The 123,248-nt window shown below is 39.5% G+C and overlaps 4 protein-coding genes and 4 long non-coding RNA genes across 18 annotated transcripts; 2 read left to right on the top strand and 6 right to left on the bottom strand.

The window, feature by feature from the left end:
• Positions 1–2,283: 2,283 nt before the first annotated feature.
• LOC109197494 (uncharacterized) lies at positions 2,284–15,041 on the bottom strand. Its single transcript, XM_025904003.1, has 8 exons — positions 14,874–15,041; positions 14,482–14,565; positions 11,627–11,980; positions 10,744–11,103; positions 7,546–7,666; positions 6,771–7,457; positions 4,551–6,474; positions 2,284–2,876 (listed from the first exon to the last, which is right to left on the bottom strand). The coding sequence occupies exons 1-6, from the start codon at positions 14,887–14,889 to the stop codon at positions 7,445–7,447; spliced, it is 948 nt and encodes a 315-aa protein (XP_025759788.1). The 5' UTR covers positions 14,890–15,041; the 3' UTR covers positions 2,284–2,876; positions 4,551–6,474; positions 6,771–7,444.
• A 7,371-nt stretch (positions 15,042–22,412) lies between these two features.
• Positions 22,413–23,151, bottom strand: LOC112844186 (uncharacterized). The gene is made up of 3 exons (XR_003216879.1): positions 23,049–23,151; positions 22,927–22,957; positions 22,413–22,517 (listed from the first exon to the last, which is right to left on the bottom strand). It is a non-coding gene; the product is annotated as an uncharacterized LOC112844186 (long non-coding RNA).
• A 3,419-nt stretch (positions 23,152–26,570) lies between these two features.
• Positions 26,571–110,013, bottom strand: LOC102080371 (uncharacterized). 5 transcript variants are annotated; one of them, XM_019352617.1, is made up of 7 exons: positions 33,828–34,012; positions 33,393–33,479; positions 31,359–31,718; positions 30,472–30,831; positions 29,622–29,757; positions 29,491–29,527; positions 26,571–29,300 (listed from the first exon to the last, which is right to left on the bottom strand). In XM_019352617.1, the coding sequence occupies exons 2-7, from the start codon at positions 33,472–33,474 to the stop codon at positions 29,190–29,192; spliced, it is 1,086 nt and encodes a 361-aa protein (XP_019208162.1). In that variant the 5' UTR covers positions 33,475–33,479; positions 33,828–34,012; the 3' UTR covers positions 26,571–29,189. The 5 variants fall into 5 exon arrangements, with proteins under 5 accessions (XP_019208162.1, XP_019208163.1, XP_019208159.1 ...); XM_019352618.1 differs by having other exon boundaries at positions 33,427–33,479; XM_019352614.2 differs by lacking the exons at positions 33,393–33,479; positions 33,828–34,012 and adding an exon at positions 109,207–110,013.
• LOC102080465 (poliovirus receptor) lies at positions 66,237–89,865 on the top strand. Of its 2 annotated transcripts, none has more exons than XM_005459998.4 (8): positions 66,237–66,545; positions 67,494–67,835; positions 67,950–68,252; positions 69,870–69,963; positions 86,617–86,771; positions 87,413–87,512; positions 87,639–87,708; positions 87,988–89,865. In XM_005459998.4, the coding sequence occupies exons 1-8, from the start codon at positions 66,485–66,487 to the stop codon at positions 88,075–88,077; spliced, it is 1,215 nt and encodes a 404-aa protein (XP_005460055.1). In that variant the 5' UTR covers positions 66,237–66,484; the 3' UTR covers positions 88,078–89,865. The 2 variants fall into 2 exon arrangements, with proteins under 2 accessions (XP_005460055.1, XP_019208179.1); XM_019352634.2 differs by lacking the exon at positions 66,237–66,545 and adding an exon at positions 67,173–67,283.
• Positions 89,257–96,318, bottom strand: LOC109197497 (uncharacterized). 3 transcript variants are annotated; one of them, XR_003216878.1, is made up of 3 exons: positions 94,692–96,318; positions 92,982–93,708; positions 89,257–92,885 (listed from the first exon to the last, which is right to left on the bottom strand). It is a non-coding gene; the product is annotated as an uncharacterized LOC109197497 (long non-coding RNA). The 3 variants fall into 3 exon arrangements; XR_002058552.2 differs by having other exon boundaries at positions 89,257–93,708; positions 94,692–94,775; positions 95,093–96,317; XR_003216877.1 differs by having other exon boundaries at positions 89,257–93,102; positions 93,348–93,708; positions 94,692–95,654.
• Positions 100,203–104,284, bottom strand: LOC102080616 (uncharacterized). Of its 4 annotated transcripts, none has more exons than XM_025904002.1 (6): positions 103,345–104,284; positions 102,362–102,448; positions 101,740–102,099; positions 101,097–101,223; positions 100,963–100,990; positions 100,203–100,521 (listed from the first exon to the last, which is right to left on the bottom strand). In XM_025904002.1, the coding sequence occupies exons 1-6, from the start codon at positions 103,358–103,360 to the stop codon at positions 100,426–100,428; spliced, it is 714 nt and encodes a 237-aa protein (XP_025759787.1). In that variant the 5' UTR covers positions 103,361–104,284; the 3' UTR covers positions 100,203–100,425. The 4 variants fall into 4 exon arrangements, with proteins under 4 accessions (XP_025759787.1, XP_025759786.1, XP_025759785.1 ...); XM_025904001.1 differs by lacking the exon at positions 103,345–104,284 and adding an exon at positions 102,548–103,155 and having other exon boundaries at positions 101,097–101,220; XM_025904000.1 differs by lacking the exon at positions 103,345–104,284 and adding an exon at positions 102,548–103,147.
• On the bottom strand, positions 104,324–108,570 carry LOC102080829 (uncharacterized). The gene is made up of 3 exons (XR_267198.4): positions 108,394–108,570; positions 108,259–108,286; positions 104,324–107,973 (listed from the first exon to the last, which is right to left on the bottom strand). It is a non-coding gene; the product is annotated as an uncharacterized LOC102080829 (long non-coding RNA).
• A 2,292-nt stretch (positions 110,014–112,305) lies between the features above and the next one.
• Positions 112,306–114,125, top strand: LOC102080890 (uncharacterized). The gene is made up of 3 exons (XR_267199.4): positions 112,306–112,693; positions 112,821–112,936; positions 113,308–114,125. It is a non-coding gene; the product is annotated as an uncharacterized LOC102080890 (long non-coding RNA).
• The last annotated feature ends 9,123 nt before the right edge of the window (positions 114,126–123,248 follow it).

The raw sequence follows: 123,248 nt of genomic DNA, 5'->3' as shown, positions 1-123,248 counted from the left end.
ATGTCACTTTAAAAATAAATAGCAGCACAACAGTTTACCAGAGCTCCTGCCCTTATTTCCAGCTACAGTGTTGCCTGTTGTCATTATGTTTTTTGAATTTTTAATAAGGATTATCACCCATTTCAATTAATCTGTGTAAAGAAAAGTTAAATGTGTGAGTGAAGAAAGACAGGATTAACAAAGAAAGCTGCAGACCTAGCTATGTTGAAGTTGCTTCATACTAAGGCCCCCCAGTCCACTAAAATACTTAACACTCATTATCTCTTCCCTTATTTATATAGTGTCACAGTTGTGGGTTCTAATCAGGGAGGAGAGATGAAGATCAGCTCTTAAGAATTTTTAATGAAATAAGTCAATTTTTATGAAAAATATGACACATTTTCATCATATGATGGATTAAAGATAGTGGTTGTGTTTTGTGTGGTGCTGGGATCATCTCTGAGGAAGAAATCCCCTGGTGGAAAAATCTTGGCTGCTCATGATCAGAGATAACTTGAATATTGTTAAATATCCTAATTCTTTGATCTTTGGGCTGAAGGAAGAACAACACTCGGTGTATAAATGCTCAATAAACAATTCTCATTATTCCATACAACACTTTGAGCATAAATGTCCGGACGGGAGATGTGGACAGGAGGGTGTCCGCCAGATGTCAAAGTATCTGACCATTTCTCACATTCTTATAGCTTCAACCCCCCCTCCAAAGTCATAAAACCTAAACATCTTTTGCAGTACCACATGCCCCTGTCAGTTGTATTCTACTTTTAAGAACTGACTATTTTAAGGGGGAACCTAAATCACGTGGACCAGTGTTTGTTATTACATAACTCGATTTTAAATGTGACAAATATACCATTGCCCTTTTATTCATAAATATTGTTTTGGTTTTGGCTATTTTCCTCTATAAAATTTAATTGACTTCTACAGTGGCCTGCTATGGCTAATAGTAACATATTCCAGTTACGAGTAATATCAAAAGTTTTCTCCACTGTAGCATTTGGCATTCCCAACAATAATGTGATACCGTAATCAAAACACAACCAATAAAACACAATTTTCTTAATGCAAACATCAGTAACTCAAAATTAGCAGCCAAAGGGTTAAGTCTGCAGTTCCACACTCTAATGTGAAGCTACAGTCTCCCCCTCTGGTCTCTCTTATCCTCCTGCTCCTGCAAAAAACAAAACAAAACAAAGCAGCCACCCTTTTCTTACCAGCTGGGTGAATAGGGAGGGTCCTAGCGACCCAGGACCATGACACATAGCACTTTAAATTTCAGTCTTCCAGGCGCTGGTTAAAAGAGAGCTGATTCTTAAATCATGAACCCACAAAATATCACCACCAGTGGATCACACCTCCCAGATTTCTTATCTCAGTGCACTTTAACAAAAGCAAACACAAGCGTAACCAATAAAATAAGAATAACATAACAAATACTCGGGCCAGTTCCAGAAATCTCACTCTCTTAGAGAAAGAAAACATCCCTAATCTCACTGATAAAATCAACATAGTGCCAAGCAAAACCCAAAAATCAACCAGAAAATTCACAGGAAAGTTTTTGCTTCCTCAGCTGCCGTAGCACCTTTTGTTCCTCCATGAATTAAATCTCAATCATAGACAATGCAACGCTCCATATTAAACATTAGTAAGTAAGTAAGTAAGTAAAATTTTATTTATATAGCACATTTCTAGATAAAAGATCACAAAGTGCTTCACAAGGTATAAAACAAAAACAGACAAAAGTTAACAAAATGCAATTCTAAAAAGATGTGTTTTTTACACAGTTCATCATTTTCACTCTGTACCACTGCTCCTCATCAGGCTGCGTGAAGCACAGTAAACAACTCAGTCCAAGCCTTGAGCAGCCATAAACATCCCAAGGCATGCAGCCACATACAAAAATTCCACCCTGTCACCACACACAGACATTGTTTTCATAAGCAGAGCATTCTTAAATGTACAGAAGTGCCCTCTGGATGACATAAAAATGCATTCTGTGTCATCAATGGCTTCTTGTAACAGATTCTCTATGTGTGTGTGTGTGTGTGTGTGTGTGTATACAGCATTTTGCATATGCACTTGCTAGCAAAGCATTCTTCATTGTATCAACATGTGTGTGTGTGTGGATCACTTCTCATTGCATCAGCATCTAGGTTTAGGTGTGTGTGTCATTTCTCACTCAATCAACAAGTGGACATGTGTTTATGTGTGTGTATCACTTCATGCTGAGTCAGTGTGTGTGTAGATGTGTGTGTGTTCATCACTTTCCTGTTCTGGTGTCTTGGGTAAACCACGGCCTGAAGCGTGCCCTGGGGTCCTGCCCTCCTCCTTTTCAGTCTGTTTGCGACCACTGCTGCTGCTCACAGTGCTGCCCATCCTGGTTCTGACCCCAATTTGGGCAGTCCTTTCCCAAATGTCCATGCTTGCCGCAGGTGAAACCTGCATCTTCTTGTGTTTTGTCTGTTCTGGGGTGGCTTTTGACTTCAGTTGCTCCTTCTATCTCCGCCACGCCCTTTTCCTCTGCCGCCCGATCATCCGTGTTGGTCTGTCACTGCCCTGCACAGTGTTAATGCAGAGTTATCAAGGTCAGCATTCGGTTGCTTGGCCTCACTTTTCATCCAGGCTTAATGGGCGTCTCGTCACAGCTCTGTCAGTTGAAGCTGTCTGGGAATTTCCCCCCGTGTAGTGAAACGGGCCTTAGGTTTAGCACTCTCCATCTCTGCTGCATAAGATCCCTTTCCTGCAGCACCATTGACATTTTCAGGTTGTTGTTGTGGGTCCAGCTGCTGCAGCGATTGGTCAGGGTCACGTCAAAGATGGGAGAGGGGAGAGCAGGAGTCCAGGTCACCCTCGGCTTCCAGGGCCTGCAAAGCAGCCTGTAAAGGGGCATAAAAAGAAAAAAAAAACAGACAGGAGTGGACAAACAGGAAAATGATGTTCTGTTTGCTGTGTTACTGGAGAGGGGAGAAATGCCAGGCCAAGCCCTGTGTCAGCCTCTCCCCCCACCCCCTCCTTTTTTTTCCCATGATCTAATCAACTCATAGTCCACCAATTTGACAGGACAACACAGGCACATGTTTAAATTCTTAAGATCATGTTTAAACTCACAAAAGAGAATTTCCTTCCCTCAGTAACCCATTTGTGTTATTCAATTAGCAGAAAACATTTCACTATCTTAACCACTAAATGTCTTGTTTCGCCATTGGCTAGTCATACCAGTCTCTCTCTCTCTCTCTCTCTCTCTTTTTTTAAAGTTAGGCTGTTGTCCTGTAATCCGGAGAGTTTATTTGTTAGTAGAGGATAAACTTAGCATTTAACAACAAGTGTGTGTTAAGTTTCCCGGCTTCAACCTTGCTGAAAAATATTCACACGTTCATGAGTGTAAACTGCTTTTCAGTGCGTGTGTGTGCGTTTGTAGGCGGCGGTGTTCAGTGGAGCTGCAGATCCAGCAAAGCCTCTCTCTGCCTTAGCTTTCTTTTTTTTTCCGAAAAAGACATTTCATTAAAAGGTGCCTTTCTCTTACATTTCTCTGCCTGTGTGCGTGTTTTTGTTTCACCTTTTGTTGCGATGCTCCGGACACTTTCTTAACCTCCGCAACTCAGTTGGCCCCGAATTTCAACCCAATTTTTATGTGCTCTTTAAACCTTCATTTCTCCTCTAATTCTCTCCTCGCTGCTGTCCGTTCCACAGCTGCTGATTCTTGCTGGGTGTGGTTCCCGTTATATCATTTTGCTCCAGCCACTGTGCTCGTCAACCTTTTTACCTATTGTAGAACTTAACCTGTGATTTTTAAATACGTATCTTGTTCTACACCAGAATAAACATCAACCCGTGATTACACAGCAGTCTCTTTGTTTATACTGGGGCTGATGCAGGAGTCCTCAGTTCCCAAGTCGCCACCTCATCTAACCAGACGCCGCTGGGCCTGCCCCTGCGTCCAAAGGCAGGAGGGTTGCCAAACCATGAACAAAGCTTTTTAGGGGTCCTACTCCCAAGGTTGCTATCCTAGTTACATCCGGGCTGCGTCCACAACACCGGTTGGGGGAACCACTCCTGGGACAAAATCCACAAGGCCCACTAGGCGTCAACCTGAGTATCTTATCAAACGTGTCTTCACTCTAGTGCCCTGTAATTCACACATCAACCGTCACTGTCACCATGTTCATATTTCACACACTGAAACACACAGAGAGCGTGTCTCACACGCAGAGACACACACAGAAACCTCCGAGCTCAACTTGGAAATAATTAAAAATTTTTCTGTACCAAAAGCCAGTCTCTATTTCATATACTGAAACTTTGGCTCTAACTTTTTTTTTTTCTTTCACAGTTTCTTGCCCTAAAAGCCAGTCATAAACGAAATTAAATGTAGAATTTAATGTGGAACCTACACACACTGGAATTCAGCCTCAACTTATGATGTTCTTTTTCTCACGCCGAAAACCAGACACCGACAGAATTTAATGTGAAAATACATGTAACTCAGCGAACAGATTAAATTAGAATGTCCAATATGCACACTTCGATTTTTTACAACAGGTGGCGCTCACCTTTTTACTCTATTGGACCGGTCCTCTGTTCGCCTCGTCTCACGATCTCACCACAGACCAAATCTGCCTTCCTCAGCACACCAAAGATCCGGATCACACGGCACCAAGTTGTTAAATATCCCAAGTCTTTGATCTTTGGGCTGAAGGAAGAACAGTACTCGGTGTATAAATGCTCAATCAACAATCTCTTTATTCCATACAATTCTCATTATTCCATACAACACTGAGCATAAAGGTCCGGACGGGAGATGTGGACAGGAGGGTGTCCGCCAGATCTCGAAGTGTCTGAAGGTTTCTCCCTTTCTTATAGCTTCAGCCCCCCTCCAAAATCATAAAACCTAAACATCCACATTCTTTCTCTCTCTCTCAGTGAGCCTGAGTTACGAACTTGGCTTCCTGTTCAGTATGTTTTGTTCTTTCTAATCAGAAAAGAAAGGCCATGATTCTACACAAACAGCATTTCTTATAACTCAGCAGTACAATGCATCATAAAACAGTGTAATGATTTCACAATCTTTAATCCAAGGCATTATGTGGCCTATAGCCGTATAATGATTCAACAATTATTTGATTAGAAGTATACGGTGGCATAAGATAGTATAATAATCAAATTCAATCAATCAAATTTTATTTATATAGCACATTTTAAAGACCAAAGTACACCAAAGTGCTTTCCAGTAAAATCATGATACAGATAAAAATCACAATATAAAATATAATAATACTAATATAATAATATAATAATCTCACAATGTGTAAAGCTAAAGGTTGTGTCTTCTTTTGTTATGTGTGATTTAATGTCAAGGACTGGCAATGCACAGCAGGCAAAATAGGACCCAGAAGCAGACTCACGGGCAGGACTTAAACTCAATAAAGCAGCTTTATTGCTGGAGTGCAGGAGATACACAACTAACTTAAACTAAACTGAAATAAAACTCACACAACATGACACAAGAACTGAGAGGAAAAAACACTCAGGGAAACATGTGAACAGAAAAGTGAAATAAGACAGAAGGACACACACATAAAAGAAGGAACCAAAGGGGGATATAAGAAACTCAAGACAGACTAACTTACAGACTGCTAATGAACCTACAACATAAACAATAATACAAAAACGACACCAAAACACAAGACTTCAAAAACACTGGGTCAAATGACGCAGAAACATGACAATTAGGTCATTCAGCCCTGTACTGGTAATAGTTGAGCTGAATGTGACCGCATGTTTGACAAGTTTCAATTTCCCATGAGTTTTCATAAAGATCTTCTCTGCTCCTCCTACAGGAAAAAAAATCATTATCTTCAGTATCAGTAAAGTTCACTATCTTTTCCTAAAGTGGACGATATGGTAATTCAGATTGATCCCCTACTTGCCTGCACGGAGAACTACATGTTTTTGGTAACTTTTTTTCGTAGTTTTGGATCTGTACACAACCACACTGGATTTGAAATCAAATGATCAAGATGTGATTAAAGCTCAGTCTTTCATCTTTTATTCAAGATGTTTTACAAAAGTACTGCATTAGTTGTTTATGAATTACAGTCACTTTCATCCACAATCCCCCATTTTAAAAAGCTTAAAAATAATTGCACAACTTGCTGAGAAGTGGTTTCATGGCCAGCTGTGACATGTACCCTTGTTGTTTCATAACAAATTAAACGGATTCCAGATTCCAAGTGTTGCAGAGGGTGCTACTCTCTACTCCCACTGAGCTGAATGCCTGACTTCACTTCACAGTGCTAATAATTAATGACTCCTCCCATACTGTAAAAGCAAGTTTGTCAAGGCAAAGAAAATGGACGTTGGCCAACATCAGATATCCTGTTATGTGTGATACTCACCAAGCCAATGCAAACAATGAGACAATGCAGCAGCATTTGGGCATGTGCACGGCTTTGAGTATTCATTTTCTGCAAAGGACTTGGCAAGAATGCAAGGGTTGGTTTAAAAAAAAAAAAGGAAATGGAGGGCAATGTATTAAGAAAGAAAAAAAGAAACAGTTGCAATACTTTTGATGAAACTCTTAAATTAAAGCTGACATTGCACTTCAATCACAAAGCAAATGTTTGATTAAAAATCCACCAGGGTGGAGTACAAGGCAAGGTTGTGGACTGAACTCTATATCTTATCATATTGTCTAAAATTAATGGTATTAAAATCCTAACTTCTCAACAGGCAATACTGAAATTACATTATACAGTGGAACCCCGACTTACGAAATTAAATCGTTCCCGAGGGTCTTTCGTAAGTCGAAAATTTTCGTGAGTCGAAGCACCCATTGTGCGTTTTGAGTGAGGCAATGCTGAACGATAGGCTATAGGCTAATTGCTAACTAGAACAACAATACGTCGTTCAAGTGGAACAGCGAAGCGCAAGTACAGAAGCCAAGGGGTTGTCACAAGATTCGGAAGGCATTGTAGGCTCAGCCAATCAGAGCCAGCGGGTTTCGTTACTCGGGCATTTTGCTGTAACACAGGAAGAAATATTGCAGTTCAGTGCCTACGTAACTTGAATTTTTCGTGAAACGGGGTATTTGTAAGTCGGGGTTCCACTGTATTTACAATTTACTAGCAAGGACCACATCCTTGGTAACAATGGGCGATGAGGGATGAGGAAGTGTGAATAGTGCTGTGGTTTGGGGAAGGCCTTGAAGGGGACTGGCAACGGCTCTCGGGCCTAGCAGATTCCCATGTACTAATGAGAAATAAATGGAGGAAAGGAAGAGAGGAGAGGAGAAGAGAGGAAAGAAAAGGGGGGCAGGGTGGGGCATGAAAATGAGAACAGCAGGTATTGGAGAAGGGGGGGGTTATAGCCTGAGGCCGGAGGAGTAAAGGAGTTGTGGTCCCGCTCCTAAAATACAGACGATGTCTCCACATCTTGCAGTGAGAGATCAGGTGATGTTCCTGTTTAAAAGACAGAAAGAGATTTTGTTGCTTATCACTGATTCCATTACCACAAGATCATGTCATAGAATAAATGGAAGCAACTTACTTGGATCGTTGTTTGCAGACTCTTCTCATAATGGCCAAAGCAGTAATTGTAACAACCAGGAAACACACACAACGTACAATAACTGCTGTGGCATCATGGATTTCACTTGATTCAGCTTCGTCTGTGGAAAACAAAGTGACTCATTTCACTTGTAGTACTTAATTAACTTGTGTTCACTTCCATTAGAAAGAGGTATTTTTGTTTTAGTGTGAACTGGATCGTTGCTTTCATGAAGTCAGTACTGCCTGCACATGCCCTGTGGTACAGGTGAGTGGTAACACTTCAGGCGCTCACAAAATGTGCCTTGTTGTAATTCACCTTCATATCAAACCCTGAAACATGGGAGCTTTATAATTAAGAAATGTGATTTTGGTGAGGAGAGCAATAAATGCTGCCCCAGAATCTATCCATAAAATCTCTAGTGTTGTAAGATAGACAAATATGAATGCAATCTAAGTGGAACCACAGCTGATGATCTCTTTTGTGTGCAAGTATAGTGGCAAGTGTAGGTTAGTGTTCCCCTAGAATTACCTGTGCAGGATTGCCAGCCCCAAAAACAATGTTAGAGGAAACTCAAGTTCCCCCTTCCTTCCTTATTGTCATGGTCCCTGTGCCTCCCCGGCCAGCCCAGTGTGGCCACAAGTGTTTTTTTTGTTTTGCTCTCTTTGCTCTCCTCACCTTGCTCTCTCTCTTGTCTGTCTGCCTGGGCGGAGCTCAGATTGGGCTCCCACCCTTGGCCTACGCACCTGCAGCTGATCACCGGTTTGCAGGTTGCCTCTTCTTAAGGCAGGGGCTCTGAGCTACTCGTCACTGGAATATTGAGTTACTCTCGCTAGTATTGCCCGGTTCTATAGCAATTCTGTTGTTGCCGTGCTTGCCTTGGATTAATCCTCGTCTCTGTAAATAGGTTTATCTGGATCTGCCCTCATTGTGAGCCCTGGACCCCATGAGTGAGAGTGGAGCTGCTTGTGTGGAGATTGTGTGGACAAGGAGCGAAGCGAGTACAAAGGCGTGTGTTTCCCCAACCTGTGGACCCCCGGAACCCTGGTTTCCCCCCACCCCCCTTTCACGTGTATATAGCGCACCAGTGTGGTTAATAAAGAACTGTTTGAACCGAGTTTTCTCAGTCTGCGCCTGAGTCCGTTCCACAGCCTTGGAACCTTATAAGGTTTTAAACATCTTGTAAACCCATAAAGCAGGGGTCTCAAACTCAAATGAGCCGCAGGCCACTTCTGGCACCATCATCTCATTGGAGGGCCACTTTAGTGTCCAAGTAGTACAAAAAAACAAACACGAAAACACCCACTAATATTTCCTAAATTAGTGTTTTGTTTGTTTTATTTAATTCCAAATATTGTATAACAAGACAAAATTGCAAACAGGGACACAATTTTTTTCCTCACTCTTGACTATCTGAAGCCTTTCAGTTTCATTTGCCATATGCAAGTTAGCACAGGGTCAGCATTGCAATGAAATATATTTGACGAGCAGAAGACAGTCACTCAGCAATATAGTACAGTATAGGACAGTAGTTTCATTGAACAAACAAATAAACACGTTTTCTGGCCAGACACGTGGAAGTACTTTTGTTTGTATTTAACAAAATAAAAATGCAGGCATAAGCCTACACATTAGTTTTCGACTGCAAGGGAAAATTGTTTTCTTTCCAAATAAATCTCTTGCTGAACTAACACAGCCAATCCCTCAACATGTTTGCACTCTCTTGTTACCTCGGCCAGGTCCGCGGCTCTGAACCGTGGTAAGGAGACCTCTGGCTAATACTTTGAGTTCCGTGTCGGGCTCGTAGCCGGGAACTAGCTTTACTGTCTGGGTCACCTTTGCTAGCGAGAGACAGAAAGAGGCATTGAAAGGCTGCTCCAGCAGAACTTTATTGTTTCGGAGGAAAACACGAACACAGTGTACAGTCGAGTCTTAATAGCTTACTTACAACTGGGCTCGTCAGGCACTCTTTTTGGCTGCAGTGGTTATTATTATATTTACATGCTGCTACGTTTCTACTCGGTAGCACCTCGTACTTTTCGATAGTGATGTGCGGATCGATACTGAAATATCGATTCCTCCGATACCAGTCATTTATATTCTAGAATCAATTCTCACATTAAAATATCAATATTTTAGTAATTTAGGGTAAATTTGTAGTTTATCATTAACAGGAACAGAGAGGAAAGAAACTATTACTTTCGGATTGTCTACATTCGAAGGAATTACTTTCTTTTCTGCCTTTCATCGTCATGTGCGAAATACGGCTGTATAAATGTGTCGCAGCCCCCTGATGTGCGCACTCACAACAATGGCTGGGCGTAAGTGGAGTCATGTGCGGACGTATTTTACCGCCACAAACAGCCGAGACGTGGTTTGCGGTACATGTAGCAAAAAAGTGAGCTGTTGTGGCAACCTCACTAACCTTGTCAAACACCTCAGAGTAAATCATATCACAGAATATGACGAGCTTATATTGAGGCGAACTGAAGAGGAGGAGTGGAGAGGGACAGGTGCTGCTAGGGCGAGACAGACGTCTCTCACGGAGTCCTTCAGTGCTGCAGCCAGGCAAGGTGTTCAAATAGCGCACAACTTCAGTTTTTTCATTTCTATATGATGAATTCTGCATTATTAAGTGATAAGAACAAGTAATCTGATGTCCTGTAATCATTATGACGCTATAATTTGAGATACAATAAATAAATAAGTTTTTGTACAAAGTATCGGTATCGAATCAGTATCGTCGATACCATCATGAATTTTACTTGGTATCGGATTGGAAATGAAATCAGTGGTATCACATATCACTACTTTTCGACTTTACTTTTTCTCCCTCCCTCACGCTCACACACACACAGCGGGGGGGACGGTCCCACACGTTCTCCCTGCAGCAAGGACTACACCGCCCATGAGGCTACAGTCTTAAAGGGCCATGCCTGTAACACTCTGCCATCGTATTAAATCCTTTTTTGTATAATAATTTTTAAAAAATATTTCTTCACATATATGCGGGCCGCAAGTAGAGGTGATGTGGGCTGCAAATGGCCCGTGGGACGCGAGTTTGAGACCCCTGCCATAAAGACTCATGTCTTTGACAAAAAAGAGACAAGCTAGTGAAGGCCAAATTGCCCCCCTCTTCTCTTTCAATTTTCCACCCACAGTGTTCAATCAGTTACAAATTAGAAGTAAGGAACTCACCTGTAATCACAAGCTCCCATTTCTGTTCGAAGAATCCTGAGTCTGTGGTCATTTCACAAGTGTAGTTTCCTGTGTGACTTTTCTGGGCGCTCTCTATGATTAGTGGGTACAATTGGCTTTCTAAAGTGGACATGGTCAGATTCAGGGTGGCAGCTGCAGGAGACCTTATTATTCTGCTGTCTGAGGTTTTCTGATTACTGCTTAAGGTGACAGACCTGCTGTTTAAGGCTTTCTGTGGTTTGAAACTAAACAGTTGAGTCCCATTCCTTCTCCATGTCAGTTGAAGGAGGTCGCCGATTGTGTTATTGCTACAGTGCAGGGTCACTGTGCTCCCGACCATCCTGGAAGTGCTGTTCCCTTCTTGAAAGACAAAAAAAAATCCCTTTATAGGCCTCATTTATTCATTACTTCAATTACATATATAGTATCCTATAGTATGCTAAGCTTAGGTTGTATTTACATTCTGCAGCATCAGTATTTTGGGGAATAGGACTGCATTTTGGGAAATGTGTTTTGTTTTGTTTTTACATGATTTTAATTTTTATGAAAGCGCGTCACAGTTGCTGTAGATGGTTAGCTTTAAGTTTGAGCATAAAGAGTAGAAGAACATACAGAGCAGGCCACTGAATGAAGTTAATCCAGTGTAATCTTTAGAACAAAGGGCAGGGACTTGTGTATTTTAAAAAGAAGATAAAATGGGATAAGCTAAAAAAAAATGCCATTGTTGCCAACCTCTTCTTCTTTCCGTGCCCCACCATCAGCCAGCCTCTGCCCCCCGCCCCCACACTGTAGTCAGTCACGATGGGTGTGTAAGGTAAACTTTTTTGTCTGTTTGGTTGGTTGGTTTTTGTAATCTGAAAACTTCAAAAGTTGATAAACTCACCTGTAATCACAAGCTCCCATTTCTGTTCAAGGACTCCTGAGTCTGTGGTCATTTCACAATTGTAGTTTCCTGTGTGACTTTTCTGGGCTCTCTCTATGATTAGTGCATACAATTGGCTTTCTAAGGTGGACATGGTCAGATTCAGGGTGGCAGCTGCAGGAGACCTTATTATTCTGCTGCCTGAGGTTTTCTGATTACTGCTTAAGGTGACAGAGCCGCTGTTTGAGGCTTTCTGTGGCCTGAAACTAAACAGAAGAGTCCCATTCCTTCTCCATGCCAGTTGAAGGAGGTCGCCGATTGTGTTATTGCTACAGTGCAGGGTCACTGTGCTCCCAGCTGTCAAAGTGATGCCAGCTGAGGAACAAAGGAAAATGACATCATAGTCCTCATTTTTGCTGCATCCAAAGAATTTGTAATTTTCATTTGCGTTACACTACAGGAAATTTTACCTGTTTCCAAATAATTCTGATGCTGCATGATATATATTGTATTAATGGTAAATGGCCTGTATTTGTATAGCGCTTTACTAGTCCCTAAGGACCCCAAAGCGGTTTTACACATCCAGTCATGCACCCATTCAAACACACATTCACACACTGGTGATGGCAAGCTACATTGTAGCCACAGCCACCCTGGGGCGCACTGACAGAGGCGCACTGACAGAGGCGCCTCTGTCAGTGCGCCCTGACAGAGGTGCCCCAGGGTGGCTGTGTCTTGAATGCAATTATTGTCAAATCATTTAAATTCTCTATTTTATGCTATACATTCTTTAAGGAACATATACACATATTAATTTAAAAAAAAATCACTGCATTCTGGTTTTATTTACATTTTGCTGCATTTTGCTTTGCTGACTTTAAGCTGAGGCCAAGATCCCAAAACATTAACTGATCTCAGCGACAGGTCATATCAACTATAGATTTAGCTCATACTCCTCAACACATCCAACTGTATCATCTCAATTTATTTCAGCTTTTCTATGGATACTGTTTTAACTGTACCTCTGCTTTTTCATGCAGAGCTGGGGTAGAGGTGCACAGTGTTAATCAATATCATGTAAAAGGGTGTGGACGTTTTATTGTCTCACACACTGAATTACAAAGTTTTCTTCATGCTTTGATTTGACTTTGTCTGCTTTATTGTCATTTATTGTCTCAAAAAAACCCTCTCTGGAATGTCTGCAAGCTGTTCAGAGTGAAATTGTGAGGTTTCTGACTTCCTAGTATTCTCATGTCACACCTTTGCTATTTCAGTTGCGACAACTTGAGAGTCCATTTTTCTATTCTGGTTTTGACTTTTAGAGCTCTACATGGGCAGTCACAGCCATGCCTAAGTGAACTTTTACATCTATAAATTCCCAGCAGACCCCTGATGTCATGCACTAAAAAAATGTTTCTTCACTCTCAATAAACTTGAAATAATAATTTTAAGTAAAATGCAAAAGAAATATAATAATAATAATAACAATAACAAAATAATAACATTTTATTTATATAGCACCTTTCTAGACAGAGTCACAAAGTTCTGCACATAAGATAACAAATAATAAAAGGGTAAGACAGACAATATAAAACAGGCAAAAATTAACCAAAAACGGTTTTTAAAAAGTTGAGTTTTGAGTTGTTTTTAAAAACAACTACCGAGTCCACGGTTCTTAATGTATGAGGGAGAGAGTTCCAGAGTCTCGGGGCCACAGTGGCAAAAGCTCTGTCACCCTTAGTTCTCATCTTAGTCTGGTTTATTTCAAGTAAGCCCTGATCAGATGACCTCAGGGACCTGCTAGGGACATAGGGCTGTAGCAGATTGGAGATGTAGGGTGGTGCCAATCCATTCAAGGCTCTGAATGTCAAGACCAGGATCTTAAAATGTACTCTAAATTCAACAGGAAGCCAGTGTAGCTGAAATAGCAATGGTGTCACATGTGAATATTTTGAGGATTTTGTCAACAGCCTAGCTGCAGCATTTTGCACAACCTGCAGACAATCCAGAGAACCTTTGCTTAGGCACATAAACAAAGAGTTACAATAGTGCAAATGTGAGGAAATAAATGTATGTATAGCAAGCTCCACTTCAGGGCGAGATAAAATAGGGCTTAACTTAGCCACATTTCTTAAATGATAAAAACAAGACCGAACCAGAGATTTCACATGCCCATCCAATGTGAGAGTCAAGTCAAAAGTGACACCTAAATTCCTGATAGAGGATTTAACATACACTGAAAGAGGACCAAGGGCTTTCACTATCTGGGATAAAAATCTGTCCGGAGCACATATGAGGACTTGAGTTGGAGGAAATTTGCAGCCATCCAACATTTGATGGAATCTAAGCAGTCATTCAGAAGCTGAAGCTTAGATAAACCCTGGGGCTTAAAAGAGATGTACAACTGAATATCATCAGCATAACAGTGATAAGAAATGTCCTCAAAAGAGCCCATTATATGCTGGAGGGGGAGAAGATATATTAAGAACAACAAAGGCCCCAAATATATATATATATATATATATATATATATATATATATATATATACATATATATAAATAAATGTTTCTTTTTCGCAAATTGTCAAACTGTTCCTGTAGGTCAGGGGTCCCCAATCTCAGTCCACGAGGGCCGGTGTCCCTGCAGGTTTTAGATGTGTCCTTGATCCATCACAGCTGATTTAAATGGATAAATTACCTCCTCAACATGTCTTGAAGTTCTCCAGAGGCCCGGTAATGAGCTAATCATGTGATTCAGGTGTGTTGACCCAGGGTGAGATCTAAAACCTGCAGGGACACCGGCCCTCGTGGACTGAGATTGGGGACCCCTGCTGTAGGTTATACTCATTGTCATAAAAAGCATAAATTAAATATACCTGCTTCCAGGAAAATACAGATGCAACATATCAGTGTCGAGGTCCAGTTGATGCCCAAATATCTAAGAAAATCTCCCATAGCAACTTGAAGAAAAGATTATTTAGAAACATGATTTCAGTATAACCGACTCAAATTATAAAGGTTAAATTATAAATATTTGTAACTACTAGTTTTAAGATGTAACTTTCAAGAATGTCCTGGACAGTAAAGCAGGAATAACTCAATAAACAGTCTAGCACAAAAATATCACATGAAGCATTGCATTGTCTTTTTAACTGCATAAAATAAATCAGATGTGAATGTAGTCAGACACCCTAAATTGCCAGTAAGAAATATCACTTCCTGTGTAAGTACATGCATCACAGCAGAAAAAGCAACAACACTTTCTTACCGTTACTGAGTGTCATGTGTTATTTGGTCCTTATCTCTATACAACTTTAATGCCACAAAACAGAGTAAACTGTATATGTGATAATCATAGCAATTATTCTGTACAGCATCTACAACACATATACAACCAAAGAGTCAGCCTTCCCTAATTACTTACGCAGCACACGAATATTTTCCATACAGGAAGTGAATGACATTTGTCTGTGACTATGTGAGTGGTGTGCCTTTTTGTGATTGGTTGGATCACAAGTTACAGAGGGTGTTGTAAGAGTGACATTTGTTCACACTGACACTGACAAGATGGCCACTGAGTAACACTGAACATTAAAAGTTAAAAAAATTTTAATACACTTATTCTCAGTCCAGTTGTTGGTTATCTTTAAATTTATAATTTTTTTTAAATAAAAAGAAAAGATGTAAAAAGATATTTATGGTTGAATATCTCCCAGAAGTTGGAGAACGTGTTGTGATAGCTCACGCTGACAGTGACAAACATTTTCCCAACAACACAGTAAGAGGTCACAGATCACGTAACTTGTTTTTTTTCCATGTCTGAAAATGCACAAAAGTCCTCCTGATGCTATCAGGAGGATAGCATCCTACAACACATTGTAGGAAGCTACAAAGCGTTCTACAATGAAGTGCATTTTAGCATTTCACTGCTTTGCGCTCAGATAAGGCGCTGTAGATTCCATGCGGCATCAAGATGAATGTGAAAATGTAATGGCCTGGCCTCCAATGTAAGTGATATGCAGCCAAATTTTTTGTACTTTGTTCTGACCGTGCTTCTGTTTTCTTGACGTAGCATTTTGCCTTCTCTGAGATTGTTTTGTAATGCCATCAAATATGTTTGGGAGAGAAGCGCATCAGTGGAAGATTTTTTTTGCTTAGTCTTATCTTGAATTTTACATTTGATTTTCTAACTAGTGAAAAACTAGTTAGAAAGTACTCTATTCAGGAGCTACATCACAGCATCACAAAAAGTCTATCATCTAAATGAAAAGAAGAGCAAAGATTCTGTGAAGACACTCAAACACATCAGCAGAGAAGACTTCTAGTTCCATAACTTATTCATCTTCAGACGCCAAAACTGTTTCATTTTGATTAGGTTACATCCCTTTCACATGTTTTTGCAAGACTACCATTAAACAGTGTTATAAAGGTTCAATCCCATCTAACATCTAAGATGGCAAAGAATACATTTTATATAGTTATTCACACATTAGACCTTGCTTTAACTTTAAAACATTGTATCAAAGCATACATTTAAAAGAAATATATACGAATTTCCCATAAACTGCTTTGGAATATGATTTTTATAGAAGTCCTAAAAGATATGTCTCAAAATTTACACCCGCACAGCTCGAGAAAATGACCCAGAAGGAGGGGAGTTTTCAACATTTACATATTCCATCTCGACAAGATGGAATGACATCTATCCATCCGTGGACATAACCAGCTGTGAGGTCACCAAGGTCTGTGCCCATAGACGGTATAAAAAATGGACATTGCTAGTGTGATGTCACCCACTGTTTTAAATCCTCAAGATGAACATTTCTACCATCGCCATGTTGGTTTAAAAACACACACAAAAACACACACACACATTTAACAAGGAGAGACAAAACAGAACGACCAAGTTTGAAAAACTGACTTGTGAGAGACACACACTGGGTCTTTCTGGTGTTCCCTCAGTAACAGTCAGTGCAGCAACAACAACAATTCACAACAATCCCCCTGTTACAGAGGGAAAGTGTCAAAGAAGGTGGAAAGACTTGAAAGAGGGAGGAAGGAAGCAGGAAGCAAATCTGGGATGAGAGATATGGGTAAACACAGATAGCCAGAATGACACTACCACAGTGTAGTACAAGAATCCAACAGAGAGGGATGAGTCATCCAAAAGGTGATTTCTGATATTTGCCCCAAAAGGATTGCTTGTGTTTACACAGTTGTAAATGACTTGGCCTACAATCTATCAAACATAGGCTAAACATATCTCTCATGAGCGAAAGACCCAGAAAGAACAAGTGGCTTTTTCATATCCTTTATTTATCACTGTAAAAATCTCTCTCTTTTCCAAGAGAGAGGGGAGTAGAAATTGAAACAAATATAATGTAACAACAAATATTTTATCAAGATAATTTAAGTGGTAAGAAAGGGACTGGATTGATTATTATATATAGGTACAATAAGCCCTTTTATATATTTTATATATAACCCCTTCATCAGTCCTGTTCATTAAAGTCTATTGACCAATCTAATCAAAGGTATTACACATAGAAAATACACAGAAATATTAGAAATGCCCTTTTGGTAGACAACCACTTTTTATCACAAGCTGAAAGCAAGCTTTAAAGCTGCACTGTAGTATAATGGGGGTGGGGTTTTCTCTGTTTTCTCTGAGTGATTTTAAGGTCTTCAACTTAAAATATAAAGCACGTTGAGGCAAATGTTGCTGATTGATTGACAGTACGGTGCGACTTCACAGTGATTATCTCATCAGAAACCTCATCACCCCTCAGTCTGGTGGTGGATGACATAATATCCAAGCAATGCTCTTAGTCACTAGCTTGCAGTAGTCATCAGTGTTTTTCCACAACATCAGTTATGTCCTTAAGGACATTCAAGCCAACACTGAGTTTATCCCTTTAAATCCTGAACCATGAAATGACTGCCAGAAATCTTTAATCATTTGATAATGGAGTGTTGGTTGAACCTTTAGACAAAGTATAAATGAAAATACATCAAGTCTTAATGTGCATATACAAGTTTTTTAATACGAGTTTTAATTACGAGTAAATACTAATTTTATGATGTAGAACGCTGATGATGTAGAAGTCTCAAAACTCACAAAAACACATGTATCAAATACGATGCACCTGGCTTTAAAGGGTTAAAGCACTGGCCTAACTCCACTAACACAGGAACTCGGTAGACAATAAGAATCAAATCAAACGGCCTGCTTTCCAAAACAGCTAAGAGCACCATTGTTCTGTTAGTTCTCCTATAACACTCCAGACACTGTGAGTAAACATTCAGCCTTCTTGCTCATAATACACTTCAATTTAACCTTGCCATTCACTAGAAATGGGTGTTGGAAAAAAAACCTCTGCTGATCCTTAAACCAACACAAAAGATCTGGCATACCTGTGCAAATGTTAACATATCTGACTCATCTGCACTAAGGGTTTTTAGTTCACCTCTACACTGCCACTCTCCAACTGTGGGAGATCTACTTTTTTTAAAGGCTGACTCTGGCTTGGCTTGGGTCACTGATCTCCTTCCATGTCTTTTGCAGCTGCTTTTCCATTAACTACTATTGAAGCATGAGACACATAGTCTCTTTGTTGTAGCTCATGAGAGTGGATTGACTGGTATCACCCGGACCTGACAATTCTCAGGAAAAACCCTCGGGCAAACTGGCATGATGGCATTGATGCAGCCATGTTGTTGTGGAATGTATGGACCGAAACCAGAGACAGAGATGAACTAATTAATACCAGAAAACAAATCTTTATTTATGTTGTAGAACAGGACCAATCTGCTGCTGAAAACAAAGTCCAAAAATCCATTGAAAGCATGGAGGAAAATACACATGCAGCCAAACAGTCAGTACGGAGCAACAAACAAAACAACAGCTTTATGGTTTAAATAAACAAGCGGAGATCAGGGCAGAGTGGAGATACGAGTGGAACTGCACACAGTTGAATTAAATCTGATAACAAGACATGGGAAAGTATAATAAAAATAAGGAACAAGGAAACAGGATTATAAAATAATAAATGATGTAACTAAACACCAAGACTGAGTCTAAGAGGGCCTGCGGGCAAATCTGAGGAGTGAGATCTGCAGGTCGAGACTGCACAACAAGCCCAAAGTTCAAGATGAGCTGTGAGCTGGAAGTGACTGTTGGGTCTGTCTAGCACAGGCCCACCGCTGGAACGAGACAATTTACTACACCGCAAAAGCATTGAACACCAAGTAGGCAAAGTTCGGTGGGCTACTCATGCATGAGGGAAGCCTGCCCAGAGCCAAGTGTCGTTCCACCCACTTGACCTCTGTCAACAAAGAATATCGTGTGTGTGTGTGTGTGTGTGTGTGTGTGTGTGTGTGACTCCCCAAAGCCGTCCAGCTAAACAAAAGGCACTTAGACTAAAACACGTTTATCCTACCATAAAACAATAAGACAAGGTACGGCCTCTCCCATGTTCCTGGAATGTGGGGGGTGAATACCAGAATGCTCTGGAATGCACACAAAGCCTTTTACAGCCTACTGAGGAGTAGGCTGTCACTACATCCTTTTACATCCTATCGCTACGCAATTGATTATACACCTCTACCAATCTACAACTGATTATAAAACTGTAAGCATATATGGGTAGATATTTCTAAGCATAAATGACCATCACAATACAAAAACCTAACAGTGACCTGCACCGTCATTATGATCCCACCAGTCCCTGGAGCTTTGGAAGGAACTTGAATGCATGCCCTGAGTTGACACTGCAGCTCACAATGCATTCCTGGACCTCATGGTTGTCCATTCTTTGGCTTCTTTAACACGTTTTGAAGAGCGCAGTATTTGGTGTAACGGTCTTTTGTATTTGATGTTTTGTTAAGCTGATTTATTTCTTTTGCACCCTCTGGTGGTAAACTGTGTAGGGTACAGCTGTTTGCAGTTGTTAATGTGTTAATGTGTTAATGTGTTTGGTGCATAAAAGCCTTAATAAGAAAGTAATAACAAAGTAATGTAAGAAGCAGTGTTACTTTTGCAAACAAGTAATTGCATAATGCGCTGCATTACCTTTAAGAAAAGTAATGAGAAATGTGTAATACATTACTTTTTTGCTGTAACAGCCCCAACAATGCTCTATTGTGACTCACAATGGACTAACCAGTCTGACTAGCCAGCTTTGAGATGGGTGTACTTAAAGATGCTGTCTATGAGGCTTGTAATTCACAGGGCTGACCCACCCACTTTGGGTGTCAGAATCATGTCGTTGAGAAACCACCCTCTCCCAAGGAAATAATAATAATAATAATGGATTGGATTTCATATAGCACTTTTCAAGGCACCCAAAGCGCTTTACAATAACACTGTTCATTCACTCTCACATTCACACACTGGTGGAGGCAAGCTACTGTTGTAGCCACAGCTGCCCTGGGGTAGACTGACAGAAGCGAGGCTGCCATATCGCGCCATCGGCCCCTCTGGCCAACACCAGTAGGCGGTAGGGTAAAGTGTCTTGCCCAAGGACACAACGGCCAGGACAGAGAGCCCGGGGATCAAACCGGCGACCTTCCGGTTGCAGATACACTTCCTAACCCCCTGAGCCACGGTCCTGCCTCAGGAAAATTAGTTCCCTCTGAACTAATGGTTGGGTCCATGATGAAAAGCAGAATACAGAATGCCTTTAACTAATGGATGACCGCCTGGTTTAACAGTTTGTTGAAGACGACCTTCGTGATACCTGTTACCAGCAGTGTTGGGAAGGTTACTTTTAAAATGTATTCCACTACAGATTACAGAATACATGCCCCAAAATGTATTTTGTAACGTATTCCGTTACGTTACTCAATGAGAGTAACGTATTCTCAATACTTTGGATTACTTAATATATCATCATGCTTTTTACAACTACATGAATGTACTATTGCTGTGTGATTTATTACTATTACTGAAGGCTACTCGCCATACCAATACCAACTAGATTTTTAAATCGTAATACAAAATGAGTTAACAGTAGGGTGGACATTAGGTAAGGCTGCACTTTTTGCAGCAGTCTTGTATAGAAAAATATTTCGTTAGCTTATAAAACAAGTCAGCGGCTCCGAACCGTGGTAAAGGGACCTCTGGCTAACATGTCGGGTCTCGTGTCGGGCTTGTAGCTGAAAACTAGCTTTACTTTGTTGTCTGGGTCAACTTCGCTAGCAAGAACCAGAGAGAGACATTGAACGGCTGCTCCAACTGAACTTATTGTTTCGGAGAAAAACACGAACACAGTGTACAGTCGAGTTTTAATAGCTTACTTACAACTGGGCTCGTCAGGCACTCTTTTTGGCTGAAGTGGTTATTATTATATTTACATGCTTCATACTATGCCTGTAACACTTTGCCTATTGCCTTCATATTAATTTTTTTTTTTTGAATAATACTTTAAAAAACATATTTCTTCACGTCATTATGCAGGCCGCAAGTAGAGGTGACATGGGCCGCGAGATTGAGACACAGGCATTAGAGCCTCTTGATGCGCGTTTTGTTTGGGTTTCCACCAGCGTGGAATTATCAAGAGGGCATAGCCTAACTAAGATATGAAACAGGAAAAGACCACCATGTAATACTGGAAATCCATTCCACTTTGAATGCTTAGGTGGTTGATTTTAAACACCAATAGCCGTGGAAGTGATTGGAATATCTGAATTCAATGACCTCGAAGGGCAATATATGTAGTGTTCTAATACCTACATTTTTCAGTAAGGGAGGAGACAAATATGATATTTAAAAATGTTAAATGCTTTTTTATTAAGAAGAGAAAAAAAGACACATTGTAAGTAGGCTATTTACAGTTACGTGCAAAATAATAGCAGTCTAACATTACTAATGTGTTTAAGTACTGATTTTGGCAGAAATTGTGATATAACATGGGAACAAATTCATGACTAGGTGTAGCAGAGTAATGGAAAACCAACAGACTTAACAGGCATGACAGGCATGCTGCTAAATAAAAATACAGACACTGCTATTTTTTAACAACCTAATATTTGTTTTCTTCGTTTTCAGTAAAAAAAAAAAAAAAAAAGGGGGGGGGGGAGAGAAAAGAAAAAAATTGTTCATGTTTTCATTTGGAATTTAATGTGCATGGCTCCTATTGTCCTTTTATACATGATATAAATGCTATTAGGAGCATGGAACTTTTGCTCTGTTGTTTTAAACACACTGCTATTATTTTTGCATGTAACTGTATGTCTAAGTCTGGACGTTAACACCTGACTCCACAGTTTCCTCAGCAGAGGAAATTTTTAACGCCCATTGTTTCTATTTCCAGTGAAAATAAACGCTGAGAAACTGTTTTGGCTTCTCAGCTTTTAAAAAAGACATACACAGAACCTGAATCTTGTTCTGTAAGATGTCATTTCTTCTTCTCATTGCTGCCAATTGCTTGATTAAATTGTTTGTTTATTCTTTATAAAGTTGCGAAGTCTTGAAATTATTAAGCAAGCAGCCTAAAATGACAAAATGTAGATTGTGATTGTAAAACTACAACATTAGCCAGTGAGTAAAGGACAGTGCATTTAGAAGAGAAAGTGCAGGTTCCTGCTCCAGTTTACCTGCTGTTTAATTTACAGAGATTTGTAAACAGATGTGTGAACGTATTTCTGATAACACATTGATGAGGTCGCATTATGGCAAGTGTCCAGTCAGCAAGAAAAACAAATTTAATGGAGGTTTAAGTACACAATGTGCTCTTCATTACAGTACAAGTATATCTTGATTATTTATTTATTTTTTTCATTTTTATTTTATTTATTTTATTTACTATGTGTGATTCTTATGCTCAGTCCTCTTTGCGTAGGGGAGAACCTGGATTTGGAAACGTTGTCGGCGAGCTTCGAGTTCCAGGGGGTTTTCATAAATATGTACTTGCTGCAAAAAAATGGGAACAAAAGGAATCATAATAAGACAAAATGTGTTACAGCAGAGCAAAACATGTAAAACAATGTAGCTCAATGATAAACATACTGTCTTGCAGATCAAAATAACTTGAAAAGTTAAAAATCCCGCTAAAATGTAACTAAATTAAATGCAAAACAGTTAACAGTAAATTTAACATAAATAGGTATATCGTATGTGGTGGTACTGATTTTCTATATCTGTCCTTGTGCTTGTGGAGCTGAAACAGTTTTGACAGAGTTTAGCTGCATATCCAGATGTTCAGTATTGTCGAAAGTGGAGAGGATGGCAGATCTGCTTGATCTTTCAAATATATATCTGCAAACTGTCTACAAAGACAATCTAACTTCTCAGCAGAAAGTACAAAAATTATTCTATTTACCGATGTCACAGTCGGAGGCTGGGTGATATTTCTATGAAAAAAAAAAATAAAATGAAAGAGTTTGTTTCAGTGTCATGCGATTAGCATTACATTTTGTAAAAGAATGACTGGAGCCAACTTACTCTGGCTGTTTTTTGCAGACTTGTCTCAGAAAGGTCAAAGCACTAATTATAAAGATCAGGAAACACACACAAGGTACAATAATTGTGGCAATATGGATTTTCAATGGATTTCCAGCTTCAGCTTCCTCTGTAAAATAATAAAGGAACTCATTTCACTGCAGTTTTAATACTCAGTTAATTTCGCTTAAATGTAAAAGCACTTATAAAATGGCTCTTATAAAATATAACTTGTTCTAATTGTGCTTCATGTCAAAGTCTGAAACTTGGGAGCTTTGCATTTAAGAAGTACTCATGTAAGGTTTCAGTGGGGAGAGCGATACATGTTACCAAACAATCAAACCATAGTGTCTCTGCTCTGTACAGTGGCTTTGTATAGTAACAAAGCCACTGTAACCAAAAGTGTTCAGGTGTTCATACAGAGGTAGAAGAGTATATTAAGGGAAACTCCCCAGCCTGCTCTGAAAGCTTAACTTTTGATAATCACATGGAATATTTTTTAGATAGACTTATCTTTGATATCAAAGAAACAATGAGAAAGAGAGAGAGAGAGCAGGTGAGAGATAAGCTCTATGTATGGAAAGTTCCATTGTTTCCAGCCTTTTCCTGTTTATGGGGCCTACCCATCCCCACATTCAGTTATGATAAATGTGTAAGTAATATTTTGTTTTGTTTTGTTTTTTGTAATCTGAAAACTTCAAAAATTGATAAACTCACCTGTAATGACGAGCTCCCATTCCTGTTCAAAGACTCCAAAGTCTGTGGTTGTTTCACAAGTGTAATTTCCTGTGTGACTTTTCTGGGCTCTCTCTATAATTAGTGCGTACATTTGGCTTTCCAATGTGGACATAATTAGATTCAGGGTGGCAGCTTCAGGAGACCTTCTAATTCTGCTGTCTGATGTTTTCTGATTACTGCTTAAGGTGACAGAGCTGCTGTTTGAGGCTTTCTGTGGCTTGAAACTAAACAGAAGAGTCCCATTCCTTCTCCATGTTAGTTGAAGGAGGTCACTGATTGAGTTATTGCTACAGTGCAGGGTCACTCTGCTCCCGACCATCCAGGAAGTGCTGCTCCCTTCTGAAGGGGATAAAAAAATAAACACTGTGGAAATAAAGATCGCATCCACAGAATTTTGTATTGGAGTTAAGCTGCACTGACTGAACTAAACAAGCAAGTTAACTAACAATAAGCTACAACATCCTCCAAAGTGTCTTCTTTTTTTATTGTTTTTATGGTTATTGTTGTTTTTTGTTTTGTTTTTTTACAATAAACCTCTTAATTAGAAAGAGAAACATAACTTATAATCATCGTCACAGAAATTGCTAATACCTGCTTGCAAGAAAATACAGGAGAAGCAACATATTAGAGTCAAGGTCCGATTGATGTCCAGATATCTTGAAAGGTTTTCCATCCCCACTTGAAAGAAAGATTCATTTAGAAACATAACATTTTAAAAGTAGCCACCTTATAATATAACAGATGAATTGTAGATATTTGTACACTGAGATTCATGTAATACATGTGATTATCAAGAATGTCTTGTACAGTGAATCAGCAACAACGCAATAAACGCTTTAGCGCAAAACATACCATAACAAAACTTCTAAGCATGTGAAGACTTTTCACCTTCAGGGTTATAATTACACGAAACTGAAGAACAGTAGAAGAATTTAAATATGTCTCATTGCAAACAGATAACCTATAATTCCAGTAAGAAAGATCACATCCTGTGTAAACCTAATGCAGTAACAACAGAAATAGCAACATTTTCTTACCAGTATTGAGTCATATGCTGTTTGGTCCTTATCTCTATACCAGACCTTTAACACGTTTTAGGCCACAAAAATAAGTAAAGTGTATATATAATAATCATCGTAATTATACAGTAGACCAGCTATAGCGTGTATGCAAAAGATTCAGCCTTGCCCAAGTACTTACATTAGAATGGTTTCCATACAGGAAGTGAATGACTTTGGTCGCTGGCCACGTGAGTAATTCGCTTTTCTTGATTGGCTGGATGTTGTGGGGGTGATATTCGTTGACAGCGACGCTGACAATGAATGACCACTGAGTAAACTAAAAGTTATATCTATTTTTTTTTTTTACAGTTATTCGCACTTTAGATGTCTGCTAACTTTAAAACAATTCATGATAACTCTAAATCTTTGAAAAAGAGAAATAATATAAGAATTTCCCATTACCTGAATTGCAAATTATTGATTTCTGATGTTCTAAAGATGTATTTACTCCATCTATGGCCATAACCAGCTATGACGTCACCGAGATCTGTTCCCATATATGATATTAAAGATTGGCGTAGCTTCTGTGACATCACCCGCAGGCTAATGATGTCCGTTCTCAAGCCTCAAAATAAATGTTTCCACAATTACAATGTCGGTTTAAAAAAAAATAAAGATGTGACAAATAACAACTGTGAAACTGCGCACTCACTGGCTAACAATTTATCAACCACGAATCACAATGAGCATACCATACACAATTGTCTATATTAAGGATTTTCTGTCATAGATGAACAAAATAGGTTTCATTTTCCCAAAGTGTCTATGGGAAATCTACAACGTTGTGGCGCACCCTACTATGCCTCTAACTGGGAGTATTTAAGAAGTTAGGTTGACACATGATTGATCAGGAATGATTGATCCAGACATGAGGACTGAGTCAGAGGCACAGTAGGGACCAAATGCATTGAGTAAGTGACTTTTCCCCTTGTGTTAATTTGATTTTGAATGAAGAAGCATTTTCTTATTCTTTTTTATTTCCTTTTATTTCATTGTTTTATACACTCAACACTCACATTCTATTTTTCTGTATACACAGTTGTGCCTGCAAAAGACGTAATCTGTACAAAATAAAGTCATTCAGTTTCCAAAAGTTATGGCTTTGATTGTAATGTAACTGTAGGACCTACACCAATCAGGTATAACATTATGACCACTAACAGGTGGCGTTAATAACGCTGATCATCATGTCACGTCTTACTGAGTGGGATATATTAGGGGTCAAATGAACATTTTGCCCTAAAATTGTATGTGTTTAAAGGAGGAAAAATGGGCAAGGCTCTGATTAAGTTTGAAAAGGGCAACATTGTGACAGGTAGGCAGCGGGATCAGAGCATCTCAGTAACCCAGCTCTCAGCTCTTGTGCGGTGGTCCCAGTCTGCAATACTCAGTATCCATTAGAAGTGGTTCAAGGAAGGAACAGTGGTGAACCAGCGACAGGGTCATTGACACATTGGGGCTATCGTGGCTCAAGAGTTGGCAGTTTGTCTTGTAATCGGAAGGTTGCCGGTTCGAGCCCTGGCTCCGACAGTTTCGGTTGTTGTGTCCTTGGGCAAGACACTTCACCCGTTGCCTGGTGGTGGTCAGAGGGCCCGGTGGCGCCAGTGTCCGGCAGCCTCGCCTCTGTCAGTGCTCCCCAGGGCGGCTGTGGCTACAATGTAGCTTGCCATCACCACTGACTGAATGTAGTGTAAAGTGCTTTGGGGTCCTTAGGGACTAAGTAAAGCGCTATACAAATACAGACCATTTTACATGTGAGAAGCAAAGCCTGGCCCACATGTTTTGATCCAACAGATAACTTACTGTTGCTCAAAGTGCCAAAAAAAGGTAAGACTGGTTCACATATAAAGATTTCAGAATACACAGTGCATTGGAATTGTTTACTGTTATAGCAGAAAAAGAGACAGACATGATATTAGGCAGGTGGTCATAATGTTATGCCTGATCAATGTAGTCTCTACAGAGCCATTTATACTGACAAGCACAGGTGATACACATGAAATGATACATATTCAAAACAACAACAACAACAACAACAACATTGGAGCAATGTGTCAACTGCTTATTCAAATCAGGTTGGGCTGTGGGGGGAGGGGTTCAACAATGTCTTCTGCAGAGACAGTACATAGAGACAGACAGCTATTCACACTCACATGTACACCTTTGGGCAATTTTGAATCCCCAGTTAACCTAATATGGATGAGGGAGATGTTCTTTCTTCTTTAGGACTTATCTATTCTTATTTTTATTACAGCCTTTTTAAAATTAGAGGTGTGGACTGCCAGTGTGGGCAGCTCTACCCAGTAGGACTTTGCTGAGTTTAAACTTGGCTCATGTGTACTGTTAGTGTCTTTTGAAGCATTTTTTAAGCACTGCACTTCTCTTTTAAAATGCCCTCATCATGAATTTTAAGTTTTCTCTTCATTCACTTTGCCAGCTGATGAACTGAGTAAGCTACTTGCATTAGCAGTGCGCTATTTGCACTTTTAGATTTTATTGTTGCATTTCTTAAACGATTGGAAAAATAATTTCACAGGAAATTACCCCCTACATCCGTGCCTGGAATTAAACAGTTTCTTGACCTAAAAAAAAAACACTGTTGTGAGTTGTGGTTGTTTTGTTTTTTTAAGCATCTACGCCACTTCACACCAGTGACCACAGACAAGGGAAGTATGTGAGATATGTTCCACTGAGTCATGCAGAGTCTTTAAATGTGACCTTAGTACCATCTTATTGACTCTCTGTTTCTCCTCTTCAGAATGCAGTCAAAATGAATGCAGTACAAAGTGCCATTAATGCGTTAGTGAGCTGTGTAAAGCTTAAAGTCAGAGTCTGCAGTGTCATAAAGTTGAATTTCCTTTAACCTGGCTAGCATTGAAGGCGTCTTTAAAGATGCAAGCTGCCAGTTCCATAAGCACTAATTAATGCAACACTTTACCATCACAGATACAGGCATCTGTACTGAGCCTGATGGTCCCTCTCCTCTTTGGTTCAGCCAGTATGGTTTCCATGTATTTGTGGATGGCACAGTAAACTGTGTTCCTGAGCTGATGAAGTGACCTCCATGACAGAATCACAAAGGCATCCATTATTGATATTCCACCTTGTCACATGCGCACAGAGATTTCTCCAGATTCATGTTTAGAGACATTATTCTGAAACTGTTCCACAATTTGTAGATGTCATATTTTCTAAAATCAGTACTACTGGCCTGAAAACAGTTAACCTAATAAGTATTAGTCTTTCGTTGCTACTATCCCTGCTTTTTTGACACATGCTGCAGTCATTAAACTGAAAATGAGCTCATATTTTCCATTAAATAGTAAAATGTCTCAGTTTAAACATTCGAGATTTGATGTATATGTTTACTGATATAAAATATGAGTTTATGAGATTTGAAAATAATTGAATACTGTTTTTATTTTACACAGTGTCCCAACTTTTTGGGGTTGTTGCTACAGTGTGCTTTAACAGTGATATACAATCTCTGATGAAAGAATATTTTTTATATATGTAACCTGTTGAGACGTATCGCACTAAAATCACAGAAGGTAGATCGTTTATGAGGTTACACCAGCATAAACTATGTTTTTTGCATTGTCATGGGAATTTATGTGCATTTACCCGGTGATGAGAAAACAATAAATATACTTGTAACATATCTCCAAAAGTTGAATCTGTACTTGTAACATATTTGCCTTCAAGTCTGATTTATGAAATCAAGGCATACACAGATAACAAAAACAGTGATCAGGGTTTGTGTAGTCTTATTTATCACCAAAAATCTTCAATTAATTAAATAAATTCATCTTTGATCTGGTTCTCTCTGCATCTCCTACATTAAACCATGAGACAGCATCAGAGATGAGTGCACTAACTACCCTATCATGTTCAAATGCGTCAAGTTTAAAGTTTTACTTTCGCATTAGAGATAAACTGCAGCACTGAGAGCATAATGAATGGGCACTTGTTCTCTCTGTAAAACTGTAAAGTCTTGAGCTTACTAGACAAGCAGCCTAAGATGACATGTGGGTGTGATTTGGACTTGTATAAATAAAACTGAATTCATTTAAAACAACATTAGCCAGTGAGTGAATAACAGTGCATTTAGGAGCTCCAAAAAAGCTATTTTGCTTAGGATTTACACATCCTGTACAAACTGACAGGTACGTACTGTCAACTGTCAACTTATGATAACAAATCGATGAGGTCACATTCTGACTGGTGTTCAGTTACCCAGAGAAAAAAAAATATTGCATATTGCAAGTACAGATTGTTCTCTTCATTACAATATATTCAGGGAGAAAGCTGCTTAAAGTGGATGATCATTTAAAAGAGGTATGCCTTATTTTACTGGGCACTCCACCCTGTATTTATAAGGGTGAACCTGAATTTGTCCACATTGCTGGCGACCTTTAAAATCCAGGTTTTCATAAGTGGGTTGTCTCGGCTCCCGCTGCAGAAGAAAAAAGAGGAACAAAACATCATATTTAAGAAGCTTAAATACAACATGAATGCAGATATTGTGGTATGAGTTGGTATCTGTCCTTGTGCTAGTGGAGCTGGAAAAGGTGGCAGATCTATTTGACCTTGTAAGTCAATATTGTGTATAAATAGAAAAAAAATCTAAGAGACTTTCTACTTACCGCACTTACCAACCTTCTAGGAGGATGGGTGATACTTCTAAAAAAAAAGAAAAGAAAAAGAAAAAAAGAAACACTTTTTTGTAATAGCAATGGCATAAAATAATGTAAAAGAATGACTGGAGGAAACTTACTGTGAACGTCGTTTGCAGACTCCTCTGAGAATGATCACAGCAGTTAATATAAAGATCAGGAAACATAGCGAAGATACAATAATTGCAATTGTTGTAACTTTGCTGATTTTAAATGGACTTTCAGCTTCAGCATTCTCTGTAAAATAAAATAAAAAAGTGAGTCATTTCACTGCAATTCAGTTGGTTCAGATATGCTCATTTCCATCCAACAGCAGTATCTTCTTTTTTTGTTATTATTATTAGCTCTATGTTGTCAGAAAGGAAGTCAGAAGTGCTGACACCTTTCATATGGTCTCTGAAAAGACCCCAGGCATCTCACGAAATGTTTTTTTACCGCTTCATGTCATTCATGTCAAGTCTGAAACTTGGGAGTTTTATATTTCAACGTTCATACTGTGGTTTGAGTGGGAAAAGCAATAATGCTGCCACACAATCTAACCTTAAAGTTTCTACTGTTGTACGATGCACAATTATGAAGGAAATGTCAGTGCAGCCAGAGGTGCTCAGCGCTATTGTGTGTGGGTGAGTTTTCAACTTCCACCTACAACAGCATTTAAGTAGTGCTCTCACCAGCCGCCTATAAAACCTCACAAACTGCAGTTAATCCAGTGTAATCTTTAGAGCAAAAGGGCAGGGACTTGTGTATTTTAAAAAGAAGATAAAAATCGGATAAGCCCCCCCAAAAAAATGCCATTGGTGCCAACCTCTTCTTCTTTCCGTGCCCCACCATCAGCCAGCCTCTGCCCCCCGCCCCCACACTGTATTCAGTCACGATGGGTGTGTAAGGTATGCTTTTTTGTCTGTTTGGTTCATTTTTGTAATCTAAAACTTCAAAAGTTGATAAACTCACCTGTAATCACAAGCTCCCATTTCTGTTCGAAGAATCCCGAGTCTGTGGTCATTTCACAAGTGTAGTTTCCTGTGTGATTTTTCTGGGCGCTTTCTATGATTAGTGGGTACAATTGGCTTTCTAAGGTGGACATGGTCAGATTCAGGGTGGCAGCTGCAGGAGACCTTATTATTCTGCTGTCTGAGGTTTTCTGATTACTGCTTAAGGTGACAGAGCTGCTGTTTGAGGCTTTCTGTGGCTTGAAACTAAACAGTTGAGTCCCATTCCTTCTCCATGTCAGTTGAAGGAGGTCGCCGATTGTGTTATTGCTACAGTGCAGGGTCGCTGTGCTCCCGACCATCCTGGAAGTGCTGTTCCCTTCTTGAAAGACAAAAAAAAATCACTTTATAGGCCTCATTTATTCATTACTTCAATTACATATATAGTATCCTAGTATACTAAGCTTAGGTTGTATTTACATTCTGCAGCATCAGTATTTTGGGGAATAGGACTGCATTTTGGGAAATGTGTTTTGTTTTGTTTTGTTTTTACATGATTTTAATTTTTATGAAAGCGCGTCACAGTTGCTGTAGATGGTTAGCTTTAAGTTTGAGCATAAAGAGTAGAAGAACATACAGAGCAGGCCACTGAATGAAGTTAATCCAGTGTAATCTTTAGAACAAAGGGCAGGGACTTGTGTATTTTAAAAAGAAGATAAAATGGGATAAGCTAAAAAAAAATGCCATTGTTGCCAACCTCTTCTGCTTTCTGTGCCCCACCATCAGCCAGCCTCTGCCCCCCCGCCCCCACACTGTATTCAGCCACGATGGGTGTGTAAGGTATACTTTTTTGTCTGTTTGGTTGGTTGGTTTTTGTAATCTAAAAACTTCAAAAGTTGATAAACTCACCTGTAATCACAAGCTCCCATTTCTGTTCGAAGACTCCTGAGTCTATGGTCATTTCACAAGTGTAGTTTCCTGTGTGACTTTTCTGGGCTCTCTCTATGATTAGTGCATACAATTGGCTTTCTAAGGTGGACATGTTTAGATTCAGGGTGGCAGCTGCAGGATACCTTATTATTCTGCTGCCTGAGGTGTTCTGATTACTGCTTAAGGTGACAGAGCTGCTGTTTGAGGCTTTTTGTGGCCTGAAACTAAACAGAAGAGTCCCATTCCTTCTCCATGTCAGTTGAAGGAGGTCGCCGATTGTGTTATTGCTACAGTGCAGGGTCACTGTGCTCCCGACCATCCTGGAAGTGCTGTTCCCTTCTTGAAAGACAAAAAAAAAATCACTTTATAGGCCTCATTTATTCATTACTTCAATTACATATATAGTATCCTATAGTATACTAAGCTTAGGTTGTGTTTACATTCTGCAGCATCAGTATTTTGGGGAATAGGACTGCATTTTGGGAAATGTGTTGTGTTTTGTTTTGTTTTGTTTTTACATGATTTTAATTTTTATGAAAGCGCGTCACAGTTGCTGTAGATGGTTAGCTTTAACTTTGAGCATAAAGAGTAGAAGAACATACAGAGCAGGCCACTGAATGAAGTTAATCCTGGTATATCAGTTAGCTCAGCTGATGCTCCTACACACTTTCAACTGTTACATCCCATAGGGTACATAATTTCATTGTCTTCAGCTTGACTATCGATGCTGGTTTCTCTGCAAGTCATTTTGCAGCCCACCATTATCCCAGCTCTGCTTTTTCATCCTTTTCCTGACTTAATCAATATTGAATGCATGTACAGTGCTGTGAAAAAACTATTTGTCCCCTTCCTATTATTTTGTATGCTTCAGAGCAAAAACTTTTAATATTAGATAAAGATAACCAAAATACGTTTTAAAAATACAGTTTTCAAATGGTGATTCTATTTGTTCAAGAAAAAAGCTATCCAAATCTACCTGACTGTAATGAAGTAATTTTTAAGGCTTTGGAACTCAAGCAAATCACCGTGAGAGCCAGTATCCACAAATAAATACACATTAACCTTCCCAAGAGTGGCCAGTCTAACAAAATTACCCCAAGAGCGCATTGACGACTCAATGAGGAGGTAAAAAAAAAAAAAAAAACAACCAAAAAAAACACACAGGATCTCTGAGGTGTAAAACCACATCTAAAGAATTTCAAGCCTCACTTGTCTCAGCTAAGGTCAGTGTTCCTGATTCAACATTTATTAATTAAAAAAAAACACCCTAAAATTGAGTTACATAGCTTCCAATAAACAAAACCTCAAAGGCTTATTTCACATTTGACATAAAAAAAAACCAACTTGTTGATCAATGAAACTTTTGGGAAATTAATCTGTGGGCTGATGAGAAAAGAAGTTTGTCTTTTTGGAAGGTTTGAGCCTCGGTACATGCGCTATAAACCTGATACAGCATTTCATGAAAAGAGCATCATAGCTACAGTAAAACATGGTGGTGGTAGTGTAATGGTCGGAGGCTGCTTTTCTGTTCTTTAAAAGAAAATGCTTAAAGAATGTCTGATGAAGACATGGGTCAAATTTTGTCCACAGTGATCTGAAAGACTCATTACAAGTTACTGCAAATGCTTGATCGCAGTTCTTGCTGCCAAGGCTGTGCAACAGGGTATTAATTTTAGGGAGGAATTACTTCTTAATATCAGGTAGATCTGGATAGGTTACTTCACTTGAGATATAAATGATCATTTAACTGTATTTTGTGACAAATGAACAAGGATGGGGCCAAATACACAGCTTTGTAAAAAGGCGGGCATGTCGCAGAATACAGCCAGCATCCCAAAAAACAAAGAACTGAAGTTTAAGTCATAATCCAGATATAAAATTAAGCTTATTTTGCACTATTCATATTTTTTCCATGTAGCTTCCAGTATAAAAGCAAAAACTGAAAAAAAATTCAAATTAATAAACTTTTCCATTACATTATACTCATTGTCAAAGCCGTAAAATGAATTTTACCTGCTTGTAAAAATATACAGACGATGCAACATACAAGAAACAAGGTCCTGTCAATTCCCCAATATCTTGAAAAGTCTTCCATGCCAGCTTGAAAAAAAAAAGATAATTTATTTGAAATTTTAATATCTGCAACTGGTATTTTATTCTTACTTAGTATCAGAAAGTAAATATCAAGGATGTCCTGAACACAGAAGCAACAAAAAACAGGGTCACACAAAAGAGCAAAATTTTTAAATGCACGAAACATTTTCGAGCTCTTTTCAGCTGACAGTTTCTTAATAATTACAAGAAACTGAAGTGCAGTATCAAAACAGTAACCTTTAAATACCCTATGACTGTAATAAAATGCAATAAATTGCTCATAAGAATTGTAACGATCACATCCTGTGCAAACCTAAACGTGGTACAGACTAAATAGCAATACTGTTTTCTTACCGTTGAGTCATATGCTGTTTAATCCTTATCTCTGCACGGCAACTTTAACAGCTTTGATGTCACACAAGCAGGAGAATTTGATATCTAATAATCATCTTAATTTTAGCATACAGCTTCTTTGCATGTGTGCCTGCACAGTGGACATACATGCATAGTATTATGCATGTATTATGCATTGCCCAGCTGCTTACACAATACCACACAAATGGCGTGCAAACAGGAAATAGATGAATTTGGTGTGTGACCACGTGAGTGACATGCCGTTTTTTTCTTTTGGTTGGCTGGTTGGTCTTTGAAGTTGGAGGCGATGCTGTGAGAGTGTACCCTGACTGTAGTATTTTTCCCACCCAGCATTGCACTGTTCTACTTTTACCAATACCACAGCGACAGGCCATAGATAGCATCTCATAAAGTAGGTGAGGTTTACTTTACTTTTCTGTGCTTTTTTTCCCTACAGTGCTTCTGTTCTCTTGACACTTTGCGTTTTCAAAGCTTGTTATAAAAAGTCATCTCTCAAAAAGTATGTGGGGATATATAGTCACTATAAAAAAAAAAGAAAGCACACCCCCTGTTACTTCTAAGGTTTTATGTGCCAGAATATAATCTAAAAAAAAACTAATAAGCTGCTCTTTAGCAGATCTAGATACAAACCAAGTGCTGTTGCCCATCAATCAGGAAAGGGTTATAAGGCTATTTCTGAACAGTTTAAAGCTCAGCTTGCTACAATGAGAAAGTGGAAAACATGCAGGACAGCTAGCAGCTATCAAAGTAGTGGATTTCCGTAAAAATGCAGGAGACTGTACAATTTGCTTTACAGTGAAAGCTAAACTGGGTCATACAACAGGACAGTTGTCTGAAACACAGGAGCAAATTTAACAGCAGAATGGCTAAAAAAGAAAGGAACCATTGTCACAGTCCAGTCATTAACAGTCGTTAATCCTGGATAGGTTGTAGCTGCAGAAGCCTCCTCTGGGCCACTTTGTTAACAGCGACCCCATTTGATCGGTACGTAACTCTGCCACGATCTTTCTATTGTCTTTTTCTGTAAATACTAATTGTATGATGCATTGCAGGAAGTGTGGGCCTCAGAGGGCAGCCGATACCCTTATAGCGGGGCTGCTACTGCCTTTCCAGGATACATTAACAGAAGTGCCTCGCCTTTTCTTTTAGGTTTCTTTTTTTTTTTTTGTTGCCTTTCCTTTCAGTGTTGTTTATCATTTCACTAGAAGTGAACATTTTAGAAAAGCGTTGAGCCAACTTGAAAGCCTGCTCCTGTGCATGTTAATGGACTTAATCATCTAATTACAGCAGTCGGATGTATGACGATTTGATGTGACTCTGTGACGCCATCTGCTCTAAGTTAAATGTTTCATTTACTTTGTTTGTATATTTGGTTTCTGACTGTTTGATTTGTATACTTTTGTTTGTGTTTTGCAGTTGGGCTCACAACAGAGGGTGCATTTAGGTTTTTGATGGAATACATTATAACTTTTCTTTCTTTGATTCAGATGCAGAAGGCCGGACGTGGATGTGACTGGGGTACCTTGGTGGTGGGACCTTCCGTTTATTACACACCCTTGTCTTGAGCAGCACCATAGGCTGCATCCCAATTCAGGGTCTGTAGCCTTAAAGTGCGCAGCCTTAACGGTCCACAAAGGGCCGCATACTCAAAGACCGTTAAGGCAGGAAGTGCGAGGCACGTGAAATGGGACGGTCTAGCCTACATCGTGCTGCTCAGGTTGCCTAGCAACCATGACACCAACTGCTGGAAACGTTTCATACAGGATTGTTTGACAGAAATGAAAGAGAAAATCTTTTGTTCATTTGTTTGTTTGTTTTTACATGAGCTTTGTTCGATTTGATAAGTATCTGAGGCTGAGACCACAGGACTGTAAAACATGATTATTGGGCTTCATTTCTGTACTGAACAGTCATTTTAAGATTAGTTAGTAAATAACAATTAGTTAATGTTGCTCATGAGACTAAAGTCATCTCACTTTGGTAATGTAAATATAATATGGCCAATATTATAGTTATTATATTAATCATTATTAGTTATTACAGCAGTGAGCTTGAACTCTGTGTCAAATATTGAGCTTCAGTAAAGATTCAAGTTGCAGTTATTTATATTTCCTATCACCTTAAATCTTCACTCAAAGACAAGTATCTTTGACAGTGTATATATAGATGTATGATATATAAGAGACAAATATTGTTCTTTTATTATGTTGGCATTATTAAATTTGGCTCAATGCTTACATATATGTGTAAAAAGAAAATTTATAAGCTGTGATAATGGTGTCTGATAAAATGAAGAGTAGACTGATATATTAAATATTCCTTTATTGGGTGAGAAAATCATACCATGTCATAACTCCTTATGTCATACACATAGCTGGACTGCCCGGTATGCCCGATGGTGATTTTTCGTTTTTATGGGCTGATGATTTTTTTATTTATTTATTTTTTTCTTGTAACGGTATAAACAACGAAAGGTGGTGGATTGGCCAGATGCTGGCCGATGTGTAAAATTAACTCAGTTGTTTGGTGGTGGCTATGGCGGAGCTACCATAAAGGCCAGCAGGTGGGTGAGGGAAAGGGGAGGCAGGAGGTGGAGAGACCCGAGGCGGCCGTCGGTCCAAGTGTCAGGTGAACTGAACTTCAGGTAAGAAGTTATGACCTGCAGTCTATCCGGGTCAGATATAAACCAAGTTTAGGTGGAGTTTATTTTCGTTGTGCTGACTTTTTACCGTCAATTACAACAACTCGTACTGCGTACTAGCTAGCATGACGGAGTTTCTATACAGCTGGGCGGGTGCTATGATGTTACTGATAGTGAACTTTATTTTATTCATAAGGTCAGTTAGTAGAGTTGCCAACCATCCCGTAAAAAGCGGAATCGTCCTGTATTTAGAGAAAATATTACGCGTTTCGTATTGAGCTGAGAAGGAACACAGTTTGTCCCGTACTTCAACTACAAAGGAAAACGACACAAAGCTGGAGTTATTCTGTGTCTTTACGCTGCACAGCTGCTTCTTCTTCTCTCATTCTCTCCCCCTCCCTCTCCTGTTGCTACTTCAATCATGAAACTGATCAATGATCAGCTGTTGTTAGAATTTATTTAATATTAATTTCTAGTATCAGCTGATGTTTGCTGGAGCCACAGCTGTAAAGCTGCTGGTCATGATGTCGGTTTGGATATGTGGTGAGAGGGAAACATGCAGATGAAACCAGGAGATGTCCTTACTGAATCATCAGAGCTGAACAGGTGATGGAGAAACAGGTTTACCTTTTAGGTGACATGGATGAGTTGAAGGGAAGTTATGAACTGTTTCTGGGAGACAAATAACACCAGGATCCTTTTCTGAGTAAATGACAGCTGGTAACGGTGCAGAGGCGGGTCTAGGAAAGTTTTGCCAGGGGGCCAGGTAGGGCATTAACAGGGAAAGGGGGGCACAAAGAAATACATTTCTTACTTATTCTCATTTAAAATGTCTCGCTTTTAATAAATAATTATCTAAATCTTACAACCAAAGTTTTTAGTATGACGTAAAATGTATAGAAATCATACATATACCAACAAGACAGTGTACATCACTGTCACAGCGTTTGTTTCATTCAGAGGCTTTATGGCTTTCCCTATAATACCTGGTGAGCCAGTTTCTAGTCAAAATGCCCGGGCCAATTTTTTGTCCCAGTCCAGCCCTGGTCATACAGAATAGATATCAGAGCCTTAAACAGGCTGACTTCTGCTAAATGGGTCAAACTGGGCAGAAAGTACACAACCACATAACATCCTTATAGAATATGATGTAACACTATAGATCAACTTACCTCAGAATATATAAAGCATATAAACAATTACAGCAATATGATGCAACAAACACAGCAGTACTACTAATCCAAAATACTCAAAGCTTCATAGAAGTGAAACAAACATGGACATTTATTTTTAGCTCCATTCTGCTGCTGATACATACTTTAGGTTTCTGAATACTAAACTTATTACTGCCTTTCACAGTGTGTAACTTGAAGGCCCTGAGTACTTTCTCCCACACTGAAAACACTTGAATGATAAAATTATTTAAACATTACCCAATAAAATTGATTCAGGACAGACAATTAGTTATTTTAAACTTTTCTAGCAGTCCTTCACAAACAGGGAACAGTCTGTCTATTCTCTCCATCTGTCAGCTGCTGCTGGCTCTTCCTCCTCCTCTTCCTCACACACTGCTGAGTTTGTCCTGGTGGATCATCAGGGGTGCAAAGCCTCACAGATGATGTGCAGCAGTGAGTCCCTCAGTCTGTCCTCACTCTGGACACTCGCAGTTGTCACACATGGAAATCAAATGTGTGATAAGCTGCAGGATTCAAACACAAGTGTAACTTATAAATACATGTTCATACTTTTATTCCACAATCAGAGAGAAAGAAACAGAGAGAGAGTGCAGGACAGACAGACAGGTGACAGTCTCAGGTGTATACACTGCTACAAAACAGCACAAGAGAAGGAGGATTTAGTGTTCGTGTTATTACGAGTGCTAAACAAGAAGAGTTCCCAGATGGTCCAGTGGACACATGCGTGACTCCTGTGATTAAAGCATCTTTCTTTCAGCTTAACGACTGAACCGTCAGCTCGTTCAAACACACGTTAAAATCCGTTTGGCTCGACACCACCGAACAGAGGCAGCAATATAACATAGCTAACATTAACAGTGCAGTGAATCCTGCTTGTGCCGTCATATTCAGGACTGCAAACCGAGCAGCATCACTGACTTTCAGCTTGTTGTGTTTGTGGATATATGACTGACTTTAATTATCCATAAAATCATCACATTCTCTGTAAGATTAAGGTCAACTATTGAACGGCGTATATTTTCAAGTAAAGGCTTTAAAACCAAGTTAGTACTAACATCACTAATGTCACATAACTTTGCCGACATGTGGCCAAAAGTAATGTTTTAAAGTTCTTCATTATTAAACATTCGCACATAAATAAGTGACATAATGTTCAGTAATTGCTTTTTAAAGTTTACTCTTCGGCCGCCCCGCCCCAACCGTCTGCCGTATTTTTCGGCGAAATTATCCACACCCACCGCCGCGGTATGAATTGTGGGATATACGGGACCACGAAGTGTACACCGGACTGTCACGACACGGACCACACTTCAAATTTCGGGAAATTGACGGCGCATTTGGAGTACGCATTTATTGGAGTACACTTCGGATTGGGACAGCCGTCGTCGCGTCGCTGTGACGTAATAGGTCTCAAAATGCGTACTCCGGAGTGTGCTGTCGCTGGATTGGGACACAGCAGGTCCGTCACCTTAAGAGGTAGTGATGGCCAAATGAAGCTTTCTGAAGCACTGAAGCTTGTATTGGAAAACGGTTCATTACTCGAAGCTTTTCAACACAGTCCTCTCTGGTGACATCTGGTGGCGAAAATTATGAAGAGCAGCTTGAATCTACAAAATAAAACAGACAGCTTCATTATCACTGCTCCCTCTACAGAGTGGAGTTCTCTCTGATATTGGGCCACCGTTGCGTTGCTTTGAACATGTAATTGTTTTTTTGTTTTTTTAAATGGTTATGCTTATTTGCTTAATACATTTTGATCAATAAACTTTCCCTATTTAAACATTCACCATGGTGTGGTCTTTCTTTGCTTATGACTTCTTGATGTTGGTAAATACAATAAGTGAGAAATATATATAATATACATATGATAATGTACACCACATTATGGAGTATGCTTCTACTGTGAGGTCCTGACTCCATGTACTTATGCAATTAATCACTTGACAGCTGGACAGGTATGTTTATAAAAAAAATATTATATTAGGCCAATTTTCCTATACATATTTTTGACCTGGGGATAGGATTGATTGTGAACTGGAAAGGGAAAATGCTTAGGGGGCTGAGTAGGGCTGGGTATCATCACTGATTTCTAGAATCATTTTGATTCAATCCACGATTCGATTCAATTCGATTTGAATCGGGAAAGTTTTCCCTCAGACAGTCAGAAATATTATAATTCTGATCATTTATCAGTATATATCCATATTTTTATATCTATAAAAAGAAAGCTGGCACTGTGAGACTTCATCAGAGATGTAAACATCACAGCAGATGCCTTTGTTTCAAAGTAACTCAGAATAAAACACAGAAAAACATGGCCTGGCTTTTCATAGCAAAGAAACCTCCTTAAAAAATATTCTGCAGTAGAACAAAAAAAAGAAGAAAACCATGAATCAACATGTGAACATTACCTGATGCTGCTGAAGTAAAGGAGAGCAAAGTTACAGAGGTTTAATTAGAGACACAGCTAAGCATTTTGCAATTTCGCATGATTGTAAAAAGTTTACATTTCTTCAGTATTGAACAGCAGAAATGAGACTTCCTTGTCGGAAGTCAGTACGTAACGGTAGACCGGTGGGTAATAAGCAAGCGAAAAATGCAGAAAACAGAGATTTGTAGCTGGGAAACTGTTCTTGAAGTACACTGAGAGAGAGAGAGAGCTGTGCATGAAGTGTGATTTTAGCGTGTTGGAAGCAAAACAGAAAAGGTAAGAGGGAATTCATGATGATGTTTATCTTAAGCGAAATGTGAAGTGTAGTTTGGATCTTCTTTTGCTGGAGATTCAGTCAATTTTGTTTGGAGAGTGATGAAACCTGCAGCTGCAGAATCTAGGGGAAAAAAAACGTAAACACATAGCGCGGACCCGACGCATGCAGAAGCCGTAAACGTGCTCTGATTTACTGTTTTAGCTGTTTGGTGTTTGACGAAATTTTGTGAGGTTTAACCTGAGATTCTGGCGTTTCAGGCAAAATAGATTTATATTTACAAATCGATTCAGGATTTTAATGAATCAATATCACTTTATTCAATTTAGAATCGATTGTAATCAGAAAATCGATAATCAAAACCCACCCCTACTCATGAACTTGCAAAGTAAAAACATGATCCATTTAAGGTAGCCCTTTTTTCATTTTTATTTAACAAGAGAATTTGTTTTACTGTGTGATGGCTGAGTCTGTTTCTTTTCTTGGAGATAATTTCTCCCGCCTTAGAGAAAATCCTCTTGCATGGAACAGAAGAGGCTGGAGTGCAGAAACTGCACTGCAAGTTGGTAGATATGCAGGTATACGGTCTTCCTGGGTCCTACAGACTATCACCTAAAAAGAATAAACAAAATGATTTTCTAAAATGTGCAGCAATTTAATTTACGTATACTGTAAAATACATTTTTTTATTAGCTTTAATTCAAATGGAAGTGTTTCTGAAGTCATATACTGTAATGATATTTACGTTATGAAAAGATCATTTTGGACATGTTTTTCATTTCTTCAGATAAAATAAATTGACCAAAATCAACTCAAAATACTCCCACACACCACAAAACCTCCCATTTTCCTCCCTGGCTCCGTTTCTCTCAATAGAACGATCAGTGGTTTGCTATCTCTCACTATCAAAACACTCCACAAATCCCGCGAATGATTCACAAGTTCTTTTATTAGATTCTCTTGTGTTTTCAACCCCTGTGTTAAGTCTCCTTTGTCCTTTATGTGTTTCATGTCTGCTTGTCTTGTGTGTCAGCTGTTTCCTCATGTGTTCCCACTTTCCTCAATAGCCCCCTGTGTGTATTTAGTCAGTGTTTTCTCATTTGGTCTTTGTCAGGTCGTCTGCATTTTGGGTCCTCTTCGCAAATTCATAGTGTGCTGCTGCATACTGTGACATTTGTACTTTAGTGTTCTGGTTTTTCTAGTTCGTCTCTTTAATAATATTTCATCTCTTTACAGCTCTCCAGGTGATTAGTGGAAGTATGACGGTAGTTTAGGGAGGTACTACTATTTTACCCTGTCATGTCACTGATACCAGAGATGACTTGACACAGATTACCTAGCAGAGGGAGAAAAAACAGGTAATGACAGTTTTATTACTATCCGACCCAGAAATGGACCACAGTTTGTCAATGGATGTGATGATTGATTTAAATTTATCGGGAATGTTAATGACAAAAATGGAACTCTCCAGTTATCCAATGTTGCTCTGAAAGATGAAGGCAGCTACACGTGCATCTTCACCTTGTTTCCTGGTGGAACTAAGAAGACTGAAATACCTCTAAACTTGCTTACTATGAAAAACAAACAAACAAACAAACAAACAGTTTGTTTACAATATTCTGGGTGTTTGTGTGTGAGACAGAGAATTACTTTCACCATCCTGCTTGCATGTTGATTTATTTTAGGGCTGTACCTCTCCTAGTGCCTCCTTTCACAAGTGTGAGGGACAATCTTCCCACTTTGGGCACAAAAGAGGTTTTATTTGCTACGTGCACAGCTGCGGGCTCCAGGCCTCCTGCAGAGGTGAGGTGGCTCACTGGTGCTTTGGGAGACAAATTGAGGACGACAAACTCAGCCACAAGGTGATGCTACTGAGCTGAAGACATCAAAACTTCCTCAGGCAATCACAGTGCACTTTATTCAACCTTATTACGCCATGAGGCATTTTCTTAACTAATGATGAAGTACACTTGTTTTAAAAAGTAATCTTTATACTCCCAGTAAGTTTTACAAAACCCTACATCAGTATTGTTAACAAAACAGGCACACATCATCAAAATTCTGTAAACACCTTTGTCAACATACTTCTCTTTGTTGAGGGGTATTGCGACACTTACAATGGTCAAAAACTCAATATTAAAATAACATAAAAGAAAATTAAAACAAAATAGAAATGTATTTTTATTCAGTCACCAATTTTAGTTGTTTGTGGTTTGAATGCTGCAGAACCAGCGATTCATTTTAAGATTGCAGGAATATAAACATAATTCTTTTAGTTTGGGGGGTTTATTTTGGACAAAATAAGTAACACAACAGTAATATTTATTGAGGTCAAAATACCTCAAATTTAGAGCTTCAAGCTATTAATGTATGTAAATGAAAACCATGAATATAGGCCTGACATTAGAGGATAATGACTAGAGGAAAATGTAATGAGAAACAGCATCCTGTGCTTCAAAATCTCAAACAGAAAGGGAACCAAGTGAATGTAAACATGAAGGTCCTAATAAACAGAGCCGTGCCAGCAGGAAAATAATTGTTTCTAAAATAGCTTTGGAACGAAATGGAAAAGTAACCAGAATTTACGAAAACATATCTGATAGTATTTACTTTCGTACTTTTGATAGCATTAATATTTCCTTGGTTCAAGATGAACACATTTCTCACTATATTTTTTGCAGTCTCTCCTACAGAAGTGAACAGTTCAGTGGACTGAGAGGACTCATCTGAGTGTGAGACAGAAGCAAACTCAAATTTTAATTTCAGCGCTCAAGGCATTTTTTTTTTTAAGTTCACTGTTCTGAAACCCCAGTGAAAACCAGATTGTTCCTCTTGAATCTGACATTCAACATTCAACAGATGACTCTGCAGTACTCTGACACAGACCTTCCCAGAGAGGCTGTGGAGTGTGATAGTTCTAATAATTTCTCTTGTTTTGGTTTTCATTATCATGTACATATCATGTCTGTTCACAGACCCACAGCTTGATTGTCATTTACCTGAGAACACCAGAATTGGTAGGTCTCCTACTGACGCCTGAACCATAATATCCTTTATCAGACTTTATGCTGGTGCAGTGGGCCCTGGGTTAGCCAACAGGCAATCCCTGGGTGACAGAAGCACTGATGTTGTTCATGTGCTCTAACCTTCCCTCTTGACTGTTATAAATCTGTGCATTTGAAACCACCAAATGGTCCACATACTGTCCAGGAACTCACATATGCCCTGATCTCGGTCTGGTAGGAGTTTAAAGGACACCACCCACCATCTCATCAGGAGCATGCCTCATCTCATGCTACCAGTAGAGAAAAGGAGACGAGTGAAAAGAAAAACTAGAAAAATAAATCTTCCTAACTGGTTAGATTGGTATGTCTAAAGTTTTACTGACTTTGTGTTATACACTATTCATCAGTCCCTTTATTTTAATTATTTATGTAGCCTGGAACAGTGTATTTTCATTTGAATGAGTGATCATGCGTGATGGGAAATGTTTAATAAAATGAATGAAATGAAATGTTTTATAATCTTTTTAGCTAAACTGATGTGAAAACCTGCGTCAGATGTTTCACAATGGTCCTCTGTACGATCATTTGAAACCCCATGTTTGGTGTTTCTATCTTCAGTTGTGGAGAAAAGTCAAAGGAAAAAAAATCACATACAGATATTGCTGTACATCTCTGTAGATTTGGTCTTATTACATTTAGGGATTTATTTTAGATTTTTTATTTAAATGTTAAACATCGTGTAGAAGGGAAAGCAGTGCTGGAACCAGACAGAAAGCAAATATATGAGTGTGTTGTACTGTAATTTGAATACATTAGTACCCCCTCCCCAACTTTTTTAAACTAAATTTATAGAAAGTCTGTACAGTAATATGTAGCAAGTAAAAATGTGCAACCAAAGAGGAATAATTCACAAGCCAAAATTCTGTGATGTTAAAAAAAGGAGACGTTGTAAAAACAAAGTTGTCAGGTCTGTGGTTCAAAGTAATTAAAACTAAAACGTTCAAGGATCCCAAAGAAAGGCATACTGTTAAAGCAACTAGGAGGGTGGAGCTGGAGGAGCAGGCCAAAGGTCAAAGGACTAACAGTTCTAAGTCGAAACTTTGATAACATTCAAAATCACAATGAAAAGTAGGACACAAATATGAAAAAACGTATCATGTGTTCTTCTTTCAAGTGGGCAAAATACTTGATAGACTACAGCGTTTGGTGAGTTCTGACTTGAGTCCAGAACTGTTTCTAACTTTCAACCAATAACTGACTGCAAAAGATTTTCGCTCAAATATTAAACACAATCCTTATTTTTAAAATTGCTCAATTATTTTAAGACTCTGAACATGAGGGACTGTGTAAAAATGTATTTGGATGCTTCTTGTGGCTTTTTCAAGTGAACTTTAACACTTTTGATCTGGGCAGGTGTAATCCCAAAGTAGCTGTCCTCTTTACTTCTTTTTAAAGGAAAAGCAGTTTCTATTTCTGGTATTCTTGTTCAAATTAAACACTTACTGAGTGGTGTATATAAGGATGTTGTAACAGACACAGCCTGTTATTTTTTTTTTCTTCAGCACCTTCAAGGTGGTTGAAAATCTTCCTCACTGACTCACAGTAACAGTTTGTTCCAACTCTTAACTGAATCTTTATGTTGATCTCACTGACAGCCATCATAAAGCTTCAATGACTATTTGTTTAACAAAACTGTACCGGAATATAAAGCGATGAAAAAGTACAACCAAAGAGGAATGATCCTCAAGGAAAAATTTCTGGTATGCAAAAGAAAAAAGAAAAGATTTGAAAGCAAAGTTATTTTCTTTTACTTTATTTTACTTACTTATACTAACAAATGAGCTTTTTGTTATTGTTCATTTTTTTCTAAATGCCTGTACCTGCTCCACCCTGATTCCTCCCAGTGGGTCCGTCACCCTCCTTGAATTTCCTGTTTCTGTAACACATGCTCTCGCAGCTTTTAACGGGGTCGAAGGGTCCAAAACGACAAATTTTTTTAATACGGGACTAATTGAAATGCGTCGTTTCTTCGTGGCACCCTGCCTGGCGCTCCTGGCTGTGCTCCTGCTGAGCAGCGATGCTGACAGCATGTAGAAAGTTTTTTCAGTATTCGCATGCTGCACTACAGCACACCTCATAACTACAGTCATAGATCAAAGGGCAAACGCTAAGAAATATAGGGCGAATATTTGTAGAAACAATATTTGCGTACATGTGTCAATCTCAGTCGGCGTGTGCGTAATAGATCTGTGCACGTGCATTGAGATTTACGTAACGTCTGTGTTGAGAGCTCAGTGGATCTGTGCTCGATTACTCCGCCTAAGCTGCATTGTCAAGGGCAGATCAACTGAGCGCCACTGATCCGATATCGATACTTTGTACAAAAACTTATTTTTTTTACTGTATCTTTTATTGTATCTCAAATTATGGCTTCATAATGATTACAGGACGTCAGATTACTTGTTCTTATCACTTAATAATGCAGAATTATCATATAGAAAACTGAAGTTGTGCGCCATTTGAGCACGTTGCCTGCCTGCAGCACTAAAGGACTCGGCGAGAGACATCTGTCTCACCCTAGCCTAGCAGCACCTGTTCCTGTCCTCTCCTCTTCAGTTCGCCTCAACATACGCTCGTCATATTCTGTGATATGATTTACTGTGAGGTGTTTGACGAGGTAAATGGTCTTGCCACATGTATCGCAAACCGCGTCTTGGCTGTTTGTGGAGGTAAAATACGTCCGCACATGACTCCATTTACGCTCCGCCATTGTTGTGAGTGCGCACGCCAGTTGGCTGCGACACATTTATACAGACATATTTCGCACATGACTATTAACCCTAGAACACTATCGCCGGGTGATTTACACCCGAGCAAATACATTTACATGATTTCTCTCTCCTGCAGCTGTTTGCGTGTCGAGGAGCCTGTGCCTTCACCAGGGAAGTCTCAAATTTCCCAGGAATGGGTGGACCAAAGACCAGCTTTCCAGAGTCATTATTTTGTTTTAGGAGGGGTTTTTTTTTCCATTTTGTTAGACATGGCACAGTTGAAAGTAAAAGAAGACCACTCTAATTTGTCATGTGTTGTCATATTTTGATATATTTGATTACTTTTTATTGGTTATATTATATCGGGTAAAAATCACCCGGCATTAGTGATTGTGTTACTATTTATAGCGATAGTGTTCTAGGGTTAAAGGGGGAAGAGAAAGTAGTTGCTTCCAATGTAGACAATCCGAATGATATAGTTTCTTTCCACTCTGTTCCTGTTAATGATAAACTACAAATTTACCCTAAATTACTAAAATATCGATATTTTAATATGAGAATCGATTCACCGGGTTTGAGTAAATACTGAGAGTACTGGAGCCCCGTTACAATATTCCTTGTTGTTTTAGTATAGCTTTTATTTTGGAAAGAGCAATTTCTATAAACTCTCTTTTCCACAGAGGGATTTCTCGATCAGATTGATTTATTTTTTGTATTATTTTGTTGTTTCAGCATCATTTAATTTAAAAACTGTACTTTTGAGTTAAAAGAAATATTTATAATTTTAATGAATTAAAAATTAAAGAATGCATCAATTTTTTTTTTATCGAAAAAATATCGAACCGTCAATTTTGTGTATCGTTGCACCCCTAATATATATATACATATACATATATATCTTGAGCTGACTTCTCACCTGATCATGTCATGGTCCTGGTCAAAATGACCCTGTGTGTTCTGTCATATTTTGCATTATGTTGAGGATTACTCCAGGTTTCCTAGGTTATTCTGTTCAGTATTGTTTATTAGAGTCCCCCCCTGTGTTGTTGCCCTCTGTGTCTCCCTCTGTGTGATTGTGTATGGAGCGATGTGAGTTGTTGTGCTTTGCTCCCACTCCTTGTGTTCCGTGTTTTCCTCTTTCCATCATATGCTCCTTCATGTTCTCTCTCTCTCTGCCTCTCGGCTGTCTCTGTACCTCCTGTGTTACGTTTAAGGTCCATGTCTTGGTGTCAGCGCTTTCAGTTTCTTGTCCTCCCCGCTCTGTCATATGTAATTGTCCTCAGCTGTGTTCCCCGTGTGCTTCCATTTCCCTCATTACCTTCTGTGTATTTATGTCAGAGTCCCCCTCTGTTCTATGTCGCGTCGTCCCTCATAGCTGTATGTGATTGTCCCTGTGTCTTCTTGTGCACATTACAATTAGTTATTCCCAGTTTAGTGTTGTATTGTTGTATCACCTGTTTCCCAGCAATAAAGCTGTGATTTTGAGTTTAAGTTCCGTTCCCGTGAGTTTGCGTTTGGGTCCAATTCCATGCAGCTGAAACATGGCAGATCAGCTGTGAAGTAAATATGGGGCTAGACTGGGGTGGGGGATGGGGCTGGCTTTGTTGTGGGTAGATGTGTGGATGGGGGTGAAGCAGGGTGGGGTGTGAGGAGAACTCAGGTAACAATGGCATTATACCAGAAGGAGGAGGGGGGTTGATGGAACCTGGGGGTGGGAGAGGTGGTAAGTGGACCACTGTCAAATCTGTTGAAAAACAGATTCAAGTCATTCGTCAGTAGACACTGTGGCTCCTCCATTGTCCTTGAAGTGTCCAGAGATTTTTTTCCATGTTCCTCCAGACTTCTTGGACGTTATTCTGTTGGAGTTGGTTTTCTGTCCTTTTGCACTCTTCAGCTTTGTCTCCAGACCTGAAAGCCCTCTTCCAGATCGTCTTAATCATTTAGTAACTTCCTCAGCAAAATAGATTATTCCAACATACTCATTGGACTTCAATAACCCTGAGCACATGAAAAATGTGTATTTCCAGACTAGGTGGCAGTAGTTCTGGGAGGTTGCGGTCTCTTGCTGGGTGAAATTGGTTACAAAGAAGGTGCTGCACCAAAAACCAAGTGTTTACGTTGGTTGATAGCAGATTACCACCATTGTCTGTATTTTTCCATGTTTATCTGTTAATGCTCACTAACTACTAGCTGAGCAGTAGTACATCTTGAAAAAGCGTGATGCAAACCACAATTAAAGCCACAGTGTTCAGTCAGTAGCTGGAGCATAAAATATAATACAGGTGGCCCATTTTTTATTTTTTCACTACATGACTTTGATTGTCCGTGCATCCACTGTGAGGTTGAGTCCGGTATGTCATACATCATACAAGTGTTCTTGCAAGTTCTATGATTAATGTGTTATGCCTCTCATCAAAATTAAAAAAAAATCAGGAGGCCAGATACAACTTAACTTGTACTATAGTGTTTAATCCTGTAAATCTTACTGGGCGGTTTCTACTTTTTCAGTTCCCATCATTAATACTTCTTCATTTACTTCGCAGCTCTGCAGGTGATTGGTGGAAGGGTGACAGTGGTTCAAGGAGATACAGCTGTCTTACCTTGCAAACTCACTGACACCACGGAAGACTTGACACAGATTACCTGGCAGAGGAGGACTAGAGAAAAACCCAGTAATGACAATTTTATCACTGTTGGACCAAATGAAGAACCACAGTTTGTCAATGGACGTGATGATCGATTTGAATGTATCGGGAATTTTAATGACAAAAATGGAACTCTCCGATTATCCAGTGTTACACTGAAAGATGATTCCCAGTGGAACTCAGAAGACTGAAATACCTCTAAAAGTGACTGGTATGGAAGAAAAAATAACAACTTTTATTTAGAACATTCTCTGTGTTTGTGTGTCAAACAAAGTTATTTTCACCATTTTGCATGAATGTGAACTGATTTGTGTGCTGTAAGCTCTTTGTTTAGCGTACCTACCAGAGAGATTAATGGTCACCAGGTCCGGTGTGACATCAGCGGTGACTTCATGTCTACAAAGGAAACCCTCCCCTTCACCATACAGATCTACTGTGAGTCATGTTGTGCAATTTTGCTTTTTAAAAAGGCACGCAGACACACCGCCCAGCATTAAACTCAGCGACAGGGTTTAATTACTAAACTACAGAAAGTCTGCAAAAACATCTTGGATAATTTCTCTTTACTGTTTAATCATTCAATGATGTTTATAATACTCTAGTCACACAGACAGTAACCCTAACTTACATACTTTCTGCAACAGAAAGCATTAAATATTTAAAACTGTTATTCTTCAGGATTTTTTTTTTCTCGCCAATTCATCTCTGATCTCATGACTTTCCCTGGAGGCTATGACTGACAAAGGGCATTGTTACCACATTCTTGCTTATGACTGAATGATGTGGCTCAGCTGTCAAAGACATGCACATCATGCAGAAATAGACATTCCAGCTGTGTTTTGGAAGTGTGGAAAAATCTAAATCAAAACAAGTTATTCTCACAAGGATGAATTGATTATGCGGAAGAGGTTTGTTGAGTCAAACTATTAGACAAAAATAACTGAGGCTATTTTGAAAGAAAAAGAAAGCTCATTCAGTAGGTTGTTGTTTAGTGATGTGATACATTTGTGGTGTTATGTTTCTGTGCAGTTCCCCCAAAGAACGAAGCTTAGCATACATAGTTGAAGATGACTGTTAGCGAGCTAGTGACAACTTGGAATGTAGGACTGCCATGGAAGGATAATAGCATGGTTTCAAATCTCACAACAGACTCTACCATTGATAGTCATGAGTTCTGGATGGAGTTACTCAAGGGTTTTTTGTTTTTTTTTAGGTCATCTTAATTATACTGTGTCACAAGATATGGTTCAAAAATGTTTAACTGCACCCTCAGAGTTTGACTCTCTCACACCAAACAAAAAAAAGCTCTGATAGAGACGGAGGTATTGTATTTAAGGCTATATAACATCATGTAGCAGTATTCAATGAAAAGCGTTCCAAAGTAAGGCTTTACTGTAATGATATTACATTTTCAGTGATTTAGCTTTTGCTGTGGACACACTGGCACACATGAATGAGCTGATCGAGAAACTACAAGGGAAAGACCAGTTTGTAAATTAAATGTACACAAACTTCATCCTTCAAAACCAAGCTAGCTTTATTCTCAGAGCAAATGTCAAAAAAGTCATTCACGTATTTCTTCACATTGGCTACGGTGAAAAAGGCCCTTCGTTATGTGAAAACATAGGGATAATCAGTGGGCGACCTGCATGGAGAATTCTGACAGTTAAAAGTACAGTAGCAGAATTGGGTGTGGAGTAATTTGAGCAGTATATATATGGGTCATTTTGTTGCCACTTCATTGTTTTCCGACTGAGAACCATAGCATCAGATTTTGAGGTACGAATTCTCCTTCCTCCTACTTCATACTCAGTTGCCAACCATCCCCCTGCTAGTGGCCACTGCTAGGAGGTCACCACCTGATGATGCGAATATAACCACATCATCCACAAAAAGCAGAGAAAAGATCCCAAAGTCACCAAAGTGAAGACCTTCTGACACTTGGCTGCTCCTAGAAATTGTCTCCAAAAACAACAACAACAACAAAATCTGTGACAAAAAGCAGCAAAAGGTCCAACACTCTGACTGGGACATATTTGAACACCATGACCTAGAAACATTCACAGGATGGGTACTGGACTATATCAAGTTCTGTATTGGAAATGTGACTGTGGACAAAAACATTCGGGTTTTCCCAAACTAAAAACCCTGGATGACCAGCCAGGTCCGCACACTCCTCAAAGCCTGTAACGCTGCTCGAGCTGATCTGAAAAGGGGTATTAAAAAAGCCAAGACAGACCATAAAAGAAGCACAGAGTCCCATCTATCCAGCAACAACACACAGGAGGTGTGGCAGGGATACAAGACATCATAAACCACAGAGGCTGTGAAAACACAATGTCAGACATTTGTTCCTAGCAGTGAACCCCACGAAGGCTGTCGGTTCAGACAGAGTACCTGGAAAGGTGCTAAGAGTGTGTGCACACCAGCTCACCCTCATCTTCGCCAGAATCTTCAACCTCTCACTAAATCAGGCACCAATCCCATCCAGTATAAAAATCAGCCACAATCATCCCAGTTTGTGGAATTATTGCCCTGTGGCCCTCACGCCGGTAATTATGAAATGCTTCAAGAGACTAGTCCTTTAGCACATCAACGACTACCTCCCCCCAGACCTCAACCTCTACCAGTTTGCATATTGTGCAAACAGATCCACAGAAGACTCCATCGCCATAGCCCTCCACTCTGTGCTGAGCCACCTGGAATAGTAGCAAAGCCACGTCCAAATGCTCTCTGTGGACTACAGCTCAGCTTTCAATACAATCATCCCGGATATCCTTATCACCAAACTGGTCCCCCTTGGCCTCCCCCCTCTCACATGTGCCTGGATAAAAGACTTTCTTACAAACCCGCCCCAGACTATAAGACTCGGCCCTCATCTCTCCTCCACTCGCACTGGCTCCCCACATGGCTGTGTGCCTAGCCCCCTCCTGTATTGTCAATATACCCACGACTGCAGATCGACCCACAACAACAACCTCATCATCAAGTTTGTTGATTGTGATTCTCCTGTAAAAGGCAGGACAGTCTCTGAGCACAGCACAGACTTTGGACCCACTTTTTTAAATAGGGAACTATTACCACAGTCTGCCATCCAGAGGTGCCACCCTAGATCTCCACCCACCATTGCAGAGGTGTGTCAACTAAAAAAAACCTCTATTGATTGGTAACATCGGTTTAGATCACATTCGGCTTTCCCATCTAAAGAGAAACATTTCAAACAGAGAGCTCAAGGCTGAAATTCTACTCTGAATTTTAATGAAATTAGGAAAACAAAAAAGACTTGATGCAAAATTAAATGATAATGAACTGCTTACTCACCAAATTGTGAGCATGTGTAAATGAGGCAATCAGCGTCCTGTGTGGTTTTGCATCTTTTTCTTGTTGCACTAATTAATTAAAACTAATTGGATTCACACTGGGCTAGTACACTTTGGAAATAATGTGTGTAGGCATAACTAATACATTTAAAACTAAACGTGCAGAATGTAAAAGAATTCTGACAATACTGTCTTTGTTGGTCACTTTGCCATTTCACCTTTAAGTTTCAAGTATGTAATCCACTAAATGGCTGTGGTATTTGTGAAGTCTCTGACTAATTCAGGCTTTTGGGAAAAGCCTGGGGAACACCACCTGTGTTTACTTGTGGTTTATTAGTCAGGGTGGGGGAGAAACTAGCTAGAAGTATAGGTATTTGGATCGTGCAAGCTTTGCAGTTTGTGGCACTTTGAGCATAAATACTTTGAATCTGTACAGGTAACAGCAGTAACTGCTTTTCTGAAGGACAGATTTGTATCTTTGTAATTCTGGTAATCATTTTACAATAATGTTTGTCACGGTTCTGGTCATTTTGACCCAGCATCTTCTGTTTCTTGTGTTTTTATATGACAGTATTCCGTATTATAGTTTAGGTTCTGATCCTTAGTTGTGCTTTCTGATCATTATTATTATTATTATTATTATTATTGTGTTAGTGTAGGTTTAGTTTAGTGTCTAGTCATCCCTGCCCGTCTGTGCCCTCTGTACTCTGTCAGTATGGTGTCTCTGAGTTAAGTCAGTGTATTTCCTGTTTTAGTTTGAAGGTCCGTGTCTGGGTCAGTGTATTCTGTTTTGCGATCTCCCTGTCTCGTCATGTCAATTGGGTTCAGCTGTGTCTCCCTCCTATGTGCAGTTTCCTCGTTTCCGTTTGTGTATATTAGTGTTTGTTCTCCAGTGCTCGTCGTCGGTTCGTCTGCTTATCATGCTCTGTGTTGCCCCTGCGGCCATCTCTGCTTCTGTTTGTGTTTTAACCATTTGGAATAAAGTTCACTCGCATCACAGCCCTTCACTCATAACCGCACACATCTGCTGCTGCAGCCGTGACAGTTCACTGGCAGAAATACAACAACAGTACTGAAGATGTTGAAAGCACAAAGATTTTGCACTGATGAACAGTCTATTTTAAATGCATTTATATAGGTAACAAAATATCAGTCAACTTTACTTGAAACTATACACAACTTAAAAGTATACACACAGCCTGACCACGGTAACAGGCAGAAACAGGTTGACAAAGAGATACTGTTGAAGAACTCTTGAGCCGGAGATTTGTTTACGTTAGATGTGCCGAAGGAATGTTGTCAATTTCAGTCTCAGTCTTGCCTCGGTTTTATTTGCACCAAAGCACATGAAAGTGTGTGATACTGTGTCGTCTGGTGCTGCTGGCCGTGCTCCTGAGTGGAGGAATGATAGTATGTAGAGGTTTTAGGGGGTTCTTTTTCTTATGCATTTGCTGATAACCATGTAAAGATATAGAAAAATATAAATGAACTTGTCATGTATTGCCCTCGTATTACCAGGAAATATGTAAGCTTTGAGGACTTACTTTAATCAGACTAACTAAAGTACCCAAAAGGAGGTTGCACAAAGCATTCTTTCAAAGTGAAGTAAATAAAAATCAGTCCGAGATAAGTCGACATAATCTTGACATAAAACATCTCTTCCTGTCATACAAACATCCCTCTGAAAACAGTCCACAGCTACAGAATGTACAGATTGCTAGAAACATTTGTGATAAGAACTGAAATTGTTTTCCACTAATAAACCTCCACAGTCTCTTCCACGCTTGAGGAGTAGTGCTTCTTACTGGAGTTCATCATTGATTCAAAATATAAAAAAATAAATAAATAAAATAACAAAAGTAACCAAGGCATACTCATGGAAACTTTTCAGTGTGTTAATGCCTTGTTTTAAATCCACAGACCTATATGCCTGATTTTGGCTTATCTGGGTAACTTTGGGGTTGACACTGGATTTTCTGGTTCACTACTTACTGGGGTAAGTTGCCATGGTAACTTATGCTGTGACTTAACCATCAATTCTCCAGAAAATAGCTTCAAAATTCCTGAAATATCTCTTGGACCTCTGTGCTCGACAGTGGGAAGGTGTAATGTTTTTTTAATACTGTGTAATGACTTTGTGTTTCCCCAATTTTATTCCTTCTTTCTTTTTGTCTTGGCAGGAAACAAATTTTCAACACATTTCAAACAGTTTATTAAATTCATGCAGATACTTATAGATACATGTGATGTCAATTCTCTGCTGGAGGAATAAATTTATAAGTGCAAGTTGTTAAGCTGTGCCTTACTGAAAGCACAAGAATGGTTGCAGATTAATTTGGTGATTTAAAAAATCATTAAATATTGTATTTTTTACTCCAGGAATCACATATCAATCAATGAATCAAATTAATTTCACAATCTGAAGAGATTTCCACATCTCCTTCATTAGTAAGCTTTGATGTTTGAATGATTCCAGTTTAAAGTTACAAAGTTCTGATGTGTAGCTATCAGCAGCAGTGAGAGCACACAGTGATAAAACTATTAACTGCAATTAAAATGTTTATTGCTGGTGTCAAATGACCAGATTAACTGAACAATTTGCTGACACCAACTGCAAGCAAGACTCAAGCTATAAATACACCAGAGGTAATTGGGGAGTGTGGAAACACCCCCAATTACCAGGGGTAAGCTGACAAAATGAGTGGACGCGGAAAAACCGGAGGTTATTAGTAGTTATGTAATCATGCCCCCGTATGCCCCACTATCATTTGCTTCAAACTTCAGCAATCTATGGGTGAGACTGAAGTACATCGGAAATGGGGATCCCCCGACCCGTGATTATGTTGCTGAAGAGCTGTTGCTACAAACATCATGGCTGAATGTGCAGGACATATACTCTTTCATTGCTCTGCCCAGTAAACGGGATTTTGAGCTGTGTTTCACCCAAGAGGCGCCTTTACGTCGCTTCTTAGACATCTCTCTCTCCAATGCATCGCATCCGAAATGGAAAGACTGGCAAGTGGAATCTTCTGTCCAGGTAGAGGTAGTGACTCTTGTTGTTAAATTCTGGACTGGAAGGATTCCAGACCAAGATATCGAGCTATATCTTAAAAGGTACTGCGAGATTCTTCAACCCCCAGTCAAGCCAGTGGATAAATTCGGCCTCTGGTATGGAGTACGAAAGTACAAAATTCGGATGCGTAGAGATGAAGCTGGACATATAATCTCCATCCCTAATTCCATCTCGTTGGGCCCCTATAATGGCAGGATTATTTATCCTGGCCAAACGGTGAGGTGCTTCATCTGCCAAGATCCAGACCACCAGGCGAGAGAATGCCCCACTATTAAATGTTGGAAATGTGGTGAGTTGGGCCACAAGGCTAAAATTTGTCTAAACGAAAGTGAGTGCTCCCTCTGTGGTGTGAAAGGGCACACTTTCTTTAAATGTCCCAAGTCCTTTGTGAATATACTGAAATCTTCCCAACAACCTCGACCTTCTGACACTACGGATTTCCCTTCCTTGGAGGATCCTTCTCATGTTATGGATCCCCCCGTGGATGACCAGGTGAGAGAGCCCCCTCCCTCTTCTCCTCTTCCCTCTCCTCCTCTTCCCCCTCCTCCAACGGCAGTTCCACTGCCACTCCCAGTTTCGTTTGGATTGGATAATCCACAAGTGGATGATCAGGATAACCAGTCTAGCCCTGTTCAAAATGAGTTACCATCTCCACTGTCTCAGTCAAGTAAAAAAAGTGACGAGAGTAATGAAGAGCTAGATGGTAACCTAATCATAGAGACATCTGATGGTGAGAATAAAAGCGATAGTGACGACGAGGAAATTGACAGCGAGCAGACACCTGAGGACGATGGAGATAGCGAGGACCATGGATCCTTCCCTCTCACAGAGGCGGCATCTCTGGCTCTTGCTTCGCTGCCTGGGGAAACGAAAGGAAAACGGAAGACCTTCTTTAGTGGAAATCACCCGGCCCTCGATGAGCTCGTCAACGAGGATACGAGAGGAGGCAGAAAAAGGAGCGTTTCTGCTTCTAGCTGTGGAAGAGATAAGCGGAAGGATAATAGACCAAGTCCTCCGTGAGTAATAATTCTGAGATGGACTCTCCTTTAGTGAACCTATGGGTAACATTAAAATAATAACATTTAATGTCAGAGGTCTTCAATCAGATAAGAGCAGGAAAAGGAAGGTTGATTTCTTAAAAAGGCTTGATTATGACATTTTATGCCTTCAAGAGATGAGATTAAAAACACACGCAGATGTATGTGAATTAAATAAAATGTGGAACACTGCCCATTCAATAATATCGATAGGGGAAGACAGCTCTGACGGAGTGGGTATTTTCTTTAAAAAAGATATGGTGAATATAATCAAAAGAAGAGACATAATACCGGGACGACTCCTCCTTGTTGATTGCTGTTATTACGGGCAAAGGTTACGTATTATTAATGTTTATAATGCACCCGAACGAACGAAAAAGATACAATTATTGAAAAAACTTAAGTATTTATTAGAGATTGGTTTTAATATAATTCTGTGTGGGGATTTTAACATTGTTACTGAAGCAACTGATAGAATATCCAAGGTTGAATTTAGAGAATTGCGAGAAAGCAAATTGTTGGTTAAAGTCTGTAAAGAAGCAGCACTTTGTGATTTATACAGGCACTTGCATCCACATACCGTCCATTATACTAGATTCGATTCATTAACCAAAACAAGGATTGATAGATTCTACATATCACATAATGTTCAAGGTCTGAAATATGACACCCTATTAACAGACTTTTCTGATCATATGGTGGTTATGGTAACAGTATCGTGTTGCCCCCATGAACTTTTGAACTATTGGAAATTGAATACATCCTTGTTAGCAGACGAGTTGCTTGTGTCCGAAGTTAAATCTGAAATTAAGAAAATATTACATCTTAAGATTTTTACTACTTCTTTCTCGGAACTTTGGGAGCTTCTTAAACGACGTATGTGTCAATTTTTTAAATTTAAAGCGAGAGAATTAAACCATGCAAAGAATGTAAAATATAACGAAGATGTGAGTAGATATATATATTTAAGAAATAAGAAGGAGAAAGAAGAGGAGGAGGAAAATCAAATGATGTCTCTTAAAGAGGACATTGATCGAGTCAATAGAGAAGTTTTATGTAATATGTTGAGACGTACTGACTTCCACGGGAACAGCGATTATATGATTCTAAATAATCAAAAGAAATGTCGAAATAATTTTATTGTCTCAATTAAGGATAAACATGGAAAGTCAGTTTTTAAAGAAGAGGAAAAAAGACAAGTTATTAGAGACTATTGTTCGGAGATGTTTTCATCCATAGTTACAAACAGTGACGCTATTAACAATTTTTTGAGTGAGGTTGAACCATTAGATTCTGTCATTTATGAAACTTTGATTGGAAAAATTAAAAGAGAGGAAGTAGAGTCAGTAATTAACCAACTTAGTACTGATAAAACACCTGGTCTAGATGGACTCCCCTCTGAATTTTACAAACTTGTGAGTAAAGAACTGTCTGAATTATTAGAGTTCCCACATAGCAAAATTGGTATGACCCAGATCTGTCCCACACAATGTGCTTACACATGGCCCACATACCGCAAAGAATGACGGCCCTTTGGTGGCCCAGATCTGGTTTGCCAAATGTGGCCCATACATGGGCCAGCACAAGGCCAGTTGCAGACACACTGCTGGGCCCTGTGCTGGCCCAGAACAGTTTCAGCTCTGGCCCCAGATGTCAGCCTAATGTGTACCTTAATTAAGCCACGTAATAACAATATGTGTATAACTAACATGACGAAACTCTGTTCAGACAGTGAATGGACTTATTCTTATATGGCGTTTTTCAACTCTCCCAGATTACTCAAAGTGCTCTATACAACATGCCACATTCATCCAATCACACACTTTCTCTTAACTGAGTGCTTCCTAACTACATTCATACACATTCACACTCACGACATGCAGACTGGAGGAGCCAGGGATCGAACCACTAACCTTCCGATCAGCAGGTGACCTGCTCTACCGCCTGAGCTACAGCCACCCATTGGCAAAGATGAGTAAACCCTCACTAGGTTATGGATAAAGTGTACACTCACAAACCTGTCAAACCTGCATTTGAAACGTTGGCTACCATAGCAGTATAGTATTGCAACATGGCATTTGGGTCTTCTAACTAAAATAGGAAAATAGGAACATAAACAGTGGCATTATTGCCAGACGTGGCCCACATCTGGTTGACATACACCCTGCCATAACACCGGTCAGTCAGAAGTGCCAGATTGATGCCGGATCCCGGCCAGACAGACCTGTTTTCTATGGGCCTGGGCCACATAAACCAAACCACCATCGAGCCAGATGTGGCATGGCATTGCATAAACAGTGCCATCATTGCCAGACCTGGCCCATATCTGGATGACATACGTCTTATCCTGCCAGAAGTCAGCCAGCAGTGCCGGCTTGATACCAGATCCGGGCCAGACCTGCTTGCTATGTGGGTTACTTCCACCATCTTGCTTGCATGTTAATCTATTTTAGTGCTGTACCTCTCCTAGTACCTCCTTTCACAAGAGTGAGGGACAATCTTCCCACTTTCAGCACAGAAGAGATGTTATTTGTTACCTGCACGGCTTCTGGATTGAAGCCTCCTGCAGAGATGAGGTGGCTCACTTTTGGGAGACAAAGTGAGGACAACAACAAACTCCATCCAGTATGACAACAGTATGATACCACAGTCAGCTCTCTGTTTGGCGTATCTGTGAAAGATATAAACAGTAACTGGATCCACAGGCAGTAGCGGTTTTAGATACGGGCGACACGGGTGGTTGCCCGGGGCGGCATTGTGATGGGGGCGGCATCACGGGCATCGGCAAAAAAAAATAAAAAAAAAATACTCATACTCATGCTGCCCCTACGGCAGCCAGCGCATATTGGGAATGGAATAGGTATCGATCGGTTTTCTATCGCCCATTTGCTGGGAGTAAGGGCGCCCTCCGTTTGCGAGGTGCGCCTGCTGCTTGCGGCGCAGAGAGGAGAGGGCGGGGCGGCGGGGGGATTCTCTGGCTGACTGGAGCAGCATCTAATAACCAACTCGCAAAATAAAACAAAATAAAAACAAACCAACAAACACGAAAACACCAGACATCATGATACAGACTTATAATTTGCACCGATGTTTTTTCGAAATTCTGTACACGAAAACTGAGCGCGAGAGCCCTCGGTGCGCCTGCTCGCTGCTGAAGTCAAAGTAAACTTTATTGTCATCTCCGCTACATACAGTCCAGCATATAGAGAGACGAGACGACGAGGCTCCAGTTACAGCAGTGCAAGTAAACAAACAATAAATATAAGAAGAGTAAGAAAATAAATATACGCTTTTGGACTAGGGGTAAAGGGATCAATGACAATTTAAAATTTACAGTTTGATGATTTAAAGTCTCACACATAACCCGTCGAAAGGGGAGGCAGACCTACTGCTTCCAAATAGAGCACATTTCATTTATAATGTTGCAAATCCAGGCTATTATGTATTCATGATTTGAATCCTTGGTTGTGTGAAGTCTCAGAAATACACCCCAGACAAAGTGAATCTGTGAACTGGAGGGAGTGTTCGCCCAGGGCGCCAAACAGGCTAGGACCGCCACTGTCCACAGGCATGCCCAGGATTAAACTCAGCCACAAGGTGACACTACTGAACTTAAGACATCATAACTTCCTCAGGCAATCACAGTGCACTTTACTCAGTCTTATCCAACCATGAGACAAATTATTTTTTTTTATCTAATGGTGAAATACTCAAAGGAGTTTGCAAAGAAAAGCGTCTGGACTTCTTTAAGTTGCTTGAAGACGTTTCACCTCTCATCCGAGAAGCTTCTTCAGTTCTAAGGTCAAATGGCCGAGAGTCCCAGATTTAAACCCAGTGGGAGTATCCCCCCAATGAGGGACAAAGGACCCCCTGGTGATCCTCTAATCACATGCGCCAAGGTGTGAAAGCGGGTGTGGGACCTAATCAGCCAGGGTTTCGGTTGAGCTCATTGTGAAACCTGGCCCCACCTTGTCATGTGAATTCCTGAGGTCAGATGGCCCAGGATGTGAGTGGGCGTTAAGGCGTCTGGGGAGGGAACTCAAAACTGGATTATAGATGGCAGACAGTTGGTGTCGTAAACCACCGCCTCTGTTCAAAGATGGTCGCTAACAGTGGACATAGATGGCCTCTTTCACTCCTCTTTCAAACCATCTGTCCTCTCTGTCCAATATGTGAACATTGGCATCCTCAAAAGAGTGACCTTTATCCTTAAGATGCAGGTGGACTGCTGAGTCTTGTCCTGTGGAAGTGGCTCTTCTATGTTGTGCCATACGCTTGTGAAGTGGCTGTTTGGTCTCTCCAATGTAGAGGTCTGGGCATTCCTCGCTGCACTGCACCGCATACACCACGTTGTTCAGTCTGTGTTTTGGAGTTTTGTCTTTCGGGTGAACCAGTTTCTGTCTGAGTGTTTTGCTGGGTCTGAAGTACACTGGGATGTCGTGCTTGGAGAAAACTCTCCTGAGTTTCTCTGATACACCGGCTACATAGGGGATGACAATGTTGTTGTGTCTGTCTTTCTTATCCTCCCTCGCTGGTGTCTGATCTTCTTTTCTGTGCCTCTTTGCTGACTTTATGAACGCCCAGTTAGGATAACCACATGTTTTCAGTGCTTCCTTTACATGTGTGTGTGTTCCTTCTTTTTCCCTTCAGGCTTGGAGGGAACATGTTCTGCCCGGTGGTGTAGGGTCCTAATTACTCCAAGTTTGTGTTCCAGAGGGTGATGGGAGTCAAAGAGGAGGTACTGGTCCGTGTGTGTGGGCTTCCGGTAAACTTCAATGTTGAGGTTGCCATTCTCTTCAATGTGCACCGCGCAGTCCAGGAAGGGCAAACAGTTATCCTTCGTGTCTTCCCTGGTGAACTTGATGTTTTTATCCACAGCATTAATGTGCGCAGTGAAGGATTCCACTTCTTGTGTCTTGATTTTGACCCAGGTGTCATCTACATATCTGTACCAGTGGCTGGGTACTCCTCCTTTGAAAGAGCCAAGAGCCTTTCTTTCCACTTCCTCCATGTAAAGGTTGGCTACAATAGGTGACACAGGGGAGCCCATGGCACAGCCATGTTTTTGTCTGTAGAAGCCTTCATTGTATTTGAAGTATGTTGTGGTAAGGCAGAGGTCTAAAAGTGTGCAGATCTGATCGGGTGTGAAGTTGGTCCTGTCTTCCAAGGAGCTGTCTTCTTGTAGTCGTTTTCTGACAGTCTCCACTGCTTCCGTGGTGGGTATGCAAGTGAAGAGAGACTACATCAAAGGACACCATGGTTTCATCTGGATCCAGGGTAAGTTTCTGGACCTTGTCGGTGAAGTCGGTGGAGTTCTTGATGTGGTGTGGGGTGTTCCCCACGAGACGTGCAAGGATGGTAGCAAGGTGTTTCGCAATGTTATAAGTGGCTGAGTTTATGCTACTGACTATGTGTCTGAGTGGGACCCCTTCCTTGTGGATCTTAGGAAGTCCATAAATGCAGGGTATGGCATCCCCTGGATAAAGGCGGTGATATTTGAGGCGGTCAATGATTTTCTTTGCAAACTCCTTTGACTACGATGACCTGGATGACTGAGAACCTTCACAGACATAATGGTGAAATACGTTTGTTTATAAAAGTAATCGTTATACTTTCAGAAATCCTACAAAATCCCACGTCAGTATTTTTAACAAAAAACACACACTATCAAAATTCTGTAAACACCTTTGCCAACATACTTTTCTTTGCACTACTCACTTAAGATGTTAAAAAAAAAATTATATTAAAATTAAATCAAAATACAAAAGTATTTTTATTCAGTCAACAATTTTAGTTGTTTGTGGTTGAATGCTGCAGAACCAGCAATCCTTTTTAATATTGCAGGAATATAAAAACAAACATAAATCTCTTAGTGTGGGAGTTTATTTTGGACTCAGTACAAAATAAGTAACCCAATAGTAATGCTTATTGAGGCCAATAAGTATTTGAACACCCTGTGATTTTGCAAGTTCTCCCACTTAGAAATCATGGAGGGTTCTGAAATTCACATTGTAGGTGCATTCCTACTGTGAGAGACAGGATTTTAAAAACAATTCAGGATATCACATTTTATGATTTTTAAAGAATTTATTTGTATAGCACTGCTGAACATAAATATTTGAACACCTGGCAATCAGCAACACATCACAGTATTCTGTATCCCTCCTCCCAAAATACACAAAACACATTGCTGAGGATATGTTAGCCAAACACTCATTTTGTTTAACACTGACTTTGAGGGAGTCTTTCCACATCCTATATGTGAGGACAAGTTGACAACTCCAGTTGACTTGCCTGATTTGCCTGATTTACCGCTATGAAATCAGGCCTAAATCGCTTTCTATAAAACATCTTTATTAAATATTCAGCAGATTCTTTTTGTGTTTCTCAGTGATTATAATAACTAGAAAATGTTGTAATCGTAATACATTTTCCTTGTACATGTGACTGAAAATACAATGCAGCACACTGAATTACCACATACCCCTGAATTAGATTTCCATCATTTTTAAAGATGCTGTCATTTCAGATTAATATGACTTCACACATAAGATCACACAGAAACAAATGTGAAATTTCCTGGTAATAATAGCAATAAACAAAGTTATCTGGGCTCTAAACACAAAGTAGTCATACAAAGCCTTACTTTAAACTAAAATGTGCTAATTAAACATTACACAGGTGTTTAGGTGATGTTTAAGAATTCAAACTTCATGTGAGAGATTAAAAAGACTATCAACTATCAGTAAGAAGTAACAACTGAAATCCATTTGAATTTTGGCATAAATCACATTTTTCCTGCCCTCTCTCTAGATTTCATATTGAGCCTCGTTCATATTTTTCCAGATCTGGTCAGTCTTTGCTGCAGTCTGCTGTCACAGGGTGCAAAGCTACAACTGCTGAGTTGGATCTCTGACCTATCAGTGTGAAGCATCTAACAGATATGGAAGAAAACGCAGTCAGCTCTATGTGCATGTCGAATCAGGTGAGGTCAGCTTGAATTTAGCTGTGCAGTTTGTCCAAATTTTTTTTAAATTGTTCGATTTTTTTTTGTTAATGAACGGATGAGTGATGCGCCTCTCAATGTAATACGACCAGTTCAACTGCTTGAAGCTAAGTACATGCCTTAGCTTGTAGTTCTTTTCAAATATGAAATTTGTCTCACCTGTTTTTCTACCTCAGATCTTGTCAGTACATGAGTTTTTGAATGTTTTAGAGACAGGCATTGCATGGTGTTTAAATACTGTCTGAGTCATCTGTTTGAGTAATCTATTCTATGTATTTGACCTTTTTCTGGTGTTGTGTCATTCTGATGTTATTCTGTTTTCTTTTCTGTGGACCTTTATCAAAGAAAATAAATAAAAACCTGAAAATCTAGTGTCCCCCTCTTAAAATGAATGACTCTCCCTATGGAGGTATTCCAGCAATTCCCAAATGAAAGGTTAGAAGACCACTACTTGTCCTAGCCTGTCAAAGTTTCTTTTTATAGTCATATCAAGTTCATCTGGCTTATTTTTGCACCTTTGAGGAAGGTTTGAATGCACGGTGTAAATTGAGCATAATTGGTTCACACTGGAATAGCACTGCATGCAGTGAGTTTAAATAGCCAGTTTAGTGACAGTTTTTGTTATACCATATATAATATAGTGCAAAATTGATAACTTTGTTAGTTTTAATTGGTTATTTGTAATGTATATTATCTTTTAAAAGAATGTTAGTTGTCAACATTGCAAAATGGTTCAAGAAACCCAAGCAAAGATTTTGTTAAAGCAAGAAAGAGGAAGCAGCTGAAGACGAAGTTCACCTGAGTAACAGTTCTTCTTTCCTCAGTTTTTAAAAGTAGATACTACACTACATACTATCTAGATACTATATACTGTAATTGCATTCTTTATAGATATGATAATAGCAATATGACACACTGACTACAGACTCTAGAACCTTTATTTAAAACCACATTCAGATTGTGCCTCTTTTTTTCTGCTCACAGACCCGCAGCTTGATTGTCATTTAGCTGAGAACACCAGAATTGGTAGGTCTGCTACTGACGCATGAACCATAATATCCTTTGTCAGGCCTTATGCTACAGTGGGCCCTGGGTTAGGCAACAGGCAATTCCTGAGTGACAAAAATACTTATTAATGTGCCCTAACCTTCCCTAGACATCCTTTGAATTGAGAACCTCTTAAACGGTATGAATCTGTGCATTTGACACCACCAAATGGCACCACATACTGCCCGACACTCACTGATGCCCTGATCTCATTCTGGTAGCAGTTTAAAGGACACCACCCACATCTCATCAGGAGTATGATTCATCTCATGCTACCAGTAGAGAAAAGGACACGAGTGAAAAGGAAAACTACAAAAATAAACTCAGTCAGGAGGGATAAGGAGAGAGGAATGGTCTGTAAAGCTTGTAAACCCATTGTCTGGTTGGGGGTCATTGTGTTTTCTCTCCGGTGCACCTGTTGCCACCTACATTTTAACCAAAGCAGGTGAAGTGGATTAACAATGGTTCATACTTCCTAACAGATTGAAAGGTCTGAAATTTTACTGACTTTGTGTTACACACTAATCAGTGGTCTCTTTATTTTATTTATTTAGTCTGGATCAGTATATTTTCATCTGAATGAGTCATGATGAGTGATGGGAAATGTTTAATGAAATGAAAGATCAGACGAGAGACGAGATCGGGCGGGCTCAGGGTGGTATGGCCGTAAGCTCATTCACACACAGATATTGCTGGATCTCTTTGTAGATTTGGTAAAGCAAATATATGATTGTGTTTTACTGTAATTTGAACCCCTCCCCAAACAAAACAAATAAAATAATGGAAAGTCTGTACAGTAAAAACGTGCAACCAAAGAGGAATTATTCACAAGCAAAAATTCTATGATGGATTCAATGGGAAAGTTGTAAAAACAAACCTGTCAAGTCTGTTAATCCAAAGTAATTAAAACTAAAAGGTTCAAGGATCCCAAACAAAGACGTACTTTTTAAGCAACAGGGAGGGTGGAGCCGGAGGAGCTTGCGCAAAGTTCAAATGACTAACAGTTCTAAATATGTCGAAACTTTGATACCATTCAAAATGAAAATCAAAATATGACACAAATATGTTACATCAACTACTAACTACTAAATTCTATTTTTTAAACAATTTTACCTGTTTTAGGTCGAGCAACATTATGTATGTAAAAAGTTATCATGTGTTCTTCTCTCAAAGGGCAAAATATTTGATATAGACTACAGCGTTTGGTGATTTCTGACTTGAGTCAAGAATTGGTTCTAAACTTCATCCAGTAACTGACTGAAAATGATTTTCATCCTGATATTAAACACAATCCTTATTTTTAAAATTGCTCAGTTACTTTAAAGACACTGAAAACTGTGTAAAAACGTATTTGGATGCTTCTCGTGGCTTTTTCAAGTGAACTTCAACACTTTGGATCTGGACAGGTGTAATCCCAAAGTAACTGCCCTCTTTACTGCTTTTTGAGGAACGATCAGTTTCTGTTTCTTGTATTCTTGTTCAAATTAAACACTTGTTAACCGAGTGGTGTGTTTGAGGATGCTTTAACAGACTTAGCCTGTTATTTTTTTTCTTCAGTAGCTTTAAGGTGGTTGAAAATCTTCCTCACTGACTCACGGTAACCATTTGTTTCAACTCTTAATTGAATCTTTATGTTGATCCCACTGACAGCCATCATAAAGCTTTTATGACCACGTGTTTAACAAAACTGTACCGTAATATGAAGCGATCAAAAAGTAAAATCAAAGAGGAATGATCCTCAAGCAAAAACTTCTGGGATGGAAAAAAAAGAAAAGATTTGAAAATAAAGTTCTTAAGTCTGTCCAAACGAAATAAAGTGTAAAGGACCACGTATTTGCAACCCAAGTACTTTTCTTTTACTTGGGTTCTCAAAATATGTAAGGAGCTTTTTTTTTTTTATCCTTTTTAAACCTGCTCCTTCCTGACTCCACCTTCCACTAACACATGAAGCTCCTCTTTTTAAACCTCTTCCCTGACGCCACCTCCAGTAATCCTGAGTAACGCTGTTCCGTTGTTGCGTTCGCTGTTTCGCTCCTCCATCACTTAAGAAACGTGTTGCTAACTTGTTAACTGAACTAACTTGTTAACTGAACTCAACCATGTCGCTGGGTCGCTGCTCCTAGGAGAAAGAAGAGCGAATGGGTGGACTTGTTTGTGTTTTCAGGCGCATTTATTACGGGAATAATTGAAATGCGTCGTGTCTTTGTGGCACCTTGCCTGGCGCTGCTGTCTGTGCTGCTGGGCAGCGACGGTATGTAGGAAGTTTTTTCTGTATTCACGCATGCATACAGTCATAGATCAAAGGGCTAACGCCAAGAAATATGGAGCCAATATTTGAAGAAACAATATGTGCGTGCATGTATCTGTCAATCTCAGTGCACGTGTGCACGTCTGGAGCATTTGCCTGTGCGTTTGCCAGTTTACATAATGTAACGGTGTAAAAAGAAGAGACGTGTGAGTGCAAGCCCTGTGCACGAATCTACAAAGGTGTATTCAGAATGTGTGTGTGTGTGTGTGTGTGTGTGTGAGTGTGAGAGAGGGAGAGAGAGAGAGAGAGAGATCTGGCATATACACTGAACAAAGATATAAACGCAACACTTTTGTTTTTGCTCCCATTTTTCATGAGCTGAACTTAAAGATCTGAAACATTTTCTACATACACAAAAGACCCATTACTATCAAATATTGTTCACAGATCTGTCTAAATCTGTGTTAGTGAGAACTTCTCCTTTGCCAAGATAATCCATCCCACTTCACAGGTGTGGCATGTCGAGGTGCTGATTAGACAGCATTAATATTGCAGAGGTGTGCCTTAGACTGCCCACAATTAAAGGCCACTCTGAAATATGCAGTTTGATCACACAACACAACACTACAAATGCTCACATCCGATGGCGTCTGGCATTTTCAGCCAGAAAAGGGTGAAGTGCGGAAGAAGATGAATGGATGGATGGATGGATGGATACTTTTGATTGTCCATGTATACAATGTGAGGTTGAGTATGTCATAAATACCATCAAGTGCTCTTCCACATTCTATGGTTAATGCGTTATGCCTCATAAAATAAAATAAAAAAAATCAGGAGACCACATACAAGTTAACTTATACTTTAGTGTTTAATCCTGTAAATCTTATTGGGCACTCTGATGTTTCTACTTTTTCAGTTCCCATCATTAATACTACTCCATTCACTTTACAGCTCTCCAGGTGATTGGTGGAAGCGTGACAGTGGTTCAAGGAGATACAGCTGTCTTACCTTGCAAACTCACTGACACCACGGAAGACTTGACACAGATTACCTGGCAGAGGAGAATGAGAGAAAAACCCAGTAATGACAATTTTATCACTGTCAGGCCAAATGAAGAACCACGGTTTGTCAATGGACGTGATGATCGATTTAAATATATCGGGAATTTTAATGACAAAAATGGAACTCTCCAGTTATCCAATGTTGCCCTGAAGGATGAAGGCAGCTACACGTGCATCTTCACCTTGTTTCCCAGTGGAACTCAGAAGACTGAGATACCTCTAAAAGTTTTTGGTATGGAAGAAAAAACAACTTTTATTTAGAATATTATCTGTGTTTGTGTGTGAAACAGTTATTTTCACCATTTTGCATGCATGTGGACTTACTTGTGTGCTGTAACTCTCCTAGTGCCTCCTATCACAAGCATCAAGGACAATCTTCCCACTTTGGGCAAAGAAGAGGTTTTATTTGCTACCTGCACGGCTGCTGGATCGAAGCCTCCTGCAGAGGTGAGGTGGCTCACTGGTACATTTGCAGACAAAGTGCGGATGACAACAAATTCCACCCAGTATGACAACGGTACAACTACCACAGTCAGCTCATTGTTTGGTGTACCTACGAGAGAGATTAATGGTCGCCAGGTCCGGTGTGACATCAGCGGTGACTCCCTGACTAAAGAAATAAGTCTGCCCTTCACCATACAGGTCTACTGTGAGTATCAGCTGCTCATGTAGTTTATTTTTTGTCTTCTTTTGTGTCACTATTCATTTAAGAATTTTAAAGATTTGATCAGATCTTTTGTTTAAAACTATTTTGTATGACAGCTGTCATACAAGACAAGTCAGAATTATGATCTGAATGTCATGTTGTGCAATTTTGCTTTTTAAAAAGGCATGCAGACACACCGCCCAGCATTGAACTCAGCGACAGGGTTTAATTACTAAACTACAGAAAGTCTGCAAAAACATTTTGGATAATTTCTCTTCACTGTTTAATCTGTGTTATCTGGCTATGTACAAATTTAATGCTAAAAAAGCAAAGTCTGAACATTCAATGCTTTTTATAATACTCTGGATTGTTTTTTGTTACATACTTTCTGCAACAGAAAGCATTAAATATTTAAAGTTGTTCTTCTTCAGGATTTTTTTTTCTTGCCACTTCATCTCTGATCTCGTGACTTTCCCTAGAGGCTATGACTGACAAAGGGCATTGTTACCACATTCTTGCCTTTGACTTAATGATGTGACTCAACTCTCACTTTCAGCTGTCAAAGACAAGTAACATCATGCAGAAATAGACATTCCAGCTGTATTTTTGGAAGTGGGGAAAAATTTAAATGAAAAAGTTGCTCTCACAAGGATGAACTGATAATGAAGAAGAGGTTTGTTGGGTCAAACCATAAGAGAAAAATAATTTAAGCTATTTTGAAAGAGATCAGAGAGAGAGCATGACCCTGCACTCCAGTGCACCAGCCAACCATGCATTTTACAGACATAACTACTCATTTCTGGTATCCACTGTGGTCTTTGTGTGTATAAAGTGCAAAGTGATAGGTTTGTAGCTTGAACCTATTCGCTGGAACGTTGAAGACAATTTAATTACACAGCAAGCAAGACACGAAGTAGGCGAAGTTCTTTATGTTTCACGTGCACGGGAGAGAACCGGACAAACGCCGTTCCTTCGCTTGACCCCAGTTGCTCTCGTCCGCTCTCCCGTAACACTGTTCTTTTATTGTGATTACATGAATATGCATAGGTTCATTAACATATGACATCTAACATAGGTATACATGTGAACAAAGAATACCGTGTGTGTGTGTGTGTGTGTGTCTGGGGTCAAAATTAGACCCCAGGAAGACTCCCCAAAGCCGTCCATCTAAACAAAAGGCACTTAGACTAAAACACGTTTATCCTACCATAAAACAATAAGACAAGGTACGACCTCTCCCATGCTCCTAAAATGTGGGTGTGAAAGTCAGAGAGCTCTGGAATGCACACAAAGCCTTTTACAGCCTACTAAAGATCACACATCCTATCACTACACAATCGATTATACACCTCTAAGCATATATTGTTAAATATTCCTAAGCATAAATGACAATCAACATTACAAAAACCTAACACAAAGTAACATAAATCAGTAGCAGTGTGAGAATGCAACAAGAAAAAAAATGTTTCCCCAAATGACCTTGAAAAATAGCAAAAATTCACCAAAATGTATGACTTTATCTGACATGTTAGGATTCAAACATGTGTGAAACATTACTGTGACATCGTTTGTATTTCCTTATTTCAGGATTAAAACTTTTCTTGTTTTCTGTTTTTGCAGTCTCTCCCACAGAAGTGAACATCAGACAGATTTCAGAGGACACATTTGAGTGTTTGGGAGCAGCCAATCCAGAAGCTAAATATGACTGGAACAGGTAAATTAGTTTGCGCTGGAACATTTCAGTACTCAACGTTTTTTTTTAGTTCATCTTAATTATACTGTGTTGCAAGATGTGGTTCGAAAATAATTTAAACTGCACCCTGAGAGTTTGATTTATGTTGTCTGGCACCTAAAAAAAGCCCTGAGAGAGATAAAGAAGTGTTGTATTTCAGGCCATATCACATTATGTAGCAGTATTCTGTGAAACGTGTTCCAAAGTAACGCTTTACTGGAATGACATTACATTTTTAGTTATACAGTAATAGAGCATGTTACTAAATTCTATACTAAATTCAATAATCTCATTAGTTACCAATATGTCGTTACTTGCATTACAATTATGTGTTACAAAGGTTCTTCAGTTATGTGAATGATGGTGGATAGGAAGGGAAAAACAAACATCAAGCATACCTTTTCTTCATGAGCACTTTGCTGCAATCAGCTGATCTTAATTGGTATGAAGGGTAGAGGAAAATGCTAGAGCAGTCTACAGCCTTTGAAGAGTGAAGACATGGATAATTCTTTTTTTTTTTATTGCACAAAAGGAGCAGAGTGCAGTGGTAAAGTGCAAACCACACCTTGCTAGCACAGCCTAGACTATATAATTATCTGCACAGACAGCATGCTAGAGTCACATTAAAGGTTTACCACTCCAATGAACACTGTTTATGTTGTGGGAGCTCAAACAAGAGATTTTCTCATTTTGGAGCTACTTGAGAAAACTGACGATTTTTCTGAGCTGAGTTACACAGATTGGGTTTGGGATTTAGCTTTTGCTGTGAACATACTAACCGACGTGAAAGAGCAGAATCACTACCTGCATGGAGAAAAAGTACAGAGTTGGGTGTTGCGTAAAGTGATATGAGCAATCTACATGGCTCATCTTGCTAAAAGACAAATGTGCTGATGCCATGGTGAGTCATCTACTAGTCAGAGTTTAGTGACATACTGTTGTAGTCTTCTCATGGCCCAAGCCCATCTCTTAATCTCTTGCTCAACTCTCCTATCACTTGTAACCAAGACCTCAAGACACTTAAACTCCTTTACTTGGAGGAGCAACTCGCCCCTGACCTGGAGTGGCCACTTCACTGTTTTCCAACTGAGAACCATAGCATCAGATTTTGAGGAACAAATTCTGTGTCCTGCTACTTCACACTCAGCTGCCAACCATCCCACTGTTAGCGGCCACTGTTAGGGGGCCACCACCTGGTGATGCGAACATATCCTCATCATCCACAAAAACCAGAAAAAAGATCCCAAAGCCACCAAAGAGAAGACCTTCTGCTACTTGGATACTCCTAGAAATTAGCTCTATGAAAACAAAAACAAAATCAGTGAAAAAAGCAGCCTTGGCAAAGTACAACACCCATTCGGAACAGATCTGATTTAGTACTAGCAAAATGGACCACCTCTTACTAAAGTTGTGCAAGGACCAAATAACAATGGAAACATAATGATGGACCAGATATATCAAATTCCTGGGTCACAACAGACAGCCATGAGGGACACGATTAATTGGTGAGTGTATTCCATGACCATGACAAAGACTGTATTGTTCTTCCTGAACCCGAGGTTCAACTAACAGATGGACATTCAGTACCATAATATAGACATTCCCGTGGAGGCTGATGAATGTTATTCCCCTGTAACTGGGGCACAGACTCTGGATCCACTTTTTAAAAAGGGAACTACTACCACAGTCTGCCACCCAGATGTATTGCCCTAGATGTCCACCAAACATTGCAGAGGTGTGTCAATCAAGTGCCCAACAGCATCCAAAGCCTTCATCCTCAACTACCATCCAATACAGATTGCACCCGATAGCTATGGTGCCTCCTACGGGTGGTAAGCACCTAGGAGTGGAAGGCTAGTGCTCTCAGTGGTATAAGGATATGTTGTAGTTACAATAGAAGGACATCTTTCTTTATAAAGTATTTATTAATTTTTACTGAAATTGCTAACAGTGATGTTTTCAATCACCAGATAGGTCACTGTTCCATACCCATCCTCACTGGCATCACAGAAATGGTGCAACTGAGCACTCGTGATTTCTCCAAATCCATCAGGTTTCAGACATCGACCCACTTCAAACTAACTCAATAGCTGGAGCTGCTGGAGCCATGTTAACCATGTTTTGGAAAACAGCTCTGGTACATTATCGTCCCAGCCGATTCCTTCCTTGCATAGATCTCTTAGGATTTTCTTAGCAGTTAAGACCACAGGACTTAGCATTCCAAGAGGATCATAGATAGAACTAACAATTGAAAGGATTCCTCTTCTGGTGAGTGGTCTGTCCTTGAGCACAATCTTGAACTTAAAGGAGTCTGATTTTATGCACCACTCCACACCCAAAACTCGCTCAGTCATTGAGGAATCCAATTCCATGTTCAACTCTTTCATGCCTGTTGCTCTGTGACTTTCAGGAATGGCCTCCAGCACCCCAGGCTTGTTGGTAATCCACTTTTTGAGCAGAAATCCTCCTTTGGCACACAAAGAAACCAACTCTTGGTACATTAACACTGCTTCCTCATCAGTTCCAACGGACACAAGACAATCGTCCACATAAAAACAGTGCAACAACTTCTTCACAGCTTCCTCACTGTAGAGATGTCCAAAGTCATCCGCACACTTTCTGAGTGCAAAATTGGTGCAACTTGGTGATGAAGTTGCCCCGAAGAGATGTACATTCATCCTGTATTCAGATGTTGGTTGTTCCAGATCACCTTTAGGCCACCAGAGAAATCTCAATAGATCTTTATCTTCAGCTGGAACCATGACTTGATGGAACATGGATTCGATATCTCCTATAATTACAACTGGCTCTTTCCTAAATCTTGTGATCACTCCTATTAAAGAGCTTGTAAGATCAGGTCCTTGTAAGAGTTGGGAGTTTAAAGATGTTCCATGATAACTCACTCCACAGTCAAACACAACTCCGAGTTTCTTCTTGGTCGGATGGTAAACACCATGGTGTGGTATATACCACAGCTTGCCATCATCGCGATCGATCTCCTCTTCCGGGACCTTTTCAGCATAACCTTTAGCCATGAGCTCATTCATGAAGACTTTGTACTCAGTATGAAACACTGTGTCTCTCTCAAATCTCTTTTTTAGAAAGCGCAGACATTGTTGAATGACTTTCTTATTGTTTGGCATACTGATACTGGCATTCCGAAAAGGTAATGCTATCTGGATATGACCACCCACATATTTGGCAGAGTTAGTCACTATTTCCAGAAATCTCTTATCCTCTCTTGACAATCCAACCTGTTCATCAACTTTGCTCTCAGGAAAGTCAATTTTGAACTGTTGCTGCCAAAGCTCCTCCAGCGTGACAACAGAAATTCTGTTGACTGTAACTTGTTGGATGCTTCTGATCACATGTAGCTTCACAGTTTCCTGAAAGTGGCCCATTGATGGTCCAGCCAAGCCTTGTCCTTACGGCATATGGTCCTCCATCAACACTACACACCACTTCCAGAGGTTCCAAGGCTTTGGGAATATTTGTTCCGATCAGAAGTTCAATTCCTGCATTGATTTGAGGCAAGTTCATGTGTTTTAAATGTGACCATCCTTTTATATCTCCTGGTGTTGTAATATTTCCTTTATGTACAGGCATGGACTCCTGTGTGTACACTTTTGGCAGCTCCAGAAATTCGTCCCCACAAAGAGCGGCAACCTCCAGTCCTGATAAAGTGTTGCTGCTCACAATTCTTTCCTGGCCCATGGTTCTCAGGAGGATGTTTCCTTTCCTTCCCTCAAGGTGTAGTCTGCGCATCAGACTCTCAGTGCAGAAAACTGCTGTGCTCCCTTGGTCCAAAAAAGCATATGTTGTAATAATATTGCTTCCTTTCTTTGACTTTACTTGGACAGGTACAATGGGGAGTTTACAGTCCTGGTCTCCAGCCCCTGTAAGACCACTCGACACCAATGTGCTCACATGCGGCTGCATGTTCCTGTCGGTCTTTTCAGAGGGTGTACTTTCTTTGTGCAGGATGGTGGGATGTTTCCGGCTGCATTTGGAACAGGAAATCCTCTTACGGCAATCTTTACTGATGTGTCCTATACACAAGCAGCCAAAACAGATGCCATTTTCCTTTAAGAAGGTTATCTTCTTCTCATGAGCCAGGGCTCTAGAGTGCGACCAATTTGGTCGCAAATGCAACCAAAGTTTTCAGTGGTGTGACAAAAAAAAAATATTTGGTCGCACCGGTGCGACCAAATATTTTCGGGTAACAAAAAAAAAAAAGAAATCTCTGCAACTCTCCGTGTGGTCAACAACAGACACACATTATGCCCCTATCGTGGACTAAACCAATCAGAGATAGTCAGGGGCGGGACCTCTCTTATTGGCCATGGTCCAGTTGAAAGTGCAGGTGGAAGAGAGAGGTGAGTAGCTTGATTCCACACAAAGATGTAAACACACAGCGGACCCGACGCATCAGAATCAGCTTTGTCTTTCTCGGCTTTCTCACCCCACGGCCCGTACACGGACACGCTGTCGGAGCTCAGCGATTCTGATGCGTCGGGTCCGCGCTGTGTTTCCGTCTTTTTTGCGCTAGATTCTGAGCTGCAGGTTTTGTCTCTCCAACCAAAATTCGCCAAGCCAGCAGCAAAAGAAGCAGCAAACTACGCTTCACATGTGATCAATGTCGTCATGAATTCCCTCTTACTTTTGCTGTTTTGCTTCCACCACGATAAAAATCACATTTCATGCACAGCTCCCTCTCTCTCTCTGTACTTCAAGAACAGTTTCCCGTCTCAAATCTCTGTTTTCTGCATTATTCATTCGCTTATTACCCATCAGTCTACCGTTGTTTACAGCGCTGTCGGCCGCTGTCTTTTTCTTTTCTTTTTCTTTTTTTCACTTAAATGACCTCGGACAAGAAAGCCTAATTTCTGCTGTTCAATACTGAAGAAATTTAAACTTCTTAAAATTATGCAAAATTGCAGAATATTTTTAAGGTTATCTGCTATAAAACGCCAGACCAGGAAAAATCTCCTTCATGTTTTTCTGTGTTTTATTCTCAGTTACTTTCACACAAAGGCATCTGCTGTGATGTTCACAATTCTGATGAAGTCTCATGTGTATCAGTACTGATAAATGATCAGAATTATAATATTTCTGACTGTCTGAGGCTAAATTGAATCGAATCAGGACTTTGAGAACCGGAATCGAATGGATTATAGAAATCAGTGATGATACCCAGCCCTAGTGAGCAGCCTAGGCCCGACAGAAGTGGATGTAGCTGTGGGTAATAAGAAAAGATGAAAAGAACTATTGATAACTTTTTTGTTAAGTTAAGGCCTGATCCGTCTGAAATTCATAGCCAGCTCTGACACGGTGTCATCAATCTTTGAATGCTGAAAAAACAGCAGTGTATCCAGAAAACACATTATATGCTGCAATAAATGCACTGCCCAAGTGTCCCCTCTCCCCACTGCCTTTCAGCAGCAGGCAGCAGCAAACAGGTCGTCAGAGGAGCCAAGATAATGATTAAGTTTAACATTTTCTACAATATTGACAAAGCAATTTAAGCACAAGTTTGTTAGTTAATAATTTAGAAATGAATATTGTCTGTATGGACTTCCCCCCCCCCCAAAGAAAGTGCACATGTAAAACTGTGGTGTTAAGCGATGCGGTTGAAAAATTTGAGTGCGCCTAACTTTTGTGCCGGTACGCCTAAATTTTTAAAGTTAGGCGTACCGGTGCGCCCATGTCAAAAAGTTAGTCTAGAGCCCTGTGAGCCATTTTTCCCAACTGTGCACATACGTCCAACATGTGTCTTCCTCCACAACAAATACAGACGTTCCTTCCAACCTGATTATTTTTCATTTCCATTTCCGCAGGCTTAGGTGTACTCTCCACAACTTGCATGGTGGTGGCAAAGCTTGTTCCTTTATTTCCAAGTCTGCCTTGATACTTGGGTTTACTCATTCCTTTAGTTGGTAAAGAAAGCGGAGAATCTTGAATATTACCGAATACAGGATCAGTTAATATTCTTATTTGCTTCTCCAAAAAGTCTGCAATATCCATAAATTTAGCTCTTCTTTTATGCCTTTCTTGCAGGTCACAAACATGGCTTCTCCATCTGTCCCTAAATTTATACTAGAGATGGCACGATACCACTTTTTTATGTCCGATACTGATACGATATCATAAATTTGGATATCTGCCGATACCGATATGAATCCGATATTGTGTTTTTTTTAATCAATAAAACTGTTTTTTTTAATATCTTGCTGCATTTTGTATAAGTTCATACTCAAGTTTAAATAAACAACAACACTAAAGCTATTCTGTTATACCTGTATGTAAAAAATACACTGCACCCAAAATATTTCATAGTTCAGCAACACTGATCAATCTAATAAACTTAAACCTACTCCATCCTCCCTATTCTGGTATTTTAAAGAGTACTTCGCAGAAATATTAAGCAACCTAACTAATAGGGTTGCAAACTCCCAGCAAAAAAAAAAAAAAATAGGGAACCACCCCCCACCCTCCACCTCATGATGCTTAATCGATGTAATCAACTTTAATTTGATGCAGGGTGAAAAAAAATGCACAGAATTAAATTATTTTTCAAGAATAATTAAATAGATTCAACATCTTTCTTCAACAGAATTGCAGAATTCACAGACAGTACCTTCCCAAAGGAAAAAGTACTATAGCTTACTAGGGTATATAGACTTAAGAGTTACTATATATAGTAATGGACTTCTATACATTTTACATCAGATTAAAACTTTGGGTGTAAGATTCAGATAATTATTTATTAAAACCTACATATTTTAAATGAGAATAAGAAAGAAAAGTATGTCTTTGTGCCCCCTTTTCCCTGTTCATGCCCTATCGGCCCCCCTGGCTGCACTTTGTTAGATCCGCCCCTGCACAGTTACCAGCTGTCAGCTACGTAGAAAAGGATCCTGGTGTAGAAAGTAATATTAAATAAATTCTAACAACAGCTTATCAAGCTTAAACGTGCTGCTGTTGTTCAGCCGCTGGTTTCCTCTTTCTGGTGAGAAGTGGGCCAAAAACAAAGAAGAGAGACGGACTTGCGACAGAAAAGCCGATCAGCTGATCATTGATCAGTTTCACGATTGAAGTAGCGGCAGGAAGGTGAGGGAGAGAGAGAGGCAGTCGCTCCATATATCAGTTGTTAAGCTTAACATGGGAACGCTTTACAAACATTCAGAGATGAACTTACACACTTGCTTTACTTCTCTCTGGGATAACTTCCTCGGAGATGAAATGCTGGTTTGGTAGCAAGGCTACAAATACACACAGCCGCTCTATCACATGACGCATACTGCTGCAACGTGCTACGGTTATGAGCCGAGTTACGCCGTGTTGCAAGTTTTCTGAGATGCTTTTTTGATATTTAATGGATCGGATTACATTTTTTATTTTTCGCCGATATCCGATCCAGTAATTTAGGTCAGTATCGGACCGATACCGATACGTAATATCGGATCGGTCCATCTCTAATTTATACGGCAATTTTTTAATAATGTTCACCATATTAGAAGGCATGTCCAAATCACTCAGATGCTGCACCTCCTCCATTGCATTACAGCATCCCCTGAGGAACAAACTGTAGTTCTGAAGAGCTTTTACTTCCTCTGTTTTAATCGACGGCCATGAAAGTGCCTTGTCCAGATATGCAGCTGCGACCTTCTGTTCATCACCATAGTGCTCCTTTAACAGTGATTTTGCCTTCCAATAACCACGATCTGAGTTCATTTGTTGACAGCTTCTCACCAATTCCTTTGCATGGCCTCTTGTATACTGTTCCAAAAAATATAAATGATCACTGTTATTTTTTGTATTGCACTCAACTGCTGATAGGTTTATAGCATAAACCTATTCGCTGGAACGTTCAGGACAATTTGCTACACAGCAAAAACAAGACACAAGTAGGCAAAGTTCTTTGTAGTACTCATGCATGAGGGAGGCCTGCCTGGAGCCAAGTGTCGTTCCACCCACTTGACCTCCGTCAGACTCTCAGCCAGGTTGCCCATAGCACTCCTTTTATTGTGGTTACTTGAATATGCATAAGGTCATTAACATATTACGGCTTACATAGGTATACATGTGAACAAAGAATACCTTGGGAGAATGGGAGTCAAAAACTTTAAGAACATATTCCACCATGGTCCAGATGTTAACCAGGCTATCCAGCCTTGTGACGCGTCTCCTCCTGATGTGTGGCCACATATTTCTGCAGAGCAGTTAAGTTCTGCAGTGCTTCATAGATGTCTCCTCCAGTCGTGTATCCATCCGGGATAAACGTACAACATGTCTCTCCAATCAGCTTACACACTCCTCCTTGTGATGCTGTTATCAAGTTCAGGGTCAGCCTGTTCTGCAGAACCATCGTTCTGATGGCCTTTTGCTCCTCTGCTAAGGCTGTTCCCAGCTTCTTAGTGAGATTAATGTGTCGCAGTAGGGCATACCGGTTGATCTCCACGTGATCCCGCACCTCTGCAACTCCGATGTTTGGGATCAGACTTTGGAAGAACTTAGCTCCTCCACCCCAAATGCGGAATTCCCGTGGCACTCCAGTGTCTACTGTCACTCCAAAAGAGTTTGGTGAGGCTATATCCACCTCACGCTTCCGTCGGTTGCTAGGGTGATGTTCAACTCTGTCCATGAAGAAGACATGATCCGATAACTTCACCAAGGTACATAATTCTCCCCATCCCTCAGGGAGTGATAGATAGGCTTTATGTCCACACAGGAAGTACCAATCAGCCAACACTCTTGTTCCTTTACTGCTCGGCACTGTCCTTGCACAGCCTGTCCACTTCTGGCTCTTTGCTTTTACTGGTATTCTGTAAGCCAGGTTGAACTTGCATTCAGTCCTCCTCAACGTCAAGTTCTCAGCACACTTCGCACTGGTCAAACATTTCATACACCTGCTCTCATTCTCTGGAGGGCAGTAGGTGTATATGTATCCACATAAGTGAAGCGGCAGCTCCCCCACTGACAGTGTTCCATTGTTCATCACACACAACGGTAGTTGAGCTGTGTTCAGCTTGTTCAGCAATATTATGTCTGGCAGCGGGTCTGACACTTGAGGCCAGGCCAATAAGTCAGTTTGCCCAGAACAATTCACGTTCAGAAGTGGCGACTTACTCCAGGTGATGTTCAGAGGTGTACTATAGTTGGCCTTGGACCAGAGGACTCTGTAGCCAGGATGAGTTGCTAAGCCTAACAGACATCAACTTCTGTCCTCTGTTATGCTGTACGGCCACAATCCAGATGTATATGCGGACAACGGCATATGAGCACACACATAGCAGTCCGTCCTATTGTTCAAGTGAGCAGTTGTATTCATAAACTGCCACCAAAAGTTTGTAGAATAGCCATGAGGGTATTGGGTGTGGTTTCCTCGGACATACAGGGACTCCACTGCTGACCATGACGACATCAAAGCCATTACACCCAGCAGGGTAGACAACACTTTTCCAGCCATTCTGATGAGTACCTGTGGCTCAGCTGTTTTCTTCACCGGATTGAGACGAGGGGCCCTGGAGGCTTCCCCCCCCTTTGTACCCGGTCTTCCTGCCACTTACTCCGAGCTGGCCTGGATGTGTGTCACCTTTTTGCAGTGGCTTTGGTGTATCCAGGTGGGTCGTTCTGCGATTTTCACAGCTGTTGGTGTTGTCAGCAGAGCCTGGTACGGTCCATCCCACCGTGGCTTCGACCAGCACTTCCTCTTTATGACCTTTATCAGCACCCAGTCTCCTGGCTTCAGACGTTCTTCCTGTACAGAAACAGAATCATCTGGCAGATTATTTGCACTCATGACTTCTTTGCTTTTCAGCATTTTAATCATCCAGTCTGCTAGTGTGTTTTCTTCTTCTGCTTTATCATTATCAGTACAAAACACTGGTACTCTAAATGGCCTGCCATATATTATTTCAAAAGGCATTAGACCATTATCAGTCGGCGTAATTCTCATATACATTTTCACCAGCTCAATGCAGTCTACCCATGTTCTGCCTGTTTCCTCCATTGTTTTCCTGAGTCTCAGCTTTACTGTGCCATTAGTTCTTTCAACCAGCCCTGCACTTTGTGGGTGGTATGAGCAGTGGTTTTTCAGTGTTATCCCCAGATGTTGTGACATTTTCTCAATTACTTCATTCACAAAATGAGGACCATTGTCACTGTAAATAGTCTGGGGGATCCCATTCTCTGGGATCACATTTTTGCATATTGCCTTAGCCACTGAAATAGCATCTGCTTTCTTAGTGGGGACAATTTCAACCCACTTTGAGAACGGGCACACAATTACCAGGCAGTACCTGTAGGTGTTACAGTTAGACAACTCAATGAAATCCATATGGATTACTTCAAATGGGTAGCTGGGTCTGGGAAACCTTCCTCTTCTAGGTCTGAGGTTCCCCTGAGCATTATGTTTACAACATATTAAACATGCTTTACAAAAATGTTTTGAATAAGCATTGAATCCCAGTGTGAAAAACTGCCGTTCGACTGCTGCCACGATCCCGGCTGTGGAGACATGGCAGAGCCCATGGCTCAAAATTGCAGCAGTCCTATATAAGTAGTCAATATAGGTTTATCACAAAGATAGTAAACATCACCTCTCAGGCTTGCTCCTTTAGTGAGCCATAGTTGCTTCTCAGCTGGAGGTGAGTGTGACTGCATGTCTGCTAACACATCATGTGTAATGGGCATAGTTTGCTCCTGAGACGCCAGAATATGAACCCCATGTGTTCCAAGGGCCGCTTCCTTTGCAATTTTATCTGCAAAGGCGTTGCCTAGTATAATGGGGTCAGTGCCACGGGTATGTGCTGCACATTTACAAACCGTAACTTCACTGGGCAGTAAGACTGCTTTTAACAGGTCCTGTAAAAGTGTTGCATGCTCCACACAAACAATTTCACAAGAACACTTTACGGCTTCAGCAGCTGCACACACAGATTGCACACAGGGAGGTACTGAATCCAGCCTCTTAGAATAATAAGCTACTGGCTTCATTCTACCTCCACACTTTTGCGCCAACATGGACGTCATAAAATGCCCTTTACAGTCAACAGTCTGAACAAAAGGCTTGTTATAATCTGGAAGCCCTAGAACTGATGCTCCTGTCAGTATCTGTTTCAGCATGCACAGAGCTTGTTCCCCCTCAGGGGGTCCAACTCAAACATTGCCATGTCACTCCAAACATGGCAAATGTCAAACTCAGACAGTCTTCTCAAGGTCCATTCACGCACTGTGAAGTTGCAGCTTGTTGGAAACGCATCTCCATCCATCCAGTAATGATGATGGTGTTTTCTCCTTACTGATGCCGTTCTGCACATATTGCTGCTGCTGGACCTGCTCAGGACACTGCTGTTATCTCTTGATCTGCTGTCAACTGTTGATGTTCATGCTGTTACTTCTGGAACTGCACTTCTTGTCCTCAGGGAGAAGTTAGCATTCTTGGAGTTTGCTTTTCAGGATAAGGAACACATGGAAGTAAAGCTGTAAAACAATTCAGCCAAAATTCTGCCAGGGTGTTTCTAATGATGTTAACCTATTGTTTTCCTTCAACCGCTGCATGTGTGGAGATTGATCCAGGTCCGTTTCCCCCATTTGACACACTTAGACATATGGATCATATACCACCACTGCTATCATTCTCATTACTCTTGAGGCAGCACATATCCCCCTCTGGTTTTGAATTCTCCTTTCTTAAAAACCAGAAAGTGAGATTGTAGTTGTTCCAGGCTAAGAAACACAAAACCCTCTTCATATTATTATTACTCGTTTTCATCAACAACACTGCTATTTTTTTTTCTTTTGTGTCCACCTAAGGCAGTTGGTGACCTGCTGTCTCAGTATCTGGCAGCACACTGTATGAATTGCAAAGAGGACGCAAAAATGCAGACACAAAGAACGTGGAAGAAAACTTGAATATTAACAAAAAGCGAGCCGCTTAATATGGCTGATTAAAAAGAAGTACAAAAACAAAAGGCAGAGGCACACAGGAAAGAACCTAACTAGAACTAAACTGGGAAAATTAACTGCTGAACAAAGAACAAAACCTTGAACATGGAAAAATCCTGGAAACATGACGTGGAGCAACAGACGATCTGACAAAGAATGAACAGAAACACACAGAACAAATACACACAAGGGTGATTAGGGGACGTGGAAACACATGTGGAAATAGCTGACACTAATCTGACATAACGAGACAAAGGAAGCAAAGCTGACTACACTGACACAGGACACAGACCTTCAAAATAAAATAAGAAACATGAGACACAGACATGACAGTACAAACTTGATAACATAAGACATGCAGCATGAAACACAAAGGGTGAGCGAAACTTAAATACAGGGGAAGAAAACACAAGAGGAATCTAATAAACAAATGAACTTCGCTAACCTAATGAACTTAAACATACACATCAACATCCAAATAAACTAAAACTTAAAACGCTGGGTCAACAGACCCAGGAACATGACACCTGCAGTATCACCTTCTGCCTCAACTGGAGACAATTCCCCTCTCACACTTCCTCACTACTCTTGTTTTTTTTTCCCCCAGGTTTTTAGACCTGCACATCAACCTGTTAACTCTAACTTCTCCAACTTCTCTTTTCCTTTCTCCCCAACTACTCTCATCCAGTTTGCGATCAAATTCTCCTTCCATCCTTAAATATCTCACAGTTAATTTTATTTATTTATAATACTATTTATTATTATTATTTCACATGCAATTCACTATAAACCAGTCTGTCTTTTTTTTTTTAATTTTACACAGACACACTCCCTTTTCTCCACCTTTTATGACCTTGTCAGTGGTGCACAAACACACACTCAGCCCCGTGCGAGGGCTGAACAGCGTCAACGCGTCAGCGTCGTGCAACCCCTCACACAGGGCGATCCACATTAACTCGCTAACGGAGATTTGTTGCGTTAATGCGGTTATGGTGTTAATGTCATTTTAACAAGATTAACGCTGACAGCACTAAAAAAAAACCCAGAACTTTCTGAGTTGGCGAGTTAATAAATTACCGAGCAGTTTAAACAATCCCCAGTGTTTGATTTCCTCTCTGATGATTCAGTTTGGTTTTGACACTCTTTTTATTTCTTCACAAGAACCTGGTATTTTATTACATAAAGACTTGGTGGTGTTTCTGTTTGTAATATGTGTTTAATATAAATGGATTGTGATTGATAATGTTTTGATGTATTGAGCAGTCTGACATCTGTGAATTTGAGATCTGAAGATTTAGATTCATATAAACATTGGTGATACTGCTTAATGCTTTCATGCTATAATGATTGATGCATTCCCTTTATGTCTGTATGGGAATGCAGAGATGTTGCCCATATACCCCATTAAGGTTGGATGGACTTTATTATTGTCATTTCATACAAATACCAAAAGTGAGCAAGGCAGTGTGTGGGAATTTATCTTTGAAATACCTCTGCGTCATGCTGGTGCTAGTTATTGCTTATAAATGGTTAATGATCAACCTGAGTGTAAGAACTCTTTCTCAATCTGTGGTATGCAACTTAATAAAACCACTGCCTAATCTGCAGTCAAAGCATTGCATGCTTCATATGGCATGTAAATCTGGTCTGATAACCCTTTGTTTATGAATGCAGTCCTCATAAGGATGGTTCTCCAATAATACAATACTACAGGGTAGGGCAGGTCAATATGGCCAAAAATATTTATCACAATATATATTTGAAAATTTGCGATAACAATATAACTGACGATATAATTGACGCGAGAAAGAGCACTTTACAACTCCACAACTTTATTAGTGCAAAAAATGTATTTTCACTTAAACAAGCAGCTGTTTTTTATTTGCAGAGCTATATAAAAATTTAACAATGCAAATTCAAATTCCTTGCTGACAGTTTAACCAAAAGGCATTTCCAGTGGAAATTGGCCGACATATCCTGAGCAAAACCATGTATAATATCCTCAAAACTTAAAAAGAGGTTATACACACACAGTGTTGAAGCAGAGTACGTATCACTCCGCAAGGCTCCGGACTCCGGTAGCCGTAATGCTCCAACAATCCATCAAGCGGTGCGGCTTCGTAGCTTACCAAAGTCGTACTAAAACATTTTTTGACAGATTTTTGAGCGCCGTGTACCACATAAAATCGGTTCAGTAATAACAATAATAACAACGGCCCGCTTGCATGCTCTACCAAAAAATGTGCTTTGGTGTGTATCTGAGGGACGAAAGCCAAACCATTTCCACAGCACTGAAGTTGCACCATTTTTACAAACCAATTCTGGTTCATCTGTTTCATTCAGCAATCTGCTTTCGCCCTTCACATTCTCCGTCGCCGCCATGCTTTTTCTGCCATGTGCGTATGAAAACAAAGGCACTGCGCACTGCGTTTTACCCATATTCTATCGCGATATTTCATTTTCTTATCATTGCCTAACATTATACCGATATTACCGTGAATGGTATGATATGGCCCAGCCCTACTACAGGGCATTATAATTATAAAACCATAGTATGAATTAGTAGTATAAAGTATTAGTAGTATAGATTATACTATGGTTCGGAAAATTCACCTTAAATGCCCTTCCTGACAAAACCCTATTAGGCGTGTTCTGGCTTTGCGGAGGGCTTTCTTATAAAGCAGCAAACTATTTCTCCAGGCTAAATGATAATTTTCTAAATTTGTGACATGCCATTTCCTCTCCAGCTTACGAGTTATCTGCTTTAGGCTACGTGTTTGAGAATTATACCACGGAGTCAGGTACTTCTGGTTCGAGGCCTTATTTATCACAGGAGCTACAGTATCCAGAGTCATACGTAGTGAGGAGGTAAAATTATTAACAATATGATCGACCTCTGTTGGAATAGCGTTCAGGTAGCTGCTCTGCTCTATGTTGGTACAGGGCATTGAAGATGATAACAGTGGGTGGATTATATTCTTAAACTTAATTACAGCACTTTCAGAAAGACATCTACTGTGATGAAGTCTACTCTCCACTGCTGAGGAAATGATCAGACAGCAGAGGGTTTTCAGGAAACAATGTTAAATGTTCAGTTTCTATGCCATATGTTAAAACAAGATCTAGAGTGTGATTAAAGTGGTGGGTGGGTTCTTTTACATTTTGAGAGAAGCCAAATTAGTCTAATAACAGATTAAATGCCATGTTGAGGCTGTCATTCTTAGCATCTACATGGATGTTAAAATCACCAACAATAATTATTTTATCTGAGATGAGCACTAAATCAGATAAAAAGTCTGAGAAATCAGAGAGAAACTCTGTGTAAGGCCCAGGTGGATGATAGATGATAACAAATAATACTGGTTTCTGAGTTTTCTGAGCTGAGCATCAGGCTTTCAAATTAAGTCAATGTTAAACAGTCTGCTGTTTAACATAGTCCACTGGCCTATCTCCTAAACGTCTCCATACCTCCAGACATGTCACCATCAGGTATGTCATCTGAACGTGAATTAAAGCCTAAAACCAGATCATTGTTGGCAAAATGGTAGCTGCTTTAAAATCCAGAGGAAATGATAAAAAAAAATCACACTGTGTACTCAGAGAGGCACTGTTGAGGCTTTGTTGGCTTGGAGTACAAATACTTTTTAGAAGAAACACAACGACATCATAGCAAAAACGGGAATCAGTAAACCCCCTTTTTAATGACACACACATAAACGTGTGTCTGACCATCATGTCTTGAGGGAAAACTTTTTTTATTAATCATTCATCAAACCAGATGAATCCCCTTTAAACACTAAAATACCTTCAAAAACTGTCCAATAAAAGCAAGATGCAAAACTTTGTTGCATAATTGCACTTGAAAAATAAATATTGGCGGTAAATACAGAAGTAGGTAGGTCCATTTCAGTATAAGAAAATTATAATGTGCAACAGAAAAGTCAGTTCAAACTTGTTTGAAAGTACATGGAAGTATTTACCACTGTTGCTGTGTTGCTTTGCCTGTCCAGGACCTCTGAGGGGTGTTTAGGCTGAGTCAGCTTTCCATTTCCAGAATGTGTGCACAGTTCATGTTGAAAGTTAGGACATAGTTGAATGAAATACTGTCCTAAAATAATATGTTTCACCCTCTAAACTCCTTCTCATAATTATTTTAAACTGATTGTTAGTTACAAGTTTGTTATGTTCATAAATAGACAGAGGAATCACAGAAAACATTTTTTGAAACATCTTTTGAAACATTTGAGCAGGTTTAGTAAACCTAGTGTTAAGTTGTATATTTCATTATGAATAAACTTCTATGCATTCAACTGCACCAGTGTCACTCAGTGGTCCTTCTTGGCCTTCCTGTCTGTAGTTTTATTGCTGGGTATCAGAACTTGCTTTTTGTTTAGATGTGGCATATGAATCATCCAATCAATCCACCACATAAGACAATAAAAAATAATTTAAAAATGGAAAAATTCCTTTAAATTTTATTCTCTTAACCTATAAACGGGTGTACAAGACGGTACACAGCTGGGCTCTGTTCATAGACACAAAGTAGTATAGTACAAAACACAAGAAAGAAATTATGTAACATATAAAGTGTTAAAATGAAAGACTACAAAATATTTATGTGACTTTTGGCACAGTTTTCTGCCCTCTCTGCACATTTCATATTGAGTTTCTTTCAATTTTTTCCAGATCTGGCCAGTCTTTGCCACAGCCTGGTGTCAAAGTAGAGGGTGCGAAGCTACAACTGCTGAGTCTGACCTCTGATCTAAATGGCCTCTATCAGTGTGAAGCATCTAACACATATGGAAGTAAACACAGTCAGCTGTATGTGCATGTGGCATCAGGTGAGGTCAGCTTGGATTTAGCTGCGCAGTTTGTCCAAAACTTTCTGAATTTGTTTCTGAGTTTTGGATTTTAACTGATGTTGTGCTTTTCTGATGTTATTCAGTTTTATTTTCTGTGGAATGAACTAGAATAGTACCACAGATGTGCTACCCCTCCAAAAGTTAATATAAATACAAACTTGAACATGTAATCTTTGAGTAAAACCTCCCCCTATGAAGAGTCACTGATTTTCCAGCCATATCCAAATGACAGGTTCCTTGGTAAGCATCTAATTTAGGTTAACAAGTGGTTGGCTTAAACTATAAATAGCATCCAACAGACAAGTTGAATGAATAGGTAACTGATCCTCTACCCAGTTAACAAATTTCCCACGTGTGGGACTAATAAAGGTTATCTTATCTTATCTTCATTACACAATATTGTTCAATCACCACTGAAGCTCAGAGCATGTACCATCACGTCAAGTTTGTTTCATTTACTTTAGTGCACCAGAACTTGTCAGCACAAGAAGTCTTTAATTTGTTAAATGGAGGTGTTGCATGGCGTTTGAATACCATCTGAGTCATCTAAATATGTAATATAAAACTGAATTCCATGAAACTGGAAACTCATTATATTCTTCCTTTTTGTGTCCCTGTAGGAACCTGTTCTGCTGCTTGGACTTTATTTGGCCTTTTGTTTTTCCTGAATGTCATTGGAGCTGCAGTGTGGTGTTATTATAAATCTGGATATTCTCAAAAGTACTTAGAACATTAACTCTGCATCTGTTGCGGTGGCATAGAGAGATAAAGTTTTTATTCCTTCCAAAAATTCCAGACCTAATGATAAACTGAACAACTGTGTCATTCTTTTGTATTTTTTCACAGGAGACGTCGTCTAGTTTTAAAAGATTCTAAAAATGGGACAAATGGCGAAGCGGAAATGCTCGCAGCAAAGGTAGAAGTCTCTTTTGTTTCCCTCAAATATAAACATAATCCTCAATATATGTGTGCAGTTGTTAGCTATGTACAAGTCATTTTATTAAATCTTCTTTTTTGAAATATATGAGCAGCTCAGTAAAAAAATTAGTATTATTATACCATTATTGTGTTGTGAATATTATAGGAGTTAAGTTTAAATAGTCTTTGTAAAATATGCAGATACTGTGAAAATCTTGCATATTCAGTCATAACTACAATACAGTTTCAAACAAATGATCTGAATTGTCTCCCTCAGACATCTCAGCTGGCAGATGTGGAAAGCAAAAATGGACAATACAGTACCTGTACTGAGGGGACCACCAGTGTGTCATTGCAGACTGGTTAATGAACAGATAAGGAACAGGCTAAAGTGGTTGGTATCATTTAAACTCCTCCCTCCATTGACATCTATCCATTTATGAATGTTAGGACCTCATGACTAATTTGACATTTCATCAGTAACATGGGCAGTAGTAGTCCAGCGAATAGTTAACTCGATATCATTTTGTAGAGCCGTGGTAATGCTCCTAATGTACCTCCTCCCACAAAGGGGGAAACACCTGCTATGCTGCTCTTGTGTGCCATTGTAAAGCTTTCATGTAAAGGCACCTCTCCTAGTATCTTCTCCACAGTCTCGACACTGTGCTGTGAAAACGCAGAGCAAACTTTCTTGCAACAGCATGTATGAATATGCTAGGCTTAGGGGTTAGGGTAGGGTTAGGGTTGGGTTTTACTGATCTGAAGGATCAGTAAACCACCAAGTATGCTGATATAGTAATGCTGACCTTCAGCCAACTAAAGTCTATCTTGCATAGTTTTGGTTGTTTATGACCGCTTGGTTTTACAATGCAGCATACCAAAAAACCAAAGCCTTAAACCATCACACAACCACAGAAATTTCCAGTGTCATATACTGTGTCATATTCGCATACTTTATTGTTTGTTTCTTGTTTTGTTTTCGGTAGAGGGTGATGGGGATGGATGTTTGTCTTTGTAGCAACTTCTTTAAAGCCTTAAATCATTGAAGTGTGTTGTTTGCCTTGTTTTAAATGTAACCAGCTTTAAGTTTCTGTGTTTGATTTACATTTTTTTTCTTTTCTGAAATTTCAACACTGCATTTTTTTGTTTTGTAATTGTCTTTATGATGTGTTACATTGCTCATGTTTTTACCTCTTTTTTAAAATGAATTGTAATTGCATAAATATTATAAGAACCTGTTCCTCAGTACACATATTTTTAAGTGTGTATACCACACCTGTTATCCATGATATATCTATCAAGTCTCCTGCCACTTCTAATTCATGTGAGCAGTGTTTTGACTATATTCATTTCACAAGTATGCACAGCTTCTCTGTAGCTTTGGCTTACTCATAATAGTTTTGACCAGAAGAATGATTACAGTGATCAACTGATTGTGTTATCAAATGAAATATCTCAGAAGTGCTGCGTACGACAGAGGAGTAACATAGCATTGCACAGGAGCCTTCACTGGAACAAACAAAACTTTGAAACTTTGTCATACAACTTTGAACTGCAGTGGGTCTTTTTTGAGACTGAGTTACCTAACGTGTTTCAATGCTGTCTACTACACAGGAGAAAAGGAAAAAAAACCTCACACTCTATTTTCATAAATTCTTCTGAAGTAACATACCAACATTATTACCTTGGGAACTGTGTTTTAATCATTTAATATTAAGCTGAATATGCTTTTGAAGCTGCTGAAAGCAGAAGGGGATCCAACATGGTACTAGTGATGCCTACCTAATAATTTAGCCAGTGGTTGTGAGTCTATAAAAAAAAATAAATAGAGCTAGATAAATCCAGACTGTTCTTGGCGGACGAATCAGTGTTAAAGGAGAGTCTATCCAGCCCCTGGAAGTTTAATGGCAACCTCTATCTCACTGCTAACAGGAACTGCTTTCAGGCACAGTCGATGTTTTATTTTAAAAAACTGACTGAAGAAACTGAAGAGCTTATTTGGAAAAAATGCTCTTGGAAAACTTAGAATTTTAGTCAAACTGGAAGGTCAGGATGTCTCAAACTCTACTTTTTTGTTTACACAAGTTACTGTTTTATGTTATGAATCCATGATTTTTGACTTGAATTGTAAAGAATAAAAAAAAAAAAATTACCAGCATGCCCCTGAATATCTTATTAATATAGAAAAAAAACCTTTTATTTCTTTGTTTTATCGAATGCTGCTATATCCCACATCAATGGCTGTCTAGTAGCTAACAGGAACAGTTTCCACATGACAAACCGTAGTTTTAATGAGTTATAATTACTTATTTTTCAGTGGTTAACCCTGCACACAACCTCACAAACATGACAGCACATAAGTGAGACACTTTTATTCACACTGATTCATGCAATGTCTACAAAATGGAAACTCCTTGGTTTGGTCAACGATTGACCAATGTCTGAGTTTGTGTGTGTACGTTTCACTTGAAGTCAGTGTTTGCAGTGTCGCAAAGATGTCTTACTTCCCACCTCACTAGATTACCATGATAACTCATGCTGAACACATAATGAACTGGAGATGGTTTAAAGTCCTTTAAATGAGTCTTCTAATGCACTATGGATGCTACAGAGTCTCTGCTGAAACCTGTTAAGACATATCTCACTATTCCCACCAAATGATGATCTTCTGGGAACTTACACTAGAATTTATAAAATATTCGGTTAGTGACACAGAAAACCTATAAATATGTTTTAAACCACCAAATGGAAACAGTAGCAACAGTCAGCTGTTTATCTTGACAAATATTTGATCAGTGTAATTCATTTCACTTTGATCTGTCCACAAACCAAGAAATTTCCACATCTATTTAAATACGCTGTGGCACAATATCAGACCATTAATGCACAGAGTAGACTATGATTTTTTGTGCAGCAGCTTGACAGTATAACAACCCTATGTGCAGCTTAATGTCACTTTAAAAATAAATAGCAGCACAACAGTTTACCAGAGCTCTTGCCCTTATTTCCAGCTGCAGTGTTTCCTGTTGCCCCCCTTTTATTTTTTGTATTTTTATTATGGATTATCACCCATTTCAATTAAGTGGAACTCAAGTATTCAGTTCTGTGTAAAAGAAGAGTTAAATGTGTGAGTGAAGAAAGACTGGATTAATAAAGAAACCTGCAGCTATGTTGAAGTTGCTTCATGCTAAGGCCCCCGAGTCCAGTAAAATGCTTAACACTCTTTATGCCTATATAGTGTCACAGTTGTGGATGTTAATAAGGGAGGAGATAAAGATCAGCTTTTAAGAATTTTTAATGAAATAAGTCAACTTTTTATGAAAAATATGACACATTTTTATCATCCGGTGGATTAAAGGTAGTGGTTGTGTTTTGTGTGGTGGTGGTATAATGTCTGAGGAAGAAATGTGCTGGGGGAAAAATCTTGGGTGCTCATGATCAGACATAACTTGAAAGTTTAAAGCTCAAAGTTGTCTCTTCTTTTATTGTGTGTCATTTGGTGTACACAGCAGGCAGGATAGGAGACAAAAGCAGACTCACAGGCAGTACTCAAAAAAACACAGCTTTATTGCTGGAGTACAGGAGATACACAACTAAATTAAACCAAACTGAAATACAGGAAACAAAACTAAACATACAGAGGAACACACAGCCATGAGGGAGATCAGGACACAGGGAGACGCAAACATAAATACACACAAGGGCTGAATGTGATCTAACTAATGAGACAGGGAAACAAAACTGACGCACACCAGACAGGAGACTATCAAAGTAAAACAGGAAGCATTAGGACGCAGTCGAGACACAGAGAGAGAGCAAGGAACCTGAGAAAGAGCAAGAGGAGAGACATGGGATAAACATGACCAGCAGGGGGGGGGAGGCATTTAATGAAACATGAGGAGAACATGGGAACAGAAAAGGGAAAGAAGACACAAGGGCACACACAAACACAGAGGACAGAGACACAAGGGGAACCTAAAGGACAAGGAACCAAAAAGGAATATAAGAACCTCAAGACAGACTAATCTAAAGACTGCTAATGAACCTAAAACATAAACCATAAGACAAAAATTACACCAAAACACAAGAATTTAAAAACACTGGGTCAAAATGACCCAGAACCATGAAAATTTAGGTCATTCAGCCCTGTATTTGTAAGAGTCGAGCTGAATCTGACCAAGTTTCAATTTCCCAGGAGTTTTCATAAAGATCTTCTCTGCTCCTCCTACAGAAGAAAAATCAGTATCTTCAGGCTCAGTAAATTTCATTATCCTTTCCTAAAGTGGACGATATAGTAGTTCAGATTGATTTCATACTAGCCTGCAGGGAGAACCATACGGTTTTGGACACATTTTTGTTTTTTGTAATTTTGCCTCTGTACACAACCACACCAGATTTTAAATCAAATGATTAAGATGCGATTAAAGTGCAGTTTTTCAGCTTTTGATCAAGGTGTTTTACAAAAGTATTGCATTAGTTGTTTAGGAATTACAGTCAGTGGTTTCATGGCCAGCTGAGGACTGTACCCTTATTGTTTCATAACATATGAAACAGATTCCAGATCTGTAGAGGGTGTTACTCTCTACTCCCACTGAGCTAGATGCAGGGCATTTACTCCACCCATACTGTCAAAACAAATCACGAGTTTCTCTAGACAAAGAAAATGGGCATTGGCCAACATCAGGCATTCTGTTATGTGTGATACTTAACAAGCCAGTCACCACATCTGGGTCCAGCAGAGCACCTTTTAGTTACCAAAGACAAAATTGAAAGCAGAAAGACCCACAAACAACTGCAACTGAAAGCTGCAACAAAGGCCTAGCAGAGCATCTCAATGGAGGCAATGCGACATTTGGGGATGTCCATGGCTTTGACTATTCATTGTCCCCCCAAGGACTTAGTAAAAATGCAAAGGTTGGTAAAAATAAAAAATGGAGGGCTATGTATATATAAAAAAAAGATAAACAGTTGTAATACTTTTGATGAACTTCTTATTATTAAAGCTGAAAGTCTGCACTTCAATCACATACCAAATATTTAATTTAAAAATCCACTGTGGATGGAGTACAAGGCAAAGTTGTGGACTGAACTGTATATCCTATTGTCTAATATTAATTGTATTAAAGTCATAAATTCTCAACAGACAATCTTGCACTGAGAGATCTGATGATGTTTCTGTGAAAAGAGAGAGAGGGAGATTTTGTTGTTTATCCCTGCAGACTGATTCCATTAGCACAAGATCGTGTCATAGAATAAATGGAAGCAACTTACTTTGATCGTTGTTTGCAGACTTTTCTCATAATGGCCAAAGCAGTAATTGTAATAACCAGGAAACACACACAATGTACAATAACTGCTGTGGCGTCATGGATTTTACATGATTCAGCTTCCTCTGAAAAAGAAAGAAGCTGGTGAGGACAGTGCAAAAATTTCCCACTCTTCTTGTTTCCATTTCCCACCTGCCTCCCACAGTGTTCAGTCAGTAATTAATTAGCCAGGTGTGTTCATTTTTTTATGGCAGTACCATAGCCATTTTTGACTCTGTTATCGTTGTGTTTAAAAGCTCTGTTTTATTCTTTGCTGCTCCATAAGGAATGCTTGTGTTTTATCTGTTATAAAAACTATACAGGAACTCACCCGTAATTATGAGCTCCCATTTCTGTTCAAAGACTCCTGAGTCTGTGGTCTTTTCACAATTGTAGTTTCCTGTGTGATATTTCTGGGCTCCCTCTATGATTAGTGGATACAGTTGGCTTTCTAAGGTGGACATGTTTAGATTCAGGATGGCAGCTGTATGAGACCTTATTATTCTGCTGTCTGAGGTATTTCCGATTACTGCTTAAGGTGACAGAGCTGTTGTTTGAGGTTTTCTGTGGCCTGAAACTAAACAGATGAGTCCCATTACTTGCCCATCTCAGTTGAAGGAGGTTGCTGATTGAGTTATTGCTACAGTGCAGGGTCACTCTGCTCCCAGCTGTCAAGGAGATGCTGTTCCCACCTGAGGAACAAAGCAAAATCAGATCATAGTTCTCATTTTTGCTGCATCCAAAGAATTTGTAATGTCATTTACATTTGAATTACGCAACAAGAAATTTAACCTGTTTCCAAATAATTCTGATGCTGCATGATATATATTGTATAAAACTTGAAGGCAATTATTTGCAAATCATTTAAATTGTCTATTTTATGCTATACATTCTTTAAGGAACATATACACCTCATATTAATTAAAAAATCATTGCTTTCTGGTTTTATTTACATTTTACCGCATTTTGCCATGCTGACTCTAAGCTGAGGCCAAGATCCCAAAACACTAACTGATCTCAGTGACAGCCCATATCAACTATAGGCTCAGCTGATATGCCTACACATATGTAACTGCTACATCTCAGTTTTTTCAGCTTTTCTATGGATGCTGGTTTCGCTTCACCTCTGCACCTCGGCATGCCACATCTGGCCTGATTGTGGTTTGGTTTATGTGGCCCAGGCTCATAGAGCCCAGGTGCAGTTATAAGTGCAGTTATGAAAAAATAATACAGAAAGATTTGCATGAAATTAAGTCAGCATTTTGGGTAGAATTTTTTTATTTTATTTATTTATTAATTAATTAAATGTGTTATCAGACCCTGATAGATTTGCATGATAGAAGGCTGAGAACTAAAGGAGACAAAGCTTTTGCTAAAGTAGACTCTGCAACTTTCTACCATTTAGATCTGTGAGACTCAGATCTGTGGACAAGAACTTTTTGTTCTTGTTTCTTCTCATTTTTGTCGTGAAGTGCTTTGTGGTATTAATCTTTAAAGGTGCTATTTAAATAAATGTTCCTTTTTTGTAAAAGATCGATAAAGAACCTTTCTAACAAAAAAACACAACTAAAAATAACTTTCCCAACTTATATTTTAGGGGGAAAAAACATATTTCCCAAATTGTCAAACTGTTCCTGTAGGTTATGCCCATCGTCATAGAAAGCTAGATAGATACCTGCTTCCAGGAAAATACAGATGCAACATATCAGTGTCGAGGTCCGGTTGATGCTCAAATATCTGAGAAACTCTCCCATAGCAACTTGAAGAAAAGATTATTTAGAAACAAGATTTCAGTATAGCCGACTCACATTATAAAAGTTAAATTATAAATAAGATGTAATTATCAAGAATGTCCTGGACAATGAAGCAGCACTTAATAAACAGTCTACCACAAAAATATCACATGAAGCATTGCATTGTCTTTTTAACTACATAAAACTAAAGAACTGCAGCCAAAGAGCAGAACTTAAATAAGATGTGATTGTAGTCAGATACCTTAAATTGTTAGTAAAAAAAGATTACATCCTGTGTAAACCTACATGCGTCACAACAAAAATAGCAACAACATTTTCTTACCAGTACTGAGTGTCATGTGTTATTTGTGTCCTTATCTCTATACAACACCTTTAACAACTTTAATGCCACAAAAAAAGATTAAACTGTATATGTAATAATCATAGCAATTATACTGTAGAGCATCTATAACAGATATACAACCAAAGAGTCAGCCTTACCTAACTACTTATAGTTACTTATTTATGCAGCACAAGAATATTTTCCATACAGGAAGTGAATGACATTGGTCTGTGACCATGTGAGTGGTGTGCCTTTTTTGATTGGTTGGATCACAAGTTGGAGAGGATGTTGTGAGAGTGACTTTTGTTCACAGTGACACTGACAAGATGGCCACTGAGCAACATTAAAAGTTAAACCAATTTTTAATACAGTTATTCACACTTCAGATATTGGTTAGCTTTAAATTCATGATAGCCCAAATATTTTTACTTAAAAAGAATAGATATTTAGGTTTGAATATATCCCTGAAGATGGAGAACACATTGTGAGTAGGAGGTCACAGATCACGTAACTTGTTTTGTTTTTTTTCCATGTCTGAAAATCCATAAAAGTCCCCCTGATGCTATCAAATATAATCCATAATATAATATAATACAATGAAGTGCAATTGAGCATTTCACTGCTTTGTGCTCAGATAAGATGCTGTAGATTGCATGCTGCATGGCTTAAGATGAATGTGAAAATGTAATGGCCTTGACCTTCAATGCAGGTGAGATGCAGGCTAATTTTTTATACTTTGTTCTGACCGTGCTTCTGTTTTCTTGACATGGCATTTTGCCTCATTTAAGATTGTCTTGTGATGCCATCAAATATGTGTGGGAGAGAAACGCATCAGTGGAAGGTTTTTGCTCAGTCTTATCTTGAATTTTACATTTAATGTTCTAACTAGTCAAAAACAGTATGTTTGTACTCTCTTCAGCAGCTACATCACAACATCCCAAACAGTCCATCATCTGAATGACAAAAAAAGAGCAAAAAGTCTGTGTGAAGAAACTTAATCACATTGGCAGAAAAGACTTCTAGTTCCATAACTTATTCCCCTTCAGGCATCAAAACAGTTTTGGTTAGATTACATCCCTTTCATGTGTTTTTAGAAAACTGCCATTAAACAATATTATAAAAGTAACAGCACAGTGGCAAGGTGGTTAGCACTGTTGCCGCACAGCGAGAAGGACATGAGTTCAGTTCCACCATCAGGCCAGCAGGGTCTTTCTGTGTGGAGTTTACATGTTCTCCCCGTGTTTGCGTGGGTTCTCCCCGGGTACTCCGGCTTCCTCCCAAAGACATGCACTTTGTGGGGATAGGTTAATTGACAAATCCAAATCGCACATAGGTTCGAATGTGAGTGCGAATGGTTGTCTGTCCCTGTGTGTTAGTCCTGTGACAGACTGGTGACCTGCCCAGGGTGTACCCCGCCTCTTGCCCTATGACAGCTGGGATAGGCTCCAGCGCCCCCCGCGACCCTGAAAAGGATAAGCGGAAGTGAATGGATGGATGGATAAAAGTTCAATCCCATCTAAGATGGCAAAACATACTTTTTATGTAGTTATTCACACATTAGACTTTGCTTTAACTTTAAAAGAATTTATCCTAGCACCTTTTTTTAAATGCCCCCAAAATATAAGAATTTCCCATAAACTGAATTGGAATTTATTGTTATAGAAGTCCTAAAAGATATGTCTCAAAATTTACACCTGCACAGCTTGAACAAATGACCCAGAAGGGGAGGAGTTTTCAACATCTACATATCTACACATCTACATCCATGTCGACAAGATGGAATGACAGCCATCCATCCATGGACATAATCAGCTGTGAGGTCTGTGCCCATAGACAGTATAAAAAATGGACGTTGCTAGTGTGATGTCACCCACTGTTTGCTGATGTTTTGAAGCCTCAAGATGAACATTCCTACCATAAAAAAAGAAAAAAAAAACATGTAGCAAGGAGAGATTAAATAACAGCAAACTCATTATACAAAACAGAATGACCAAGGTTTTCTTTTCTTTTTTTCTTTAGTTTGACCCAAAAGAAGTGATTGAGATTATAAATTCAACAGAAAGGTTTGTGTTCAAGACCTCAAGCATTACCAGTGCTTACAGAGAACCAGCAATAACGACATATACAGAACATGACTAACTGCTAGCTGCCTTACGTAATCAGTGAGACACACACCCCTGCTCTTACTGGTGTTCCCTTAGTAACAGTCTTTCCATCAACAACAACTCACTACAATCCCATTGTTGCAGAGGGAATTGAGCAAAGTTTGTGGAAAGACTTAAAAAATTCTCTCAGCTCAACTCCCCTGTCATTTCATCCAAAGTTTCTTTACCAAGTCAAAATTCAAATGTCCATGAACTCCGTTTCACTGGTAAAAGTCTATCAGCTGGCTCAGATCTCAAAAAACTCACTCAACTCTCCAAAGAAATTACAGGTAGATGTGAGGCAGGCTATCTCCTGTTTGCACTAAACAGTGCCTGTTTGGACACCTGGAAAAGTTGACATTAAAATGACTGCATCAAAGAACACTGACATATGAGGGATAATCCTGAAAAGCTCAGACTTTAATGCTTGACAAGATAGAACAAGATAAAAACCTGGGTGGCTAATTTTATTTACCCCCCGCCCAAAGCTACAGTAGCCATTTTCTGCTTTTTTAGGAAGCAGATTGAAAACAAAGGCAAATTCCAGTGACGTAAACAGTGAGCTATGGGTAAACACAGAAAGCACAAGTCAAATAGCCAGAATGGTACTACCACAGTGTAGTACAACAATCCAGCAGAGATCAGTCTGCCAAAGGGTGATTTCTGGTATTTGCCCAAAAATCATTGCTTGTGATTACACAGTTGTAAATGACTTGCTGGCCTACACTCTTTCAAACATATGCTAAACATATTTTTCAGAACATCCTTGTCACAATGTAGATGCTCCAGTCATTTTTTTTGCTAAAATGGCTTTTTATTTATCACTGTAAAAAATGTCATTGACATCTTTTTCAAGAGAGAGAGGAGCTGAAATTGCAACAAATATTTTATCAAGATAATTTAAGTGGTAAAAAGGGACCAGATTGATTATTATACAGGTATAATGAGCAGCGTCATAAAGTACAGGTCATTTCCTTATTTCATATATAACCCCTTCATAAATCCTGTTCACTAAAGTCTATTTACCAATGTAAGCAATGGTATTAAACATAGAAAATACACAGAAATATTAGAAATCCCCTTTTGGTAGACAATCACTTTTATCACAAGCTAAAGGTGATCTTTAATGCCGCAGTGTAGTATAATGCGGATGGGGTGTTCTCTGTTTTCTGTGTGTTATTTTAAGGTCTTCACCTTAACATATAAAGCACCTTGAGGCTAATTTTGTTGCTTGATTGACAGTGCAGTGCAACTTCACAGTGTCGTCACTGTGAAGTTGCAATATTTGCTTTTAGTTCACCCCCACATTGGCCCTCTCCAAGTGTGGGTGATGTACTTTTTTCAAAGGCTGACTCTGCCTTGGCCTGGGCCACTGATTTCTTTCCAAGTCTTTTGCAATTGCTTTTTTAGTAACTATTAGTGAAGCATGAAAGGCATAGAGTCTCTCTCTTGTAGTGCATGAGTGTGGAATGACTGGTATCACCCGGACCTGACAATTCTTAGGAAAAACCCGCGGGCAAATTGGCATGATGACATTGATGCAGTCATGTTGTTTTGGAATGTGTGGACCCAAGAAGAGACAGAGATGAACAAGTTAATACCAGAAAACAAATCTTTATTCATGTTTGCTGCTGAAAACAAAGTCCAAAAATCTATTGAAGGCATGGAGGAAAATACACAAGCAGCCAAACAGTGAGTATGGAGCAACAAACAACACAACAGCTTTAGGGTTTAAATAAATAAGAGGAGCTCAGGGCAGAGTGGAGAAACCTGTGGAACTACACACAGTTGAATTAAATCTGATAACAAGACATGGGAAAGTATAATATTCAGTAAAAGGACTAGATGTTACAAACCCTGATAATGCATTGCTTCAAATGGAGAAAGTCTTGAAGGATGACTGTTATGAGGAAAGGCAGCCCAGAAACTTTACCAGCGGGACACATCGTTGTGTGCCTCAACTTCACAAGGTGTGTAACTCTTTTAGCCAAGCTAATCCGCCTTTTTTTTTCCTTCCATGTTTAGATTTAGGGATTAGAGATTTGATCTAGATTATCATATTAAAATGTGGGGCACATCGTCAGTAGCGGACCCTGAATTCATCGTGTTTCGGCCATTATCACTAGACACCCTCATCCAAGGAGGCCCTGCCAGGGTTGATCAGGCCCTGGAGTGGGCCACTGGTTTATGTTAAATTGTTATTTCTCTTCTACTCTCTTCTGTTTAGTTTTCTACATTTATTTTCTTCTATCAATTCACTGAAACTGAGAAGTAATACTTACCTCTTTAATATTTATGGAGCCTCACTTCTTCAAAGGGATAGAAAAGGTGATAGAGAGAAGTAAGACAAAAGAGAAAAGTCAGGAGAGAGCAGAGAGGAGAGCCAGAAGGGGAGCACCTGATCTGGCATCCCACACCTCCCCGTCGGATTGGGCTGTACGCTCTACCTCCCCACTGCCTCCCAGAAAAGGGAAGAAGAGCAGAGGGGAGAAGAGTAGAACATTTTTCCTTTTCTTTTTTTCTCTTTCATTCCTCCTTTAGGTTTCACTACCATGAGGTTAACTGCATGGCCCCCAGGAGGCCCTGAGACAGCTGTATCAGTCACCCAGCAAAATTTCTAATGTTAGGTTTTCTACCCTTTTGACGCCCCCTGTTGAGGCAGGCCTAACTGCGCCTCTCTGTGGAGCTTCGAAACAAACCTGAGTGTGAACAATGCCCTGAGTTGAAACTCAACTGTCAGTGCATTCCTGAACTTCATCGTTGTCCAAACTATTTTAGCTTCTCAGCTCTCAAACAGACAGGCATGGGCCCTGAATCTTGTTCTGTCTGATGTCACTTCTTCTTCTCATGGCTGCCAACTCCTTGATTAAATTGTTTGTTTATTCTTTATATAGCTGTGAGGTCTTGAAATTATTAGGCAAGCAGCCTAAAATGACAGACTGGACATAAATAAACTACAACATTAGCCAGTGAGTAAATAACTGTGCATTTAGTAGAGAAAATTCAGGTTCCTGCTCCAGTTTACTTACAGAGATTTGTAAACAGACGAAACTTATTTATGATTACAAACCGATGAGGTCACATTATGGCAAGTGTCCAGTTAGCAAGAAAAACAAATTTAATGGATTTCAGTACATAATGTGCTCTTCATTGCAGTGCATTTCTATTCTTTTGTACTATGTGTGATTCTTATTGCTCAGTCCTCTTTGTGTAAGAGAGAACCTGGTTTTGGAAACGTCGTTGGCGAGCTTCAAGTTCAAGGGGATTTTCATAAAGATGTTCTGGCTGCAGAAAAAATGGGAACAAAACCAAATCATGATAAGATAAAGATGTTTTACAGCAGTCAAAACATGAAAAACAGTGTAGCTCAAAGAAAAACATCCTGTCTCACAGAATATAATAATGTGAAAAGTTAAAAATCCCACTAAAAATGTAACTGAATTAAATAGAAAATGCAAAACAGTTAAGAGCTCAAAGAGTCAAAATCTAAATATTATAAAAGAAAGATCTTAAATTTGAGATAAATAGGTTTATTGTATGTGGTGGTAAAGATTTTCTGTAGCCGTCCTGGTGCTTGTGGAGCTGAAACACTTTTGAACGAGTTCAGCTGGTTCAGTATTGCCTAAAATGGAGAGGATGGCAGATCTGTTGGATTTTCAAATATGTATCTGCAAATTGTCTAAAATCTAACTTCTCAGCAGAGAGTAGGGAAAGTATTCTATTTACCAATGTCACAGTCAGTTGGGTGATATTTCTGTGAAAAAAAACAATAAAATGAAAGAGATCAGTTGTGGTTTTATTCCAGGCGTGTAAGGCCATTAGCATGAAACTTTGCAAAAGAATGACTGGAGCCAACTTACTCTGACTGTCTTTTGCAGATTTGTCTCAGAAAGGTCAAAGCACAAATGATAAAGATCAGGAAACACACACAAGGTACCATGATTGCAGCAATATGGATTTTCAATTTATTTCCAGCTTCAGCTTCTTCTGTAAAAAATAAAGGAACTCATTTCACTGCAGTTTTAATACTCAGTTAACTTATTCTCACTTCCATGTAAAAGCAAAAGACTTTAGGTTACTTTAAAATGTATCTTGTTGTAATTCTGCTTCGTGTCAAAGTCTGAAATTTGGGAGCTTTGCATTTCATAAATACTCATGTAAGGTTTCAGCGACAAATGTTACCAGACAATCAAACCATAGTGTCTCTGCTCTGTACACAAATAAGAAAGCCAAGCCAGTATAACCTAAAGTGTTCCGGTGTCAATATAGAGGTAGAAGAGTATGTTAAGGGAAACTCAACTCTCCCCGGCGTGCTCCGAAAGCTTAAAAAAAAGACTTGACTTTGATAACAACAAACAATGAGAAAGAGAGAGAGAGCTGGCATTGAAAGCACCATTGTTTCCAGCCTTTTCCTGTTTATGGGGCCCACCTGTCCCTGCCCTGTCTTCAGTTAGGTAACATTTTGTTTTGTGATCTAAAAACTTCAAAATTTAATAAACTCACCTGTAATCATGAGCTCCCATTTCTGTTCAAAGACTCCTGAGTCTGTGGTCATTTCACAAATGTAGTTTCCTTCGTGATATTTCTGGGCTCCCTCTATGATTAGTGCATACAGTTGGCTTTTTAAGGTGGATATGCTTAGATTCAGGATGGCAGCTGCATGAGACCCTATTATTCTGCTGTCTGATGTTTTCTGATTACTGCTTAAGGTGACAGAGCTGTTGTTTGAGGTTTTCTGTGGCCTGAAACTAAACAGAAGAGTCCCATTCCTTCTCCATGTCAGTTGAAGGAGGTCGCTGATTGAGTTATTGCTACAGTGCAGGGTCACTGTGCTCCCGACCATCCAGGAAGTGGTGCTCCCTTCTGAAGGGCATGAAAGATAAACATTGTGGAAATAAAGATTGCAAACACACCATTTTGTGATGGAGTTAAGTTGCATTGACTAAACTAAAAAAGCAAGCTTGCTACAATTAAAGCCACAATTAGGAAAAAAAAAAAAAACTTGCCCGAAACTGTCTTCTTTTTTACTGTTTTATAGGCGTTTTTTTTTTCACAATACACTTCTTAATAAGAAAGCGAAGCATAGCTTATACTCATTGTCACAGAAACTGAAAATGAAATTTACCTGCTTGCAAGAAAATGGAGGAGAAGCAGCATATTAGGGTGAAGGTCCGGTTGATGTCCAAATATCTTGAAACCGTTTCCATCCCGACTTGAAGGAAAGATGTATTTAAAAACATGATGTTTTAAAAATATCCAGCTTATAATGTAAAAGTTGAATTGTAAATATTTCTAACAGAACTTTATTTACACTGCAATTCATGTAATATAATAATTATCAAGAATGTCCTGGACAGTGAAGCAGCAACTGTCGTGTTTCGGCTGTGTGACAGGCAGGATAAGGAGCCAAATGCAGGTTTCAGAACACAAGAGGGGTAAACTGAGAGAGGCAGCTTTATTGCTGTAGATAATGAAAACACTATAGAAAAGAAAATAGAACCAAAACTGGAAACTAGGAACCGAGAACTAAGAGCTAAAAAACTAGGAACAGACTCTGAAATAATCTGGGAACTGAGGCGCACACAGAAACACACACAGCACATGGGAGTGGTACCACGCAACAAAGGCCAAAGGAAAACACATGGTTTAAATATACAAGGGAGTAATGAGAGAATGGGAGTGAAAAAAAAAGTTGGGAGTAAACAGACATAACAAGACAAGGGGAAGCAAAACGAGATACACTGACATAGGATGCAGACTTTCAAAATAAAACAGGAAACACAAGACAATCACAAGGACACAGATTAGACACTGAGACAGAGACACAACTGACTGGGAAGACAAGAGAGAAAAGACGAGGAACACGAGAAAAGCAAAGTAACAGAAACCAAAATCCTAGGACTGAAAATATAACACAAACAGAACCAAAATCCATGAATAACAATAATCAAAGAATATAACAAAAACAAAACACAAAATAATGGGTCACAGACGCAGTACCGTGACAGCAACAACGCCTATGTCTGATTGTAACCAGATAACTGATATATTCAGTGAGAAAGATCACATCCTGTTTATGCCTAAACAGAAATAGCAACATTTTCTTACCAGTATTGAAAGTCATCTGCTGTTTGGTCCTTATCTCTAAATCAGACCTTTAACACCTTTAAGGCCACAAAAACAACTAAACTATATATATAATAATCATTGTAATTATGCTGTAGACCAGCTATAGTGTATATACAAAACATTCAGCCTTGCCCAAGTACTTGTAGTAGAATGGTTTCCACACAGGAAGTGAATGACTTTGGTCTCCCCCCATGTGAGTGATCTGCTTTTTTTGATTGGGTGGATGTTGGGAGGGTGATATTCATTGACAGTGACGCTGACAAAATGACCACCGACTAACATAAAAGTTATACCTATTATTTTTTATACAGTTATTCACACTTTAGATGTTGGCTAACTTTAAATCATTTCATGATTAGCCCAAAGTTTTGAAAAAGAAAAATAATATAAAAATTTCCCATTACCTGAATTGCAAATTATTGATTTCTGATGTTCTAAAGATGTATTTCCTCCATCTATGGCCATAACCAGCTATGAGGTCACCAAGGCCCAGTCCCATATATGATGTAAAAGACTGGCGTAGCTACATCTATCACCCACAGGTTTTTGATGTCCCGTTCTCAAGCCCCAAATTTAGCCCCATATTTCCACAATTACCATGTTGGTTTAAATAAAAAAAGATGTGACAACAAACAACTGCGAAACTGCGCACTCACTGGCTAACAACCTATCAACCACAAATCACAATGAGCATACCATACACAATTGTCTATATTAAGGGTTACAAAATAGGTTTAATTTGTTTCCATGTTTCATACGCTCTGTGTCTGGGCCTCATTATTATCATTTTTTTCCCTTGAAAACAAGACCAGAAAAATTGTCACAAATCAATGGTGACATTCTTGGGCGCTTTTACTTGGCAAAGACTCTACAGGAACTCAACATTGATTGGTTCTGACATGAGGACTGAGTCAGAGGCACAGCAGAGGCCAAAGGCACTGAGTAAGTGACTTTTCCCCCTTGTGTTATTATGATTTTAAATGAATTTTCTTTTTTTGTTGTTATTTTCTTTTATTTCGTTGTTTTATACACACAACACTCACATTCCATTTTTTTATATATACAGTTGTGCTTGCAAAAGAGGTAACCTGTACAAAATAAAGTCATTCACATTTTTCAAAAGTTATGGTTTTGATTGTAATGTACCTACACCGATCTGGTATAACATTATGACCACTAACAGGTGAGGAAATAACACCGATTATCTCTTCAGCATGGCACCTCTTACTGGGTGGGATATAGTAGGGAGCAAGTGAACATTTTGTCTTCAAATTACATATGTTCAAAGCAGGAAAAAAGGGCAAGCGTAAGGCTCTGAGCAAGTGTCACAAGGGCAAACTAGGCGACTGGATCAGAGCACCTCGAAACCCCTGCTCCCAGCCTTTGTTCCCAGTCAATGGTCAGTATCTATCAAAAGTGGACTAAGGAAGGAACAGTGGTGAACTAGTCACAGGGTCATTAAAGGCCAAAGGCTGGTGCTTGTGGTCTGGTCCAACAGATGAGCTACTGTAGCTCAAATTGCCAAAAAAAAAGGTAATATTGGTACTCATGGAAAAGTGTCAGAATACACAGTGCACTGCAGTTGAAAAACGGGCAAACGTAATATAGGCAGATAGTCATAATGTTACACCTGATCAATGTAGTCTCTACAAGCATAGGTGCTACACATTAAATGATATCTATTCAGAAAAACAAAACAAAACACTGGAGCAACTTGTTAACCCCTTATCCAAATCAGGCTGAGCTGTGGGGGGAGGGGTTCAACAGTGTCTACTGCAGAGTCAGCACATAGAGACAGAAAGCCATTCACACTCACACCTTTGGGCAACTTTTAGTCTCCAGTTAACCTAATATGGATGAGGGAGATGTTTTTTCTTCTTTCTGACTTATCCGTTCTTATTTTTATTAAGGCCCTTTTCAAATTAGAGGTGTGGACTGCCAGTGTGGGGAGCTCCAACCTCCAGGAGTTCAAACTTGGCTCATGTATACTGCTTTTGAATAATTTTTTTAAGCACTGTACTTCTCTTTCATGACCTTTAAGCTTTCTGTTTATGCACTTTGCCAGCTGATGAACTGAATAGGTTATGTGCAATAGCAGTGCACTGTTTGCTCTTTTAGATTTTATTTAGATGGAAAAAATAATTTCACAGGAAATTACCTCCTACATCAGTGTCTGGAGTTAAACCGTTTGTTGATCTAAATAGGACACTTTTGTGAGTTGTGGTTGTTTTTTTGTTGTTTTTTTTATGCATCTACGCCACTTCACACCAGAGACCACAGACAAGGGAAGTAGGTGAGATATGTTCCACTGAGTCACGCAGAGTCTAAATGGGACTTCTGTACCATCTTTTTGACTCTCTATAGAATGCAGTCAAAAGGAGTATAGTACAAAGTGGGATTAATGCTTTAGTGAGCTGTGTAAAGCTTAAAGTCAGAGTCTGCAGTGTCACAAACTTGTCTTTCCTTTAACCTGGCTAGATCACCATGGTAACTCATCCTGCAAACATAGTCTGATCTGGAGCAGGTGATGCGCAGTTTTGGGGTAAAACTGCCTCAAAGTGTCACTTCTATAACCCCAGTTGCAAAAAAGTTGGGATCCTGTGCAAAATGTAAATAGAAACAAAATGCAATGATTTGCAAATCTCACAAATGTAAATGTATATTCTATTTAATTAGAAAATGTTTATCAAACGTGTAAACTTGTAAACTGTGCCATTTTAAGAAATGAATTTGAATTTGTGGTTCCAGCATGTTTCAGGGCCACGTTTAGAACGGTGTACCTCCCCACTTCTTTTATGAACAGTGTGTTAACATCTAGAAACTGAAAATACCAGTTGCTGGACTTTTGGAAGAGGAATGTTGTCCATTTAAGTCTCATATAGGAGTTAACTTACAGTCCAGGGCAGTGTTGGGGAGTAACGGAATACATGTGCCAGTGTTACGTATTTAAAATACAACATATGAGTAAGTCTCCTGTTAATGTTGGTGGCATCAGTTACACAATGGACCCAGAGCCAGCACAACAGAGCCAGAAGTGCACGGGCAGGAATGCATTTCTTACTTGGAAATTCCGACACCACTTAACATTTAAAGAAGAAAAGGATGGGCAAAATCTGACCATGCATTGCAAACTATGTTTGCCAGAAACCAAGTTGCTCTCAGCATAAAAAGACTCCACCTCCAACTTAAAGAAACATCTGGAAGTAAGTTCTTTTTTAAAAACTAACGTTAGCCTACTGCAACCACCTTGTTTTAGTTGTGGTAGCTACCTGGGTTATGCGCCACTTCAGTATCTTCGATGTACTATTGCTGTGTGATTTATTACTATTACTAAAGGCCACTCGCCACCAAACTAACATTGTTAGCTGGCATTAGCTGAGGTTAGTTCATAGACTGCAGATTGTTAGACTCGATGGATACCATTAACAACCTGCCAGCAGAAAATAATCATGTGCAGTTCTGAAAGCAGTCCATCGTATTTTTCAAAGATTGGTTTTACTGGCCTGTTAACAATTAACCTAATTACTTGTAGTCTTTTGTTGCCCCTGTCCCAGCTTTCTTGACACAGGCTGCAGCCATTAAATTGAAAATGAGCTCATATTTTCCATGAAAGAGTAAAATGTCTCAGTTTAAACATTTGATATTTGATTTATATGTTTGATTGAAATAAAAAATGAGTTTATTAGATTTGGTAAAACTTGCATTCTGTTTTTATTTTACACAGTGTCCCAACTTTTTAGAAATGGGGTTGTTGCTACTGTGTGCTTTAAAAGTGATATAATATGTGATGAAATAATACTTTTTATATATGCAATGGATTGAGACGGATCTTATTAAAAGCACAGAAAGGAGATCTTCTGTGAAGTTGCAACAGCATAAAAAATGTATTTTAAATTGCATTGTGCATTTACCTGGTGATGAGGGAAAAAACTGCAGAATTAAAGCATAGAAAGTTAATTTAATTTATTAATTGAATAAATTTCACTTTGATCTACTTCTCTCTACATTAAACTGTGAGACAGCATCCCAATCAGTGCCTCAACTACCCTATCATGTTTAAATGTGTCAAGTTTTACTTTTGCACTAGAGATAAACTGCAGCACTAAACTCATACTGAATGGGCACTTGTTCTCTCTGTAACGCTGTAAAGTCTTGAGATTACTAAGCAGAGCAGCCTAAGATAACATGAGGGTGTGTTCTGAATTCATTTAAAACAACAACATTAGCCAGTGTGTGAGTAACAGTGCATTTAAGAGCTCCAAGCAATCTATTTTCGTCAGTAATTAAACACCCTGTACAAAACTGACAGGTATCTACTGTCAGCTGTTAACTTGTGACTACAAATCGATGAGCTCACATTCTGACTGGTCTTCAGTTCAGCCAGAAAAAAAAAATAATGCAGCTTCAAGTACAGACTGTGCTCTTCACTACAATACATTCACAGAGAAAGCCGTTTAAAGTGGTTGATCATTTAAAAGAGTTAGGCCTTATGTTACTGTGCGATTCATATCACTGAGCCCTGTATTTATAGGGGTGAACCTGAATTTGTCCACATTGTTGGCGACCTTCAAAATCCAGGTTTTCATAAGTGGGTTGTCTCTGCTCCTGCTGCAGAAGACAAAAGAGGAACAAAACAAAAACAAGATAAGATTTAAGGAGCTTAAATACGACGTGAATGTGGATATTGTGGGTTGGTGTTTGTCCTTGTGCTTGTGCTAGTGGAGCTGATGCAGATGTTTGGGTTTTTTAAGCATTTAGCTGCATGTTCAGTATTGCTTAAAATAGAAAGGGTGGCAGATCTAATTGACCTTATATGTCTAAATGTTGTGTATAAATAGAATAATTAGAAAAAAATCTAAGAATCTTCTGAACCAATGATATTATTATATTTACCAGTCTTCTAGGAGCCTGGGTGATTCTTCTGTAAAAAACAAACAAACAAACAAACAGAAAAAGAGATCACTTTCTTTTTATTCCAGCAGTGTAATAGCACAAAATAATGTAAAAGAATAAATGGAAGAAACTTACTGCGAACGTCGTTTGCAGACTCCTCTGAGAATGATCACAGCAGTTAATATGAAGATCAGGAAACATAGCGAAGGGACAACAACTGCTGCAGCAATATGGATTTTAAATGGACCTTCAGCTTCAGCGTTCTCTGTAAAATCAAAAAAGTGAGTCATTTCACTGCAATTCTAATAGGTGGTTCACATGTGGTCATTTCCATGCAAAAGCAGTTTCTTCTTTTTTATTATTATTATTACGTCTATGTTTTCAGAAAGGAAGTCAGAACTGCTTACACCTGCTAAGTGGTCTCTGAAAAGACCTTGGGCCTCTCACAAAATCCAAGTCAAAGTCTGAAAAGTCTGGAGCTTTGCTATGTTTCTACTTCTTTGTGGTTTTAGTGAGAAAAGAAATAATGCTGACACACAATCTAACCTTAAAGTCTCTACTGTTGTACGATGCACAATTATGAAGGAAATATCAGTGCAGCCAAAGGTGCTCAGCCTGATTGTGTATGGGTGAGTTTTCAACTTTCACTTGGATCAGCGTTAAAGCAGTGCTCTCACCAGCCTCCTGTAAAAGCTCTGCTCTGTAAAGACTGCAGGTAATCTGGTGTAATCTTTAGAAAAAAAGGGGGCAGTCACTCTTGTATTTGAAAAAGAAGATAAAAAATAGGATAAGCTCAAAAAGGCAATTATTGCCGACCTCTTCTTCTTACCATGTCCCACCATCACCACCCTCTGCCCCCTCCCCCACACTGTATTCAGTCATGATGGGTGTGTAAGGTATTGTTTTTGTCTGTTTGTTTTTGTTTGCTTCAAAACTTGATAAACTCACCTGTAATCACAAGCTCCCATTTCTGTTCGAAGACTCCTGAGTCTGTGGTCGTTTCACAAGTGTAGTTTCCTTCGTGATATTTCTGGGCTCTCTCTATGATTAGTGCATACAGTTGGCTTTTTAAGGTGGACATGCTTAGATTCAGGATGGCAGCTGCATGATTCTGTATTATTCTGCTGTCTGACATGTTTCGATTACTGCTTAAAGTCACAGAGCTGTTGTTTGAGGTTTTCTGTGACCTGAAACTAAACAGAAGAGTCCCATTCCTTCTCCATGTCAGTTGTTGGAGGTCGCTTATTGAGTTATTGCTACAGTGCAGGGTCACTGTGCTCCCAGCCATCCAGGAAATTCTGTTCCCTTCTTAAAAGACAAAAAAAATCACATTATAGGCCTCATTTACTTATTATTTCAATTACATATATATATACATATATATTACATATATATTAGTTAGCTGATGCTCCTACACATTTTCAACTATAACATTATTATTATTCTCTGCAAGTCACTTTGCAGCCCATCTCTATCCCAGCTCTGCTTTTTCATCCTTTTTCTGACTTAATCAATATTGAATGCATGTGAGAAAAGTAAAAGTTTCAAACTGTGATTTTATTTGTTGAGAAGAAAGCTATCCAAACCTACCTGGCTGTATGTAACAGAGTAATTTGTATGGCTTTGGGACTCGAGCAAATCATAGTGAGAGCCGATATCCACAAATAAATCTACATTAACCTTCCCAAGAGTGGCCAGTGTACCAACATTACTCCAAGAGCACACTGACGACTCAATGAGGAGGCTAAAAAAAAACCAAAAGGTGTGAAACCACATCTAAAGAACTTCAGGCCTCACTTTCCTCAGTTAAGGTCAGTGTTCATGATTCAACAATTATAAAAGAGGCCATTAAAAAAAGTTCCAAAGGTTCCAAGAAACAAAACCACGAAGGCTAATCTCACACTTGGCAAAAAAAATCCTGTTTATCCCTGAGACTTTTGAGACTTCTGTGGGCTGATGAGAAAAAAAGTTGATCTTTTTGAAAGGTTTGAGTCCCAATACATGCTGTAAACCTGACACAACATTTCATAAAAGGATCATACCAACAGTCAAACATGGTGGTGGTAGTGTGACAATTGTGGGGCTGCTTTGCTGCTTTAGGACCTGAATGACTTTCCATAATTAATGGGGCTGTGAATTCTGCTCTCTAAAAGAAAATGCTCAGAGAGAATGTCTGGCCAAGAACAAATTTCCTCCACAAAGATGTGAAAGATGCCTCACCAATTTCTGCAAATGCTTGATCGCAGTTCTTGGGTCTAGCGGGAATTACTTCTTCTTTGCATACGGTCAGGTAGATCTGGATAGCTTTCTTTCCCTAATATATAAATCATCATTTAAAAACTGTATTTTGTGACAAATTTACAAAAAATAAAAAATAAAAATAAGGAAGGGGGCAAATACACAGCTTTGTAAAAAGGCGGGCATGTTGCAGAATAGAGCCAACATCTCAAAAAACAAAGTACAGAAGTTAAAGTCATAACCTTGTTTTGATTAATTCTTGAGATTTGAATTTAAAAAAATACAAGCAAATAAAAATCCAGATATAAAAAATAACCTTCTTTTTCACTATTCAGACATTTTTTTCGTTGTAGCTTCCAGTACAAAAGCAAAAAGTGGAAAAAAATTCTCAAGTTACTAAACTGTTCCACTAAGTTCTACTCATTGTCAAAGTAACTGTAAATGAATTTTACCTGCTTGTAAAAACATACACACGATGCAGCATTTTAGAAACAAGGTCCTGTCGATTCCCCAATATCTTGAAAAGTCTTCCATGCCAGCTTGAAAAAAAAGATAATTTATTTGAACTGTAAATGTCTGCGATTAGTATTTTATTTGCACTAAGTATCAAAAAGTAGTTATTAAGGAAGTCCTGGGCATAGAAGCAACAATAAACAGGGTCACACAAAACACAAAATAGTCTAATTTCTAAATACATGAAGAATGTTCAACCTCATTTCAGCTGACAGTTTCTTTTTATTTACAAGAAACTGGAGTGCAGTACCAAAACAGTAAACTTTAAGTACCCTATGATTGTAACAAAATGCAATAAAATGCTCACAAGAACTATAAAGTTCACATCCTGTGCAAAACTAAATGTGGTACAGATTAAATAGGAATAATGTATTCTTACCATTGAGTCATATGCTGTTTAATCCTTATCTCTGCGCAACAACTTTATCAGCTTTAATGTCACATGAGGAAAATTTGATATCTAATAATCATCTTAATTATAGCGTACAGCTTCTTTGCATGTATGTCTGCACAGTGGACATGCATGCATACTATTAAGACCTTGCCCTGATGCTTACACAATGCCACAGAAATGGTGTGCAAACAGGAAATCGATCATGGTGTGTGGCCATGTGAGTGCCTTTTCTTCTTCTTTTGGTTGGCTGGTTCAGTCTTTGAAGTTGGAGACGATTCTGTGAGAGTGCACCCTGACATCTGTTCACAGTAAAGTATTTTTTTCTCACCCTGTATTGCACTGTTCTACTTTTACCAATACCACAGCAACAGACCATAGATAACGTCGCATAAAGTAGGTGAGATTTACCATGCCTTTTTTCCTGCAGTCCTGCAGTATTGACACTTTGCCTCGTCTAAGCTTGTTATAAAAAGTCATCTCTCAAAAAGTATGTGGGATATACAGTCACCTTAAAAAAGAAAGCACACCCTTTGTTACTTCTAAGGTTTTATGTGCAAGGACAGGGGTGGGCAATCTCAGTCCACGAGGGCCGGTGTCCCTGCAGGTTTTAGATCTCACCTTGGGTTAACACACCTGAATCACATGATTAGTTCGTTACCAGGCCTCTGGAGAACTTCAGGACATGTTGAGGAGCTAATTTAGCCATTTAAATCAGCTGTGTTGGTTCGAGGACACATCTAAAACCTCTAAAAAAAAACGAGGGACACCAGCCCTCGTGGACTGAGATTGCCCACCCCTGTGCTAGGATATACTATAGAAAAATAAATCAGATGCAAACTGATTGCTGTTGCCCATCAATCAGGAAAGGGTTATAAGGTCATTTCTGAACAATTTAAAGTTCATCATTCCACAATGGAAAAAATTCAGGACAGTTGCCAGCTTTCAAAGTAGTGGATTTTCTAAAACACACACGAGACTGTCAAGTGCTCAGATAAACCGCAAAAACACCAACAGCTACATCTACAGCAGAATGGCTGAGAAAGAAAAGAACCATTGTCATGGTCCAGTCATCAACCCAAATGAAATTAATGCCACACAACCCGTCTATGGGCCAGGTCATAGTGTAGTGGGTTAGATTTGGTAGATGGTTTTTGCATGGTGTCTTTGAATGCCGCATGAACATTCACCCCTCCCTTGCTGTTAATCAGAGCCGGGTTATAAGGAGCAGCTATAGCCTGTTCCTTGCATTCATTCCTGTTGAAGGTGGTGAAGATCACAGGCTGTTTTTAGGTATTGCAGATTACATTCATGTCCCCTGTTTTAGTGTTAACTGTTTGTTATATTTTAATCGTGCTTTTAATAGCAGTTGTATTTTAAAGGGTGTGTGTGTTAATTTATAAGTTTTATTTTTCTTTAGTGGAGATACAGTTGCTTGTTGTGGGGGCTAGCCATCTGTGGTGGAATTTCCCCCCCTGGGAAACAAGTATAACGCACCATTTAAGTTGCAGTGAGGATTGCAGAGAGACTACACTGGTGAGTAATTGGTGGCACCCTTGGGCACTCCTCCCTGTAGGTTGCCTCCCCAAGTGCCGATCTCCACCTTTTTGATTAACTATTTTATTGAGCTGCTATTGTAACCAGGGCAGCATCGTGGCAGCAAACCTTGTTCTTTTTAGTAATGTTTGTTAATCAAGTGTCTTAATTAATGGTTCAGTATTGCCAGCCCTGCTTAAGTTGCTATTTTCTTTTCTGCAGCTAATTATTGGTAGTTGTCTGAACTTTGTTCTATGAAATGTATTTGCCATGCCTCTGCTTGTTAATAATGAGCCTGTGTGCCTTTTGTAACTGTTACAACGTTTGCACTGGAAATTGTAATCTCTCCTGGGGTGTAACTCCCTCTCCAGGTGGTGTTGTCAACACCATGTAGTTACCTTTACCAGGTTTCCTCCTGCACGCCACCACAATAGCATCAATGCAGCACTTGGTTTCCCCCAGACCCAAGAAGCGACACGCGATTGTGATGTAATGACAATCACTTGACATTACATGGCGTTTATTTACAAAGTAGTGGGGAAAGCAACAAGACAGGAGTGCCAACACTTTGGGGTGAGCTGAGGCCAAAATAATGAAGAAAACAAAGCTAAGCTCCAATGCCCATAACCTCAGAAAAAGTACCAAAACAAAGACAGTCTGACCTCCTTGTCCTATCCAAAAACAGGAGAAAACTATGGGTTTAAGGAAACGGAAGCTTACGCCTACCCACTCCCCTTCCTCACTACAGAGAACCTCAGCCAGCGACTGTCACAGGAGCAGCTGATAAGGCTTTAGGTAAAGGAAGTGAAGCTCTGTCACTGGCAGCTCTCCAGGCCTAGGCCCTCTCAGGGGTGGTCTTCCAACAGCTGGAACCAGTCATTCAGGAGCCGTACATCCGCACACCACTCACAGCTGGGCAGCTGTACAACTGAACTACCATTACATCCAGTGTTAACACAGCTGCCAAAACAGTGTGCTGTTCAGACAGAAACAAACTGTCTAGCACTGCAAACTTCAGTGAACTGAAGTAACCTTATACAGAGGATGGGGTGAAATTCCTCCACATTTTAAGAGACTGATGGTCATACAAGGAAACCACTATGACAAGTGGTTCTACAAGCGGCATAATCAAATGTACGTTTTTGTTTGTTTTCTATATGATTGTTTTTATATTTTGGATTTTTTTTTTTTTTTTTTTTTTTTTTTTAAATCTGTAATGATACAGTATATATGTCATGTTTTGTTTATCTGAGGTTGAACATACCTCATTTTGAAAACCTGGTAAGAAACAAATGATTTTTAATTCTATCTTGATATTAAAAGTAAATCTAAAACTGAAATAGGGTGTGCTTTATTTTTACCATTGCTGTAATTATGACTGGAAAATATCAGTCTGTTCTTCAGGAATAGTTTTCCAACACCTTCTTTTTCTATTTTCTGTTTTGTTTTGTGCTCTGGGGAGGTCAAGCCCTGACTATGAGTGGGCCAATGCCCTTTTGGATCAATGGGTCTATTGAAGGGCCGCCATGCACTGGCACCTACACACACTGACAATGGCCTATTTGTTCATTTTCATTACCGATACTGCATTGCACAATCAAATCTCTTAGCACAACCCCTACCTTCAATGTCATGCAGCTTTAGAACAGTGTTAAGTGCGGAGAAAGAAGTGACATGGTAGAGGTAAAAAGCTAGGACAGAAAAGAGGGGAAAAGTAATATAAAGGCAGCAAAATACGTCAAATTAACAAACATGCTGCTGCAGTGTCAATAGCAGAACTAGCAACGAGCCCTCACAGCCATATATATATGAGAGAGATCAAAGCTTTATTCATCACATGCAGGTTGCCCTACAGTGAAATGGCACAAAAAAGCACATGAATGTCCACAGCACAACATTACGAAGGACATGCCATGCCACGGTGTTGGGTGGGGGGTGAGGAGTAATCCAAAGCGAACACAGCAGCCCCCCTGCACAGCGCTATCATTCCAGCGCGGCACACAGACCCGCCGTGTTCCCCCGCAGGAAACAAGCATCAAAGGCATTTAGAAAGGGAGGGGGATGAGTGTGTGCTTATCAGTGTAAGAGTGTGTGTGCGTGTCCATAGTTCAGCGGAGACGGTGTCCTTTGCCCTGCCAGGCTAAGTAAACAGTCTACCAGCCAACCCAGGTGGCCTTGCATGGGATTGTTTTGATCGGCTCCAGCCTTCAGCCCGCAGCTGGCACCGGGGGGGTAGCCGCATTATGTTGGCGATTTTCTTCCAACAACTCATGAGAATTTCGAGCCGTTTCTTTTAGCACTCCGACACTGGTCTCTCCATCTCCTGTTGGATAGCTGCGAGTTTTTCCATGATGTTATTTACCTTCAATTCCGTAGTCTTGTCACTCTTTTGCTCACAGAGCAGATTCTGAGACCTCACGACCGCAGCCAACTGAGAGAGAGAGATATCTCTCTGTATCTCTATCTATAGTTATATATATATATAGAGAGAGAGAGAGAGATATCTCTCTGTATCTCTATCTATCTATAGATATATAGATATATCTAGATCTCTCTCTCTCTCTCTCTCTCTCTCTGTCTCATGACAATGATGTAAGTATGTGCAACGTTCGTGGTAACAGATCTGTGCAGATCAACAATAGATAATATATAGTGCGGGAGAGAGTATGACCGTGCAGCGTTTAAAATGTGGAAGTACTGACCTCACTTTGAGTTTGTTTCTGTAAAAAGTGACAAAAACAGTACACTGTGTGGGAAGAGAACCTTTTTTACAGCAACCACCCCCCCTAAACCTCTGAGCAAGTACCAAGCACGCTGCCACAGGAATGTGAAATTCACAGAGAAACGCCCAGATGCACCCACTGACATGATTGCTGCGGCACTGGAAAACCTCCGCCTGCTCCACTCCTGCTAAACAGCTGAAAATACATACATTTTCACCATCCATCCATCCATTCGCTTCCGCTTATCATTTTCAGGGTCGCGGTCGGCACTGGAGCCTATCCCAGCTGTCATAGGGCGAGTTTTCACCAGTTTATATAAATTTTTGCTTGATGCAATGTGCATTAAGTTAAAAGATTGAAACTAATAAAACAAGTTTTAAAAAGACACTTTCACTTGATTACATTTTATATGATGGATTATGCAGAAAAGTAGAATTGGGCTGAAAGGTCTATTGCTTTATTACCTATTCAGGTTGTGCATCATGTTTTTAAAAGTAACTAAGTAACTAATTACTTTTGAAAATAAGTCATCAGTAAAGTAACGGATTGCTTTTTTGGAGAAGTAATCAGTGATGAATTACTAATCACTTTTTTCAAGTAACCTTCCCAGCACTGTTGCTAACAAAGAAGCTAGGGGGAGGTCTTGATCCGTGCACCTTGGTTGCAGCGCTGTGACTTCTTAAACAGTATATGTGGATAAATTCTGAATTGCAATTAAAAGTCAAAAAACTCAACAGGGTCTTGCCTTCTTATCGCATTGCCACAATCCCAAAGGAAGAGAAGCCTTTTGTTGAATTCTTGTTATTCTTTTACCTGCTTCCTTTAGGGGCTGTCACAGTGGATTGTACGCTTCTGCCTTACACTAAAACATCTTCCTGTGTCACATCAACCAGCTGTTTCTCTTCCTTCACAACATCCTGTAGGGGAAAACTTTTATTTTACCTCATTTTTTTCACTCAGCAGCCAGAGGAGGGGAGTTTTTCACCCCTCACTGCACACTGCTTTTTATTTATTAACGTTGTTCTTCAAAACCGGCACCAGTATACTTCATCTACATTTCTTGGGCATCCTCTCACTGCCCTCCCTAATCCTCTGCCTTTCCTGATTGACTGACTTCATCCATCTCTCCACTTCTCACTTTGTTATGGAGCCCCACTATCTCCTTCACGTCTCCCATGAACTCACAAGGGTCCCACTGTGCATGTGTATGTGTGATAAGGTCCATTTGTGGTGCTATCCTGCATGCATGCAACTAAGTAAGAAAGCGATATCCCTATTGCTTAAGTGATCGGTACATCAGAAAAGAAATCTTCCACCACAGAAGTAAAAGATAAAATGTGTGATTAAAATTATGAGATAATTGTGAAATATAAAATAATGAGGAATACATATATTAAAGATAAAAAAAAATTTTTAACAAATCTCTTCTTTCCAATTCATAATTCAGCTGAAAGCCGGTACCTTTCACATGTGTGATATTGGTCTTTCTCTCTTAAACCTGTGCTGTGTCTCCCTTTCAGGCAGGGGAAATCTCTATCACCCTCCTTACATTGTAAACAGAAAACAAGGAACAAGACAGCATCCACAACATTATTGCCACAAATGTAGCTACAGAGACTAGCAATGAAACAATTACTCCCTTGTGTGTAGTCACAGAACCAAATTTGACTTGGCTAGCACAATATGTTTTGCCAGGCCTATGGGCCAAATTACTACTTCATACGTTCATGCGTTTGACATTTTTGAACCAAATATTGATTTATTTTTTTTTAAAGATAATCACTATGAAAAGATAATCGCTATGTCCCCTTCCTTGGTTTACGCATTAAGCAAAACTCTTGTTTTACAATCTGGTACTGAAATGAAATGAATCTACATACACGACCTTTTGGTTATTTCCTAGAGTCAACCTAGTCCTCATTCACTCTGTATCTGTCATTTATAATCATCTAATGGCCCATCATCAACGCCCTATAAAAGAGCCATAAATACAAGGAGAACAGTTACGTTGCACCATGGTTGGCTCGATTTGCATTTCTGCCTTCTTGTGGTCTGTTTTCATCACTTCTGCTACCCTGCTGGTGGTCATTTTGTGGCTCTCCCTATCTCTGTGTGTTGACCTGTTGATCACAAATAGGTTCGCCACTGAACCATCTTCTCATCTCCTCATCTGCCCAGAAAGACGTCACTTGCTAAAATACTCTGAGACAGAGAAACAACCGGATGCACAACACAAACGTGGGTCACTGCCATCAACTCTGGACACATGTAACTTCTACACATTTACTTTTACTAAAATCCATCCAAATCAAACAAAATGGACGGTTATGAAATCAGATTTGCTTGATTGGTCTACATTCAGTCAATACCCATGTCATCTTCTAAGGATGAATTATTTTACTAATTTGACCTCCAGTTTTATATATTTATTGCAGTTGCAGTTTGCTCACAATTATAGCTTCATGTTCCTGTAATGTAAAGCATCACTTCTCTGAGTTCGTTCACTTGGAGGAATCTCACAATTATAAAAGCGATTCAACTTTTTTCTCAGTGTTGTTTGCTGTAAATCCGTATTTAATGCATAAATTAGTATTAATTATTAATTATTATTATTATTAATTATGCTCCTGATAAGGTTGATTTGGTTTCCTGTCTCTGACTTGCCCTGTGCTGCATCTTTAGCTCATATAAGGCAAATGAATCATATTAAGATGTTACATGTGGTGTTACTGCTAATGACTAGGGATGGGTACCGGTATATGGCACCGGTTCTGACATAAACGGTAGTAACCAGACCGAAAAGGAGCCCACATTTCGGTGCTGTATTTCGGTGCTTTTTTTTTCTTAAGATGTCATACGCTTTGGCTTCTAGCCAATCATTTTACCTTTCCAAGGATAGTAGGCGGGGCCAGGTACGTACATTCTTTTAGAGCAGAGCTACAGATTAAAAATGCCCAAGGCCAAGCGGTCAAAAGTCTGGCTGTACTTCACAGCAAAAGATGCAAACTCAGCAGCCTGCAACAAGTGCTTTAAGCTGATACTGTGATACTGTCAAAGGAGGTAACACCTCGAATCTGATGAAACACCTGGCGACACATAGCGTTTTTTTAACAGCCGAGAAATGCACCGTATTTGATAGCTTGCTGCGAGACCTCACACCAAGCACATCTACTGTGGGTGTGGTGCCTGTTATCGGACCGGAGTTAGCAACATCCCCCAAGAACCCGAAGAGTAGAGTCCTGGCCCCTAGCCCTGCCAGTGTAGCAGAAATGATGACGGATGATGATGGCAGCAGCAGCCGTTCTTCTCTGCGTGAGTAGCTTCATGTTGTTTGTGTGTAATTTACATTGAGTAGGCTAACCACGTTATTAAATTAATGCATGTAAGGTGAACTAGCAAACACCGTCGTAGTTACATGCGGCTGTCTTCTTGTTTGATAGAGTGATACCATATATGCCCTATAGCTGCAGAAAAGGCTAACATTATTCTCTTTTTACCAAAAAAACAGCTAAACTTGAGAGGTTTTAGGACAAAGTTTGTGTTTGCCATTGTTTAAGCACCGGTTGTAAGAAGGTATGTTGTATCAACCGAAAAGGCTAACTTGGTTGTCATTTTGCAGAAAAAAAGAGACTGCTAAAAATATAAACATAAGAGGTTTTTGGACAAAGTTTGTGTTCTCCGATCTTTAAGCACCGGTTCGAGCACCGTTTAAGCACCGGCACTGTTTCAAAAGTACCGGTTTGGCACCGGTATCGGATAAAACCTAAACGATACCCATCCCTACTAATGACCCATTGATGATTATGATTTGCCCTTTTTTCACCATATGAACTGGTCTCAGTTTTTTCTCCTTATTGTCTCGGCTCATCCAACAGAGGCAGCTTGTCTTTTTCCACCACTTATTAGTATAATGGCAGTCCCCGCTCTGGATTTGTGTAAAAGAGATGTTTCGTGCGCTTCAAAGATGTTGTCGCTGTTGCCTTCTTTTTTGCTGAGAGAAGTTCAGGAGACAATCTACTAGTTCACACAATTTTTTTTTTATCAGACAGTCAAAGATTCGGCTTGCACAGCTGTGGAGTTCTCAGTGTCAGGCAGTCTGCACACTGAGAAGTGACTCTCTGTGTGCAGACTCAAAGTATATATTAGACACATGAAAACAGGAATTAATTGGGAATGGCTATTGATTGTGGGGATTCTGTGGTTTAAACATAATGCCCATTGATTTGTTCTCTTTGGGGTCCTTCCACATGGCAACGAACACTATGGTCCAGTCAGGGATTTTGTAGTATAGCAATTTACCTTGTACACTCAACACTTTCTATCACTCTTAGTTACCCCTTCACACAATGGGATAAATAGTTGTATGCTTTTAATGAGGAGTATACCAACTCTATTATGAGCATACATGTTAAAAAGAAATGTTATCAAAAAACGTATTTCTAACCTTAAGCCTCCACCCAAGAACACTTTCAGGCATGTTCTTTTGTGCACTTTGTCCATAAGTTCCCCCCAGTAAGCTTAGTCTTTGTGCGTGTCCTCTCCACGAGTTGGGTCTTGCTCTCTTCCCTTTGAGAAGTACAAGCTTCCTTTTTTATTTTATTGCATCTCCCAGCTAATTGGCCGATATCGGGGAAATATCAGGTTAGTGCAGAAAACTCGGTGCCCCTTGTTCGTATGAAGTTTTTGCCTGACCTCTCCAGCATGCTCATCCCCCTTTATGAGGTACTGCACAAAGACAGTCCATGGAGGTGGTACCAAGCTCAAGAGAAGGCATTCCACATTTTGATCCAGTGAACACGTTATCACATGTTATCGTGCCCAGCGATGCCTGTCCATATGGCTTCTATGGCATAGAAGCAGTTCTTTCACACTGCATGAACAAAGGCGCAGAAAAGCCTGTAGGGTGTGTGTCACGTAGGCTTACAGCAGTGGAAAAAGGCCATTCATTCACAGCTAGAGAAGGAAGGATTAGCAGTAGTCTTTGGTGTTAAGCTTTTTCATCAGCACCTGTATGGCTGCCCTGTCGCTGTCTTTACAGACCATGAGCACTTACTGAGTCTAATTAGTGAAACTCTTAAGGCATCCCATCCTTGGCTTCATCATGTGTGTAGCACTGGGCATTAACGCTGTCAGTAGTTTACATAGTTTACAAGGTAGGAAGTAAAAATACCAATGCAGATGCCTTCAACCTCCTCCCCCCTCCCTGAGCTCCCCAGTCAGGCTACAATGCCCCCAGAGACTCTGTTTTTGTTAGATCGACTGTCTAACTATCCAGTGATGTCGAGACGGATCAAACATCGCACAAAGCATTGAGGTGGAAGAGATCAAGCGATATCCAGGTGTTGCAGGGCTGGCTGGCAACAGTTAAGCAGGAGGTGATCACTGAATCATTGAAGTGTTGCAAAAGGCTCATCCAGGGATTTCTCGAATGACAATCCTTGTAAGACCATATGTGTAGCAGCCAGGAATAGACAGTCTCTTGGAAGGTAAAAAGAAAAAAAAAGGTAAAAGCATGTTCAAAATGCCAGAGGGACCAAAATATGCTGGCACCAGCACCAATCCACCCCTATGAGTGGCCTCTAGATTTTGTACTTTAGCTAGAAAGGAGAATCGTTTCCTTTTACAGTGCTACCATTATCCTCCTCTTTAGGAGAGGTTTGGTTGTCAGTTATCAGATTAACCTCTTTGTAAATTGCGCTACAGGTTGGTGATGATTTTAAATTGACTACCACAAAAACAAAAGCTAAAGTTTCCTCAACATTCCAGTTTAGTTTTTTTATATCCTATGGTTAATTTTTAATTTCTAAGCATTGTATACTGTCTTTACCTATACACATACTATACACATTGAGGGTGAAATTGCAGCTTGGGGGACCTCTAGTGGCCTAAGCATCTGAATAGTGCAGCATGTTTGTAGCACTGTGGACTGTCCATCATAACTGGAAATAAGAAGGGCCTCATACAGGTTGAGCATCTACAACCCATCTATCACTCCTAATGCTGCCCTCATAACCCTACCCCTAACTATAAATGTTCTGTTTGTTTGTTTGCAATCTGGAAAACAATATCTTTCTCAGTTCGACCTATTAAATGACATTATCAGTCAAATTCTGAAATTAAAACAACTGGACACATGGACTTCCTTTTGATTTTGGATGACATTTCACTAAACTCTCTCGGATGAGTACTATTTGTTCTTCAAGATTGTAATCTTGCATTTCTTTCCAAAAATACATCCCAGATTTGTGCCTATTATCAACCTTTCTGAAACCTAAAGTGTGATTGTGATTTCTGCAGTTATTTCTTTAACAACAATCCCACATCTCGTAAAAGACCCTGAAGAACTGATGTGTTGCTCTGTTCCACCGACACACACGGTGTCTTAGAATTGAAACCTGTTTTTTTGTTTCTTTGCTCCTACTGAAAAATGCACTAATAAACATGTTGTAAAGTACCTTTAACATTAATGTGTTTTGGTAATGCTAAAACTTTTCTTAGAAGCCAGTGGGCGCTGTGGTTCCCGACAAGATGGCAGCCTGAAAAGAGCTGCTCTGCAACTTGCACACTGAAAATAGTTATAGTAATAGCATGCACCGTCTTTTTTTAGAACGCTGTGTACTGGCACATGTAAGTGAAATGCCTTTAAATAACTAGCCCTCGTGAACTAATGCAGAAACGGCAAACTAGAAGGGCACAGTGTGCTAAAGACCCTCCGCCTGAACAACAAGCTAAAACTACTAAGAAAATGGATGCCTATGTTAGCAGGCCTCAGGAAGACCCAGCCATTGCGACGTGTGTAGCCCCGGGAGGAGAATTAACATTAAACGAGTTGCTTGCTGAGTTAAGAATCATTTGGACATCGACAAATAATATTGAAAAAGACACGAAACAGATAAAAACGACTGTTCAGGAGATCGAAGGTAAAATTAATGCGTTGAATGCCCGCATGGAAGAAGTGGAAAGTCGGGTTGCAACTCTTGAAGAGGCAACCTGTGCGTCAGAGCAACAATCACCCACTATTCAAGAAGAAATTGAGAACATACGGAACCATATTGAAGAGCCATACGACAATCAGAAGGGGTTATTTCAACTTCTATTAGACATATAAATGATGGATTCAGGGCCTTTCATAATAATCTTTATTCTACACAAGGTAGTTTAGATGAACAGAAATTCAAAGTATTCTTTACTGATTTAAATCTGCCACAGCTTTCTACTACTGACCAGCAGACTGTAGATGCTCCAATTACAGTGGAGGAGAAAAGATATTATATGATTTGCCTTCAGCGCGAGTATTGACAAATGGGCTCATATCAGATCTATTCCTTTTGCAGAGATCCACAAGACAGGGTTGTCCCCTTAGCCCCGGGCTTTTTGTAATTGCTATAGAGCTTTTGGCACAAAAACTGAGAAATAATGTAAATATATTTGGAATTTCGATGGGTAATAATCAACATAAGCTTCTATTATATGCAGATGATATGTTGTTACTTATGACACAGCCTGGGAAGTCTATTCCAGCCCTATTAGAATGTATAAAAAGCTTTACACTGCTTTCAGGATATCGTGTCAATTGGGATAAATCAGAG

The sequence above is a fragment of the Oreochromis niloticus genome, linkage group LG16, assembly GCF_001858045.2.
Source record: "Oreochromis niloticus isolate F11D_XX linkage group LG16, O_niloticus_UMD_NMBU, whole genome shotgun sequence".
Classification (NCBI taxonomy): Eukaryota; Metazoa; Chordata; class Actinopteri; order Cichliformes; family Cichlidae; genus Oreochromis; species Oreochromis niloticus.
The sequence above is the reverse complement of the archived record's forward strand: the minus strand, read 5'-3'. Positions and strand labels throughout refer to the sequence as shown.

What these genes read in the sequence shown, in the direction of transcription:
- LOC109197494 (XM_025904003.1), bottom strand. An exon ending in CTGTATTTTCCTGGAAGCAG is followed by an intron (nt 11,981 to 14,481) that starts GTATATTTAATT and finishes TTTGTTCCTCAG; the next exon opens with CTGGCATCACTTTGACAGCT. An exon ending in ATGGGAGCTTGTGATTACAG is followed by an intron (nt 11,104 to 11,626) that starts GTGAGTTTATCA and finishes TTGTCTTTCAAG; the next exon opens with AAGGGAACAGCACTTCCAGG.
- LOC102080465 (XM_005459998.4), top strand. Translation starts at nt 66,485, where the DNA reads ATGCGTCGTGTCTTTGTGGCACCTTGCCTGGCGCTGCTGTCTGTGCTG. An exon ending in GTATGTGCATGTGGCATCAG is followed by an intron (nt 86,772 to 87,412) that starts GTGAGGTCAGCT and finishes GTGTCCCTGTAG; the next exon opens with GAACCTGTTCTGCTGCTTGG. An exon ending in AAATCTGGATATTCTCAAAA is followed by an intron (nt 87,513 to 87,638) that starts GTACTTAGAACA and finishes ATTTTTTCACAG; the next exon opens with GAGACGTCGTCTAGTTTTAA.
- LOC102080616 (XM_025904000.1), bottom strand. Translation starts at nt 102,839, where the DNA reads ATGTGCTGTGTGTGTTTCTGTGTGCGCCTCAGTTCCCAGATTATTTCA. An exon ending in ATCTGCAAAAGACAGTCAGA is followed by an intron (nt 100,991 to 101,096) that starts GTAAGTTGGCTC and finishes TTTTTTTCACAG; the next exon opens with AAATATCACCCAACTGACTG. An exon ending in CCCAACTGACTGTGACATTG is followed by an intron (nt 100,522 to 100,962) that starts GTAAATAGAATA and finishes TTTTTTCTGCAG; the next exon opens with CCAGAACATCTTTATGAAAA.
- LOC102080371 (XM_019352614.2), bottom strand. Translation starts at nt 109,546, where the DNA reads ATGGCTGGGAGCACAGTGACCCTGCACTGTAGCAATAACTCAATAAGC. An exon ending in ATGGGAGCTTGTGATTACAG is followed by an intron (nt 30,832 to 31,358) that starts GTGAGTTTATCA and finishes TTGTCTTTCAAG; the next exon opens with AAGGGAACAGCACTTCCAGG. An exon ending in CTAGAAGGTTGGTAAGTGCG is followed by an intron (nt 29,301 to 29,490) that starts GTAAGTAGAAAG and finishes TTTCTTCTGCAG; the next exon opens with CGGGAGCCGAGACAACCCAC.